General features: G+C 30.2%; 7 protein-coding genes and 2 long non-coding RNA genes across 9 annotated transcripts in view; 6 read left to right on the top strand and 3 right to left on the bottom strand.

Annotated features, from left to right (window-relative positions):
• Positions 1 to 4,326: 4,326 nt before the first annotated feature.
• On the top strand, positions 4,327 to 6,078 carry LOC107455887 (cleavage and polyadenylation specificity factor subunit 6). Its single transcript, XM_087167971.1, has one exon. The coding sequence runs from the start codon at positions 4,461 to 4,463 to the stop codon at positions 5,976 to 5,978; it is 1,518 nt and encodes a 505-aa protein (XP_087024097.1). The 5' UTR covers positions 4,327 to 4,460; the 3' UTR covers positions 5,979 to 6,078.
• Positions 6,079 to 11,683: 5,605 nt separating this feature from the next.
• On the bottom strand, positions 11,684 to 25,454 carry LOC107455888 (sugar transporter SWEET1). Its single transcript, XM_016073612.4, has 6 exons — positions 25,260 to 25,454; positions 19,086 to 19,163; positions 16,941 to 17,064; positions 15,929 to 16,087; positions 12,612 to 12,731; positions 11,684 to 12,229 (listed from the first exon to the last, which is right to left on the bottom strand). Exons 1-6 carry the CDS (start codon positions 25,325 to 25,327, stop codon positions 12,143 to 12,145), a joined length of 636 nt encoding a protein of 211 aa, XP_015929098.3. The 5' UTR covers positions 25,328 to 25,454; the 3' UTR covers positions 11,684 to 12,142.
• A 5,847-nt stretch (positions 25,455 to 31,301) lies between these two features.
• On the bottom strand, positions 31,302 to 59,642 carry LOC107455878 (26S proteasome non-ATPase regulatory subunit 11). Its single transcript, XM_071183349.2, has 12 exons — positions 59,444 to 59,642; positions 55,177 to 55,278; positions 53,937 to 54,061; positions 53,415 to 53,486; positions 50,597 to 50,654; positions 48,949 to 49,060; positions 43,811 to 44,038; positions 39,916 to 40,039; positions 35,773 to 35,898; positions 34,452 to 34,487; positions 34,283 to 34,334; positions 31,302 to 31,713 (listed from the first exon to the last, which is right to left on the bottom strand). Exons 1-12 carry the CDS (start codon positions 59,535 to 59,537, stop codon positions 31,571 to 31,573), a joined length of 1,272 nt encoding a protein of 423 aa, XP_071039450.1. The 5' UTR covers positions 59,538 to 59,642; the 3' UTR covers positions 31,302 to 31,570.
• A 6,091-nt stretch (positions 59,643 to 65,733) lies between these two features.
• LOC147807216 (uncharacterized) lies at positions 65,734 to 66,441 on the top strand. The gene has a single exon (XM_087168831.1). It carries the CDS (start codon positions 65,734 to 65,736, stop codon positions 66,439 to 66,441), a length of 708 nt encoding a protein of 235 aa, XP_087024957.1.
• Positions 66,442 to 66,969: 528 nt separating this feature from the next.
• On the top strand, positions 66,970 to 69,678 carry LOC147807215 (uncharacterized). Its single transcript, XM_087168830.1, has 2 exons — positions 66,970 to 67,688; positions 67,923 to 69,678. Exons 1-2 carry the CDS (start codon positions 66,970 to 66,972, stop codon positions 69,676 to 69,678), a joined length of 2,475 nt encoding a protein of 824 aa, XP_087024956.1.
• A 2,584-nt stretch (positions 69,679 to 72,262) lies between these two features.
• LOC147807214 (uncharacterized) lies at positions 72,263 to 74,694 on the top strand. Its single transcript, XM_087167965.1, has one exon. The coding sequence runs from the start codon at positions 72,770 to 72,772 to the stop codon at positions 74,468 to 74,470; it is 1,701 nt and encodes a 566-aa protein (XP_087024091.1). The 5' UTR covers positions 72,263 to 72,769; the 3' UTR covers positions 74,471 to 74,694.
• Positions 74,695 to 78,072: 3,378 nt separating this feature from the next.
• On the top strand, positions 78,073 to 82,233 carry LOC147807213 (uncharacterized). The gene is made up of 2 exons (XR_015435561.1): positions 78,073 to 78,349; positions 82,025 to 82,233. It is a non-coding gene; the product is annotated as an uncharacterized LOC147807213 (long non-coding RNA).
• A 3,520-nt stretch (positions 82,234 to 85,753) lies between these two features.
• Positions 85,754 to 98,271, top strand: LOC107445090 (uncharacterized). Its single transcript, XR_011637262.2, has 3 exons — positions 85,754 to 85,911; positions 95,664 to 95,840; positions 98,158 to 98,271. It is a non-coding gene; the product is annotated as an uncharacterized LOC107445090 (long non-coding RNA).
• A 21,239-nt stretch (positions 98,272 to 119,510) lies between these two features.
• LOC107451356 (cyclin-dependent kinase 5 activator 1-like) overlaps positions 119,511 to 121,896 on the bottom strand; it is a 12,648-nt gene continuing 10,262 nt past the window's right edge. The window contains exon 1 of the mRNA XM_087167964.1: positions 119,511 to 121,896. This exon is cut by the window's right edge and continues 10,262 nt beyond it. The gene's annotated coding sequence lies outside the window, so the exon portion shown is untranslated.

Genomic DNA, 121,896 nt, shown 5'->3' with positions numbered 1-121,896 from the left:
CTTAAGATTCGATCTTGTTGTTGTTTTAGTTCATTTACGTCACACTAGAGCTGCACAATGGGCTATTGGCGACTGTCTGGGAAACATACTTGAGGATGATCTGAAGACATGCCATCACAATTTTGATCCTTTGCAGTGGGATGCATAGTTATACAGAAATTGTTTAAAAAAAAAAAAAAAAAAAAAGATGACACGGTTGTTAAATTTCAAAATAACTTGCTTTTTTACTGTTCTGATTTGTCCTCTTTTTACTTGCTTATTACTGTTTGTTCTAGATGCAAGACGCGCACCATCATACGTTAAAATTAGCATAAGCAATCGCAACACTCGAATACGCCATCTGGGAAGAAGACCGATTCCATGTCTTTGGCCCTTCCCTCTCCTCCTCTTTTCTGTTCTATAGGATATAATAATTTTCCTTTTCTTAATATTTTTTGTTTCTAATAGTTAAAAAACTTTTTTGAAAAATTTCCACGACTCTTTCTCTTAGAACAATGTTTAATGTAGTTTTCAGTTCTATTTAGTTTCCTAACTTAAAAGATTTTTATCTATTCGAAAATCAAGCTAGAAACTTGTGGCCTAACTACGACTACAAATATTAACTACCGAATCACTATAGTATATCAGACATGTTAACTCGATTCTATCTTGAGGTACCTTTTGATAGATGAAAGTTGACATAGTCGATAATTAATTCCCCTCACTGGTGACCCGGACGTGATTTTGAAAAGAAAAAAAAATGAATTACTGAGCGAAAGGTTATAAACTAAAAAATAATGAGCAAAATTTATATAAATATATTCGCGATCGCAACACTCGAATACGCCATCTGGGGAGAGACTGGTTTCATGCCTTTAGCCCTTCCCTCTCCTCCTCTTTTCAGTTATATAGGAATGTACTACGATATTTTCCCTTTTTTTAATATTTTTCCCTTTACTTAATAAAAATATTTTAAAAAATTTCCGTGATACTTTACTTTAGAACTATGTTTAATGTAGTTTTCAGTTCCATATAGTTTTTCAAGTTAAAAGATTTTAATCTATATGAAAATCAAGAGAGAAACTAACGTACTTCCTTCCTCTATGACTTTCCACACGCTAATGGGGAAAGCATGTGAAGTGTTGCCATAGGAAAAGAGTTCTGCTCTACGCCACCTGCAGCCCATTTCAATCACCAATAAACAGCATGAATCAACTAGTGGCATCTGTTCATCGAATTCTATCACAGATAAAATTCTGGAAGAGGAGTAACGTGGAGTAACTACCACTATAAATATTAAATACCGAATCACTAGTGCATATAAGACATGTTAACTTGATTCTATCTCGAGGTACCCTTTGATAGATAAAAATTGACATAGTCGATGTGTAATTCCCCTCAAGATCATTAAATTTAATAGAACGATTTCGCAGGAATTTGCTTTTAACTCTATTAAGAAGATGCATATTTTTTTCTGTTTATTTACAAATATTTCTCGATGTGTTTTGAATTTTCCTTCGATTAAAAAAAAAGCGATTCCATTTTGTGTTCGCTTGCATAAGAAAGAATATAAAACATTTTTCTTGTTTTTATTTAGTATGACACAATAAGGAAGAAAAGTAACCGTGCTACACTGAAGAAATCTCCAGTGCAACTGATGATAGTTTTGTTCTGCTAGCAGTCATTCGTCTCAAATAACAAAGCACCCTACTGTTTGTCTAAGATAGGTACTCTGACCGCCACTAAGTCTGCGGCAGTCTGGTATTATGGAAACAAGAAGAGGGCATTTTAGGGAGAGGAAGAGGTCTCCTTTTCCTTCGCCGAAACCAGTCCTAAAGAGGGACCCGCATCCCTACTTGAAATAATCATACCTCGTTACCATAGTCACCGCCACAGCTCCAGACGAATGTCTAGCAGAGTACCTATCGTAGACAAAGATAGGTCATTGCTTTCACAGAGCTGAATTCTATTTATCAAGAAAACGAAAAAAAATTATTAATAATCAAAAAAAATTATACTATATCATAATCAAGTAATTCAGATGATTATTAGATGATTATTCTATATACCGAATTATATAGATACAGAAATACTATTCTATAAAGAAGAAGAATACTCTACTGTGGGGTTATCGATCATGCCAACCTTCATCTATCAAAAGGTACCTCGTGATAGAATCAAGTTAGCACGCTTTATATACTAGTGAATGATGTTAAACTTTTGTAGTGGTAGTTACGCCGCAGTACTCCCCCACCAGAATTCTATCAGAGATATAATTCGATGAACAGATCTCACTAGTTGGTGTACTTGTGAAAGACCGGGAGAGAGAGTCACCGGAGTTTTGAGTGCTGAATGAATGTGAGAAGTGTATTAACTTCACAGTAGTGGTTGCTCCTGTGTGGCCTTTAACAGTCGAGTGTGTGCTGGCCGACGTTGTGTGTATGTTTGAGACGAGACTGAGCAGCAACAGCGCAGGAGGGTGAATGATGCTTTCACAAATAGCAAGTCAACTGTTCACTGTGGACTATTCATCGAAGTAGGCGTTACCTGGCAAGAGATTGTGAAGTGGGCGTTACTTGCGTGATCAAATCACATTCGAAGGTCACCAATGTGGGGGGCGGAGTTATCGATCATGCCAACCTTCATCTATCAAAAGGTACCTCGTGATAGAATCAAGTTAGCACGCTTTATATACTAGTGAATGATGTTAAACTTTTGTAGTGGTAGTTACGCCGCACTACAGCTATTACAGTTCTGAATTCACATTTATTCATTGGAATGAAGTACGCAATGTTGACTTCACTTTAGATTATGATGAATTGAAGACAAACAAAAAAATGTTTTTTACCTCATTACACACATCTGTTACAGTATGCGATCGAGAAATCGGAAGTTATCGGTTGCTAGTTTGTTGGTAATAGAAAGGTAAAAATTATCGAGGAATTGTTCTTCAAATGTTGGGCGCGTTCCGTTTCCGAAAAATTGATCAATATTCTGGGTCTGTTTTCAAGTTCTTCTGCCTTTTCCTTGAGGAAATTTTACTTCTTAATTACTGTAAAAGAAAAAAAAATATTGCCTCCTACTCTGCCAATGATTCTGATAGAACTGAATGAAAATTTAATAAATAAAAGCCAGAAAATATTCTCCCCTAGATGGCATATCCAAGTGTTGCGATCGTGAATTGTTTACTTTCAGCCAACCATCCATTCTTTCTTTATGTTTTATTGAACATTTTACTGAACTTTATTTATCCTTCTGCAAATCACTTTATCGCAACCTCAACGATCCTCTGCAACTCGTCACTTCTCTCTTGATCGTCAATCGGAGATGCGTGAATCGCATGTAGCAAGAAGGATTCATGACAGTGTTTTTGATTAATTTTACCAGAGACAAATTTTAGTTGATTCTTTGGCAACAGTAAATTTTCACCTATCAATTTATCAGAGGCATCGACATAATAAAACAAAGAGCCACTACTTTGGTTCTGAAAATGCGTGCTAGTGTGAAATGAGAGTCTGTTCTTAGTTACTCTGCCATCTGGTGACAATTATGAAATGAAGTATTTTACACACAACTATTTTACAAATTAGTAAATAGAGTTTTACTTACTCTTTTTGAAAGTATCAATCTGCATTTTAAGTAAAGCAAAAAACACAATATATGAAATAAATTTCATACATATATTTTCAAAAAATACGGAAAAAAAATCATTGTCTGCATAATAGTTCACATCATTGCATCATTGTCTCATAATAGTTCACATTCAACTATGTTTACAGTACATTTCTTACATTAATTTATGTAAAATATTGAAAGCAATTACTTGAAAACAAAACTGCAACAAGCAAGAAGATTTATTTATAAAAACTTCATGCAATAAAATAATTCATTCAAATTGGGTTTCTTAAATTAAAAAATAAACTAATTATCTAAAATAAAAAACATGATGGATAGAAATTATAAATTTCCTTAAATTCAAAAAAATAAACTGCTAATGTCAACTTAAAATTTACGATAAATTCTGCATAATATAGGTACAAGAAAGCTTGATTTAAGAATATATATATTCATATATATATATTATAAAACTAAATACAAATAAATAAATCACTGTGTCACCTAGTAGGCTCAGTTCTAATTTACCTTAAATTTCTTTTACATTGAAGGATATGAAACTATTTGACATTTTTAGAAAAAGCACACTATTCGTAATAAGCTCAAATATTATTTATACTTTATTTTTCGAAAGAAAAAAATTAAGCGGTGCAGCTATGTCGAGCAGAAAAATTCGCGAAATTTAGGCCTGCTCTTACTACTAGCGCTACTGCGGGAGTGCAGTATCAGCCAATTACTTTTCACAACTATTTGGCGTGAGTGGTTTGTTTTGTATGTATATTATATCTCTGTCAGAAATTAAACAAGATTGCTTTCGTTTTCTTTATATTTTAGTAGTGCCTTAAAGGTTTGTAATTTTAAGAACAATGTCTGATTTGGACTTATACGACGATTTAGATGAACAGAACGAAGATGAAAATCGTGAAGATTCTAATATCGATGAGCGGAAGAATAAATCAAGATCTAATTCGTTCAGCAACTTCGCTTCGCGACAATCTCGCTGTGCTGTTTATATAGGAAATCTGACGTGGTGGACAACTGATCTAAATTTAATTGAAGCTATGAAAAGTCTAGAAATAAATGATGTTGAAGAAATAAAATTTTTTGAAAATAAAGGCAATGGTCAGTCCAAAGGTTTTTGTATTGTAACTTTGGGTTCCGAAAATTCTCGCGTGATCGCTTTAGATAAATTGCCTGAAAAAGAAATCCATGGTCAAAGGCCTGTAGTAACAATATGCACAAAGCAAAATTTATTTTACTTCGAATCACAATCAAAGAAAGAGGGTCATGGTGGATCGAATCGCAGTGAAAAGTTTAAGGATAGACGGACTAAAGAATATGATTCTGATTTTAGAGATAATAATAACAGACCGATGCACTACAATAAATCTCGTTTGTGGAATAATCGTAATGAAAATTATCCTAGACAGCAACATGGATCTAACATGCAATCTTCCTTTCAAACAACTCCTGTTTCGAATACTCAACCAGGGTACACTCCATGGCCACCTACTTCTCAAGTTCAAATGCCTCCAACAATTTATGCTGGTCCACCACCAGTTACTACGGGAGGTATGTCTATTGCCTTACCGAGGTTGCCAATTCCTCCTAACATAAGACTTTTGCCACCTAAAGGCACATTACCTCCAATGGGACCAAGAATTCTACCACCTCCCGATATTAGAGGACCTCCTCCTCCCCCAGGTGTGCCTCAAAATACAAATATGCCCCATCTTGCTGGTCCCCGTGTACCTACTTCTGTACAAGGATTGCCTTCTATTTCGCCGTCTGTAATGCCTGGTTCTCCTTTTTATCATCCACAATCTATTTCATCAGGTCTTCCACCAGCAACAAATCCACCTGATATGTATAATAGATCTCTATCTGATAGAGGTGCTCAATATCCTGATAATCAATATCACTCTAATAGTGATAGATGTAAAGAAATATCTGTTAGTGAAGCAGAATTCGAGGAAATAATGAGTCGGAATCGATCTGTTTCTAGCAATGCAATTTCTCGAGCCATTTCAGATGCTAGTTCAGGGGATTATGCTAATGCCGTAGAAACTTTAGTGACAGCTATTTCCTTAATTAAGCAGTCCAAAATCGGAAATGATGAAAGATGCAAAATATTAACTAATTCCTTACAAGATACACTTCATGGAATCGAATCTAAGTTGTATAGAGCCCGCAGTAAAGATAGGTCCAATTCTCGGGAAAGAGACAGATCAAGAGAGAGGACCTCGCGTAGAGAAAAGTCTAGCCGTCGAGATCGCTCTCGTAGCCGTGATCGGGAGTATAGGGAACGCAGTAGAGAGAGAGATCGTTATCACGAGGATCGCTATCGAGATAAAGATAGAGATCACAGAAGCTCACGTCGTTAAATAATTTTTTAATATGTATAATTTTTGCATTATTTCATGATATATAGTTCATTCATATTTTTAAAGTTTGTAGATTAGCAAGTACTGTTCTAATGGAGAGTCGTTAAAAAAATTCTTTTACAAGTAAATTTTAATATATTATTGAAATTTCATAAATAATGATCATTATATCTGAATAATGTTTATTCAGATATAATGATCAGCATTATTGTTTATTAATGTATCGGGGAGATTTCCGTATTGTGATCTGTGGCAGAAAAATTGTCAAGTCTTGGCAACTTCCTAGCAGTGACCTGTGCCAAACTAAAACCACACAGAAAGGGAGTTACTTGAAAAGTATAATTTGTAGCCACCCCTGGGCAAACATCTACATTTTTGTTTTGTATTTTTAAAAAATTAGCTAGTTTAAAATCTATTTGGCACCTTGGCGATTGTAGTTTGCGCAACAGATCACAATATGGATATATCCGTAATGTATCTTTACTAATAATGTGCAAATTGTTCATATCTTATTATTTATTATTATAAATGTATATTATATATATCATTAGATGTTAAATTTTTCAGAGATGAGTTTTTCCACAATTTGGCGGAGTCAATAATAAAAAATCAATCTTTTCGAAGAAAATTCTGCTTTTACAAATTTCCCAAAAAAAAAAATTTGGTTTTTACTTTTTTTTCTGATCTCTGAAAATGCAATTTAAAATTACATTCACCTATTAAATATGTATATATATGTATAGTTTTTGGAAAAAAAGGAGGTAAGCTGTTTTAGTTTTGAAAGAAACCACATATTTTTTCATGTATACAAATATATTGTACATGTGTTCAAATATTGTAAAATGTTAGTTTCTACTTCTAAGCTGTCAATAATTTTCTTCTTGTAACTTTTTGCTTTTTCTTAAGTTTACTCCTGAAAACTTTACAATCATATTATTTTAGATTAATGTTTAATTCAGCAATAGGACCTAAACTTGAGTATCCTATACTTTTACTGTAGATCGATTAGCTTTATTCTCTTTTTCAATTTGTTATGGTGAAAAAAATGTTCAAAAGCAACAGTGAGTTAAAAATAAATTATTATATTTTTTAGTGTCATAGTATGATATTTTATGATTTTTATTATTACATTTCTATTGTCAAAAATGTTTGCTTACTATAAGATATAGTTGCTATATATATGATGATAAAGAAACAAATCTATAAGTTTTTTTTCTCCAATGTTAAGTTTTGTCTTAATGTAGTGTATTTATATATATACAGTGCAGTGTAGATTATCTGAACGCTGATTTACCGGTTTGTTCAATTATTCAGATCTTTCTTAGAACATGTTTTTTTCCCACTTTAAGAAGAAAAAAAGAAAGAAAACACCAAAGTGCTTCTTTATTTTCAGAATATCTGAAAGAGGATTAAAATCTTCTTCATTTTTTTTTTTTTTTTTTTGTATGTTGGTGACATTGAAAGGAAACTCACATACACATTTTTTCCGCCCAGAACTTTCAAACACGTTATTTGTAATTAACTATAATAGGTACTACTATAATTGTTAATTCTATATTGTTATTTGTAATTATTACAATTAACAATTGTTATATAATTGTTATTTGTAATTAACTATAATAGGTACTACTATAATTGCTAATTCTAAGTCAGAAAAAAGTGTGAAGGAAAGTTATTTAAAAACAATAGCTATATTTTAAAGTTGTCCAGTTTTTAAAGATTTTCCGTTATCAGGATCGGCTTTGGTCCCGATTGGTCTGTATAATCAGCACTATACTGTATATATATTGATTACAAACACTAGTATTTATTCTCATAATGTAGATAAATAATTTTTGAGAGTTTTTTGTGTTATAATTTTAGGTTATTGTTTTTTGTGATGGATATATTTTATCGATTAAGGAGCTCAATGCCACCTTAGCGTAGTTAATGAAATATTTTTTTTGTGTATGTATGTAATAATTTTTTTTCTTGATTAATGCATTTTTGATAACGACTATGCTATTGAGGATTTGATTAATTTTATTTCTATTTAACAAATTATATTTACCGTGATTAGTTGGTTTTCTAAGTAAATATAAATAATTAAGCTTGTTAAAAATTTTACTTTATTATTGAAAGATATTCAAGCTATGCATATTTAAAGTACAAATTAAATATAAGTATTAATATGTACATTTTTTTGATAATGGTGTTAAATTTCTATTAATTAATAAAACAAGAATATTCAACTCCCATTACAGTGTATTCAATATTATAATCTGTCAAGTATGTAAAATGATTTAATTTATCATTACTGTGCTGTTTGTTTCTTCTTCAGTGTGTTCAACTTATTACTTATTCAAAATAAAATTTATTAATTGCAATTATAAAAATAATACTTTTATTATTTTAGTTGCAATAATAGTACACTTTTTAATATGCCACTGTTAAACTTGGTTGAGCAATAAACTAAAAATGGGCCAAAACTGGTTAGTGCAAATATACTTCTAATCCACAGATGGGTGTCCTATTGCCCTCGATCTAAAAGTGGCCCTAGGCTCTTCAACAGTCTAAAATAATCAGCGGTGTATGCAAGGGGTGGAGTTCCACCCCCTCCTTGAGAATCCAGCTTCTTTCAATAATTGGAAAGTTGAAACCCATTATTTTTAAAATGAAGTATTTTTATTTCCCAAAAATTTAATTGTGTTTTGAGGTCAAGAGAGAAAAATGAACTGCATAAAAAAGTGTTGATGAAAATTTAATATTGCTTTTTGTGTTTCTACTGGCCTTCTTTCAAAATAGAAACAAATGTTCTTACCAACTGAAAATTGATTATAAAGCATCTCTAGCCTTTCAAAAAGTGATTTGATCGCCGAAAAAATAATCTTTTATTTTACACTATGGGAAACTGTTCTTTGCTTGTTTAAATTGCCTTTATCTTATCTATACTCAGTTGACAAACTACTTCTTAGTATAATATCAAGTCATAAATTGCCCCCAAATAGAGAATTACCTAGAATTTATAATTCTGTGATATATTAAACTTTTATAGATATAAATAGACGAAACTCGGGTTGGCATTTTTCAGGGTTATTCGGTCTAAACGGGGTTTTCCTTGTAAAAGTGCTCTCACAGCTTAATGCAATTTCTTTTGTTTATGTAAATTCAACATTTAAATTCTATACCATTTACTTCAAAATTTTAATTTAGTGAAATAGCTTTCTTTTGTTTTATTTTAATTTTTTTTATCCGTTTTACAATATACTCATATTATATTTGAAAATATTTTATTACTTAATTCATTTCTTTGTCCTCCAAATAAATTATGCATGCTTTTTACAATTAAAATGTTTGTTGAATATTACAAAGACACTTTATTCATTTCTTTAGAGATCGCAAACATTTCTATTAAATCAATTAGTAATTCTATATTTATATTACTAGTTTTCAATAGTTATATTATATTTTGTACATTAAAGTAGTTTATTTAGCAAATTAAATTTTGATTTTATTTTTATTATGTTAATTTTTGATGTGCTTATTTTAATACATTTTTTTACCTATTATATATTTATAGCATTAATAAGGGCTTTTAAAGCAAAATTTTACAAAAAAAGTAATCTTTATTTATAAAATGAATCCATACTACGCAGTAAAATGTCTTTATGAAACCGAAATATCATTCGATTTAATAAATATTTCAAGAATTTAATGCATCTTTATCCAATCTTATTATTAGTTCTTACGATGTCAATCCTAACAAAGAAGCCTGGATATTATGAATCTCATGACATGTAAGAAATATTAACTATGTGCTGCATGTGAAAAAAGTATGCTCTTGACTTTTGAAAATGTATCTGTATAAGTGTCCAGGAGCTTCTGCTCCTTGTGCATTTGTAAATAGTAGTTTAATTTCTTTATTATATTTCTTAATAAATGTTTAGTAAAAATTATAATGGAATATAGTATATAGAGTGGATATGGATATACACTAATTTCCCATATCATATGGTCCTAAAAGTTAAATGCAGATCAACACCTGTGAATGTAATGAGATAAACTAGGCACGAAAACGTAATATATTTATATAACATACTGTCTCTTAAAGTGGGTGGGTAAAATGGAAATGAGTTACCTGAATTGCAGCTCAAGAATGAAATTTCAATATTTTCATTACTAATTTAGCTGAGTAAAGAAACTTTTTTTTCCGATAAATTATGATGTTTCCCACTTTTTTTCCCCGCTTTAATTAGTTCTTTGCACAACCAACATCAGTCTCACTGAGCGTGGTTATTAGGAAATCTACTGTGTACATACTTCTTTGAGTAAAGAATTTTTTTCGATAAATTATGGTGTTCCTTGGTATTATTATGGTATTCTTTTTTTCTCTCTAACTAGTTGTTTGCTCAACTAACATGAATGTGGTAATCAACTGAGTGTGGTTATTAGGAAATCTACTGTATCCATACTTCTTTGAGACACATTTGTCATTTATTTGCTAATTATGTGAGCGATCACTTTTATTCTATGAAAATAAGGAGCTGTACTATTTCACATCTTCATATTTTACTATATTTAGCAAAATATACACAATACCTGAAACAAAAAATTACTATAAAAAAAAGTTTTAACTAAACTTATAAATTATCTGATTGAAAAATGTTTACTTTTTGTTTTTCATACACAATCAAATTTCGGAAAATGATTTTATACATATTCTATTCAAACAAATTTGCCACATCACAAAAATCTGAACACAGTTTTATACATCCAGTGGTGGACAATGCCAATTGGCTTTCTTGAAATTATTGTACTTTTTTAATTGTATGTCCACTTGAGTATTTGGAACTAGTCCCCTGGTTATGCATAGAGTGTTATCGTTACAGCTTTAAGACTTGGATTATTATTGCTCTGAATCAATTTTCGGGTCAAATTTAATTGAATACCGTCAAGCAATCTCAGGTGTGAGTCTGAACTTGATTGGCTGATGCACATATGATGCTGCTTGCAGGTATCGAATTATGAAAATTTCAGTGTGAGGGTATTCAGAGTTTTGTGAAATGGAAATTGATTGGGTTCCAAATAATTTTAAGTTTTCATTACAAAAAATAGTGAATAAAATATTTGGTTATCAAATATAGATACTTTTTATTAAAAATGCATATTAGTTATTCCCTATAGTTCATAAGTTTTTAATAGAATTTTTTATAAGCTCAAAACATATTTTATTTTTTATTAAAAAATTATAAAAAATAGATTAAAAATATTATTAATTTAAAAGATTATTTGTCTGCTTAAAATGCAAGTTAAAGTTTTTTTTATAAATAAATGTGTTATTAAGTTATTGTTTACGCTTATACCGCTCTAAGGAGATGCTATTTGTTTAAAATTTTGTGTTTTGCGCAGAAAAGAAAAAAGACCCCTTGAACACAATCGCTAATGCATGCATTTAAATTATATATTTTGTGTTTAAATAACTAAATATTTTTAATGTACACTAACTACAAAATATAATTGAAAATGCAGTGGAAAAATGACATTCTAGGTTTTAAAAAGAACTATATATGCAGTTCTTCCACAGAAATATTTTTATTATTAATTATTTATAAAACTATATTTTTTAAATATGTAATAATCCTGATTTTTGCACTGTAATATGACACATAAAGTGTACTCTGAATTTATTTAAAGTTCATTTTAATATGTTTATAATTAGTTTTGCATTTTTCTTATTTTGTTTGGTACAATGATTTCATTTATGTTATCCTTATATTAAAAACTGTTTTAAAGAAATTAAATTTATTCTGTAAATTTATTTTATGAAATTATGTGAGTGCACTAATGTAGTATTAATTAAAACCTACTTTCTTTTTAAGTGAAAATACTAGAATGTTAATTGATCACCATTTAAATGTAAAATTTTGTTTACTGAAAATTATTATGGGAATGTCCGACTAAATCATGTCCTTAAGAATAAAAATTCGTGAATATTTTATTTGTTTGATTAAGTAACCCTCTAACTCAAAAAAAAAAATAAATAAATAAATAAATTTCAATGTAATGAATAATAGGCAATGTAGTTTTAGAACATAGTATAAGTTATAAATAATAAGAACAATTCAATTTTGTACTTATATTTAATAGAATTCTAGTAGATTTAATGAGCAAGAATTTAAACATCTTTAGAGATCCTTCTTTGAAGAGGCAGGATAAATGAAGAACAAACTTAATAGAATGAAACTAATAAGAGCACCTATAAGATTGGGAACCTATAAAGAAAAGAAAAAATATTTATGACTAAATAAGCATTTATCATTGAATATTTTGTACAATAATTAATAATTTGTTCAAAAACATGACAAAATTTATTCTCCAGGGATTTTCTTATTGTCTCTTTCCCAAAATGATTGCCCATTATCTCAGAAAGTAATCTTTTTAACTGGAATATTGAATATTTATGACTTTTTATGAGAGAACGATTTTTCACATTTTGAAATTAATAATGTAAACCTGTGTTTTAGCTAGAATTTAATATAGAAAGACTACTTGTTTGAGCCAGTCTTTATTGCATACACACATTAGAAATTTATTTAGACATTAGAAAACACACATTATACACCCATTATTAGAAAGAAAAAAACCCATCCATACCTGAATAAACATGTCATGAACAAGAATTCCATAAATGCACCATAGTGCTTGTACAATGAATGTGCTGAATATGATAGGAAATGGCAAGCTCTCCGAACTTTGGGATTTTATAACATCACTCTGAAAAATTCAAAATTGATAGAAATAGCAATCATTATACACATGTAATTTTTTAGTGATTAATTTTTTTACAAGGGTTGAGGCAGGGCTGAACTAGAATAAAAAAATAATCCGAAATTTTTTTAAAATTCTGGTTCATGCGAATTTATCCAAAAGAGTAGACATTCAAAAAATATTCAAGATTCATTTATGGACAATAATCCTCAAGATTCCATGATTCTTAAGTGTTTCTGGGATATAGTCTATCGGATGTTCGAGTTAGGAACTTTGTCTTGAGAGTATTAACACGTTAAGGATTTTTTTTTTTTACCCTCTTGTTTCACAATTTTAGTTTACCTTTATTTATTATGACAAATTATTGTTTTATAGTTACGGATAATGCATTAATTATATCGATCAAAAGTTTTTTTTATCGGCTTTTTTGTTTATTTGATATCTATTAAAGAAACACTATGGTTTAATTGAATGAATTCTGATTCCTCAGCAGTGTTGCCCTATCATTTACAAGTTTTGAAGGACCCTACCACAAACTGAAGGAATCTAGTTGACCATTCCAATGTGGAATCACATCTTTCGTTAAAAATAGTCTGTTTTTATAATATATTTTATGTTAGGTGAAATAAATGAAAGTTAAGCTTCTGATTCCATTACGTTTTGAGCTTTCCATGTGTGATAAATTTTATTTCATAAAATTAGTCTTTATTCCTGAGTTATAAGATAAAGATTTCTTTTTAATTCCCGGGTTTTAATATTTATGTTAGAGCTTCTTTTAACTATCGTTTTCTTTTGGTAATTTTTACGTGTTTTTATTTAATTTGATTAACAAGTTTTCCTTGTATTTTATCATTATCTTTTTTTTTCTTCAATATAATAAGGTATGAAATATATTGCGTTTTTTTGTTGATCAATTTTGTTTTATATTAGTTAATTTGGTGATTTTTAATAAATCTTTGGATTATTAGAACTTGGTTTTATTTAGTTGATTAGAATTTGGCATACTTATAGTTAAATGAATAACATCAATTAACTTCTTATATATTTATTAGTTTCTGTTTGTACTAGTTTGGTATTAATCGTTAAGTTTTTTTTTATTATTAATTTCGTGGTTTTACTCCCGTAATTTATATTTTCTATTTATCCATCTTATTTATGATTAATTTTTTTTTAAATGGAAAATTTTAACACATTGCGTTTTTATAGTTTTTTTCCCCCGTTTTCTTTTCTTTAAAGCTTTCGTCAGTTGATTGAATACGATTTAATTTAATTTAAAAACAGAATATTTGTATAATATTTTTTAAAATTAAGTTTTTTTTCTTCTTTTTTTTTAGGACGACTTAGTTGTTGAAAAATTGTTCTTTTATTTTATTGATAATAAGTTATATTTTTATCTTTTATTTTCTTGCAGCTTGTTTCATATTTTAGGATATTTTATTTTATAGCTAAGGATTAAATATATTATGTTTTTATTGTTTATTTATTATTTTTTGTTTGCTTGACTGTTGGTAAAAAGCATTATTTTTAGTTATTCATTCTATTCGATTTGATTCGAATCTGTTCTATTCGACTTAATATCGTGATTTTTTATTGCGTAAAATGTTGTTGTTTCTAATTCCTTTTGCTAATACCAGCTTTTGCTAATACCTGCTGGTGAAACCAAGAGAATTTAAAGCAGTGGGTGCGTTTCTTGTTTTCCAGTGACTCCATCTATGGCCAAGGATACGATTTCAGCCACACACATACGTCACAGCCAGTTTTAAAAGGTAATTTTGACTTGAACCAGAGAACGATCAATCTTCTTATCAGTACCCCCAGAGGTATTTATTTGTTATAGGAAAGATTTTAATTTTCATTTGTATTTTTATTACGTATAAATTTTGTTGAATTTTTTTTTAATCCTAGAATTTTCCTGGAAAAGTCAGGGAATTTTCTTTTTGAGTATGAACCTTGTATTGCCAAGTGTAAAAAAAGCAGTTTGTTGCAAATATATATTTCCAAATACTCTTAGTATGGAATTCGCTCATTCCAAGTGAAATCAACCAATGACCGTTACTGTTATGTCACAGATTTTCATGAAAGTTTCTGTAGAAAAGTTCTTGATGAAAAACGGTTAAAATAATCTTTTCAGAAATTTTGGAACAAAATTGCGTTTTGGGCGCCATTTTGAAATTTGACTCAATTTAAGAAAACGACGTTACTACAGATGGTGTCTCGTATGTTACAGATATCTATATCTTTTTTTTTTTTTTTTTTTCCATTTATGAGCCAATTTTGTAATTTTGGTGTTATTAAAAAGAAAAATCCAACACTATGCAATTAAGCTACCAAAATGCTGAAAGAATTTTTATAATTTTTGAGGAATTCGATTTTGCAAATTTCAAGAATTTTTTTACAAAGAAGTAACGATTTTCCCTGCCTCAATTTTTCCACGTAATGTTAAATTTCATTATTTTCAAAATAAAAAAGATGTTTTTGGTTATTAAAAAAAATTAAAAGTGGTTTATTGGCAAAATATTTCAAGATCATTTTTTTTTATGAAAAAGTTTCGAAACCATATTTTTTCCCACCGTAATGTAATATGTCGTTTTTTCAGTATAAAAACATAAAGAGGGTAGTTTTTGCTTTTGGTTAATGAAGAAAAAAAAGTAGTTTATAGCCAAAATAATTCTAGATATTTTTTATAACTAGGAAGCTCCGCTCACCAACCCTTTTTCTTTTTAAGTCGATGAAAAACATTTTTCATAAAGTCGATAGTTTTTATAATTTTATGGGAGAGCATTTTGTTAACATGTTAATCATAATTATATGAGAGGACACCTGGATTTGAAAAATAATCAGTGCTTGAAAATTTTTTTTAAACGTAGGTACGCGGGATGCGCAACACAATAAAAAGTAATGCATGAGAAGTAACTTTATTTGTTAGCAATATATTATGATAACCTTATATCCGATACATTATGATAACCTATAAACAGCAGTTCGAATTTGTGGTAGACAAAATGAAATAAGACACGCAAATCCTCACCTTGTGTTTTTTCATTTGAAACTTAATTAATTACATTAAAACTAATCTGATCTTTAAACTAGTAATGAATTGACTCATAATGTGAGGTGTCTATTAAGATTATTTCTAATTTCTCGGCTATGAGCTCAATTTTGTTATCTATTTTTTGTCTTTTAATAATAAGAGAATTACTTACAACGCTCGCCAATGGTGCAGCGCTAGCTAGAATACTGCCCATACTTGCCAAATAGCCCATCAAAGCTTTGCCTTTTTCTGCTTCAACAACGTGGAATGAATAAAGATAGGAAATAATTAGGCATGCAAATGTGGTGAATACTTTCTGAAATGTTGTTTTCTAGAAGGAAATTTATTTTTTTTATTGAATTTGAATTGAAGAAAAATAAAAACAGGGAAAAAATAACTTTTTAATGTGATGAGTTTTTAAATCTTGTATAAAGTTATAAAATTAGAATAGTTACAGCATATTTCTAATTAAACACAGTTTAAACAATTGAAAAGTTTATTTTTTTAGAAAGGGAAATTGGAAATGATCCGTTTTGAAAATTGGAGTTTCCCAATAAAAAATGCAAAAGCAATGTAGTTTAATGAAGTGCGTATTATTATAATATGTGGTATTATAATTTTTATATACACGAATTTATATGGCTATTGGATAAAGAAGTTGATGTTCATATATTTTAATAAAATCACATGGTCTTAAAAGAAAATTAAGCAAATTTAAATTTAAGAAACGAAAATAAGAAAATATTTTTTAATTAGAATTAAATTATGTTAAAATTTGTAAAAAAATGTCTTAAAACATTTCACAAGGTATTAATATGTTAATAATTATATTCCTGACCTCATGCAGAGAGAAAAGTTGATATACTAGTAATTTATTTCATTTAACGTTTTATCATTTTAACTAAAATAAAATAGTATTTTCTATCTATCAGGAAAACCAACCATGTGTAAAAATTTTCATTTTACGAGCGTATTTAAAGAAAATAAAAAAATTAAGTCTTTATATTTGTAGAAGTAACTAAATTTCAAAAGTAACCGACTTTCAAAAGTTACGTGAGGCATTTATTTGTTATTTGTAATTTAATTTCTTAAAAAGAAAATACATTAGTATTTTAAGTAATAAAGTTTATATATTTATTTTATTCAGATTAAAATTACCAAACTAAACTTGATTTACTTCTTACCTTAAATGAAGTATTCACATAAAAACAGAAAACGTAGCTTAGTTGAAGAAAAGCTGCTACAGAATTGACCACTTGTAACGTTGAATCTCTTGTAAATATGCTATAAAATAGCCATAGGCTAGAACTGATGGAAAAATAAACAATTAGAAAAATAAGCTGAAATATATGGAGGTTGTAATAGTAGTTGAAATATAGGGTGTTTCACAATGACTATACTAAAAAACAGGGTGGCTCTTTAAGTACTTATCCAACTTCTTAAATTTCCAGCAGCTTCAGCTATATTTATAAAATGATGTTAGATGTATAGTAAAGTGGCTGTACGTTACAAGAAGAGACCACCTAAAGCGTCATCTGGTGGAAGATTGTGGAGTTTGCATACCTATCTCAAATTTTGTAATTACATTATTTTCTTTCACCTGGTCCCGTTTTCGAAATAGAAATGCTAATTTCGATATTTTCACCAGGTGGCGCTATAAGTGCATGTAACACATAACTGTTAGACTCCCCGTTTATAACTATATCTGAAGCCGTTTGAAAGCTAGGAGACTAATACCCTCTCAAATAGCCCGTTAATCAGTTTTAGTAAAAAAGAAGTCAAGAAATCTAAGCACATTTGAAGACGAAAATTAACATTATCAAACTTTAATCTGAAGAATTTCTCTTTTAAAACTTCAGCAATGTTTGTGCTAGCGTCCTGCAATTTGGACTGTTGGTGAAAAGGACCATTTTAGCCCCAAATCTAAAAATCGTTCAAATATTTCAATTATATCGTTCAGGACAGACATTTGAAAGATGGTAGATACTTAGGCACTTTACCCAAGTCGCCTTAGAGCTGCACAATGGACTATTGGCTTTGGTCTGGAAAACATCCTTGAAAATGATCCACAGTACGCTTGTAAGCGACGTCACGCGCTTACAGGCATACTGTGTCCCTGACTTGGAGCATTATGGAATATAGCTACACGGTGTCATGTCCAGCTGAAAAAGATGGACACTATACGACAGCAACATTTAGCAAAAAAAAAAAGATTTAGCATTTTTAAATGTTGCGGTATCCGAACTCCCAACCAGTACTGCGGCAGAGCTCAAACATGGCTCTGTGTTCAGCGTAAGATGGTGCTACGCGCCGCACACAAAAACCACAACTTCAACTTCGAACTTTCTGTTAACCTTAAGAGAGGCGGCTAACGACGCTACACTCTCTCTCTGGACTGCACGATCGAAGCACGCACGTTGCCAGGGGCCGTGCACCTATGAAACGTCTTAATCATGTATAATCAGGAAATTGTTTTTATTAAAGTTTATGTCTGTTAAATGAATTAACTATCATTATTAAGCTACACGAACATGAACATTGGTGACCTTCGGACGTGATGTGAACACGCCTATCTAGACAGTAAAGCCCACTTCGATCTGCAAACGCTTACTTCGATGGATGGTACACATTGAACAGTTGACTTGCTACTTGTGACTGCGACATTATCTACCTCCTTGCGCTGTTGCTACTCAGTCTCGATTAAAACACATCGTCGGACTGCTTACACTCGACTGCTAAGGCAACACAGGAGCGACTACGACCATGATCTTAATACAGCTCTCATGACTAATGTTCAAAACCCGGTGACCTTAATACAGCTCTCACGGTCTGTCACGAATACAGCAACTAGTGGCATCCATGTATCGAATTCTGGTGGGGGATTACTGTAGGGTATCTACCACTACAAAAATACAATTCCAATTGACTAGTATATAAGACATGTTAACTCGATTGTATGGTGGTGTACCTTTTCATAGATGAAGGTTGACATGGTCTGTAACTTCCCTCCCCACAAAAATCACAACTTTTATAATCGAATTTTTAAAAATACTGGCTTTGACATAAAACTTCTCTCTTTTTCATATATATCTCCAAATAGCGTGGTAACTCAGCAAATTTCAAGCGATTTCTTAAAAATGGCGTCTAAGTCAAAAGTAGTTGTTTACAGCTAGATCCCAGTTTGTTTAACTCTAACCGAAATACAATCACTCTGAAAACGCACAAAAATATGCAAATCATTACAATTATATTTACAATAATAATTACATTGCTATTACAACCAATATTTTGTTTTTATCGTAAAATTAATACAAAGAAATAAATCTTACCAAATGAATGCAGCGAGGAATGGTAAAACGGAAACATTTGAAGTTGAACGTTTCTTAAAGAAATCCCAACAGATTGGTCTAAAATAGTTGACAAATTCATGAGATGCCTTCCAAATTACAAAGAAATAGCATTACATAATTCAATTACATTAAAATAACAATACATTGGCAAGTATAACTGTCATATAGGTCATTTTCGAAATGGAGACATTTTGAAAAAATTTTCTTGAAAATATAAATATTCGAATTATTGCTTATAAAAATTTCAGGTGTTATTGAAATGTTCCTTGTCCAACAAACTCATATCAGCAGTGCACTTTTCGATTTGGAACATAAAATAAAACATAAACTCGAATCTGCATCTGCAAGCCCTCTATTACCAATGTGGTATAGAGCCCTCTATTACCCTCTATTAAGCAAGTTACCTGAACCTGAAACAGAAATCAATAATTTACACTCTAATGAAATTTGCACTGTAAATCACTAAAATTGCTTTTTGTTTAATTATATAAGAGGAGAATAAAACTTAAGAAATCGTAGAACGGAAAAAGATAGCAGAGGAAAAGGATAATAGAGCTAAATTTTAAATGTTTTTGCAATGCAAATTATTGAATTTTATTCATAAAAATATTTAAATCCACCTGTATTTCTAATAAACTCAGTATTTAAAAAAACACTATATTAAAAGCTAATAAATGAAATTACTATGAACATGTTAACAGAGTAGCAGAGAAGAAAAAAAAAGAGATTGTAAGTCAATTTATTTGAATAGGTTCAATAAGGTACTTGCACTTCAAGAAGATCACAAATACCCATACATGCAAACTATGACGTCATGCCGCAGATCGCTTATAAGTAAAACGGCGTGTTAAAGTTGAACTAAGCCTCTTAATACTTACAAAAATTCTGGTTAAAATTAATGCCTTTGGGCAGTGGTTCCCCGATGGTGTTCCGCGGAACCCTAGGGATCCGTGGAAAAAGTTCCGTGAGTTAGTACTTTTTAGAACCACTTTTGAAACCAATTATATTTCAATTCAACCTGTAGTTCATAATTGGCGATCGAAATGGGCTGCAGGTGGCGTAGAGCAGAACTCTTTTCCTATGGCAACACTTCACATGCTTTCCCCATTAGCGTGTGGAAAGTCATAGAGGAAGGAAGTACGTTAGTTTCTCTCTTGATTTTCATATAGATTAAAATCTTTTAACTTGAAAAACTATATGGAACTGAAAACTACATTAAACATAGTTCTAAAGAAAAGTATCACGGAAATTTTAGAAAATATTTTTATTAAGTAGAAAGGAAAAATATTAAGAAAGGGGAAAATATCGTAGTACATTCCTAATAACTGAAAAGAGGAGGAGAGGGAAGGGCTAAAGGCATGAAACCGGTCTCTCCCCAGAGCGTATTCGAGTGTTGCGATCGCGAATTCATTTAATCTTTCAGTTACCTTTATGAAATCATTTGAAGTAAAATGCCAATGAAATAAAAATGGCATTTCTTAAAATAGAATATTTCTTATAACAATATATTGAATTAGTTACGAAAAGAACGAGCATTTATAAAATATTGCAGTGGAATCTCTTAACTCGCTTTTCAAATCAAAATAAAATAACTAAGTTCATAAATAAAGAAATTTGTTTCCCTTTTCAACGTTTATAGCAGTTCTCTAAAGTTTTCATTTTGAAGAAAAACATAATTCGTTTTATTTTACTTATTTTCTGCTTTTGTATATACTATAAAACAAATAGCCTGGAACTGCAGATTTAACTGTTGGACATAAAACCTAATTTAAGATTTTTATTAAGACAAGAATTATAACCTATGGATGGGTGATCGTGTAAAGCTAAGGGTGGTGGCGCTAGTGGTAAAATTGCTCTTTCAAGACTTCCGGGTTACTACTTCCGATATATTTTTACGCCGCAGATTGAAAAAACGCGCCATCATATTATTGCATCATATCTTTTGCAGTATTTCACATGTACCGAGTTCTTTCTTTCAGCCTTTAAACTTCAGCATTATCATATTAATACTATAATCATTAGAATATTTTCTAATTAGGCTAACTTAAAAATATATTTTTAAAGATATTTGTGGCGATATTTTATTCAAATATAGCCAAATAAGGGATAAAATACAAAACATTGCAAATCTTAAGAATTATTCCCAATGAGATATTAACTTTCCAAAATTTTTTTTGGTCTTACGACCTCTGAGAATCAATACATTTCTGAAAGCTTTTATGAATGGTACAATTATGTTTAGATTTGAACCCAAATTACAGTAACAAAACTGCATAGAATATTAGGCTTGTTCACACATCGCCTCGTAGTCATAACATAAGCGGAGGGATACACCGGAAATTTTCTAAATTTCTTCCGGTTTAAGGATGCTTGCTATTGTTTACATTAGACCACCCATCTTATGATATGGATGGTGTTTTCAATAGAAATGTAAACAATAACAATCTCGAGCTCGGGACCTACTCTAGTTCCGGTTAAAAAGTTTGCAGCTGCTTACTACATGTTATTCTCATAGGCGATGTTTTCAAACTGATAATTTTGTTTTCAGTAAAAGAAATAAATTAGATAATTTCTGAGCTCAAATCTGCCGTCTTTCATAAGATATTAATGTTATTATGTAATTCTGGGGAGTTTGGAGTGAAAATGTGTTTTAGTTATTTTGTTATTTATTATTAAAAAAGGTGACATGGTTGCCAGATTTTGAATAACTCACTTTTTTGGCAGTCTTGGTTTGGCCTCTTTCCATTTGTTTATTACTGTTTGTTCGTGTTGCAAGCTGTGCACCATCTTACGTTAGTGTTATCACTTTTAGTATTGTAAACACAAGTATTGTTAGCATTGTAAACATAAGTAACAAGTAATCAAATACATTGTTTGCAAGAATCTCAAAACACAATGATGCCAAATGGCTTTAAAATACAACTGAAACAGTAACCCGGAAATTTAGGCAGTCCCGAGCTTGCAGCGTTCCCTAGTGTAGAAAACACCATCCATAGGTTGGGTTAATATAGGTTTTTATAAGTTAGAACATTCACAATTACCTTAATAAAGTCGGGGTTCCGCCTTAAGAATAATGATCACTAAGGGTTCCGAAGCCGAAAAAAACTGGGAATTACTAGTCTTGGGCATGAAACTTCGGACTTGCCAGACCAAAATTTTCGCTCGCAACTATTTTTCACGAAAAATATGCTCAATTTTTAAAATGTTAACAGATAGGACTTTTTTGTTTGTTTTGTTACCAAAATCCTAATGCTGAAATTAAAAGTTAAATCATATTTATAGTAAAAGAATAATAATATTAATTTAAAATAAGATCACCAAAAAGTTTCAATGGTTCCATTATCAACCATATGTTATAAAAAAATTATTGAAATTGCTAAAAGTTTTCGTTAAATAAACTAGAAATATTTTTTTTTAATAACTAGGAGGCTCAGCCCCTTGCTTGCCAACATGCTTTCAATTCATCATTGCCATTTTAATCCCCTTACACGGTCAATATTTTTCACAAAAAAGCAGAACAGTTTGTTTTCAAAATATATAATTATTGTAGAACATTTTGTTAACTGTTACGAAATAAAAGATTACCTATATTTGAGAATTAATCATCTGTATTTGAAACCTAAAGAATACAGATTGTGTCACTCAATAAGAAATGAACAAGTAATTTTACTCGGTGACGAGTCTTAAAAATATATACGTATATATATATCAATCAGGGATTGTTTTTTTATCTATATACATATTTTTATTTTTAAAAATTTCATTTTAAATGTTAACATTTATATCTATAATCTTTCTCCTTTTTTTTGTACCTTTGATTGACTGCTACTCGAGTGCTAGTTTATAAAATAAAGTTCTCGTGGGGGAAAAAATAAAGTTTCTAAAACGGATATCACACGAGAGAGGAATAAAAGCAACCGTAAACGGAACCTCCACTTTATCTGAAATTCTAAGTAATCAACATTAAAAAAAAAAAAAAAAAAAGAATTACGAAAAAGTGCTTAAATATGCAACAACTTTCAAAGAAATTGGAATTTCAAAACAAAATGCGCGTGAAGTTCACAAATGAAAAGAAAATGGTTCTTTCAAACACGTCAAATTTTAACACAGTAGTTGTATTTCAGCGGGCTGTAAATCGATCAAACATGGTAATTTTTCCCAATAAGTTTAACATTTAATAATCCTCGAACTACTTTTTTTTATTCCGTCTTATTTCCTGTAAGTTTTTCTATATATATACAGCTTATCGTAATTTAAACTTTTTAAATCTTATATTTTTGCGTAACAAAAATAAATAAATAAAACGCGAAGAAAAAAAAATAGTGCGTGGAGTCCCTCCGCCCGGAAGAAGTTAAACTTCGCAACCTGCGACGTTAATTGTAGAAGAATCAGCAGTCGTAGAAGGATCACTAGTTCTATTCAACGACTCTTTTTCCTGCTCCGCTCGCTTCCGTGCTCTGTAATCACGGTAATATTGTGCATTTTTCCCTCGTGGACCTCTTGAACCAGTGGAAGTGCTTGTGGTTGCCTCATCATCTCACCCTGGAAAATGTATTTGTATTAATAATGTATGTGAATGCGTCATAATGTAATTTCAGAAGAGAAAACCTAACAATCAATTGATATTCACAAGAGACGTACCTTGACATAACCTTAAATCCGTCGCATTGTCCGTGGGATTGTTTTCACTCATTTTCTACAATTATTATCCACTAAATTTGAAAATGAAAAATACTACCCTATTAAATTGGAAATGAATGAGGGAAAACTGGATCCTACCACGTGATTTCCCGGCCAATAAAAATTTAGCGTTAAACGTTTAACGCAACCTTGTTGGAAGTCGCATAAGAAGTATAACTTCAAAAAGTGAGAAAAAATTCGGGAAAAAGCACTTAAAAATACACTAACTTTCGAACAAATTGGAATTTCTCAAAAAAATTAGTGTTTAGTTCATAAAGAAATAATGTCCTTTAAACATACCGAATTTCAACTTAGTAGCTGCATTCTCTGCGGCCTGCAGACCAGTCCATATGGTATTGTGGTGTAACTACCACTATAAATATTGAATACCAATCCACTAGTATATAAAACATGTTAACTTGATTCTATTTTGAGGTACCTTTTGATAGATGAAGGTTGACATATTATAATTCCCCACATTGGTGACCTGTAGACATGAAAAGAATTTGCCAATATTGATGGATGATCCACATTTTTAAGCAGTTGATTTGCATAAAAATATACTGCTCAGGAAAAAAAAATTTATAAATATCCGGTGAAGTAAATAGTCTCCCGGTTAAAAAAACAAAACAAAAATTAAAAGGGAAAAAAAAATTATGAGCGAAATGCTATTAAAAAAAAGATTAAGGAGAAAGATAAAATAATGAGCGAAATGCTATAAAAAGAAAAGTTAAGGAGAAAGATAAAATAATGAGCGAAATGCTATGAAGAAAAAAAAAATGAACGATATGCTATTAAAAATACTGAAGGAAAAATAATATAATGAGCAAAACTGATATAGATAAATAAACAGCATGAATCAACTAGTGGTATCGATTCATCGAATTCTATCACAGATAAAATTCTGGAAGAGGAGTACTGTGGTGTAACTACCACTATAAATATTAAATACCAAATCACTAGTGTATATAAGACATGTTAACTTGATTCTATCTTGAGGTATACCTTTTGATAGATGAAGGTTGACATAGTCTAAAATTATAATTCCCCACAGTATTTTCCCCCCGCCAAGTTTTACAGTAGTATATTCGAACTAATTATCGAATATTAATTTTTTTTCCAGCATACTCCATGTAAAGTTTTCAACAAACAGCTATAATTTCAAGTTTCTAAATCTTATAGTTTCTGCGCAGAAAGAAAAGTAACGTTGAGTTGAACACCCAAAACAGCGGTGGACCTTACAATTTTTTTAATACGGAGAGAAGAAATAAATAGCTATATTTTATTACTTAAAAAAAAAAAAATCATATATTTACGAAACGGAAAGATGAGAGAGGCCAGCCCCAGTGCCCCACCACAACAAAATCGAAATAATTATAGATTCCTCCTAATTCATTTCAAATACAAATCACAACAAGTCTCAGCACAAAGACAAATCAAAGTATAAATTTAGATAAAGGTACTAATACTTACAAACCAGAGAAGTGACTGGCAATAGTACATACTAAAGCGATATTTCCTACAACTAGAACTAGATCCATTATCAAATATCACTTTCAAATTCGTGTTTATTTACGTCTTACCTCATCTTAAATGTTAAGATTTATGAGCAACTGATTTTAAAAAAATACGAACAACGTGCTTATCTTATCTTCGCCATATGAAGGTCGCTTTTTAAAAATCAAGGCTAGAGTTGGCAAGTAATCAAAATCAGTTTTTCTTTCTCCTTCTCTTCGAATCAAACAGTTTTGATTGCTTCTTTCATTGATAGATAGGTTGAATTTTACTTTCATGTCTTTTTTTCTTCCTAATGCATTGCACTCGTTATATAAAAATAAATTTTTTAATTAATGCTTTATTAAAATGTATTAAATAAAAAACATAAAGCATATTATGTAATGTTGTTGTTGTTAATTTACGTCGCACTAGAGCTGCACAATTGGCTATTGGCGACGGTCTGGGAAACATCCTGGAGAATGATCCGAAGACATGCCATCACAATTTTGATCCTCTGCGGAGGGGATGGCACCCCCGCTTCGGTAGCCCGACGACCTGCACGCGAAGTCGAGCACGTAATGGAGAAACGGACATATCTATCCACCATTCCTATTTTATACATTTGCAAAGAAACATTTAAAAAAGACATGCATTTTGGGAAACAAGACAAGTTGGGAAAAACCGTGGAGGTTTTCCTCTCCCTGTAACGCAAATTCGAGTAATTTTTCTCAAAAAGTCCTCCCGGGATTTGGTTAGCCCCTATGCTTGATCCAGGAGTTCCTTTCTTTTCTGGGTTGGGTAAATAATATCAACGCTACGTCAACTGTGCATCGCCCGTTATTAAATTAAATACTACAGCGCAATATTTTTTCATCATTCTTTTTTGCAAGATATTTTTAAGATTTAAAGCTATTCAAAATAAAGATGGATGATTTAGAATAAATAGACATATAATATTTTTTCATCATTCTTTTTTGCAAGATATTTTTAAGATTTAAAGCTATTCAAAATAAAGATGGATGATTTAGAATAAATAGACAGCAACGGAAAATTAAATCAACTTACTACAAAATTAAAGTTGTGCAAAATCTGTTTCCCTTCCGTATTCATAACTAAAACAAGATTCATTTTCAGATGAGTTAGGTAAAAAAGAGAAATTAAATAAAACACTTGAAAAAAAAATCATAAACGAGTAAAATAACAAATAATATGAAATGAAGAAAATTTTTCAAATCAAGTTTAATTAATATTATTTACAATGAGTAACCATGTTAAGAGCTATAATTTTTGTTAAAAAAAAAACAAACAAAACAATAGATTAATAGGTCTTATTTCAGGGTGCGTAGCCAAATCTTTCAACAAAAAATAAGCACCTTTTAAGCACTCAAAAAATATTTTTAAGCACTATTAAAAATATTTTTGCATAAACAAAATAATTTTCAAAGACTTTATATCAGTGGTTCCCAAACTTTTTTGATCCATGGACCCCTTTTTATAGTCAAAACTTGTCCACGGACCCCCAAGTGAAAAACTGCATATATGTACGGTATAAAAATTACAAATTAAAAAACAACAACATTTTGTTGAAGAATTATTTATTGAAATTATACCTTTTGATTAAAATAAGGACATAGGACGTAAAAATCACTACTATTTTATTTATCTTAATTTCCATAATAATAAAAACCAATCACAATTTTATTATTTTACAATAAACCTCACGCGGACCCCCCGACGTTGTAAATCGGACCCATAAATCAGTTTCTATTTTTCACGGACCCCTGGGGGTCCATATAGACCACTTTGGGAAACGCTGCTCTATATGATTAATAAAATAACTAGAATTTGACAAAGAACTCTTTTCTTGATTATATTAGCCATTAAAAAATGATCAAGTGATTTTTCGGTTCGATTTCAGAGGGTGGAAAAAGAATCTTGAAATTGAGAATATCATGCAAAATGCAGCTGAGTTGCACATATGAGAGTGCAAAAATCTCACCGAACCCAGCTCATCACTAGACGCACATGCGGACTCGCAAGTATTTCACCAAACCTGTAAAATGATTGGACTTTTTATACGCGATAGACTGACGGTAAGCTGAAATGGATTGTGGTTGATTGAATTCTGAAAACGTTGAATAGAAAAATATGAAAAGCACGTTTTTACATTATACGAGGGTTGCTATTTATATTTCTGGCCTAATAATGAAAAAACAAATATGTAGGATCGAAATTGGTTTTATTGTTTTTCAAAATATTCTCCATGATGATCAATACACTTTTGCATGCATTAGAACCAATTTTCAAAGCACTTTTGGAGGTAACTCAAAACATGCCTTTTGAATGCATCAACCGCTTCTTCGGGGGTCGAAAATCGTTGTCCACGTAATTTATTTTTGATGTGTGGGAATAAGAAAAAGTCAAATCAGGTGCCAAATCAGGGCTGTACGGCGGATGACCCATCAGTTCGATCTTTCGCTCCGTCAGAAATACCTTTGTTTGACTCGATGTGTGAGAGCTCGCATTGTCATGATTCGCCTGTTCTGCTTTTTTCGAATTTCTCCGATGACTTCTGGCAAACAAATGGTCGTGTACCATTCAGAATTGACCGTCCTGTGTTGCTCTAACGCCACTGTTGCCACATGACCGTTAATGCCGAAGAAACAGGCAATCATTTGTTTCGATGTGCTTCTTCCTCGAACAACTTTTGTTGGTTTTGCCTCGTCTTGGAAGACCCATACAGTTGATTGCTATTTTGTTTCCGGCTCATATGCATAGATCCATGATTCGTCACCTGTGTAGATGTTATACACAGCCTTTGATGTACCTTGAACGTATTTTTCCAACATTTCCTTGCACCAATCGACACGATCCTTTTTTTGAGCGTTTGTCAGATTATGCGGGATCCAACGCGAAAAAAATTTTTTTTACGCTCAAATGTTCATGCAATATTTTATTGATGCTAGTCATACTAATGTCCAAAGACGCCTCTATCTCACGGTATGTTACATGACGATCTTGCTTTATCAGTTCACGCACAGCATCGATCTTTTCTGGCACAACAACGGATTTTGGACGACCTGCACGGGATTCGTTATACCAATTTTTTGCAGTGCTGTAGGATGGCGCTTTATCGCTGAATAAAGAATTAAGTTCATCGAAGCACTCTTGTCTTGACAATCCACGTCGAAAGTTATGAAAAATAATGGCACGAAAATGTTCACGGTTCAATTCCATTTTTTGAAAGAGAAGAACTTTTCAATTTACTGTCAACAACACAAATGAAGCTATAATGGTAAATCGTCTGCTGAATTTATGTTTAAAAATATCAAACTTTCGATTAAAATCGTCTGCGGTCGCCTAGCAACACTTACTGTTGCCAAGGCCAGAAATATAAATAGCAACCCTCGTATGTGGCGAAAATCGACATTCCCTTTCATAAATCTCATTTTCGAAAAGGGTAACTTTTTAAAAAGGCCCAATAAAAAAGGCACCTTTAAGGGCTTTTAAAAAACGAAAATAAACACCTTTACTTTTTAAAAACGCTACGCACCAGGTATTTTATTAAATTTTTTTCTCCACATCTACGCACTTCGGATTGCTCTGAATAAAAAATATAAATCGAAAATGAATAATAAATTTAAAGAAAAAGATTCTTTTGTAAATTATTATGGATATGGTATGACCGACCAGAATGATTAAAACCAAAATATAGCAACGACAAAATGAGAATATTAAGAAATGAAAATATTTTAAATACAAGGAAAGTTAATTCAATTGTAAAAAATGAAACGCTAATCTGATTTATGAAAATAAAAAAAGTTCATTCCAGGAAAATAAGTAAATAGAAGCATATGATTAAAAAATATTAATTAACTTATAAGTAACTATAATACAGTTGTGTAATAAATATGAAATAAAAAAAAATATTTTGAGAAAAAAATCTGAAGAAAACAAAACGTATCCGCAAAGTGATATTTTAGAGGTTAGATTAATAATAAAAAGCAGGTCTGTTTATTACTGCTGGTAGTTTGCCAAACTAAGAATCAAAAGGAGTCTCTAAGAGAAAATAAACAAACAAACAAAAATATATCATCTGTGGAAAATTAATTGTTTAACTGTAATGGTAAAAGCGTTTTCGTTGTTTTCTACTTCCTAAAAAAGCAATGTGTGTAACAAAGAACATTAATTGCTCAATCTAACGTTTTTTTTTTGGGGGGGGGGAGGAAATAGCATTGTTTTTTATATTTAAACCTATCTTTTATTTATACCATCAATATGCATGGGAGATTTTCAAGTTAATGAAAGAATTCAAATTTTTCAATAAGAAAAAATAATTAAAAGGAATAAATAGAAAAAAAAAAAGACTTTAAAAAACAACTGCTGTCAGGGTTTCCCCCAAAATTTACTCTACTCCCCAACCATTAATTGTTTAGAGATAGTACTACTTCCGAAGAATCATAAGTTTCAATTCCGTTTTTAGAACTCTTTGAACCTTGAATAAAGCACTTAGGCTGATTACTTTATTCATATTATTGTTTGTTATTAATCAGGTTGTGTTTGCTTTATTCTAACTAGCACTAAGTATACCATATACTCATTTGGATATCCTTTGACCCTTTCTATACGTCCAACCAAAAGAAATCTTTCACTAGCTCATTCATAAGGGTGTGTATAAAATAAAAGACAAAGTTGGTTGATAGTTTAACCATATAAGGGGCTAATTGTTCTGGAATGTGAGATAAAACCCCAGTGGGTACAAATTCTTCGAAGGTCAGCTTTACATAATTTTATTAAGTGGTTTTCCTTTTAAAAAGTTATCCAAAGTTAGAAGTGCCAGTAAGCGAGAGCTAGGTTTAGGGAGTATGAGGATAATGAAGTCTTAATGTTTAATTTGTGCAATGTGTTGTTTGATAAAGCCAAGTAGTAAAAAAAAGAAGGAAACTATAGTTGTACTGTTACTGTTCAAGTTTTTTATTTTAGTGAAAAGACAAATTCCAAAAGAGAATGGAGCTGAAGGAAATATTGTGAATTTCTGGAAATATCAGGATCACAGAGTAGAAAAAATTCACTTCTCATGGTCACGACATGCCCTGATCATATTAAACCTCAATAACAATTGGTGATTTATTAGGACGTCAGTGATTTAAATGAAAGTTTTTAAAGTAGCAAGAACAATAAATATCTTTCGAAAAATAATCATAATTAAAAATTAGATTTTCTGTTTAACGCAGAACAAAGTACTGAATATGCTGATGATAGAACCGAGGCTCTTTTCTGTATCTTGTAATTAAATTAAAAAAACACATTTATATAAAACAGTATTTTCCCTTTTTCATTACACGTGGAAGTGTCATAATTTCAAAATGAAGATGTTATTATGTAGCACTCTGAATTCAGTCAAATATTTTTGGTACTATAGTACTAATTGAGCCACAATGGCTCAGTGGTTAAAGCATTGAATTGCTATTGCTAAAAAACTGGCGTATGATCCCCAGTGGTGGTCTAACAGATCTTAAACAAACTTAAAGAGCAGTTGTAATAACAAGCAAAATTATATTTGCTATATAAAAATCAGCATTTTGTAATTTTACTTTATTTTGAGTATTTTCCAAATGTGTAACACAACCTTATTGCTAAATAAAAGTAATAAATACAATTATATTATCTTAGTTGGTAGTACCTCAAAAGCACTAAGTAAGCAATCAAGTTTATTACAAGTATTACAAACTTTTTATTCAAATTTATGGGTGTATTTATAAATGAAATACTAAAACACCATCATTATAAATTTCCAAGTTTTTTTTGGCTATGCTTTTCATAAGGAAAAAAAATTTTTTTTTCTCTCTCCTTTCTCATGATGATAGTTGTATTTTCTGATTTTCAATTATTATGAATTTCCAAGTGAACTGAAACCCATATTTACACAATAATATTACCATATTCTCCCACAATTTCTAAAACAGCAATTATTGTATGTTTTTGAGTTAAAATTAAAATTCAAAATAACAAGAAAAATACAAGTATAAATTTTAATTCATTATCAAATGCTTCCTTTTGGAGTATTACACAACAGAAAATAAAAACTGTCCAAAGAAACATACATTAAGTACATTTACACTAAGCTTAAAAGCAAATAACATCCTTATTATTACATAACATCGAATAATTTGATGAAATAAAAAAAATATTAAAGAATCCAGAAGTTATGGTTTTATTATTTACAGAATAATAAATATAAGCATTTTAAAAACAGTATTTGTACAACAAATAGACAGTTAGAAAAGTTAACTCAGTTTTTTAGCTTTTTTGTAGATAGAGTCTACAACTTTTTCAAGGCAATGAATGGTCTCCAACGCTGCTTCATAAGTTTTATCGCTATCAGAGGCTTCAAAAATTATAAGTATTCCTAAACCTTGATCAAGGATTCCTGGGAAAAATAATTGAAATAAATCAGTATTGCGAATGCATGCATTTTCAGTCAATATAATCAATAATATATATATATCAATATTGAATCCAAAGAGTTATATAAAAAAAATCTATAGTTTAGCTCACAATTTTTTTTATTGATAAACTAAGTATAATAAAAAATAGAATTTTATTTGCAAAGGAACATTTTTACAAAAGTTACATTGTTTAAAGAACAATTCATTTTAAATTAACAGAGGTCTCCTTAGACTACCTTTCTACAGTCTTTTTTTAGGAAACACTATCTTCACTAATTTCTCAGCACCTAGTCTATATCTTAATTTTATCCATATATTGTAAATATAGAAAGTACACACTGAATGGATCTACAACTTGGGGGAAAAAAATTCATTCAACAACTTTTCAAAATTTTGAGTGCTTCTGCCAATCAACAATCACCATTTTGATGGATTATCCTACATTTTTGTTGGATCATTGTGGAAGTACAAACAGCTGGTTGCCTTGAATTTTAAAGGCTAGAAAACCAGGTAAAAGCTCTGTTTAAAAGCTTCTATTCATTCTTCAACCTGCTTTTACAGATCAGCTGATAGTCTGTTACCCATACATGGTGAATCCATCAAATTGGCAACATAAACACAATCGAATCCCAGCTTAGCGAATTCCTAGGGACAGAAGCAATTGCTACGTAATAGTGAAAATTTGTTATACTGATATTACGAATTTCTACATTATCTAAAATTATTAATACGCTGAAATTTTCACTTAAAAAAAATAATAAATCTTGCATTTAATTACAGTTTTGATCTTGTACTCTACATGTAGAAAATATCAAACCAATATTTTAATAAGCTCACAAAAACTACTAAATTAAAATGAACAATGGATTTATTATGACTTATCAGAAATTACGTAATCTGTAATTCTTTTTTGTATAAATGATTCAGAACCAGTAGAAATTTCCAACTTCTCCTAATTATGCAAATTTTTTTTACGAAGTATCTGAAAAGATGTTTTGTGCCAATAAATATTCCAAACTGGTCAAGGCCTGTGAAGCTGTAGGTACAGAAAAGTTTTTTTCTGAATATTCATCATAATTGCTGTTTGGAAACTATTCCTGTACTCATTTACGCCTTGCGGTTAGATCTATAACTTCATAGAAGTGAGTTAATATTTATCAGGCATTTAGGTTTGGTAGATTTGTCGATAACCATAACTTTTCTTTTTTATGTGCCGGACATATTGCAGCAAAATAAAGCAGATGAACGCAATTTTGAATTTTTACCTCTGATGCATCTGTTTTTGATTTAAAAAAAAAAAAAAAAATGCTAAAGTTGTTAGGTAACAATTGGAGAAAAAAATCCCTGCTTCATCTACATTGAAAACATCAGAAGGGTCGTAAGATTTAATCGCATCCAATTTTTTTTTTTTTTGCTTTCCAGTCATTTACGGCTTTTAAATCCACAGAGTTAGCTACGCCGGAAACTTGTTTTGCAACAATACCATAGCGCTCTGTGCATCGATTTAGCCAACCAACACTTGCTTGAAAATTCTTGCTTCCAAAATTTTTTGCGAATTCTAAAGCCCTTCCACAAATTAGAGGCCCATAAATTGGAATCCTGGAACCATGTGAACACTGTTGCATCCACATCTTGAAAATTTGAGTAGTATTTTCTTCCTATGTGATCCTATCAATACTAATTGCATTTGTTGCTCCAACTTCCTTCTATTTTTCAAAAAAATAGATGTAGATGGGGATATTTTATAATTTGCAGCAACAGCAGCTTTTTTTACCCCACCAAGTTTGATATGATGTCAATTTTTTCTCTAATTAAAAGTTCTTTACGTTTCTGCCCACCTTTTTTATTTAAGAATGAAAGCAAAAAGCGTGCAAACGCTACTAGCACTGCAGCTGTAAACTGATTCCACTTCCTTCTCCTGCAGAATTTGTACATGGTGCTGCACACGGCACACCCTTCATAATTTAAAATTCTTAGAACTATTCTCCCACCTCCATTCAAGAATTGTCCCAATAAGGATGGTCATATCTAAACAATATGTCATTCTTGACAAGTCCTTCCTGAACTGGAAATCAATCTTTTGATAGGCCAAGTGCAATTTTTTATTTTTAATCACACTTTTTCGTTGTTGCAAACCTCGATTTCAGATTAACATAAGCTTTTGAGAGAGCAACTAAATGCTTTATGCTGTAAAATGGTTTCATATATCCAAAACTCAGAAATAAATTTTAACGTCCCTAAATAGAACTTAATATTTTTCAAATAGAAGTGTGAACAATATATGAGGTATTAAAATGATGTGAAACACAATATATACCACAGGAAAGTGTTTCAGAGAGGAATGTCACTATGAAGAGCCATAACATTAACTAATTTTTTTTAATAGAATATAATATTTCTTTGTTGATTATATAATATTTAGTAAAAATAATCTTCATGATTTTTCTTGAAAGTAAGAATTTAAAACTACCACTTTAAAACAATAAATGTAAGTCAAATGAAAAAAAAAATCCCTATTTTAAAGCACAAAACAATGAAAATTCTACAAACCATTCAGTTTCTTATCCAAAATCATTTGTGACATCTTTTTTTCAACAGTAGGCTAAAGAAAAGAAATAAAAAAGTAGAATTTATTTTCTGGTAAAGTACCGAATAAATACCGAATAAAAATACCAAAATACCGAATTTAAGTAGAATAATATACAGAAATAAGACATACCAGTGGTAAACCAATTACAGAAGCTACATGCTGCAGCTAAAAATAAAAAAAAGGAGACATTACTAGAGAGCAAAAAAGCATCTTGCTGGTATTTGAACTTTTAGAACTTATGTGAAAAGAAATTATATTGTTTACCTGAAAAGGTCACAGTTTCTAAAATTTATTTATTCTTAATCTACTAGGAGATGAGACAATCTCAATAGCCTGATAGTTAAAAGTAATTTGCAGGTTCAGATTTTGCATTTGGAGTTTCAATTGTATTCTTCCTTTGATTAAGAAAGGTGATAGAAACCATCTAACAGCTTTAAAAAAAATAAATCACGCGGTGTGATACTGTCTACCAGACATTTTTCCTACCTCATTTTTTAACACTTCTGCTTTAGTATTTGAGTTTCAATTTGAGCTATTTCTTATTTGTTTCTCTAATTCTAGTAACATTTGGGTTCTTTTCCTAAAGTTTCTTATTTTCCCCCCCTTCTATAAATAGGGATTGCAAAAATTATATACCAATGATTCTCTTAGATAACATTAGATGTACCATAACAAAGAAATTTTGATGACTTAAAACGGAGATAAATTTTGCCTTTTGTGTACTTCTGGTGCACTCACAGTTGCAGCATTAAAACATAAGTTATAAAATATTATGGTTGGTTGACAATTTCGTGTAGATATTAAAGACTTTTTTCAGATAGGTAATTCAAGCTATTCAGCTATTGAGTGATGAACATAAATTTCTGAGTTTCTTATAGATTATCTTGATTTTGGGGCGTTTCATAAAAGTTCGATAAATTTTAAAATGATTGACTTCTTAAAAGTGTCGTTTTAGCTTCCTGAAGGAAAATCAAATAACAATGTTAGCTCCAAACCATAACTTAATATTTTGAAAGCAAATCTTATTTTAAGATTTAAAAATAAATTTTAAATGGAGTTTCATATAATGCAGTGTTTAGCAAAAATGTTAATTTTGATTCCAAAAACTTTCATAAATTTAAATTGGGATATTTAAAAATGGTTTAAATGAAATAGTCTTTGTTTCTTATTCAGGAAGCAAAAAGAAAACTTTTGTCGAATCATGCAATTTAAAACTTGGTTGAAAATTTTGAAATCGTGACACCATGAAATACTTTTGGGTTAGATTACAAGTCTTTGGCTTTTGAAAAGTCAACAGGACCTTGACTTTAGCAGCTTACTTCTTACAATTAATTGTTAGCAGAAAAACGCTTTTTTTTGACACACAATATAATTACAATACAAATATACAAAAATAATTAATAATTAAAAAATAAAAAAAAAATATGAAAGAAAAAAATACATCACTTACTTGAACTTTTGAGTATGGTTCAATAATTCTACACAAATTTTGTTCAAGCATAGTGTCATATAAAGCATCTAAATGAGCATGAATTATAGGGTCTTCAATGAGTTGTTTCTTATATATTTTAAGAGCCTAAGAGATAAAAAAATTTTCTTCAGAGAAATGAACATCAATATGCCTGAATTTAAAGATTAAAGAAAGTATTAATAACAGGGGATTTTAAAAATGCTTTAAGATTTTCATGTCTAATAATAAGAATATCTATCTTGATAAAACATAAAATTTACAGTCAATAATTTTTATCAGATTTCCTTAAAATAAAAAGAAAAGAGAAAATAAGAAATGTTGGTTAAAGCAAAGATGCACAACTGGTTGCCAAATGCGGTCCCAAATGGTCACGCCTGGCCTTCTGCCATTTAACCAAAAAGACTACATAATCAGCTTGAAAATTTTTATAACTATCTTTAAAAATAACAATCATCCCCAAAAATTTATAGTATCAAAACTTTAAAATATAAAAGGTTAAATTCAAAATGTCTAAATATTAAAATTTTTGGTAATTTCATGTTTTTAAAAGAGCATTTCTTCAGCTCCATGGAAGTTCAAGTATTTATTTAAAAATTAAAGATGTCAGAAAAAAAATTTACGAAATTTTGTTTTCTCCACTTTGAAAGTAGAAAACTAGCTTCAATTTAATTTTATTGATGAAGACAAAATGTGTAAAATTTTGAATGTTTCGAATTCAAAAGTATCATACATGAACTTAGTCTTTTAACTTTTAAGACAAATTGATATTATTCTTATTACATCAATGAATAAATTATCAATTGATATAAAAACTGAATTCATTATGACCCTTCTAGGAGAAAGATTAGGTACCTTTTGGTTTGGTCATTAACCATTTTCTTCTACTTATGTCTGAAAACCATATAGAGTGTGTTAAAATTTAATTCATTTAAAAATTATCAACTAAATTCAGCATTCATACAAAAGAATATTAAATAAACGGACTTGCTGCAAATATGAAATAAATGCTTAATTATTATGATATGTCTGTTTTCTCTTTTCAGTATTCATTAGAAAAATAAGTTTCATAAAAAAACCTAAAATATTTTTTGTGACAAGACTATAGGATAAAAACAGAAAAATAGGTAAAAAAAAAAAAGACAGATTAACTTATTTTTAAATCATTCTAAAAAATTGTTTTAAGAATTAAATTAAGTAAAGTTGTAAGAAGGTACAACTTGGATTAGGCGCATAGTCAATGAAAATAAATTCAAAAACATATCAATTCCAAAGATCAAAACAATAAGACAAACAATTTTTGTATACATGAAAAGTCAATAGCATTAGACAGATGATAAAAATATATACAGAAGATATTTTATAATTTTACTGAAATAAAAAATGAAAAAGTCAGTGGCAATTTCTATTAAGGGAATTTTCCCTTTATATTATATTAAGTTGTATCTATACATATAATGACGAAGAATTTATGTGTGTGTGTCTACAGACTGGATTATAAGCATATAGTAGGCACTGAAAATACGACATAAGATAAATGAGTCCAATTGTAAACAAATTGTGAAGCCTGATTTTCAATTTTTTAATTGGTCTAGCAGAAGTTAGTTTTAAATTAATAATAGAGAATTTAGTTCAGTCAAATATTTTAAAAATAACAGTGATGTTTGCTAGCTCATATCTATTATAAAAAAAGTTATTTATTACAAGTTCCGTAAGATTTAATTATTTTCTAATCATTATGCAAGATTATCAGAATGATCAGTGTGAGTGTTCTAACCGCAAATTACCATTTTTTAAGCTAACTGAAACCATGTATTTATAATTACAGTTTTAAAACCTGTATCTAAAACACTAAATAATTTAAAACCAAGGGTTACTGAAATAAAATAAAGTTTTGAAATGAAAAGCTAAATCAATGGAGAAATGGCATTTGTCCGTTCATGAAAAACGTTAAAAAAACCCTGTTAATATTTCTATTGTCAATCATAATTTTGGTTACAGTTACTAATCGAAGTAAAAAACAAATAAGCTATGTACTAAAAAGCAAAATTAATGGAGAAATGGTAATAATTCATTTGATGATAATAATTCATTAATCAGTAAACTATCATTAACGTCAATAATGCTTATTTAATTTTGGTAATAGGTGCTGGAAATTTAACAATAAGCTATATATTAAAAAGCAAAATAAATGAGAAAACGTACTTATTCATCATGGGGGAACAGAAAAAACTTTTGATACTATTATCAACACCAACGATGCTTAATTTTGGTTGCTTGATAATTATATTGTAATTGGCGTAGTTTTAATAGGCACCAAATATACCCTTACATAGGTACAAAGTATTGAGTAAATTTGGTGCCAATTAAAGGTGAATCAATAGTGCAATTTTATGATCAGATACTGCTGATTTTTTTTTTTTTTTTTTTAAATGTTCTTAGAATATGTAAGTGCAGGAAAAAGTAGCTTAACTGTGGTAAATTTTAAATATCATGAGTTGCCTCCAGCAACAGCATTATGCCAGATGGCACTGAAAACAGTTAATCTTTATTTTGATGGGATAGGATATCTGCTACATTTTAGATTTTCCAATTCATGACTTTTCATGATTTTCCATGACTAATTCCAAGAATTTTTTCATGACTTAACGAAGTTACTATTTTCTCCGACAAAAACGTAACATTAAATTTAAAAAAGCATTATAATAACATTCATTGAAATGATAATTATAACCAAAACTGTTATACTCTGCATCTTCATGTTTATAGATTTTAAATTGAAAAAACAGAGTAAAGAAAGAGTTGAAGCAAGAAAATAGCTGGAAAAAAAAATACAAAAGCAATTTTTTCTTCCTTTTTTCTGCAGAATTCAATTCTAAAGATACTTTTCTTGTTCATCAGAAAGGAAAGAAATACTCCTTATTTGTCTGTTCTCATTTCGAAATAAAAAATAATTTGCCAATGATTGGCTCAGTTGAAATTTAAATTGATAAAAAAATAAATAAATAATAAAAGTTCTTAAATCACAGAAGTTTAAAAGATAATTCGCTCTAGAAATTATGTTTTTTCTTTCATTTTTGGAAAGAACACCATAATTTTTTAAGAACTTGATAAAGACATTTTATATCCCAATAAAATATGACTGAGTAGTGATTTTGTTAAGAATTCAGATATTTGGAACACGATGAAATTCAGGGGGGATTCTATTTTAAAAATTAGATTTTTCAGTGACCTAAATCCAGGACTTTCTATGATTTTTTCAAAAAAAAAAAAAAAAAAAAAAAAAAAAAAAAAAGTAAAAATCATGACAAATTTTATTCAATACTGAAATTCATGACTTTCCAGGTGCGCGGATACATGGATAGACTACTAAATACATGTTTTGCTTAATCAAATAACATAGAGCCACAGGGAAGTGCAATAAAAAAAGAAATATTGGAATTATTTTTGTTTTATAACTGTCAATAGGCGGCACTTGTCTCTTAGGTTTGTGTAAGACTTTGTAGTGTTGTTCAGCACTGATTTATTATTATTACTTTTTTACATCCTGTACGAAGAACTGGTATTCAGCTAGTACAAATTATAATACTCTATAAGAAATACTACATTTTATAAGAATATAATTAATTACTTAAATAACACATCATTAGCTCTTTTGTAAGAATATATGAAAAAAAAAAAAAAAAAACCAAGTTTTGAACAAGACAGCATACTGTATCTTTTGAAAAGGTGTGTAGGATTGAAAGCTGATTCTATTTTCCTTTTGAAGAAAGAAAAAAGAGGGGACTAACAAATTAAACTTATTATGAAGAAATACACAATTAAATAATTAATAACATATTAATATCTTTTTTTAAATATTTAAGCTTCTTTGTGATTACTGTGAAATTAACTAAAATAATGTTGCTTAATATAAATATGTATTGGGCATGAGATTTAAACACAGATATGGACAGAAAACAATACTAATCAGGATTTCAGCTACTGTTTTCTGTCCAAGAATAAATCTCATAAACAACTTAATAAAATGAGATGGATAAAAGATAGAACATTGTACAAACCCTTCATTGTACCCTTCAAATAAGTGAAAAGTTTCAATTGATAGACCGGAAACTAATTAATTACCTCCTGAAAATCAGATAATGATCTCTTAGAACTTGAAGCTGCAATAGCCTTCATAGCATCAACATCTACTCCAGCATACTTTAGAGCTAATTTCCCCATAGTTAGAGATGGTACATCGCTAGGACTGAAATTAAAACAGCACATTTTAAAATTTATATTCTTATTGTGAAAAGTGAATTATTTTTTCCCCCAAATAGACAAGAATGATTTCTTGAAACCAGGATTTGTGATTTTTTTTAAAAAAAAAAAATCAGCTTTTTTTGATTTTTATTCAAATACATTATAAGAACTTTAATTTTTGATTCAAAAAACTTTATAAATATTTAATCAAAAAATTAAATTAATATTAAAAATATATTATAACAATATTTTAGAAACTCTAACTTACTAAAATAATTTTTCATTATAATACATAGCTTTGAATGCATAGCAACCATTTTGAAACAAATGTATGAATGAAATTTAAAGACTGGATGAAATAGAGAATATAAAGAATTCTTCAGGGGTCTGCCTAGGTTTTTCTGAGAGGTACATATTTTGTGAAAATTAAAAATTATATCTAAAAATCAACACATAAATATGGTAAAAATATAAATTTATCGTTTCTTACGAGAGTCAAAAATAAAATTTAAAAAAAAAAAAAAGTATTTTGTGAAACTGCCATTTTTTCTAAAGTTGAATTTGAGAAGGGACCGCTAAATGGTAGTAAATTTGGCTTGGACAGACCCCTGTTCTTTAACAAAGTTTCAATTAGCAAACCATAATTTTAATTTAAAATAGTGATTTTTAAAATTTTTTTTTCTTGATTTTTAAAATGCCAAAATAAATGTAACAGATTGTGTTTATAAATGAAATGTATTCATTTATCAAAAAATAAACATTTAATCTATATATTTTTATATTAAAATATTCATCTTTAATCCTATATCAAAATAGATAAGTTAGGCTAATTAATTTTTTAACAAATCTATGTACTCATTGGAATTTTTCTTTCACAAAACTTCTTTATAGAAAATCTGATAATGTCAAAGATACTGTAAACATATTATGAGAAAAAATACCAGTTATCAGTTAATAATCCCACTGCATCAAATAGACCTTGAAACAGTTTGAAAGGCATATAGAGTATATTTTTGGCATATTAGAGGAATTTCTTTTTAATATAACCTCAAGTTTTAGAAATATACATTTTCCACCAATAAAATATAATGTAGATTTTAATTCCATGCTTTTTCAAGCAAAACGTAGAGTTCAAATTAACATTATTTGCATTTTTTTGGGAAAAGATTTAATGTTTATTAATTACTTTCTACAGTTATGCAAGTCTATATTAAATGTTTACTTCAATCTGTACTTTCAATCTCAAGAATCAAAAGATTTTTAAAATTGTAATTTCAAATGTGTTGGAATTTAACACACATCAAGAAAGAAAGTAATTTCGTTAACTAAAATTAATTAATGCAGCAATTTATTTAAAGTAAACTTTAAAACTAAGAAAAGAAAATAATTAAAATATCAATAATTTAAAACATTGTTTTTCAACTTTGTTCAGCCTTTTAAAAGTTGGCAATGTGTGTTAACTGAAAATATGCAAATTTTAGTTTGTAGTTCTTTAACGTTTTTTTTAAAAAAATATTTCGTTGAATACGGAGCAGTTGCCAGCTCTGTAAAAGTATTAATATATAAACTGCCATAACATTAAACAAGAGGTAGTTATTGTTTAAAAACTCATAAAAAACTGAGATAAATTCATTATTTTCTCACTAATCATTTAATATTTTAAATAAAATATCGATTCTTCTGATATTTAATTTTTTTATGGCTCCAGGCTTTTAAATTTTCAGCAATAAGTTATAGTTAAATATTTTTTCAAATAAAATCTTTATGTGACTAAGTATCATAAATTGGAAACTATTAAGCAATTCACAAGTTTTAAGAGATAAATTTAATCTATACAATAATCAATTTGGATATAAAGTGAAGTAACTACAAACATGTACTTCAAATGTTTATATTATAATATACAGCAATAAAATTTGCCTTATGTCTATTTGCATAAAAAATTTGTAGTAGTAAATGCTATGAACACTTAATCTAAATATTTAAAATTTATATTTGTGAAGGAATATGAGCCTGTGTTGTAAATGAAATAGAGTTCAGATTTATTATTCTGTAACACAGCATGATTTTGTAAATTGTGTTATCACTTTCTATGTCCTATTTAGACTATAATTTAAGCACTTAATTTTCCATTAATAATTAATATACAGTGTTACCCAATATCAAATGAAATACTATTAGTTAGATACCATATTAAATTTGCAAAATAATTTCATTTAAGAATTCTTTTTTTCAAATAGTACATTTTTATAAGAATTAATAAAACTTCAAATTTTACAAAAATTTGTTATGACACAAAAATGTGATCTAATTATTAAAAAATAAATAAGTAAACAAACATTACATATAATCTGGGAATAAAAATATAATAATTGATTAAATATAAATATTTTTTTAAAATATAAATTGTTTTAAAAATTATTTACTTAATAACTTTAAATCATTATCTTTTAAATGAACAAAAAGCAGTTTCTTTTATTCCTTCTTAAAGGATTTTTTTCCACAAAGAACTTGCCTAAACTAACTAGCTTAAACTATAGAAACAGACAAGAATATAGAGACTTACAACTTAAGCCTTATTTATTATCAATTAGTAATTATGATATAAAACTAGTGATCAGTCAAATAAAACTGTTAACTCATTTAAATAATATTCAATACAATTCACAACTAAATAGGGATCAGAAGAATTTTATTTATTTTCAGGGCCACCACTGAATTTGGCATTAAAAAATAGTTGCGTCAGTAGCCCACAAGCTCAAAAATAGTAGCCTAAATAACATCCTTGAAACAAATAGTATCCTCAGATAACATATGTTTCATAAAGACCACACTTAAAGCTTTTTTCTTCTTTTTTTATAGAATCCTTCATAAATGATAACAAGAAGGTATACACATTTATTTTACTGGGGAAAAAACAAAGAATACTATTAAAATCTGAGATATTACAGTACAGGAAGTGAATGCAATAAACAACAAAATTGGTTCGATTCGGTGAGGAAACAGAAAATGAGTTGAAGGTTATTAAGAGAAGGTTGAAGAGCTGTTAAAACAGTTATTATTTATAGAAAGTTTCAACCGTCAATTAAACCTTTTTTGATGTTTACTACATCCATATGGCTCTACTGTATATTGTATGATTCGATATTTGTTCATTCCTTCCTTAAAAAATTAATTTATGACCCAAATGTATATACTCCTTTCTTTTTGATAAAGATTTAAAAAGTACACATTAAAGGCAATTTTTTTTGGAACATTATACAATCTAAGAAGTTTTTAAAATGCAGAGTTAAATTGTTAGTATTTAAATCACAAAATGCACTTGCAGAAAATATTAGGAATTATAAACAGAAATGTGTATTAAAGAAGGATTCAACCTATCTCAAATAAAAATTATGATTTCAACTATAATTTGCATGTTAAATTGAATAAATATTTTTTCTTACTAATATCGAAGTAACAGTTGTAAGTTAACTGGGTATACATAAATTATACAAATTCTGGTATTTTTTATCTATAGTTAAAACAGTTCAGGAAAGACCACTACTCTGAAAAGTCGACCCTTAATCGTATTATTTAGTTATGTTATTCGAAACTAAGACAACAATACAAACACACAAAGCCTGCACACGTTCATATATCAACTTTAAAAAATTGAAGCACAATCTTAAAATTAGTTTCTTTTATTCAACAAGAAAAGATTTATTTTTAAGATGAAAGAAAGTAAAACTTGTTTTAATTATTTATCAAAAAAAAAAAGTAATGGTATACTTACACTCCCAGCATAATCTTCGATAGCAACATGTATTTTAAAGCTATAACAGCTTTGGGATCATCAACTGACTCATAGCCATCGAATGCTTCAAAAAAGTAAGAAAAAGCAGTCTTGAAATCTTTTTCATCAGCAGCATGCAAAATTCCTGATTGCAAATCTAAGGAAGCTTGTAACTTAGGAGGGCAATATATACCATTTGCTGTGGTTCTGGCAGTGGTTAAAGCAGCTCTAAAAATATAAAATTTTTCAAAGGAAATATTATTTAAAAAACTTATTAAAATTAGACAAAAAAACTATAATTATAAATGATATATCTGCATGAACAAGAATAAGTACTGCAGCATTTCTAAATTTTAAACCAATTGGGTTAGATATTCTTTCCACTTTTTTTAAAGTAACTATTGCTTCTGCTACCTGGGTATTCAACAGTGTGATATCACAGAATTCATTACGTTAAAAAATATTAAGTTTAGAGAGTTTACATTGTGCGGATTACAATGAATCAAAAATACTTAGCTCGAAAAAAATATTTTTTATGGTACAATGGCACATGATAGCAAATCATTTTAAAGTTTAAGTGTGTGTGTCTTTCTCACTACATATATATATTATACACCAAAGAGCCATTACATTATGACCACCCTCCATCTATAACAATGGGCTCGCCCAGGTTTTCATGGTTTCTCGACCAGGAACAGTGTTTTCATGGGGCACATTAGGACCCACAATCCTCATAGAACAATCCCTGATGTCTGTAAGCTACTTGAACATAGTTGCAGACCAGGTTCATCTATTCATGGCAACAGTTCTTCTTGCGGAGGATGGTGTTTACCAACAGGATAATGCACCATGTCATAAGGGCCGAATCATCATGGATTGGTTCGAGGAACATTCCAGTGACTTTCAAGTCATGTCTTGGCCCTCAAATTCACCTGACCTTAATCCAATAGAGCATTTGTGGTCTTACTTGGAAAACCAAATTTGTGCTGCCATGCTACCCCCTCGCAATGTGAGAGAATTGCAGGACCAGTTGGTGAGCGCTTGGTACCAGATACCTCAGATTACCTATCAGCACCTTGTGTAATCAATGCCACGGCGGGTGCTAGCAGTTTGGAGGGCTAAAGGTGGTCCTATATGTTATTAGCAGGGTGGTCATAATGTAATGGCTCTTCGGTGTATATATATTTAAAAAAAAAAATTTATATTTTAGACAATACTTTAGCAGCACTGTTTAAGTTTTAAAATGCTTATGCTATTCTACCCCCCTACCGTGTTCTTGCATTGAACCTAATCTTTCATTTTGTCTTCGAAGCTGAATAATCTTTTAGCAAGATATTCTTTCACTTCAGTGAACATCATTGTTATCCTACTATTCATATTTAGCATTATAATTTCAGCTGATTTCTACTTGCCTATTATTTACATAAAAACACAATCTTTTCAATCCAAAATTATTGTTTGTAACAAATATTGTTTAGGAATTTCCAAGTAAATAAGAGCTTAAAACTTTCTACAATATCGATATATGATAAAAATTGATTAGAGGAGTTAATTCAGGTAGTATACTTGACTATCGCATAAAAGAGTATCAGTTTATTGTACTAATATGAATAAGTATATTTTTATTAGCAAAACTTAGTTAATAACTACATTCTATCACTTCCTAATCCAGTCTTCTACATTTTTTTTTTGTAATGAAACCATAAATGATTAAATTTCCTGATGTATGAATTCCAAACTTAAAAATAAAGATTACTAATTAAACAATATTTATTTTTTAAATATTCAACTTTAAAATTTTCTGAACTAATAACCACCCTGAAAGAGTAAGTAATTCACAGTTTCATGTCTTTTTGCAAGTCTAACTTTATAGATGGTTTGTCTTTGTCATCTTCCATGTCTTACACCAATAAATCTTAAATTTTAATAGTGCATCTTTTCCTCCATCAATTTATTTTAGTATTGTGATAAGCATTTCAGATTTAAATTTCAAACTTTTATTTGAGTGTCAGCAAAAACTTGTTTTCCAAAAAGGAACGCCATTACTTTTTTTTTTTTTTTTTTACAAAAGTCAAGCTTAAAGATAAATTAATAGCTCAAGAATTAAGTATAGTTAATATAATTGGCATAATCATGGATCAATAACATAATAATTAAAAATTATAATTATTTCACTACCAATATCTAAAATATCTTCCAAAGATATTACGAATTGGTACCTATGAAGCATTGGGAAGTAGCAATTTTATTAGTTTAAAAATACAAATGATTTTCAATAATATAGATAAGCTATCATTTCACTAATGTTATTGATATATACTTAGTTTATAAAAATTACATTTATCAATTTGCAGCAAAATAGTAAACAAATATAAAAATTGAGCATAGCTTATGTTAAAGTTTTGATTGTTATAGTTAAATAACTGTCACAACACTAGGATGTTGAAGAATACTTAAAATTATTTTAGTCAGAATGCCTCAAAATTCTTAAAAAATACTCTTAACCATAAAAAAAACTTAAAATAAAAACAATGACCTTTAATATTTAGGTTCATTTATTATTATTTTTTTTAAATATATATTTATGTCATAACCTTTATTTATAAATTTAATAAAAGTAAGGTTAAAATGAAAATAAACATGCACTTTATCAGGGTTCCCACTCAATTTTTAAAAAAAAATTCAAGTTTTCAATGACTTTCAAGGATCTAAAATCAAATTTTTCAAGGACCTATTTGGTATTACAATTACATGCTAAATTACATGTCAACTAGATTTTACATTTACGTAGAAGCAGAAATTGTATACTTTTAAAGCACAATGCTTATTTAACAACAACAAAAAATTATTTATTAAATTAATCATCTAATAATACAAATGGTTGATTGTTACATTGCTGTTTTCAAATCACATTGAAAAACTCCAATTAACTCCACTTTGAAAAAATCCAACAAAAATACAATTGACATAGGATACAAGCCAACATTTAAATACTAGCACAATTGAAACCTTTCTTGAAAAATTTAATGAAGAGAATTAGAATTAATGAAATTGAGTGGATGAATAATGCATATTACATTAAACAAGCATAGAAAATAATTGATAAAGACCGTGTAATTGCAAGGTTATTAAAATATAAATACTATTGTTAATATGTTAGATCAAATTTTAGCTTACAGGAAATGTATATAATTGGATAAGATATCAAAATATATCCATTTAACATATCTGTTTCAATTTTAATGACAAATTATCTATTTTGCTACTTCAGAAAATAAGTAATGTATTTTGAATATAATAAAATCTATTGTAAAACAATATTTTACAGAAAACTAACTAAGACTTACCAAGCTTTATTTTCTTTAAAATATATCCATAAAATGTGAAGCACGATTTCAAAAATTTTGTGAATGTGCGTAATTTTAACTAAGCATAAGTTTTAAATTGCATTTATACGAATCTAGATATACAATATTTAAATCAAAATTATAAGAAAGGTGAAATAAGTCTCAAAGATTATGTAAATCGCATATCACATTGTGCGTTTTGTAAATTGAAATTGAATTGCGATTTGTGTTTCTTAAATCGGAACAATATGAACAGCAAATGATACAAAACGCACAAATTAACAAGACGTCAATCACAATGTGTGATACAATATGAATTCTGTTTCGTGATTAGCTAATAATTTTCATGTGAATTGTGATCATTATGACGCAAACTGCAATTTGTGAATCGAAGGTGCTTAATATAGAACAGCTATGAGTGATTCTTAAATCATTTTGGTGAGAATTGCAAGTGATAATTATAAAATCTTTCTTTTGTGAATCGCAATGCGTGATTTGTAAACTACTAGAATGAAAATTGTTAGGCATGATTCTGAAATTACTTAAATACGTATCACGTTATATGATTCAGAAATAACTTTATTGAAATTATGTGTGAATCCTGATGAGTAATTTGCAAATCATTTTAAAGTTATATTCAATACGTGATTCATTAATCACTTTCATTAAAACCGCAATTCATAGACCATTTTATATGAATTCCGATCCGTAAATCAAGAATCAGTTTAATGTGAATCACGATGTTTATTCATAATTAATGAAACCTGTAGAACTAAATTTTATTTATTAGCAGTAAAAACTAAATATAAAAATTTGGTTATAAATGATGAAAAATGAATTATCCTTCGTACATAAATTAAAAGAACAAACAGGGTAACAATATTAACCTGTTGTAATAACGAAGTTAACACATTGACAAATTTCTAAATCGATTAAACACTATATATTCTTCGAAAACTATGACTACAAAACCTAAAATTTGCTAGAAATTTCAGCTTTCAAAACATCAGAGAGTTGAACAATAATCAGGAGTGAAAAATCTAGGAGAGAAAAGTTTCGCACCTTCTTTAACCCCTTTTCACTTCAAAGCATTAAAAATTGCATCCATCAGAATTTCTATAATTTTCCTTTGAATTTATTTATTATTTTTTTACTGCTTTTTTTGAAAGAAAGATTAGTATTATTTTAATTCCTAAAAAATCAAGTACTTTTCAAGTACCCTATGCCAGAATTCAAGGACTTTTCAGGGCCCTGATTTTCTTCAACAAAATTCAAGGACTTTCAAGGTTTTTCAAGTACCGTGGGAACCCTGTTTATAAAAAAAATTTAAATGTTAATAAATAAGGGTTATATATAAATAATAATTTATTAATCCTCAGTTACAATTTCCAAGATCATCAGAATTACATTGCATAATACAAATATTGGATTTTTCTAAAATTATAAGTAAAATTTTCTTAAAATCAAATTCTTTTGTCTTGAAAAACACTCACCAATACCAACACTTGTTATTAGAGCAGATTTAAAATCTAAGAAAAATTGATAAAAAATAAGTAAAAAACAAAATGGATTTATCATTACTATCTAAGTCCTGGTCATAAGCCCTCTGTATACCCTTTTAAAATTTCTAAGCTGTGTTTAAAGAGATTTTTCTTAGAAGGAAAAATTAGTATTTCTAAGTAAAATCAAATCAAATGAAAAACATTTAAATGCTGAAACACACCAATATCTCATGTTTACACATTACAATAAAATTCGAATGACTCAAATGTAATATTAATTGCAGATTACCTAGCTCTTGGAAAATTAGTCAAGCAGTGATATACTTTGCTTTCTAACAGTTGAACTTCTACCAGCAAATTTTTATCATCTAACTTTTTAAGTTCTTTCAATAAAGCACTACCTACAAAGAAAGAAAAACATCTCTACATACCAAACAAAGAAAGAGGCATTAATAGTTAACCAAACAAGGGTGCTACTGAAAACCATTTCACACTTTAATTTTTTTTTTTTAAAAATTGAATGAATTAGTGAAAACTTTGAAGTTGCTAAACATAAATTCTTCATAAATAAAATATGAATAATATTTTCTTCATTATGTCTAAAGATAAATATTCAAAGGAGTAAAACTGTAAATAATAAAAATCAACGGCAACTTAAATTTTTCTTCTTCCACTTTCATGAAATAGTAATTTAAAACAATGAAGTAAATAAGCCATTGAATGTTGAGAAATGAATTTTTTAGAGCAAGTTAAAAAATGATAAATAATTTTAATAAAACAGTAAAATCAAAATAATATTTTAGCACACTATTTTAAGGCATAAAATGAATAAATAAAATCAAGAAATACTGCAAAAAAAGTGCATATTATAATCTTTATTAATATTTGCATAGCTATGAACATAAAAGGTAAAAAAAAAAAATCTTGTAGATTTTACAAAATACAACTATTGCATAAAATATATTCCACAAAAAAATGCTTATAATTCCTAATTTAAATTATATGCAATATTATTTTTATTTGTGGAATGGTGGTTCAGAATATAATAAAATAATTACATTCAAGTGTATTTTATTACCTATTTTGAATAAGATAATTAAAACTTATATTTTTTATATCATTTAAAAAAAAAAAAAAATTTTTTTTAAAATAAAAATACATTTCAAATAGATTTTAAAAGAAACAATTACTAATTCAGAAATTTAAATTTCTGCAGATTTCTTTTTAGAATTTTCTAAAAAGTGAAGAAAAAAATAAAAAGAACTGCAAAATCTAATGAAGTTGGCAGCCACACATTTAAAACCATAAAAACCTTAATGAAAAAATGTTATAGTTTCCATTAAAAAATATTCTGTAAACAAGCTGGAAAAGTTATTCTTAATGCTACAAACAAAGCAGTTCTAATTGTACATAAATAATTAACCATCACAGAACTTCCAAAAACAGAAATCAAATTATAAAAAAAATTAGGATAATATTTCTACTTATAGTCACATAACTCATATTTGTGTTGTTGCTTTGATAAAATGGACACATAATACATAAGGTAATCAAAGATGTATCAGTAATTAAAACTGTAAAATTATTTAGCAACATTTTAAAACTATTCATGCATAGTTTTGTATTTTACAGTTCATATATATTTATTTTATATCCTAAGTGAAAAAAATATTTTTGCTAATTTGACAAACCTTTTAAAATAGTTTAATTTAAAATAATTTTTATTGCCAAAATGAAGATCTACAGATGAATAATATTATAAATACTTATTATGCAATTTTGAAATTATTTAATGTTCTGGAAATTAATTCCACTGTCTTTAGCATCAAAAAGCATGTATTGTGAAGTGCTCAATACAAGTTAAATGTTAATTTCTTCATAATGTTTCTAAGATAGAAGCTATATCAGATCTTTTAAGCAACTCATATAATTATTACCTAAATTTAAAGCCTCTGTGTATTTGCCAATGTCGTAGTACAAAGAAATGAGCCTTGCCTGAAAAATATAAAAAATATATTTAAAAGAAATGCAAGAAAATTTGATAGTACTACAATAATATATTTAAATAAATGCCCTACAATTACGTTAAATATCAAACTTAAAAAAACAAGTATAACATATACAGGATGTCAGGCAATTTTTTAACTGAAATTCTCAGACTTTGCAACATTTTTAGTTAATAAAAACACTTGAATTAAAGAAAATGATTTAAAATATAAATTAAACAGATATATTTAAAAATAGGTCAAGTAAATGTCACTAAAATAAATTATATAATTAATACAAAAAGGAATTTGCAGATAATTTAAATTAAATTTTGTAAATATATCATTAAATGACATTTTTCTATTCAATGATTTCTTATTTTTATCATAAAATTTTCTAACCCTTACAGAAAACAGTGGAAGTTAAAATTACCAAAATATATTTGGAATGTTTTTTGTATTGGGACATGCAAAGTAAAATATAAGAGCTACAGGATAAAAAGTTACATGCCATAGTTCTAAAAGAGGTTTGCTATTTAGGTTCCAAATGTCATATTTTTAATTTTAAAATAAATGAATTTTAAACTGAAGAATATGCTAGAGTCTCAGCGAAAAAAAAAACTTCCCCCTCAAATATAAGTTACACGACAAAATTTAGTGGCTTATTTAAAGAATTGAATAGGAAATTTTCATTTTATGAGAAGTTTATGTCTATTTTATTTTATTATTATATTAAAATTTCTACAAAAAGAAATTTTTAAAAATACTTCATAACTTTTTCAAAAATTAACTTTTAAAACTACAAAAATGAATAAAACGATAAATATAAAAACACTATACTTCCTAAAATTACATGCCATAGTTCTAAAAGAGGTTTGCTATTTAGGTTCCAAATGTCATATTTTTAATTTTAAAATAAATGAATTTTAAACTGAAGAATATGCTAGAGTCTCAGCGAAAAAAAAACTTCCCCCTCAAATATAAGTTACACGACAAAATTTAGTGGCTTATTTAAAGAATTGAATAGGAAATTTTCATTTTATGAGAAGTTTATGTCTATTTTATTTTATTATTATATTAAAATTTCTACAAAAAGAAATTTTTAAAAATACTTCATAACTTTTTCAAAAATTAACTTTTAAAACTACAAAAATGAATAAAACGATAAATATAAAAACACTATACTTCCTAAAATTTTTTGTTTCGCGGGGCCATGCCAATAATGTTAAGAGGAATTGGCTTTTCAGAGGCGTCAAACAATTGATAATAATTAAAATATAAAGAAAACAGCAATTCTTAATTGGTTTTTTCCTTTTAAAACAATTTTTCTACATTCGTGATGAAATCAATAGTTTTATGATACAGTTCTTCATTATCATAATTAAGTATAAAAATGTGAATGTCAGGGATGAGAGTAGTCAGAAAGTAAAAAAGAGGAAATCCAAGAAGATTAATATATATATATATATATATAAACAAAAATTTGACAAAAAAAGTGCGATTTTTAAACTTGTAAACCATGTGATTATAAATCTCGATATGAGGCTTTTAAATCACGTAAATATGAAACTCTACATAGAATTTAAAAAATGCGAAAATACAAATCATGATATGTTGTTTTTGTTTAGACATAATAAATAAAAATTTACAAGATTAATTGAATGAGCAAATAAATATTTTCACAGCAAATACACCTCTATTTTTGTTCTCTCTTTTTTTTCTTCTTCATGCCAGAATACAAGAAGCAGCGACGTCTGAATTACGAAAATAAGAGCTATCCAGCCGACGGATAAAAAATACGGAAAATCTTATTTTCTGTGCGTGAAATCGGAGAAAATAGTTAATATAAGTAAAAATGCGGAAGGATTAGCAGCTAGGACGTAGATTGAATTTTCTGTTTCTTTTTGAAAATCATAAATAAATAGAATTATTTTACTTCAACAACTGAATTTAAAAAAAAAAAAAAAAAAAAAAAAAAAAAAAAGCGGGATATTTATAAAAAAAAACGAAACTTTTAGAGAATCGGAGTTTTTGATAAAAACGCTGAAATTCGAGAGACAAAAAAAATCTCATCCCTGTATAAAGAAAGATCAACCAGTTTTATCCCAAGGAAATGATTTTTAGAGAAACTTCAGAGGGAGGAATAAGGACTTCAATAATTTCGCTCCGCGGAAAATTAAATTCCTTATAAAACATTTTAACTTGTGCAAAAAACAATTTCAGCGGAAATTAGCGGAAAAAATTGAAAAAGTCTGAAGAAAAAAAAAGCGGAAATCCGCGGAAGAATCTCATCCCTGGAATGTTGAACTTTTTCTAGAACATTATAATAAGTTTTTATTGCAGAACCACATTGATTCATATTAGTGGCTTCTACTTCTTTTTAAACAAAATCAGTGCTTTACCTTTGCATTGTCCTTTTTTAACAGTTCTTGCAAGTAGAAAAAATATTAAATCTTAGTCAACGTTCCACAAATGAAAAAAGTTGGTTAAGTGACATTTTATAAAATAAATTTCGTGCTAGCAAAAAGTAATATTGTTGCAAAGGTTAACACTAAATCTTATGAAAGACAAAGTCACATGAGCATAAGGCCCCTCTTCAAGGTTACCATAATTTAAAGGGGGTCATTGCGTAAGGTTTGACTGTGTGAAGATAATTATTCAGAAATTTGATTATTTCAGCACAAATTTTGTCTTAAATACACACTTAATTAAAATTTAAAACAATAAAAATTTTATTTTAACAAAATATTTAAAATAAGCCTTTACTAACCTCAAGAGCTTGTCTTAAATAATTTCTTTTTTCTTGTTTAGCCCATTCAATGCATTCTAGACACATTTCAACCTACAGTTAGAAGAATAGCCATTATTTACATAAAACCAATTTAATGAAACGTGTAACACATCATGAACAAACACACATCAATGATATTACCATTTATGGATTTTTGACTAAGTCAATTAGTTTGTTGATAAAGAATCTGCTGAAAACTCTTTGCCACGAAGAAAATTCAAATATTCTAAATCGATAGATATTAGGATTTTAAATGTAAAAATACTTACATAGCTATTTCAATTAAGTTAAGACAAATTCTTTGCACATGGTTCACACTGAAACTTTTTCTCTGACTATATCAGATCAACAAAAACAATCCAGATCGACAAATTTTTCAAACATAAAGCTTACTTCTTAATACCGGTTATATAACATTTCCTAAACTACTCTCTGAGTAAATCAGAATGTAAATAATGTTCTCTTAGAATGTAAATAGGTGTTATAAAAAATACTACAAACCTCTAAACCAGTTGATGCTTCCATATCAAGGAACATATCTACTAAAGCTCTTACAAGTTTAGTAGCCTTTGCTTTGCTCACTAACCCAAGAAAAGGTCTCGTTAACTTAATAAGAGCGGCCAAATCTGAAAAAGGAATCAAAACAATTTACATTTTAAAATATTATTATATATGATTTTACTTGCAATTTATTGGGAACACTGAAATAAATTTTGTATACCGAAAACACATCAAATTTTATCATCAGTTAAACATAGATACAGTACAGCGCCGATTATCTGAACCCTTATTATCTGAACGTCCAACTATTTGAACTATGTCTGAATTCTTTTTTTAAAGTTTAGAATACTTTTGAACTTATCAAAATTTTTTTAAAATTTCTGAATCAGTAGATCTATTGACTGAAAAGATTCCAGGTTACGCAGCAGAAGAAATAGAAGACTGGCGTCGAGACACTGAAAACTTCCCAGGATATCAAATTTTAAATGAAAATCGGAACTCCACAGGCGAAGAGGAAGAAGTAGGTGATCAAGTTCAAGATAGTGAACCTTCTCATACAGAAAAATGCAATTAATTAGATATTGCAATGAATTGGCTAGAACATCAAAATGATGTTGATCCAGTTCAGTTTATTTAAAAAGAATAAGGGATATGGCAGCTCAAAAAAGAGCATCTTCTTTGAAACAAAAGTCTTTGTTGGATTTCTTTTTCTATAGAAAATAAAGAAAAATGTGGTAAAATCAGTAATTGACAAAAGAAATTATAAAATGCTGAAATATGATTTAAAAAAAATTCAAAATGAAGTATATAAAAAAAAAAAAAGTAAAAAATATTTAAAAATTGAAAAAAAAAAAAAAAAAAAAAACTTTAAGCAGAGCAATTTTAGAAAGTATTGCCAGTCCCGAACCTGGAAAAAGTGTGCAGGGAAGTTAGTGCATAAATAATAATCATTTAAATTAGATTTTAAACAACTTTCCAATTATCCGAACCACGTTCGGTCCCGAGCAATTCGGTTAATGGGCGCTCTACTTTAATTTTTCTAGACCTAAATCGAAATTTTTTAAATTAACACAATAAACAATTACAATACCAGGTTTATTACAAACCTTTTAAATCTGGTTAGAAATTGCATGATTTTATGTAACATTAACAAGCTGTAAGCAATGTGATGATTGGGAAAGCACATATGAATTTTTATATATGAAAACAAAATAATTATTATACATGAAATAATAGATACCTTTTGCTTTGCCAGTGTCGGCCAACATCTTAGCAAGTTCCAAGAGATTTTGTTCCTTGACACGAATGACTTCTTCATCAGGCTGCACATCTTTAGGGAAGACTAAACACAGAAATTGTCATAAGTAAGAATAATCTAGATTGATAGTATTATTCAATAAATAGGAAAAATAGATCTACACATATTTAATTTTCTGTAACTTTATAAAATCTCCAAGACTGGTAACAAATAAATTTCAGCTTGATATAGGAAAAAATATTTACCTACATTATGTTTCCGCTTTATAATTATAAAATGCTACAAAGGAAATATGTTCAAGTTATGTGACACAAAAAATATCTACCCTCCCCCCCCCCCACAAAGAAACAAAGTAATATGCATTCTCTAAAAAAAAGTAAGAAAGCATTAGTGCAGAATATACTTTTAATGTCACGATGGATTGAGATTATATTTGTTTTATGACTATACTCAAATGAAACTGAACAAATACTACACAGTAGATATGCAGTTCAGACTCGCTTTTAGAGGGCCAAGTCTGAAAAATTTTAATTAGAGCCTGAGATACATAGGATTACTTCGAGAGCAAGATGTGCATAAGATAAAGGCAAAACTTTGCGGTCTCTCCGCTTGTCTTTTGATGTGTAAAATAGGAAATTAGTCAGCAAAACCTATTTATCACTTACTTGTGAAATTAAAAAAAAAAAAAAAAAAAAAAAAAAAAAACGAACAGAAAATCTTCAACGCGATAGAGAATAAATTATTAGCATTTGCAATAAATTATTAATATATATAAATCATAGGCATCCTTGGTAGAGGGGACATTAAGTATATGCTTCTCTCAAAAACTAGAAATCTTTTAAATCCCCTCTCAGAGACAAATAAAGAAATTTTTTACGAATCATCAATTTTTACTCCTGAAAGGTAAAAAAAAAAAAAAAAAAAAAGATTTATCTTTTAACAGATGTTAAAGTAGTTTTAAGTAATATTTTTGTTGTGCGAAATTTAGAAAACTATTGCAACTCTATTTTTTAATTTTGTTCTTCTCAAAAATTGGTTACATGCCACGCTCATGATATAAATAAAACAACTTGTCTAGGAGTTAATACTTCCAGTGATTCTAATCTGTAAAGATATTTTAATTTATTGCAACATGCATATGCCCAGTTATTGACAAATCTCCCCCCCCAAAAAAAAACCATGCAAGTAACAACTCATAACGGCAAATTTAACTTCCATTAATGGCCATACATATGCATATATATTTTTAATAAAATCAGATACTTCTTTAATACAAATTACAGAGCATTTAGGAAGAAAATGTATAAGACTAATGAGCTGAAATAAAACTTTTGTGATTTGACAAATTTTCTTTACAAAAGCTCTTTTGGTATGACTTTCACCATACTAAATTTTTCCGGCAAGTAAAAGTCTTATTAAACAGAAATCTTATTTATAAGTTACATATTAAAAATCTTGAAGTAAAATATTTTACTTTGATGGAAAAAGGAAAGCTTTTAAACATAATCCTAAAAATGAATTAACAGGATACCCACTTAATTACAAAAAACAAATTTTCCAACTTTTCCAGATGTTTCAGGAAAATTTCTATTTAAATTCAGACGATATTGTACCTATACCATGCAATTTTCCATTGATTAATTTTGATTTTCTTTCATTTGAAATGTCAAATATTAGATTTTTGAGAGCAAAAAAAAAAAAAAAACCAAAAAAAAAAACAGACTATTAGATGTGGATGGAAAAGTTTCATTAAGAAGTGGAATTTTTAGAGCAAATAAGCAATAATAGATGTTAGAATCATTTAAATTGAATCTCAATAACTAATTATTGTTATAGGGAAACCTCCAGGAAAGAACATCTCTAAGTAGCAACCTCCGTTATTTGCGACAACTCTTAAGAGGCACAGAATTTTTTCTTTAGACTTTGCTTTGAAGAAAACCTTTAGAAAAGACCATCAAAACCTCCTCCAACAGCCGTACAAACCTCTGCACCAAATGCAAAAATGGTCAAACATGGAAACACGAAAAAATATCCACACCAAAAAAATGACACTAACAGGGTTCATGCTCTACTTTAGAAATAAAATTCAAGGACTTTTCAAGGACTTTTTAAGACTTATTATAAAATTCTCAAGGACTTAAATTTTAGTAAAAGATAGACTAAAATTTTACATTTTAAACTAAAATGTTTTGACGATAATAGTTAGTTGACAGTCGATAATAGCAGTACTGAAAAATAAGACTTCCATTGCTCTCTTGATTTCAGAAAGTGATCTAAGTATAAAAAAAGCAAGGGTGATTGGCATCAAGTCAAGAATAAAATTCATGATTCATAAAAACGTCAGATTTGAATTTTGCACAAGGCCTATTTTAAGCTAGGTATACAACCTCTGAATAAGCAAAAATTCGGGCAGGACGGGGGGAATGTTCTATATTATACTGTGATATCAATTAGATATTTAAAAACAACTCTGCCGGGAGATTTTTATTTAATATTTAAAGTGGCAGAAGCATTTAGACAGTGAAATTTAAATTGCTCTTAAATATAATTTTGAAATTTTGACCACTTTTCTATTAAAGAAAATTAATCAATTATTGGATGTTGCGGCTTAATTATCATTTTAAATTTATTACGGGTCAACCATTTTAAATTGAATCAGTTGCCAACTTTCACCTCAATATCTTCTGATAGATTCTTACTAACAATTTTGGTTACTTTGATTGTTTTAATTAACCACTCAGGCTTGAATTAATTTTTTTTCAGTAGCATCGATCATACGCACTCGACATGGTCACGAATCGTAATGAGTAGTTTTCAAATAGAGTATAAATGTTTGATATTACAACATCGATGTTTGATATTGCAACATCGATGTTTGATATTGCAAAATGCGTGAATACGAATAGCGACATTGGATTTTAAACTTGCGGAAAAAATAATCGTGATATTGGGGTTTAAAAATGCTTAAGTACAAATCGCGATATTAGATTTTTAAATTGCTTTAATGGGAATTGTAAGTACAATTTTTGAATCACGCGAAAACGAATCACAACGCATAGCTTTTAAATCAGTTTAATACAAAGATCGATGATTGATATTAAAACTGCCTGAATAAGAATCGAGATTTCGTCAGAATCTGGAGCAGTTCCCAATATTAAAAATTCCTAAAATCAGCCAAACATACATAAAATCTTAAAATCAAACAGTACGTGTCATCATCTGAAAGGCGGGAAAGTCATTCTCTCACACTTACGTGCGTCAAAAAGTTAAACACAGAAATGCTGGAAATAGGGCTGTTTTCCTGAGTTTTCGATACTTTTCAAGGTCACAAGGATTTAATACCATTTTCAAGTACTTCTAGGGGCCCTTGAAAATCAAAATGAAATTCAAGCACTTTTCAAGGCCGCGGGAACCCTGCACTAACTAGAAATAAAATTGCTAGTTGAAAATTATGTTCTTTTGATATCCTTCAACCTTCGTTAAAGACTTTTACACTATGTAGAACAGAGAGTGGTTGCTCCCGAAAGGTTTCACTGTACTAACAATTCTAAGACTGGAATTTTCCAAGAATGATTTGGGAATTTTCCAGGTTTTTGTACAAAAATGCAACATTTCCTGATTATTTCAGGCTTTTCCTGACCTGATATACGGGTTTTCCATGACCTGATACATCAGTACATGGGTCAAAAATGTCCCACAATTTTGGCAACAACAGATCAATGACACCTGAGGAACTGGCAAAATTTCTATATCGGAATAATTTCGCGCCTGTTACTATCGACAAAAGGTTTCATTCTGGGATATTTTATTCTGCTGTCACTTCTCCGTAGTCGCCGAAACTGAGTGGTTATTTAAGCGCTAATTAATACTGGAGTCTTCCCTGTTTCTAAAGGGTAGATTCAGATTTGTTTTATTGTTCAGAAGTTCACACTCTGGTTCCCATAAACTTTATTATTAAAAGTTAAAGAATCAAGTTAAATTTTTTTCCAATGTTTATCTTAATTCCTGAGTTTTAGGGGATATTTTCGAAGCGTTAGTGTTCATGCTGAATCACTACTGTGATTCATTAAAGCCCCCCTAAAAACATGTAAAGTGAGTTGAATGACAAAACATTTTATAAGTTTTACTCTTTTTATAATTGAATAAATAACAGCACTTAGTCATCATACATGAGATTTGATTCAGAATCAACAATAATCAAATATTTAAATTGACAATTTTTAAAGAATATCAAATGATCGATTATTACCGAATTCCTTAGCAATATCAGCATCGAACTTTTCAAGTTGGTCTCTTGGAGGAAGAATTTCTCTGCGATTTAAAACTGCTGCAGCGGCTGCCATTTTAACTTTTTGTTTTCTGCCTCTGATTCAACAAAAAATTGGTTATTGCCACTTTTACAAAACAAAACTTTCAACAACAGCGATAGTCGAGAACTTAGTGCCGTAGATTTAAGGAACCCGTAAGAGGAAATGAAGGTCCTATCTTCCGAATGGCAACGAAAAATCGGTTTTTAGGTTTACCGTATTTTTGTCAGATTAGATATATATGTAACGTCACTCTCATAAGATGACGTCATTCATTTAAAGTGTAAATATTAATAACTTGATATTAACCTGTCTATATATGAAAAGTGTGAGTGGCAACTGAAAGAATGTTGTGCAAGATGTGTTCTACGAAATTAAAATGGTTGCTTTTGTAAATATGTGAACGCAGGTATTTCTTGTAAATTTAAGTTATTTCATCGCTGGATAGATCGGGTAGATTTATCGGAAGCACGAAACATTGTGGTGACCCGGATTTTAAAGGTTAGTTTTCATTTACAATATTAATTGGCGACTGCAATTATGGATTCTCATATCGCCAAACGAACTCCTGTTCGTGGAACATTTACAAAACGTTATAATCAGTTATTGGCGATGTGTAAGGAAAATAAAAGTACCCGTGAAGATATTGAAATTAAATTTTCATCTTTTGAACGTAGTGCAAACGATTTGGCATTATTAGATGAAGAAATATATAAATTATTAGTTGACGCCAAATCAGAAAACTTATCTGAAGAATACGATAAAATTGAAGAGTATAAGGAAAAAACTGATGCAATTCGTATTAAAGTTAAAATATATTTGGAAAAATTTCTCACATTTCCCGAAACCGCTTTGTCTGTGGCGGCTGAAAAGACAAAATTAAAGCTTCCCAAAATAGAATTAGTTAAATTTAGTGGGGAATGTAAGAAACAACTTTTAAAAGAAAAACAAAAACTTTTATTAAAATTTACACACACCGTTATTCTAAAAACTCAAAATCTATATCGTACACAAGAAACGTTGTTGCCAAAACATGGAATACTAAATATGTAATAAGAATATAATAAATGTTCACGTGCACACTTTTACACTCGACCATCCTGACTTTTGGACGACCTCGTCCTTTCAAAACAAGTTATAATCCTTCAAGTAATGCGGCACTTTTTTTACATCTCTTTGGTCTACTGTTATCTTGGCTTAAATTTTTATTTGGATCGTCGTTGCATTGATTTGTACTGTTGTTGTCGTTTATGGGTTCACAAGCAATGAAGTTTTCCTTACTTCCAGTAATATTGTCCCCATCATCAGACAGATCTTCGTCGTTGACCAGATGAAATAGTTTCATTTGCGAAGCGTGGGCGGTAGTCGTATAATTATGTTGCCTTCTTCTTCCTTGTCCAACTACGCGTAAATCAGTAACTTGATAAGTGTCGGATGGTAATATTTTGATGACTGTTAAAGGACCTCTGTACTTAACTTGGGTTTTAGTGTTAGATAAGGCAGTTTGTTCAGGTAATCGTCTTACGACCACAACGTCACCTATATTGTACTTAAATGCATCACATCGATGTTTGTCATAATTCCTTTTCATCTTTTCCTGTGCAATGATAATACGTTCCTGGGCATCTCTTTGCAGTTTTGTTGGATTTACGTAATCATTTGATGTTGGAAGTAGATCTTGAGGAAAATATCCAGGCTTAACTGGCGTGTATCCATACAAGAGTTCAAAAGGAGGTTTTCCAATCGACTTACTCGGAGACCAGTTAATACACCGTTGTACTTCTGCTAATATTTTATCCCAATCCTTGTGAGATTCCGTTTGGACATTGGAAGATATCATTGGAATAAGTATACGATTGATGCGTTCAACTTGTCCATTAGCTTGTGGTCTTTGACTGGAATTTAATGTATGCTTGATTCCTAATTGCTTACAATAGCCTTCAAACGCCGAGGACGTGAAGCAGCTCCCTCTGTCTGTAATGATTCGCCTCGGAGAACCAAAATCATCAGTAAATTCATCAAGGTACTTCAAAACGCTTTTAGTTGAGCAACTAGGACATGGGCGAAGGCGCACAAACTTAGTCATATTGTCGACAAAAACCAAAAGCTCCTTGTTGCGAGCTGAACTTGTTACAAATGGGCCAAGGAAATCCATATGCACAACTTCAAATGGGCGACTACCAGGTGGAATGGCATTAAGTTTACCTTGAGCTTTCCCACCTGGTACTTTTGTAAATGCACATACGACACACTGTCGTATATGCTGCTTTATATAACTTGCCATACGAGGAAACCAAAACTGTTGACATATCATTTGAATTACTTTCTCAACTCCAAAATGACCAGAAAAGTCGTGGAAACGAACAGCAAGATACTTTCTCATTGATTTTGGCATTACAAACAACTTTCGTGTCTTGTTTCTATCACCTGAATCATAATGGAGGCGATAAAGTATTCCGTTAATCAACTCGAAATTATCGGCTAGTTGTTTTTCTTCTAGTGATCTATTTGTCTTTATTTTTCTTAAGGAAAATACAATTTTTTGCAAATCTTGATCTTGAGCTTGTATGAGGGCTACCCTGTCTTCTTCAGTAGAGATGTAAAATACCGTAGACTCTCTTGTTAGTTCTACAGGACTCGTAATGTCTATTTCATGCAATGGTGTGCAAATTCTTTCTTCGACTGGTGAACGACTAAGGGCATCTACATGAGCCATTTTAGTACCATCTCGGTGTTTAACATTATAATTAAATTCGCTCAACAGTTCAGTCCATCTCGCTACCTGTGGTTTAATGTTCTTTTGCGTATTCAAGTATGTTATTGCTGAACAATCGGTGACTAATGTAAATTGCAAACCCAACAACAAAGGACGAAGTCTAGTCATTGACCATACCGCAGCTATCAGTTCTAAACGACTTGAATGATACTTTTCTTCTTCAGGAGTTGTTCGGCGACTTACGGAATAAACTAACTGAAAAGCACTAGACTTATTTCGTTGCAAGAGCATTCCAGCTAATCCAACAGAGCTTGCATCAGTGTGTAATTCAGTTTCATCACGTGGATCAAATAGTTTCAACACTGGTCTCGATACTAATTTAGAACGTAAGTTTTCAAAAGCATCATTTTGTTCATCAGTCCATGTGAACGATGCATTTTTCTTTAGCATCCTTGTGAGGGGTTCAGCAATTGAAGCATATCGTGTTATAAATCGGCGAAAGAAACTTGTTAAGCCAAGAAAACGACGCAATTCATCTTTGGTCTTAGGAACGGGGTATTCAGCAATGGCAGCAAGTTTTCTTGGACCTGGTCGTATTCCATTTTTATCAATTACAAATCCCAAATACTCAATATCTGACATTCCGAATTCACATTTAGATAGCTTCAGTGTTACCCCAGCTTTTAGCAACTTTTCAAGCACTTGTCGAAGCTTCACTATCATATCATCAAAGCCGATCGAACCGAAGAATATATCGTCAATAAAACATGATACACCGTTCCAAAGCAAATCACCCAAAGCTAATGACATCGCTCGCTGAAAAACAGGTGGTCCATTCGATAAGCCAAAAAACAAACGTGCAGGCTCATAATGTCCATCAGGAGTTGTAAAAGCTGCCTTTCGTGAGGATTCTTCATCCATTGCTATCTGATTAAATCCTTGACATGCATCAAGGATGCAGAATAAACTAAAACCAGACAGTCTTTCAAGCAAATCATCGATGCAGGGTAATGGAAATTTATCCTTAATAGTTTGTGAATTTAAATGTCTGTAATCAATTACCATACGATGATCACCAGTTTTCTTAGATACAAGCAAAACAGGGCTACTGTATTCAGAAGAACTGTCACGAATAACACCCTGATCTTTTAATTCTTGAACGATTTCTCTTAAAACCTGTCTCTCGTAGTTCGAAGCTCGATAGGGTGAACGAGAAACAGGTTTATTACCTGGTGTCTCAATGATACGCATTATAGTATTATTAATGCATCCTAGTTCATCTTGTTTTAAAGCAAAACACAGCCTAAATTCATTCAACAAATCGCATAAAATTTGCTGCTGTTCCTTATTTATTGATGGTCCAATTTTAACACATTCTCTATCGATAGGATTTCGCACAATTTCTTTTGCTAATAAAACGGCTGGGGTTGAATCCACATCTTCTTTAACCATTGAATTGTAACTATTTTCAGATACCAAATTTCCTCGCAAGATAACACGATTTTTCTTTAATTGTAATTTTACGCTACTAGGATTCACGACGGGCACTTGGGATTTACCATCGTGGATAGGAAGCGTAACATCCTTGCTTAGACCATCTCGATCACTGCAGGAAATAAATCCGTTTTGAGATTTGCATGCACTGAAGACAGTTACCAATTGAACTGTACGCGGTTCAATCGCGCACTTTTCGAGGGTCTTCAACACAACCCTATCAGGCATTTCATTAATCTGGAAATCATGCAAAAAATCCAGCTCTTCCACGTGAATTAACTTGGACCTGCCTTGATTTCTAACCATTATTATCTCGGGTGAGTCAATGATGTCGTTTCCGATGAAAACATCCGGGCCTTCAAATGTATCATCAGTTACTACATAAAACAGAACTTCCTTCAGCTTTACCCTGTCTATAGTCACATTAAGTATGATAATTCCTAGTGACTCCCTTACACCTCCAATACCTCGAATTCGTGTTACTATATTTTTATGAATATTTTTATTAAGCGTTTGTGCAAAACTATATTTTAACATAGATATATCAGCAGCGGTATCCATAAGAGCACTAGTATTTACTTCTTCTATGATAATATTCTTCGTTGTACTATTACTGGAACTGGGTAAAAACGAAACTGCATTGACTAATGGGAAAGACGCTCTCCTTGGACATTCCTTTGTACCATGTCCTTCTGTTTTGCAGGCAGTACAAAACTTTGGACGTTTTGGCTTTACACAATCACGGGCGAAATGGCCGGTATCATAACAATTGTAGCAAACAGTTTGATTATTAGTTGTACTTCGACTTGGCTCTGTTTGTTTGCCCTTGGCGATATTTTCTTCTTTCAAAAACTTATTGTTACTATATTTATTATTATACTGAATATGATTCTTAAAAACATCTTTGAGTTCAATAAATTCATCTACCTTTTCAGCTAATGTATAGGGTGAAATTATATCGGTCCACTGATCCAAGTAACGTTCTCGTATATCTGGCGGCACCCGAGCTTTCATTCGATCTGTGATGATCAGGTCTTTTAAACTCTCAAAACTACTTATTTTAAGTCCTGCAGTCCACCCATTAAAATATGTTTCAAGCTCGTGGTAATATTCTTTCCATGACTTTCCATCAGTATTCTCATGAGAATAAAAAAGTTGTCTAAATTTTTCAGGACTTAGTCTGTAGCACTTAAGCAAAAGAGATTTAACATAGTCATAATTTTCTGACTGTTCTTCTGGTTCTCTCATTATCATTTGGATAATTTCACTTGGTAACTGGTTAATTAAACATGCCATCCACAATGTACTTGGCATTTGTACTCTTTTCATTACTCTCTCGAAATGTACTAAATAAAGGCTGATATCCTCATTACTCGTAGAAAACTTTCTCAGTTATGTGACTGCCAATCAACTTTTGGCGACGATGTTATTACTTCAATTTCGACTACTTCTGAAGTTTTAGCAGCAATATCTAACTTCTTGAGTTCCAATTCATGTTCCCGATCGGCTTTTTCTTTTTCCAATGCATGTTGGTGATCGGCCTTTTCTTTTTCCAATGCATGTTGGCGATCGGCTTTTTCTTTTTCCAATGCATGTTGGCGATCGGCTTTTTCTTTCTCTTTCTCTTCTTGACGAAGGCGCTCGGCGTCTTCAACTAAATTTTCTACCATTCCTCGAACCATTTCTTCATCGTATTTCTCACTATTCAATATTAACTTTCTCAAGTCAGGGATTTTAAAAGTAGTAGTCGAAACATCTTCAGATAACTCATTAGCTATGTAACGTAACTGATCTTTACGAAGTCGCGATAAAAATGCCATTTCAAACTCAAAACTCAAAATTAATTACAGTTGCCTGTTTATCCCACTTCTGATAATGTAAGAAACAACTTTTAAAAGAAAAACAAAAACTTTTATTAAAATTTACACACACCGTTATTCTAAAAACTCAAAATCTATATCGTACACAAGAAACGTTGTTGCCAAAACATGGAATACTAAATATGTAATAAGAATATAATAAATGTTCACGTGCACACTTTTACAGGAAGTCAAGGATTGGTTAAGTTTTTGGAGCCAATTTAGTCGAATCCATGATGATGAAGGTATGAGTGACGAGGACAAATTCCAATATCTCATTCAATGCATGGTTGTCGGAAGTAGAGCAAGAGAAATTATGGACAGTTATCCGCCGTCTGCTGATAATTATGCCAAAGTGGTAGAAAGTTTAAAAACGAGATTTGGGCGGGAAGAACTTCTCGTCGAATATTACGTAAGAGAATTATTAAATTTAGTGGGGAAAAATGTAATGAACACAAAAGCAAAGATGAACATAATGCAACTTTACGATAAATTGGAGTCATATCTGCGTTCACTGGAGTCTATTGGCGTAACAAAAGAGAAATACGCAGCAATGTTGTTTCCGCTTGTGGAATCATGTATTCCAGAGGATTTATTAAGAGTGTGGCTGAGAAATCCTGTAATGACTAAGGAAAATGATTCAAGTGATTCCTATGGCAATAAATTATCGCAGTTATTAACATTTTTGAGAGTCGAAGGCGAAGAACGTATTTCTATGGCAAAAACTGGTTTTAAAAATAATGACTCTTCGCATCGTAAAAGAGACAAAGATTTCGAAATATCAACTCCTGCTTTTACTGCAAATGATTTGCTCTCTGAGAATAAGCCAATAGCACCACATTTTAAACGCAACTGCATTTTTTGCGGATAGCAACATAATTCAGAAAATTGTTTTAAAGGAAAGAATTTATCATTAGATGAGAAACAGGAAATAATAAAGAAACAAAAGGCCTGTTTTTTATGTCTGAAGGTGGGACATCGCTCGAAACACTGCAGGGCTAATATTCGATGTATTGTTTGTAACAAAAGACATTGGCCTGTAATGTGCCCAGACTTGAGCCAAATAAATCAGACACCGGCTGTGGACACATCAGCTGAAGAAAATACTACTTTGTCGAATCAAAGTCAACCTGAAGTCTTATTGCAAACCCTTATGGTAGTTATTGAAGCCAATGGACGACGGAAAACTGTTAGAGCACTATGTGATACAGGATCTCAACGGTCGTACATCCTGAAATCAACAATAAATGAAATGGGATGGAAGACCAACAAATACGAAACTTTAACACACGTAGTCTTTGGTGGAGCTAGTTCCAGAAAGGAACATAAAAAATACACATTGTGGATATGAAGAAAAATAACAAGTTCGAAATTCAAGTTTTAGACCAACAGGTAATATATGGATGTTATATATATAATAATATATGGCCAAGGTAATATATGGCCAAGTTTGAAAAATGGTTCTTGGTTAGCTGAATTACGAAGTAAAGGAATCCATATCTCTGATGTAGGTAAAGATTCTCAACAAATCGAACTTTTGATAGGAGCGGATTATATTGGAAAACTATACACTGGTCAAACCATGCAATTAAAGTGCGGACTGGTAGCAATGGAAACGTACCTTGGTTGGACTGTAATGGGAAAAACAAACCATACTTATAGTTCCACTGGGCTTATCTCAACATCACTTTTCATTCAAAATACTTCGGTTACTGACTTATGGGAATTGGAAACAATTGGTATATCTGATCCTTGCGAGACAATTACTTCAGAAGAATACGATGTTCTAGCAACGGAACACTTTTCCAGAACTGTCAAAATAAACCCAGATGGTAGATATGAAATTATTCTTCCATGGGTGAAAGATGTAAACGATATGCTCAGTAACAGAGGTATTGCGGGCAGAAGATTGAAAATGATGACAACTAAACTTATCAAGGATAACCGTTTGGATAGTTATAATGCAGTTTTTGGAGAATGGATAAAAGAAGGTTTCATTGAAGAATCAAACGAAGGTACCGGCCATTATCTTCCTCATAGAGGAGTTTTCAAGTCCAATTCCACCACGAATGTCAGACCAGTTTTTGACGCTTCTTGTAAAACAAGAGATAACTTATCGTTAAATGACTACCTAATGAAAGGACCAAATTTGTTAAAAATGATCCCCACCTTACTAATAAAATTTCGAGAAAAGAAAATTGGAGTTATATCAGATATAAAGAAGGCTTTTCTCCAGATATCCGTAAATGAAGACGATAGAAAATATTTAAAATTTCTGTGGTGGGAGGATTAGGAAGCGAAAACAGTTAAAGTTTTTCAACACGCCAGAGTTGTCTTTGGTTTAAATTGCAGTCCCTTTTTGCTGGGAGCTGTTATTCAACATCATTTGAACAAGTATGAATCCTCCAATGTCCAAGATGTGGCTATGAAGTTGAAAAAATCCTTCTACGTTGACAACTGTGTCACGTCTGTAGATTTTGAACAAGAGTTAAAAGAGTTCATTCAATGTTCGACAGACTTAATGGCTGCAGCAAAATTCGAACTGCGAGGTTGGGAATTTACAGAGAAAGAAAACTTAACTGAAAAATTTGAACCGTCACCTGTGTTGGGTCTTCTGTGGGACAGATCAGAGGACGTATTGTTTTGTGACACTCGAACAATTATTGATCCTCCAGAAATTATCACCAGAAGAGTAATATTATCTTTTGCTAATCGAGTGTTTGATCCAATCGGATTTACTTGTCCAATTATGTTATATCCGAAGATTTTATTACAAACAAGTTGGCAATCAAAATTAGGTTGGGATTCAAAAGTTTCTGAGGATGTAAAAAAGAAATTTCTCAAATGGTTGGAAGATCTGAATATACTGCATACAGTGAAAATTCCCCGTCACGCTATTTTGAGAAATAGTAGCTTAAGTCTTCATGTATTTTGCGACGCTAGCGGTCTGTCATATGCAGCTGTTGTTTTCATTAGATGTGAGACGGAATATCAAACAACAGTACAATTGTTACTTGCTAAATCAAGAATAGCACCTTTAAAAAGAATATCTATTCCCAGACTTGAACTTCTAAGCTGTTGCATTGGTACTCGTCTAGCAGATTTCGTTAAGAAAAGCTTGGAAATCGAAAATGTCAAGATTCATTATTGGTCCGATTCTACAACTGCTTTACAATGGATCCAGAAAGATGAGCCATGGAGTGTGTTTGTCAGAAATAGAGTGAAAGAAATCCGTGCTCTTTCATCAGGAAATTGGCGACACGTTCCCGGTCACTCTAATCCAGCTGATCTACCATCACGCGGCTGCTCGGTAACAAAATTATTGAGTTCAAGGTGGTGGGAAGGTCCTTCCTGGTTGAAATTACCTGAAAACACATGGCCTCTATCTGAATATAAAATTGATGAAGACGTTATCAACAAGGAAAAGGAGAAAAGAACAACCATACTCGTAAGTAAAAATTTGCTTGGAACAAACCAGTTTTTTTCTTATTTTTCAAGCTACACAAAAAATGTCAGAATGGTTGGATGGATTCTGAGATTCCTTGAAAATTGCAAACTGTCTGAAAAAGATAGGCAAAAAGGTGGACTAACTCTGGCTGAAGTAGAAAATGCAGAAATCAAACTTATAAAAGTTATTCAAAATGAAGCATTTACTGCAGATTATATAAAAAGCTTAAAATCATTGAATGTCTTCAAAGATGAAAAAGGAATGTATAGAATTAAAACAAAATTGACAGAGAGAAATGATACCGAGAATTTTAGATTGCCTATTCTGCTTCCAGAAAAACTTATGTTGGTTGATACGCTAATCAAGGAGAAGCATTTGAAATGTTTACATGCTGGACTGCAAATTTTACTGTCCAATTTAAGAGAAAATTATTGGATTATTAATGGACGTCGAGCAGTTCGTCGCATCCTCAAAACCTGTGTTAGATGCAAACGATATAATGCACGAAGTATTAAAACTATTCCCGTAGGTTTACCTGAAGACAGAGTTAAAGAAGCTTCTGTTTTTGAAGTGGTCGGGATAGATCTTGCCGGACCTCTTCATTTAAAGGAAGGTGTGAAAGTTGGATTGTCATCTACACATGTGCCGTTTATCGATTAATACATCTCGAACTTGTGCTGTCACTTTCAACTAAGGCGTTCCTTTTGAGTTTACGACGATTCATTGCTCGCCGAGGAAGACGTCATATCATCTATTGTGACAACGGGAGTAATTTTATAGGAGCTGAGAATCTACTTCAGTCCTTAGATTGGAAGTCAATTGAAGCTGAAACATCAGTATACAAAATTGAATGGAAATTTAATCCACCATCCGCTCCCTGGTGGGGAGGCTTTTGGGAGATTATGGTGAAATTGGTAAAAAATATTCTTCGAAAAATTTTGGGGAAAGCGTGCCTTTCATACGAAGAATTGAGTAGTGTTTAATGTGACTGCGAGTCAGTTATCAATTCAAGACCTCTTACATACCTCTCAGAAGATCTGGATGACTTAATACCTCTTTCTCCGTCCATGTTTTTACAAGAGATCTCGACGGTGGGAGTACTTGATTTAGATCAGCTGGATACAATGGATCTTAAAAAAACGCTATAGATATCAACAGACGTTAAGAGAACAGTTGAGAAAAAGATTTCGCCGCGAATACCTAGCGACACTCCTTCAACCGTGCAAGAAGAATAACTATTATGATCTAAAGGTTGGCGAGATTGTGTTAATCGAAGATGACTTAAAGAAAAGAGTACACTGGCCGATGGCTAAAGTTATTGCCGTCTATCCTGGTAAAGATAAAAGGATACGCGTGGCTCGACTAAAAACAGCACATACCGAGTTTTTGAGGCCAGTGCAGCGGTTTTATCCGCTGGAAATACGTTCGACACCAAATGAAGGTTCAACTCCAAACGAAAGTGCAACTTCAAATGAAGGTGACAAGCATAATAATTTCTCAAGTACCTTACGAAACATCGTTACCACAAGAAGTGGCCGAACTGTTAAGATACCATCAAGATATTTGGACACATAATTTTAAATTTATATTAGATTTTTGTTGTTTTGATTATTGGAATACACATAATCAAAAGGTGGGAGTGTTACGTGACTCTCATAAGATGACGTCATTCATTTAAAGTGTAAATATTAATAACTTGATATTAACCTGTGTATATATGAAAAGTGTGAGTGGCAACAGAAAGAATGTTGTGCAAGATGTGTTCTACGAAAATAAAATGGTTGCTTTTGTAAATATGTGTACGCAGGTATTTCTTGTAAATTTAAGTTATTTCATCGCTGGATAGATCGGGTAGATTTATCGGAAGCACGAAACAATCTATTCCATCCAGTAAAGGCTCTATACTGGATGGAATAGAGCCTTTACTGGATGGAATAGATTGTTTCGTGCTTCCGATTAACACTGGCGCGATAATAACCACAACAAATATGCACACGAATATTTGTTGTGGTTATTTGTTGCGAATAATAACCACAACAAATATGCACACGAACACTGGCAATGTGGCGATTTACCAGATAGAAAAAGTCGCCACAATGATTGAGAAAGGTAACCCATTTTTCGCTGCCACCGGGAAGATAGGACCTTCACTTCCTCTCACGGGTTCCTTATATCTATGAAACTCGTGTTAAGTAACCCGAAACTAATCGACTAACCACTGCCACAGAAAAGGGGGATTGCATCCTGCGGGGGTCAACTAGCTTTCCTCTACATCTTATATCATGCTTTTTCTCGTTCTAAGAAAAACTGAAAAAATATTTTTTTTCCCCTCTAAAACGGCTTTATTTATTTTCAAAGTGGTTTTATCATTTTATTTAACATGCACTTTTTCTAATTATATCTTGAATTGTTTATTATTTTGACTTGATTATTTAGAGAACTAATAATAACCAGAGTATTTAAATTTATAAGATTTTACTATGTAGTCATATGAAAGTAATTCATATAAAGTAACTGCATTAGAAATAAATATATATTTTCTCTATAAATCAAATAAAGTTTGTTAATTTTTTTAAAAAACTGATTTGCTAATTTGTGAAACTTTTTATGTTAAAGTAAAACCTTGAGTTCAAGATTTTTTTTTTTATTACTTATTTAATTTTTTTCCTTCAATTACAATTCAAATACAAATATTTTTCACAACCTTTTTTTTAATTTTAATTATTTTTTTTCAATTTTTTTTTTAAAGATTGTTGCACCGTTTTGAAACTAATTAAATTCTACCACTTTTAAAAACTATGTTGACATTTAATCCATTGTTCAAGCAAATATGGTTGCTTACTATGTAAATTTGATTTAGGCTTAAATATTTGAATTTCGCAATTTGAATGAACTAAATTAACCTTCACTGGAAACTCACTTCATTTTAATTATTAATTTTGCTAACTACATTTATTATTGTATAAATAACTCCGATCTGGAATTATGATTCGATCTTAAAAAATAAACATAGGGGATATTTGTTATTTGTCACAAACAAATTGAAACATCAAAATTAAAAATTATTCGATTTAATGATCACAAAATTTTAAATCATATTAAGGCAGATCTAGTTTTCTAATAATTCTAATTCTGATATTCTAATAATTTAGCTCGGATTAGAGCCCCTGAATTAGACAGGCCGACTTATGGGGACCCGGAAAGTTAAAAATATCAAAATTTTCGAAAATACTTTTTTTATTTCATTAAATAATTTGAACTTTCTTCTTTCCAACGATACCAAGTTTATATTTCTCCGATTAGTAGAAGTATTTTAATTTATTTTTCAAAACACTCAACTATGTCAAAAAACTCGAGCAGACCAAATGGTTTCGGTTTCAATGCAGACGACATTTGACATCTCTTCGATTTAGTTTCGTTTCAAATTGTACAGTAAAGATACAGCTAATAATTTTTACTTATTTAAGCTTTTAGCTTTATAAGACTACTTCTTCTATATTTTAAGGATTGTTTTACTTTAACTTTCACTTCTCTCTCTCTGTTTATCTTTTTGAAATATTGCGAAGCAAACGTGCTGTTTTGATATTTTAAAAACCATTTGTTCGTTTTAGTTCTTTATTTGTTAATATTATATTTTTGTTTTGTTTTATATTTATTACGTTGAAAAATCTATTTGTTTTTGTTAAATAAGTTATCAATAAGTTGTTTTATTTGATATTTCGAATCGCGTGTTTTGATTCAGTTTTATGCCATGGGTCGAACTACAAATGTTTTTAAAAAGCGTAAGGCTTTCAATTTCTTAGGAAGTAAATCAAAAGCACAACGTAGTCATGTTAATGTTGATAAAATTTCATTAGACGATTCATCATCTAGCCGTAAACTAAGTAGCGGTAATTTGTTTGAAAGTCTAAAGGATGAACAAACATCAAAAAATATAATTATTGAACTTGGTTTGTTATCAGAAGCATTGGAAAATGTTGCTTGCAAGAACTGTGGACATAAGTCGGTAAAAATCAATCTTGTTGGTAAAGACTGTGGGTTAGCTGTAAAACTACAAATGTTTTGTGAAAACTGTAGTTTTTTACATAATTTTTGCAGTTCTTCTATGCATGAGAGTGCTAACGGTGATACCTTTTATGCCCTCAATACCAGGCTTGTGTATAGCCTTAGAGCAATAGGCAAAGGTGCTTCTGCAGGTCAAGTATTTTGTGGATTGATGAACCTGCCACCTCCTCCCACAAAATTTGGCAAATATAATTTGATGCTCAAATCAGTAGTTTCTGATGTTTGTGCAGAGACTATGAGTCGAGCAGCAAAAGAGGTTATTTCTGAAAATTCAGAGGATATCGATAACCATAACATCGCTGTTGCTATTGATGGAACGTGGCAAAAACGAAGCGGTTTTTCTTCAAAAAATGGAGTTGTTTCTGCTACAAGTGTGGACACAGGAAAAGTAATAGATGTTGAGGTGCTGTCTAAACATTGTGTTTGTTTGGATAAAAAAAATCATACTGATAAATGCAAAAAGAACTTTGAAGGAAACAGTGGCAAAATGGAAGTGGATGGAGCTCTAGCAATATTCAAACGCAGTGTCCCATTACATTCATTAAAATATGTGAAATACTTAGGTGATGGAGATTCAAAGGCTTTTACAAACATTGAAAAAGAGAATGTATATGGAGACGAATATCCAGTAGAGAAGTTGGAGTGCGTTGGCCATGTGCAGAAAAGGATGGGATGTCGTCTTCGTCGCCTGGTGAAAAAGATGAAAGGGGAGAAGCTCAGTGATAATAAAGTGCTTGGTGGAAGAAGTCGCTTGACAGACTCACAGATTGACAAGCTACAGACATATTATGGATTGGCTATCCGACGGAATGTTGGAAATTTGGACGACATGCGTCAAGCAGTGTGGGCTATATTTTTCCACAAGTATTCTACTGACCAAAAACCACAACATGGATTGTGCCCAACTGGAATAGAATCTTGGTGTGGTTACCAGAAAGCTTTGGTTTCTGGTGTGCCTTACATCCATAAGGATAGTTTGCCGGCAGCTGTGATGGAGGCAATAAGGCCTGTTTTTAAAGATTTAGCCCACCCTGACTTGTTAAAAAAATGCCTTCATGGGAAAACTCAGAATCCCAATGAATCTCTGAATAGTGTTATCTGGTCACGAATACCCAAAAATGTATTTGTGCACATAGACACTTTGCAGTTTGGTGTGTTCGAAGCTGTGAGTGTTTTCAATGAAGGCAATATTGTGCGGTGCCAGGTGCTACAGAAGCTAAAAATTCTCCCAGGACAATATTGTGTCAGTGCAATGCAGTCTATTGATGATGAAAGACTAAGAAATGCTCAACGAGATTGTGAAGCTTCAGAAAGAAGGACACAGAAACATATTAATGTCATGGAAGAGGAAGATTCTTGTGATGACTATTGTCCTGGTGGATATTAATTTCCACAGTAATTTAAATATCATTTATTGCTAAACTTTCCTTTATTTGTGTTCATTATTGTATTATCTATAATTACCATTGCTAATGTGCCTATATTTTTAAATTATAAATCATCTATTTTTATAATAGGAATTCTTAAAATATGAGTGTTTTTTCGACAAAAATCGCTTCACTTTCAACACATTTTTTGGATTTAAAATAAAAATATTACCATCTTAATTTACTTTAATCTGTGTAATAAGTGTATATACATATAATAACTAGAAAAATTATGAAAAAAATCATGGTTAAAAGTTTTTATTAGTTTTTTTAATGTAAAATTAGACATTTTGCCTCGTATCTCAAAATGATTTTTTTGTGTACTCGATGTACCTTTTCTGAAAAACTAAAAAAGTTACAAAGCTAAAAAAATTACACAATATGTATAAAGTGTTATAGTTTAATTTAACATGAGCTTTTGTGGAAAAATTGATTAGGTAATGTTTAAAAAATTTTTAAAGCTGAAAATCTTCAGTTTTTTGCCTTTTTTTGACATAGCTGCACTAAAAAATTTTTTTTTAAAGTTTGAACTAAAAAATTTATAAAAGCTCATGTTAAATTATGCTCAAATGTTATAAAAATATGTCTAAAAAATTTCAAGCTGTTATCTTTGTAAAATTCTGAGAAAAGGTACAGTAAAAATGACCTATTTAACATGGGCGATATACAGGATTCTGCGGGATTCCGGGTCCCCTTATCATCTATTTTTGGAGCAAAGAGCTAACATAAGCACAATACTAACATAACGTTAACTTGCGAACTTGTTTGCTCCAATATTGCTTGATCTTCACCCACAAACTCATATTTATCATTTTTACTTACATTATTTCTACTTAATTATAGTTACTTTAAAAACTTATCGCCAAAGATATTATTTAACAATAATACAAAAGAAAGAAAAAAAAATTCCTTATTGATCTAAAGCAGTTATTTAGTATAAATTTATTAAACTGCATATTTTGAGAGAGCAGTTTTATATGAAGTTTATTTTTAAGGACTAAAGGAAAATATAACTTATTAAAAAGCGAATATATTTTATTTATCAGCTTTTGGTTGTTAAACGGTATTTATATTTTATCAAATAATTTTTATCAAGTAATATCTTGTGATTACTTTATATAATAAAGGAACTTCACTTTTAATTTTAAACCTTTAACTTAAAATTATTATAACCATAATAATAATAACAAAGAATAATGATAAAAGTGGGTAATAAACGCATTTTATTTGTAAATGTCGTAAATAAAAGGACAAATAAATAATTTACAAAAGTATAACTTATTTCTAAGAATTTCTTTAACAACTATCTTTGATAAGCTTTATACTTTTCTGAACGTAGAAGTGAAATTATAAGAAAATTGATGCAACTCTTTCATTTCAGTTTTGAGGGTTCATAAAAAATACCATCATTTCTGTCGTAAAAATAAATTATAACATTTACGACTAATAAGCTGAAGTGACAGTTTATATTTATTTTTCTAATAGATCATTTCGATGGATCATTAAAAACAACAAAATAAATCAATTCTATGCTATTTTATATTTTAATATATAGATTTGTGAAGCTGCTCACTGTAATTAATATAAATATTTATCAAAATAATCGAAATTAATTTATAAAAAAGTACGATACCGAAATTTTTGAAAGAAAAGGCATTTATTGATTTTCATTAAAACTTACAACATAACAACAGATTGAGACAAGTTTACTTTTCAAAATTTTATCAAATTCAAAAATAAAGAAAATTATGGTTATATAGGAGATGTATTCATATAGATGGTATGCTGGCTAACCCTGGGAGGTTTTCGTGTTTTTCTTCTCCCTGTAATGCTAATGCGGGTTAGTTTTCTTATATTTTAATTAACTATAACTACACTAATTAAAGTTTGCAGTGCAGAAATTTCTACTCAGAAAACTCTTCTCCATGAATGGCAAAGGAGGGTCAGGGAAGAGAAATTAAAATAACACATTGATTGCATACTTTGTTCTATCAATGTAAAAGAGCAAAAAATTGTGAATAAAAATTACATTACACACTTTTAATATGAATTCGAAAAATTTCTCGTTATTAAATACATAAGATATTGCATAATTACTCTCAATATAAATTTTTAGAATATTGCAAAAAAAAGTTTCAAAAAGTGTATTAATTAGGAATTACAGATTAATGTTAAAGCAATAAAAAAAGACTAATAGTTTCAAAATCTAGTGAATCAACTAAGGAATCAGGTCTGAGAACATCAAAACCAGTTTGACAGTCTGAAGTAACAAAGAGAAGCTTAACTCTAAGTATTACAACTTATTTTTATTTTTTAATTTATCGTGATGAAATTTCGTGAAATTTATAATAATCACATTTCTCATTCTTTCTATTTCATCTGGCAATCAAACTGGTTTCAATATTTTCAGTGTTGCGTTCCTAAGCAGCGATTCATTATATTTTGATACCGTTTGTATTTTTCTCTCCTGAATATTAATTATGTCCACTAATGTTCTTTTACTTCCTTTTTTTTAAAGAATTTTACAATACATGCGAATATTTTCATATTTTTCTTCATTTACTGATTTAAACAAAAATTTCATAATACTTTAGTGTTCTTGTGTATTTACATTAAAGCCTTAAAAACAGGGCTAAGTGCTTGTTCATGTTTGGATGATGTGTGGTCTTGTGTACTAGCTATTTTTTTTTTCCTTACCGTGAAAAAACAAACTATCCCAGCTATTGGTGTAATTAGAACTATTTATGGAATGGAAAAATTGCAACCTTTTAAATTTTAAAAACCGAAAACTTTTCTAGTTTGTAAAATAACTATAATTTTGGTAAATTTGTAATTACCAAAATTTAAAGTGTTTTTGGAGTTTGCAGACCAGATATTATTTTTTTTTCATAGCCTTTCTATAAGCTATTTATTTTCCCCCAGGAAAGTCATGAATAAATATTATAACATTTAATAAGTTTCGGTAGGGAAGCATTATTATTGTAAGTAGGCGATATAATTTTTCTTAATTTTCTGCATTGCTGCGAGGCAGTGAAACATGGAACAATATTTTTATAAAGCCATTCCATTCATTATTTACTTAGCAATACAGAAATACTAAATAAAATTATATTAGCGAATTCTGCTACAATCCATTTTCCTCCCTCTTACTCCAAAGTTTATCTTATATTCAGCTGAATTTTTTGAATATTTCAAATTTAATTAAGAAATAATACTATATCGAAAATTTTTTCCTTTTTTTCATACAATGGGTTTTCTGACGAATTTTATGTTATTAATAATTCTCAAGTCTTTAATTTTAAAAAGTATTCTTAAATTTTTTCTTTTTGAAATGAGCCTATTTTATCAAAATCTCAATTGAATGTGTTAGTTTGTAAAGCATGCTTTATGAATAAGCCATCTGTAATTTAACAATTATCATTCATTATTTATATTATGAAATTATATAATAAAAACCACGCTACACAACTACGAAGTTAAATTTACATTTGAATTGAGTTGAAATTTTTCCTAAAAAAATAATTTTTTCCCTTAAAATATAACTATATGTCATTCATTTCTAAAAAGATTAAAATAAAATTATTTCTCAAATTTTTAAATTGCTATTTTTGTAATAATTGAGACAATAAAAAAAATTAGAAATATTCAAATTACTTACTTGCATAAATTTTAGTTCACTTCTTTTTTCACTGATATTAAATGGAAAAATACTAACGTAATCTTATCCTTTTAGAATCAGAAGACCCGAGACTTTTAACGAGTTCGCTCATTTCAGCGAGGTGCATTAATTCAGCTTCATCTTCAGCTAGTTTAAGTTTTTTTTAGAAGCTTTTCTTTTAGTAAGTTTAAAACGACTTATTCTTTAACTTTCCTGTCACGATGTGTTGAGATGTATACGAGGGTTATTTTTTTTCCAAGCTCCGATTTTTCGCTAAAGGAAAACTTCAGGGAAAATCCGTTAGGTCTGTGAGTAGACGTCTTGCGCCGTGTCCGTAGTTGGCCAGGGGAAAGCGTGGATTAGCGGTTGTCATTTTTGAGTACATATGGGGCACATAAAAACATGCTTCGAAAAATAGCGTCTCCCGCCAAATATGAATTGCTTTCAGTCATTCGATTTCTGCATGTTGCAGGAAGCAATGCAGCTAAATTTCATAGACGAATGAGTAAAGTGCACGGAGAAGCGTTCATGAGTGATAGCAAAGTGCGGAAATGGTGCAGGAACTTTGATACTGGACGCACAGATGTTCACGATGCAGGCGGCCAGGGAAGGTCAGTGTCAACCGATAATCTTGTTCAGCGCGTGGATCAGGCGATTCGCGGAAATCGTCGTTTCACAATTTCTGGGTTAAGTGTATTGCTTCCGAAAATTTCACGGTCAGCTCTCTATATCATTGTGAGTGAAACACTCGAGTACCACAAACTCTGCGCGAGATGGGTTCCCAAGATGCTGTCTGACCATCACAAAACTCAACGAATGGGCGCCGCATTAACCTTCCTCCAATGCTACCATCACGAAGGAGATGAGTTTTTGGACAAAATTGTCACAGGAGATGAGACATGGGTCCATTACGAAACGGAAGAAACGAAAGAACAATCCAAACTGTGGATGTATTCACACTCCCCGAGTCTTAAACCAATGAAGTTCAAGCGCACTTTCTCCACCAAAAAGTGTATGGCTACGGTGTTCTGGGACCGTAAAGGTGTTCTCTTGGTGGAATTTATGCCACGTGGAGCAACGATCACTGCAGCTTCGTACAGCAAGACTCTTCAACGTCTTCGAAGGGCAATTCAGAACAAGAGAAGAGGAATGTTGTCGTCAGGCATTGTCCTTCTTCATGACAATGCACGGCTGCACAATGCAGTTGCAACAACGATCCTCCTGCAAAGTTTTGAATAGGAAGTTTTTGATCACCCACCATATAGTCCTGACTTGGCTCCCTCAGATTTTCATCTCTTTGCTCACTTGAAACGCTGGCTAGGAGGACAAACTTTTGCCACAGACAACGAGCTGCAAACCAGCGTACAGAATTGGTTGAAAACACAGGCGGCTGCTTTCCATGATGAAGATATTGGAAAATTGATACCACGCTGCGAAAAATATATGAATCGGAACGGTGATTACGCCGAAAAGTAGCTTAATATTGTATCACATTATTCCATATAAAATTTTCTTGATTTTGACTGTGATTTTCCTTTAGCGACCAATCGGACCTTGAAAAAAAATAGCCCTCGTATCTTATGAAACCAAATCAGATTAAGATATAACGAAGACAAAAGATATAAATAGACCGACTAGCCAATAATGAAAAGCATTATCTGTATGGGCTACGGTTGTGGTTGCGAGTGGTATATCGTTTGTTTCAGGATTTAGAGATATCGATCGATGTCATGAGAAAAACGCGATAACTATATTTATATCAAATATTGTTCGGTGATATTTCGATATCCTTAAATTTATAATTGAATTTTATTTTTTGGAATTATAACAATTCTATATCTTGTTTTGTATTTTAAATGATTAATTTTGTTTAAGAACTTCATAAAGTTTAAAATGAAAAGTTTTACAAAGAGACTTATTACGTGGCATCAATGGGAATCGTATAATATCGTACACACAGTGTCGATTTTTCTCGATATTGACAATGTCTATCGATGTATATTAGGGCTGTTACAATATCCCTATGCTACTTGGGTTTACGCTAAAAACACGAATATATCAATGTAACTAAAGATATATTGAATATTGGTATAAAATATTTGTTTGACTTTTTAACTTATAACACTAACCTCTAGTTTAAGTTTTGTTTAACTTACGATGAAATATATTTGCTTTATATGTAATAGAAAATAACTGTAATTTGTAATAAACTATTAAAGCGCTACGGAAAGACATTGAAAAAAAATCATTTGTCTTAGATTCTGCTAAAATATTTTTCTGTTTCCTTTCAAATTTTTCTGTTTTCTTTCATACTAATTGACTTTGTTTTGAAAATAATTGTAGAAAAGTTAAGTAGAAGACATTCACCTTGAGTTTTACCAAACATAATTTTTTTTCTTCTTTTTCGCATTTTTAAAAAAAGCGTTGAAAAATGCAAAGAAAACTTTTTGTTGGAGTCATAACTACCAATGAAGAACTCTTTAATGTACAGCACTACATGCCAATCTACTGCTGTTTAAATACATTTAAACTTTGCTCCATCAATACAAAGAAATCCATTACTTTTATTACTATTTTGTTTATATTAAGTTTTACACAATTACACTGTTTACGATGTCACATAAGATTTTTTATGTTATCGTTTCAAAATTTTTTTATGATTTAAAACTTTTTGAAGCTTATTAAAATGCACAAAGCATCAAAATATCTGAGCTTTATTACGGAGAATGTGATTACCTTAAAAATGAATTGGAAATCGAAAGAATAGTAAATACTAACAATATTTTGGAAAAACATTCAAACCATTTGTTATGTTTCATATGTTAAATTAAGGAACAATTTTTTAATGAATTTCATTTTAATGATTTTTTAACCTAATTAAGATTAATAATTAATTTAATTCCAAAAATATTCTCTTATGTGCCGAAGTATTTATGTTTTTTGATAGCTGGTTAAATAACTAAATAAATAAATTAAAAATATTTTGCTTAGTATTACTTTTAGTTTATCTTTTCAGTCGCAATTAATACATAAGTTTGTGATTGTTATATCCTATATTTCGAGTAAAGAGAATTTTTGTGCCAAAGTCCCTCACTAATCGAAAAAGAAGGAAGCCAAAACAACGATGTTTGATTCTGTGGAATAAAATATTAGAGCGATTGGGATAAAAAGCTGGCAATCCAGGTCAAAATGTGGGTTGTTCTGGAGGAATCTGCAGAAGAAGTCACAGGCTCACCCTGAACTGTCATTCAAAGTATTATGATGATGTTGATATTTTCTATTAATTCATGGATTTATAACTTCGTTGAAAGTAATTATAAGGAACACGTGTTAAATAAGTTCTTTTTTAAACAAAATATTTGTTATTTTGCATTTGAATAAAATCAACTGCTGTTCCATTTTAAAGACAAAACTATTTTCAAGTCTGCACTTTTAGCAAAGAAAATTCAATATAATCACTGCATTTTATTTCGCTTAATAACTTATAATTTTATTTTAATTAATATTAAAATTATTTCAATACTTATTAAAATAAGCCCAATGAAAGTTTTACTTTATAATTTATCACCCCCATATTTATTAAGATTAATATTTATGTGTTACTGAAATTGTAAGGATTTTTTTTAACTGATAACAAGAAATTTTTACTAATCCACCTGTTATGTCGATTGATTCAAAATTTGGAAGCCAGCTGTAATTACAAAAAGAGCTTTTAAATTGCTAAATTATGAACAATTATTATAAACAAACAAAACATTTTTAATTTTTTTCATTTATTATTATAATTGCTCGTAGTTTAGCAATTTAAATGATTGACTCAGCAGTTTCAATAAAATATATTTTTTTCTTTTTCCAGATCAGCAACTATGGTACATTTCTGATTAAGGAAGTTCCTTTAGAAGAAAAAACAAAGCTGATGTAGGCCAACTGATGTATGCAAACAAGAAAGAGTCACTATGCTTCAGTGCAATATTAATTTAAGTAACCTCAACTGAATATAAAACTTTTATAGTACTCTAATATGTTTTTCCGAATTCAAAATGATAATAAATTATGTAAACTTGATTTCTCATTAAAAGTAATGATGTATTTTAAACATTTTTTTGTTTACTTATTCATACATTTGCTTTTCATGTGCATTATGTTTTTCTATTTCTGAAACGTTGCATGTTGAAAAAAGTATTTATTTTTCACCATTTTCTTATCAAAAAAAAAAAAAAAAAAATCAGAGGAAAAAAAATGTATAAGGCTTTAAAGTCAATTAACTCAATTTTTTCTTTTCTTTCAGTTCTGTCCTTTTTGTCTGGAGTACCTGTATACAGTTCAGTCTTGGTATTCAGATCATTTCGAAATTCATATTTTTGCATCCTTATAAGAAAGCATATGCATTAGAGGTCGCGAATTAAAATTTAATCCAGGAAAAGACAAAAACGTAGCTGCAATCTATATTATTGAGTTAAAACTAATTAGATATCTGCATAAAATGTGAAAATGTTTCTAAAAATTATTTCCACTCAGTATTGTTTGGCAATCAAAGAGGTTTAGATGTGTTTAATCTTGCCCTCCTTGTTGATTATTCCTTAAATTGTATTCGTTTTAATTTTTATCTTTTTTTCACCTTAAATATTAATTTCCGAACCTCTAATGTTTGGGGTTTTTACTTCATTTTTGACCAGCATTCAAAAATTATATTTGAATATTGAGAAAAGGAATTTGAGAATATTTTACAAAGTGTGCATGGGAATCTAACAGAAAACCAAAAAGTGTCATCAAAGAACTTATAAATGATTTAGACGGACGATATACCGCAGTGAATAAAACAGCAATTCTGTAGTTTAAGAACCTTTAAAAGAATTCGACGTCTAAATAAAACTACCCCGTTACTTCAAAAAAACGAAAAAATTAAAATAAAAAAAAAAATGGTTAAATTCAAAGAAAATAAAAACTTTAAGGAAAAGTATAAGTAATTAATAGTAAAAATTCTCCTAATTTTAAAACATATTTTTTAAAGTAGTTATTTTAAATATTTATGATTGTTTTAAAATTATATTATCTTAAATTTAAATATCTATTAACAAATGCAAAATTTCTAATATTATTATGAACCTAAATTATTATTTTGTTTCAACAATTAGCGTTTAAAGTTGTTGTTTCCTAATGAACAAATTGCTATTAACAGCATATTTTAAAATCAGGATTCCAAACTTAACCCAACTTTACAAATTATTGCTATCTAACAATCTGTAGCTAAAAAAGTGTCGATATATGGTTTAATTTCTTTTAATAATAAAACTTAAAGCTGAAAATTTTAAAATAAAGTATTTATAGTGTCATTTACGACAACTAGTTAAATATTTTTATTAGTTTAAAATGATATTTGTTTTAATATTATGGCCAAAATTTTTTTGAATTGATATAATGTGTTAATTGTGTAAAGTTTGAAAGCTAATTTCAAGAAAAAGTCGAACTTATTTTTACAGTGAGAATGATACAAGTTTTTCATAATATCTTTGCTTGCGATCTCCGAGATCTGTGTGCGGCGTGACGTCATCAGGTGTGAAATCGTAGCTTCAGCTCTAAAAGAGAGGAATGAACCAGCCCTTCTCTTTTCTTTCCTGATCACACTCGGGGTACATAGCTTATACCCTCAGAAAATTTATTAATCGCTTACTTCGATAAATGTGTTGTGATTTTTCTACTTAAAATATATTTGTCACTTATTATGCTCATATCATTTTGAAAAGAGTTAATAAAAAGTTTTGACAAAAATCATAGCAAAATAAATCATAGCTATAAAAATTTTCATGCATGATAGAAAAATTATTTTTCACTTACTTTTATTTATATAGAATGAAAAAAAATCAGATTATTTTATTACATGTATTTTTCTAACAGACTCATTCTAAATTTAAAATCAATGGTAGAGAAATTAAGCAATAAAAACAAACATACATTTTATTATATATCTGTTTTATTTATCAAGGACTTTTTAAATTAGATTTCTTATTTAAAATTTTCCTTCTAAAATAAGCAGTTAAGTATTCTTACATTTGATGTAGGTAAATGGTCAATTACATATTGCTCAATTAAAATATAATGTTCCGCATAAGAATTTTCCTTACGGACTATTATTTAACATAAGCGAATTTCATTTCATGAAAAATATTTCTTTCTTGATTAATTACGCAGGTTATGTTTATTTCCACACTTACAAAATGTAAACAAAACATCCCAAGACTTTTCCAAATAGTGACAGACGCGATTATAAAACACAATAAAAAGATACTACTTTTTAGACCCACTGGAAAAAGAAAGCGGGGAAGGCCGCGTTTGAGATGGGCTGACTCAGTGGAGTCTGATTTTCTCGCAATTAATGAAAAAAATTGGAGATCAAAGATAAATCGGAAGTCGTCGTGGAGAAATCTTCAGAGGAAGGCATTGGCTCACATTGGGCTGTCTGGTCAACTATGATGATGATGATGATGATGACAGGCGTGACTCCTTCCACCTGATAGGGTATATTCATCAACCAGGCAAAATTTCAGTGCAGATACATTCGATAAGCTTGCTCTCGCTCTAGTTTTGTTAAACCACGGCAAATCTACGTTTGAAAAGTGAGATCTGGTTTTTCGTTTAGACCGGGTTTACATGAACCACGGAACTGAGGTTCAAACTGCCGAGTTTAGACGGCGTTCCGACAATTCAGCCTATGATAACATTTTACGTTTTGGCTTTATGATCGGTTGACAGTTAAATTAACTACGTCACAAATGAAAATTTGACTAATTGTCGTGTAGCAAAATTTCATTCCCATTTTCCCACAATGGAAGTATTTTACCCTGACTGCTTTTTGTCACAATAGAACAATGCTAGTTCTCATACTTCAAAACTAATCACAAAATAGATTGATAATAATTAAATAGATATTTTAAAGTGGCCTGTTTCCTCCCCAGACCTGAGTCTCACTCTCAAGTCTCTCCTTTAACCAAGACGGCTTCAAACAGTTATTAATGCTATGGAGAAAGGATTTACGATATCTGTATTATGTTGTATGAAGATAAAACATATTGATTCTATTATGTTGTATAAAGATAAAACATATTGAAATGCATTTTAATTTCTGATTTCTGTTTTTATTTATTTAAATAGTGTTTTTTTGAAAATCTCATTTATTTTTTTTGCACAGTACTTTATAATAATATGCTTAATTCTTTTCAAAATATTTGATTTGGATTTTAATTTTCTGAATATATTTTTCGAGAGGTACTTTACAAATCTAGACAATCCTTAGAGTAGTTAACTTTTTAATTTTATTTTTTTCTTCCGAGTTTGTAAAAATAAAAGAGGTTTTTGCAATTTAATCTTATGATTGAATTACATTACATTTTATTGAAACACATTTCGTACATGATTCTAAACTTTTATTGAAGTTTAATGTATAGTTAAAAATGAGTAATATATATTAATGGGCAGATGTAGAAACGTTTTATATAAAAATGTATAAAAAAAACGTTTTATGTAAAAATTTTATGGGTTTAGTTTATTTCATCGTCACGTTATTGAAGAAAATCGATAAATTTTTTGATAACCTTCAAGAACGGAGCTATGATGCTATTATAACCATCCTATAAATACTTGGAGAGCATTTTTAAAAATTTTATTTTTCGATTAGCCAGTACAGCTAGTTGTAACATTTAATAGAAAAATTACACTATTTGGAAATTATTTGAATTTTGTATCATGGTAAGTATATGCTACTCTTTATTTGTCACTTATAAAGCAGTTTTCGTTTTTTTTTAATAAAATGTTAATTTTTTTATATATTTTTTTAAAAAGAGTGAAGTCTATTTTCACAGGTCTTAAATTTTCTAAATCTTTCTCTTACGGAAAATTTCTGCAACCGTATATTCCAATTGAGGAAATTCTATTCTGAATAAAAATATTTCAACAGTTTTCTAATTCGGACTACAATTAGGTTTCCACAGTCGCAGAGAAATTAAGTTATATCTGTAATTATTGGCGTCTTCTAGAGTAACTGAATAAGTAAGGATGATAGATGTTTTTCGTAAAGCCCTATATTAAGTAGCGACACGCCTCCATGTTGGTGATTGCAACTCTCTAGTGACCGCAACTCTCGATGTAGGAATAAGGAGTTTCTATTCTTAAATGTCACTTTTTATTAATCAATATTTTTATATTCTCGAAAATAATTGAAATATTTACAATTTCTTCTTTAAATTCTTTTCCCCTCTCTGAAATTATGTGTTATTTTTATTCTATTCAATGAAAATAATGCTCTATCTATAAGTTAAAACTTTCTTATTTCGTTTTTCATAATCTGCTATAACCTTTTTCTCTTTGAAATTTTTTTCAATTGGTTTTTTATGAGGTTAAAAGGGTGGTATGATTTGAGATTTAAATCATTATGGGCATTATTATCAGGGTTCAAAGAATTTTTTTTTCCCTCATAGACCAATTCTTTTTTTTTATTAATCAATACAAATTGTTATTTGATCTTTTACAATAAACAATTGCTAAAATTTTAAGCACAATTAGCTAAATTTAATATGAAATCTCAATTAAAATTTTAGATGCAAATAATAAACAAATTCGAAAAATATTTTAAAATTGCCATTTCATTTTTAAAATACTAAAATAAATGAAATTGTGTTTCTCAATTAAAATATAGTATTATAAATATTAATACAATAAATTCACTTGAGCAGTATTAAAATTTTCGAAAAAATTTCATTTTTTCAAAACACAATAATCTTGTCTTTAATTGTCATCTAATCATCAACTTATCGATATTACAAAAATACGAGTTTAGACCTTTTAATTTCTATGTATTCACTACAGATATATTATTTGTGTATTTAGAATATTGTATGGTAAATATTTTATTTCAATAAATAATTCCCTATATTTTAAAAAAAAAATGATTTTATCAATTGGATAGAGTAAAATAATCAGATTGTGAGGTATATAAAATGAAAAAATGAATATAATTGTTTCTAAATTAGTAAAAAGGTATTTAAATTGTACTTAATTTAATTCTTTAATAATTTGATGTTTTATTAATAAGTAATAATGTTAATGAAACATCTTTATAGAGGAAAATACTTACCATAACTATTAGCAGTGGCGTACGCAGAATTTTTTCAAGGGGGGGGGGGTTCATAATTTTGAGAAATTACTAAAAGAAATTCGAGTATGTAAAAAAGCACTATTACTTCCCAAATTTAGACAGCTAGACAATTTTGACTTTTTATTTCGACAACATTGTTTAGTTAAATTTTGTTTTTATTTTTTAAGTTTAAGAATATAATTTTTTTTTATAATAAGAGGTAAAATATTTTATTTTTATTAAAAAGTAGGAGTAAATCAAGCCAGAAAAAACTACTCATACTGTAACAGCTACCTAAATAATAACCATATAAATGTGAATATTCCATAGAAAACCAATGAATTTAACTAAAAAATGACTTACCAACAAATAGGGAATTAAACCAGTATACAAACACGCTAAAAAATTATTGATTTATACTGTAATATCCAAACGACGGGATTTTTTTGCAAGTTCGTTTAAAATGTCTTCGACAGCTGGGGTAAATTTTCTATGAATGCTTAAGAGCGCCAATCCATTCATTCTATTATTTCCCGTTGAGTTGCGTAAATAAGTCTTTAAGCGGCGCAAAGTCGAAAAGGATCTTTCGTTTGCACTCGTTGAAACAGGTAGAACGACCAATATTTCTAGGAGTTTGAAAATGTTTGGTGTTATATCTTTATTGCACATTCCAAGAGCATCCGCCGCAGTTTTTGGAACACTACCTCCGTCTTCACTAATCCTTTTTAATCTTTTATACCTGAGTTTTAGTTCAGACTTAAGGCTTTCTTTACAGGTATCCAAATCTCCAGCGTAAAATTCCACTAATGCTTCAAAAGCCTTTATGTTTGAAGGTTGGCAAATGAAAGGATCGGCAGGTAGAAGACACTGAAATCCTTTCAAAATATCACGATGCGATACAAATCTTAAGTTTAATTGTGTTATAAAATTTTCTATAAATGGAATAAAAACACTAACTCTGAAATATGTTTCCGGTGTCGATGAGGGAAAATTATCGCGATTTTTCTGTCTTCCTGTTATTCTAGGGATTTGCATGGAAGTGGAAGATCCAATGCTTGTTAGCATAAGAGAAGAAGAGCTGAATATTTCAGAGAATGTTTCAGTGGCATTTTCACGCATTAATTTTAGATCTTTAATGACATCTTCTGCAAGACTCACTGCCTCTATCAAATCTATGCTTGTTTTTTGTAGGTATCTACAGAGATGGATTGTTATGGTGAAAACTTTGTAAATGCACAAAAGAGATATTACGAACTGGCAATTAGATACTGTGCACAGTAAAGAATTAGCCTGGGTAGCTGATTCCTTATCCTTCCATTCTTATATTTTTTGTAGTGTTTCGGCGATAGGCTCGAAAAGTTCCACCACGGCGGTTACTGAGTCGTATCTTTCCATCCAACGGGTTGCACATAGCTGTTTAATTTTCTCCCTCTTAGAGCTGGTTTCCATCTCCTCTATTGCTGAAGATAGGACATACTGTCTTTTTGGCGTATTTAAAAAGTCGTATAATGTTTTAATTGTCCCTAAGCAATTTCTAATGCCAGTTATTTCGCATGCATTTGATACAGCCAAATTGAGGCTATGAGCAGAGCAATGTACATAGAGTGCTGATGGGACGATACTTCTTACGTGGGCTTGTACACCATTAATTTTTCCACTCATTGATGCAGCACCATCGTACCCCTGTCCACGTAACTTTTTTATATCAACTTTCATAGACTGTAATTGGTCTAATATTGTTGTTGCTATTGCTTTTCCGGTTAAGTCATGCACCGGAATGAATTGCAAAAACTGTTCGGTGATGCTAAAATTTTCTTTATCGACATATCGAACGCATAACGATAATTGCTCTATACCTGCAATATCAGTTGTTTCATCTGCAAGAATGGAAAAGCAAGTTGCATCATTAATCTTGCTGACTAGTTTTTGCAGGATTAAAATATTGCAAACCTCAATAACTTCGTTCTGAAATCGAGGGCTGGTATACTGAGCATTTTTTCTGCTTGTCTCTAAAATGTTCTTAAGAGTCGAATCGTTCTTACTCCGGAAACGAAGCAATACCCGAAAATTTCCGTCGTTCTCTTCACCTCGTTGTTCAGCAATTATTCCCGAATCCTTATGTCCTCTTAGAGCGAGACCTTGATTTCCACAAAATAGGATGGTTTCAATGATTGGAGTAATGTTTTTTCTATTTTCTAATTTTCTTCTGCTTGCTGCACTGTCAACTTGTTCATCCACAGGTTTCATCTTTCCAAATAAAATATCGTTTAATGTCCCAGCAGTTTCGATCGATTTTTTGTGATAAAGACATTTCTCGTGTTCAGAAAATCGCTCTACAGCATTTTTCCAGTTGTCAAATTTTACATTGCACAGTTGGCCTAAAGGTTGCTTTCCAGAACCGGCACCACTTGGGGCGAAAAGTACACAAAATTTGCGAGAAGCACCACCCTTAACCTCTGAATATGCAAGCCATTTCCAGCTATAAAGCCATTTGTACTGAAATGTCAATTTTCTTTTTCCTTTTTCAGTAAAAACAAATGCTGGATTGGGTTCCCAAACATTTTTAAGTATATCCAGTTTTTTATCCTCGCATGTATTATCTTCTGAAAGAAGTCCAATGTCATATGGGTGGGAAGTAACACTTTGAGGGCCGCTTTCACATTCATCAGATTCTGTTACGCTAGAAACGTTTTCTTCAACGGAAGTATCACATTTCTGTTCAACAGAAAAACTTACATTGGTACTAGATGCTGTCACCTCACTAATTTCAGGTCGTGATTTTTTCTCAAAGTAATTAAAAATTGTTAAATTCTTGCGTTTAGACATCCTAAAGATCCAAGAACAGCAAAAATATATACATATATATTGGCACAGAAATATCCACTAAGCTACGATCTCAAAGTTTCGAGCTGGAGTGAATAACTTCAACGAGCACAGAGTCTCCAAAACAAAACAGATTCAGAAACAAGCTCCGAAGGACAAGCGGCAGAGATAACTCTTAGTCTGACTAAAATCGAAAATAAATGTAACCCCCTTTCATATAATTTTTTTTAACCGCATCTACAAAATTCTCGAATTGTCTCAAAGACGACAGAACGTCTAGGATTCCAGACCTCGCGAATGCCAGCCAGTCTCGAAAACTATCGCGACTGGCAGGTCAGAAAGGAACCAGTGATCGGGGCTCGCCCGTAACAGTATCACGTGAATTTGGTTTCAAAAATACAACCCTATTATAGTAAATGTTTTATCAGTGTTCTGAGAAATACCGTGAGAAAAAAAAAGTTGGCATAAGGCAAATAAAAATATATAGTCTTAAAAAATAATAACCCGCATAATTTCTACTAAAATTTTTATTTTTGTCTGTATTATTTTGTAAATTCACTTTGTCTGAGCTCAAGGGGAGGGGGGGGGGTTAAACCCCTAAACCCCCCCCCTTGCGTACGCCCCTGACTATTAGTTTATTGAAATAGACACATTATTCTTTTATAAAATGAAACAAAGCAATTAAAATTTTTAATATAGACATTTTTCGAGACATTTCTTTAAAATTTAAAAGGCAAAATTCCACATAAGCAGACAAAATAAAGAACAATTTAAAATATAATGGGACAATTATTTTTTTTAGTAATGTTTAACATAAAATTTGAAAGTTCTTAGCATCGTTTAAAGTCCACTTATGTCTGCCAATTTTATGCAGTTATACTTTCCGTCATTCTTTATTGCGATCTCCAACAGGTAAGCGATTTAACTTACAGCCTAATTTTGACTTACTAATTTTGACACACAAATGCGTAGCAACCTATTTTTTCAACCATAATTTAAGAATATGAAACAAACAAAGTAAAAAGAAAAGCAAAAATATGAATAACAGATTGAGTACTATGATGTTTCACCATTGAAACTAGTCAACAAAATGGCGACTAATGGACCCATGCAGCAGCCAATCAAAATCGAAAGCGGCACAAAGGTCGAAGGGAAAAGAGTGACGCTACTTAAACTAGTTAATGTAGGACAGTGTTCCCCAATCCCCGGTCCACCCATTTAATTGAAATTGAATTTAAATTTCCAGGTTTATACCCCAAATTAAAAATATCTGTGTTCCATTAAAATTTTATTTATTTAAAAAAAGGGGCCCCTGGAGGTAGTGCCACAAATTTTTTAATGTTTTAAAAAAGTCCAAAAAGAAAAAAAAAGAAAACCACCTCAACTATTTTCTCGTTCAATTAGTTTTAATAAAAAAAAAATCAATCTTCATAACTGTAAATATCATAAATTAAACACGAAAGCGCGGAGCGAAATTTACATTGGAGCTAATGAAGAACTTCGTCTTCTCTCTCGATCGTGACGTCACGCACAGCTAGAGTGCCCAAAGAGGTGATCATGATTCCTCTCTACCGTTTTGTGGTGTGCTTCATGCGGTTTGTTTGTTTTTTGTAAAGAGACGGTGTGTATTGCACTTCTCTTTGCTCACCGGTACTTTCTCATCTTTAAAAATGCTTGGTGTACGTGTGTATTGTGTTTTTTCAACTTTAACCCACAAATTAGCAGAAATGAGTACGAAACAGACGTCGTTCGAAAGTTTCCTTGGGAAAAAGAAAAGGCTCAGTGAAGAGACAGAAGAGCCTTCAACATTAAGGAAACATGCAAATTTTAACAGACAATACCATGAGTCCTACTTGAAATATGGTTTTGTCGGGACAGGTGATTCTCACGAACCAAAACTGATCTGCATAGTTTGCGGCGACCAACTCTCTAATGACGCAATGAAACCTTCAATACTGCTTGCCACTTGAACGCCAAGCACCCTGGATTAAAAAACAAATCCCTGGAGTATTTAAAAAAAAAGAAACGGGAATATGAAGGACAGAAGAAATTTATGAGGGCCACCACATCAATAAAGGCGAATGCACTAAGAGGCACTATATTTGGTGGTTCACCGTATTGCTGAAGTTAAAAAGCCATTCACCAGTGATGAAGAATTAATCTTGCCCGCCACTAAAGACATTTGCCGTGAACTTCTAGGAGAGGCTGCTGTGGAAAAGATAGCACACGTGCCTTTGTTGGCTAGCACTGTGGCTAGGTGCGTTGAGGAAATAGCCGGAGACATTGAGACGCAATTGTTGGAGAGGATTAATGCATCACAGTGGTACGCACTCCAGGTTGGCGAATCTACAGATATTGGCAACAAGGCAATACTACTTGCTTATGTGCGATATCTATATCAGGAGGATGTGCACGAGGATTTGTTATGTGCACTATCTTTGCCAACCAACACCACAGGAGTAGAACTGTGCAAGTCACTGGATGGTTATATATCAGGACAACTAAAATGGTCCCTTTGTGTAGGCATATGCACAGACGGAGCTGCTGCCATGACCGGACGACTGTCTGGTTTAACTGCTCTGAAGTTACACCTGAGAGTGAATCTACACATTGTCTCATTCACAGGGAAGTGCTAGAAAGACGAAAAATGCCACCGTATTTTAACAGCGTATTGATTGATGTCGTTAAAGTTATTAACTACATCAAAGCACACGCCCTTAACTCACGCCTGTTTGAGCAGCTTTTTGAGGAGATGAATGCAGAGTACAGATGCCTTCTGTTATACGCAGAAATGAGATGACTATCTAAAGGAAAATCGCTATTCAGAGTATTTGAATTGCAAGAGCCATTGCAAAGATTTCTCTTAAAAAAGAAGTCACCGCTGGCAACACATTTCAGTGACAAAGTATGGGTCACCAAACTGGCTTACCTGTGGGACATATTGAACCTGCTGAATGAATTCAATCTGTGCCTTCAGGGGAAAATGACAACTGTTTTCAAGTTGCTGGACAAAGTAGCTGCATTTAAAGTCAAACTGGAGTTGTGGGAACGGCGCGTGAACAGAGGGATTTTCGACATGTTTCAGACATTAGAGGGGATTTTAGGCGAGACTGAGCCTGAGCATTCGTTCTCCCAGTTGGTGCATGATCACCTGCCTTTTCTTCTAAAAGAGTTCGAGCGCTACTTCCCAACCACAAAAGACTCACGAACTGGTAAGAAATGGATCTGCGACCCATTTGTCAGCAAATCGGGTGAATCTAGCATGTCTGTGCAAGAAGAAGATCAACTGCTGGAAATTGCAAATGACGGCGGCCTTAAAACTACGTTCGAGACTACAACTCTACCGGTGTTCTGGATTTAAGTCATGGCAGAATACCCCGAGATTGCCACCAAAGCACTTAAATCTCTATCGCCATTTCCGACAACCTATCTGTGTGAAGTGGGGTTTTCTGCAAAAAAAAAGTAACATCAACCAAAACAAAGCAACGGAATAAACTGGACATAAGCAACACACTTCAGGTGTCATTGTCTCCGATTACGCCCAAATGGAACCGTCTCATTGCAAGGAAACAAGTTCAGGGTTTTTATTGATTTAACATTATAGTAAGTTAAAATGTTAAATCACTTTAGATTTATTTTTTGGTGCAACTGTACTCCATTTTGAAGGCATGTTTAAAAACAATTAAATTAAAATTAATAAATCAAAATAGTCTAAATTATAAACAATCAACGTCCCCCCTCCCCATAGGACAGCGGTAAAATTATCAAACGTTGACAGATCCGCTGTGATTAAAAGGTAGGGGAATACTGATCTAGGGCTTTAGTTTCTCGTTCTTATTTCGCAATATCTATTTCGCTTTAAATTTCCTGCATAATTCTGCATTTTTTCTTCAATCTGCGCTTCAGCAATAATAATATTTGCTTATAGTACCAAAATTATTTGTTTATTTGTGCTTTTTATATTGTTTCGACATTTTTTTACATCAGCACAAACGTTATTTTACTCCTTTTGGATATATCGCAAACATGCTAAATTTCTTACCTTTATTTTATAAATAGGATTTATTTTCATAGTTTATTATCTTATTACACTGCTGACCACCGTAAATGCAACACCCTGATCGAAGCATGCAAATAACATGAAATTTACAACATGCATTATCGGAGGTGAGATATGCAGCAGCGCAGACGCACATTACGCGCGCCTGTGGCGCCACTCCAAAGCGCTATTTAAGGCTTGGAGATTTTGACGATTTCAAATTCGGCAATTGTGTTTTTCTTGTGGTTTTTTTTTTAAAAAAAAGCGATGAATTATGCCTAATAGAAATCAGCGATCATCTTTTGATGCAGTATCCGAGTTCGACAGAGGAAGGAAAGTGGCCTATCGAGATTGTGGATTATCTTTCAGGGAAATCAATAGTCGTGTTGGACGAAATCAAACAACTGTAATGCGGCTATGTGATCGTGGGATGCAGGAGGGTACGACGGACCGACGTGTTTGATTGCATCCACCTCAGTGCACCACTTCACGTGATGACAGACGAATTGTGCGCATGGCAGGGACTGATCGCTCAGTCACACCACAAACCACAGCCCAGCACAATCAGTCTGTAACGCATCATCTAGTGTCTGCGCGTATCATTCGATGCCGTTTAAAGCAGAGTGGTCTGTCCGCAAGACGTCGATTGCTTCGTCTACCCTTGACGCAGAACCATAGACGTCTCCGCCGCCAATGGTGCAATGAAAGAAGGATGTGGACTACAGAATGGAATGAAATTGTCTTTACTGACTAGTCACGCCTCTGTCTGCAACACCACGATGGTCGCATTCGACTCTGGTGACACTGTGGAGAGAGGATGCTGAACAGCTGCGTTATGCACCGCCACACTGGTCCTGCACCGGGTATTATGGTATGGGGCGGTATTGGATATCACTCTCGCATAGGGCAAATCGCAATCATAGGGCAAAAGCACCACCAGCCGCAGGGCGACTAAATATAACGATAGTCTACCAATCACAACCAGATCGCCACCTTTTTTGTTGACAAAATGCTCCCTATGTTCATTTTATAATTATTTTTTTTTAATAAATATGTGATTATTAATATTTTGAGTTATTGTGAAAATTACTTTATTTCGTGCTTCTATATAAAAAGATTTCTTCATTTCAGGAATGAACCATGTTATATTTACCATATTTTGCAAAATGCTTCAGAAGAAGTGCCTCCTATTATAATTATTAACAATTTCGTTGATGTCCTCAATTTCGGAAAAAATGGCTTAATGTTTTGAAACGTGGCTACTGCTAAAATGCAACAAGCCAATGACCAGTAGCATAATTTCCTCCTTTTTTTGTAACTGAAGCACAAAATTCTGTCTCTGCTATGCAAACTTTTGTCTAGGAGATGCTAAATTATAAATTGTGTTTTTTTAGAATATAATTAATTTAGTATTTGTAACAATAATAAATTTGGAAAGTGAAAATTTGAAATAACTGCTTCTATTTTTTTGCACTTCGAAATTAAATTTATTTTGTTAAATTTCAGACTAATGCAAGGTATAATAGTGGACGCAGCAAGAAGGAAAGAAAGCACTTGAAACAAGTTAGGGTTGCAAAAGAGACCACTTTTTTCCAAAAAGAAGGGAATGTGCAAAATTTGATATTGATGCAGAAAGCAATAGTGAATAAAGTGGATATATAATTAGATCAATATGGTAGTAAGGTAAGTGCAAATTAAATAGACAAAGTGCAAATTGAATGCAAAGGAAGTGCAATGAATTGAATAAAAACAGGTTGAGAAAATAAGATCACTTAATATTTTAACGCATTTAAAAATGTATTTTGTGACTGATATTGAAACAGTGATTTCATATATAAACTTGCTGTTGAACTGGGCTTTGACCTGCAGAAACAGCGCACTTTTGATTAAGTAAACTGTGTGCACAATATGAGCAATATAGCACGACATATCTTCCTTTTCAGCTAAGCGAAAAAAATTTATAATGTTAAGTTCACATTGAAAAAAAAAAAAGATTAGTTACATAAATGAAAACTGACAAAATATTTTAAACAGCTTTATTATAATTGTCTTAAATTATTTATAAGCTTATCGTTACCAATTATATTCATTTTAAGTAATGGTTTCTCAAATTTGAGCAAAATAGCTCCGAAACAAATATAGTCGAATTTGTAAACCCATTATTGAGTATAGTGACGTGCTCAAAATTGAATAGTTTAAAAAAATGACACATCATCCTCAAATGTGACGAATATCAAATTTTATTAGTTTATAACTATCAAATATTCTAAACGAAAATGTAATCAGATAAAAGTTAACTGCCCTTACCTTCAATCGAAATTTATCTCAATAAAAAAGAATGTCTTTAGGTCGTTAATCAACACTTTACCTTCCAGACATGCTTATTTAAAATTGAAAACGGATTCTCAGAGCTGTTTCACTTTTAAGCGTGTCACTATACTCACTAATTAGTATATTGGTGTTTTCAAATTCGATTATACTTGTTTCGGACGTACTTCGGCACATTTTTGTGCAATTTTGACAAATCCTTTTTCCCAGTGTTTACAGGAGATATTACTGCGCGTTTGAAAATAACAAATCCATCAAAATAATCATGCTATTCATAGAGAGGAAATATTGATGATGTGCCATTATTCATGAGTAAAAGTATAAAATTTTTATATAAGTGTGTTTTTAAGGAAAGGCTCACTGTACCCAGTTTTCACTTATACAAGGTGTTTTATAAAAGGATTGAAGTATAATAGGCCATGCAACTTTTATTTAATTGCTTTTATGTGAAACATGTTTGTTGAAATGTAACGAAAATATTCCACTGGTTTCAAAACGTTCTAGTATGGACAATTAACCCTTTCGCCGCGACTATCAAGCAGGAAATTGTAAAGTTATTGGAATAATTGAAAAGTTCTACAGTAAAAAGCCTTTTATTTATTTATAGAATTTTTTTTGTAAAAAGTCTTTAAATGGTAAATAAATCCTGAAAAAAATTATTTAAAAATATAATTAAGAAAAAATTTAAGTAAATAAAGTATGTGAATAAAAATATGTGAAGTATATGTTGTTTATTTACTTAGTACATTATCAAAGAACATTCATTATTTAAGTACATTTATTATTAAGGACATTATACGCGCAAGCAGGAAATGCTTTCTCTTCCCGGTCAACAAACCGGCGGACCAAAGCGTTTCCTCTCCCGGTCATAACGTATTTGTGATAGTGTTCTAAAACGTTTCACGAACAATAAATTTAGGCACCAAATTAGCATTGCATCTCCATACGATTTGAGATTCTTCTAGATTCGATATTCTACTCAATATGAGAATCATATGACTCATATGCACGTGGTGTTTGATTATGTGTATAAACACGGGCGAAAGGAATGTTTTTAAATTATATGCTTAAAGATGGCTTTTTAAAATTAACACGTGGTACAACTCTGATTCAAATTATTGGAATAATTGAAGAGTTCTACTGTAAATGGCCTCTTATTTATTTATGTATTATTTTTTTTACTTTCTTTTATTGAATTACAAATTTGTCAAATCAACCCTGCATGTTTCATTGTATTTTTAAGCATTGAAAAAGTAAAAGTCAATAATGTCAAAAGTCTTTAAATGGTAAATAAATCCAGAAAAAAAATTATTTAAAAATATAATAAAGAAAAATAAAGCATGTGAATAAAAAATATATGTAGTAATATATTGTCAATTTACTTCAAGTTCATTATTAAAGAACCCGTTCATATTTAGGTAATTTTGTGGATTTAGGCTTAGCAGCAAAAGACCCTCCGGCCCTGAGCACAGGTGCTCACAAAAGAGACTCCAGGCCTCAGCAATAAGCGCGTTACCGTCGCTACTCGAAAATGGTGAAAGAAATGTGGGATAGAGAATACACTCTATCTTCTATGTATAATATTTCAGAATAAATACTTAGGATTTTTTTTCATACTTAATACTTTTTCCTCCACTAATACTGGAACTGATGTTATTATTTATATTTTTAGGAAGCTACACTGAGAAGAAATCCTCTATCTGCTACTTGTTGAATAAATGTATGCCAGACGCTAAAAATATAATAAAAAATGCAATACATAAACAATAAAAACATCATAAGAAAATTTGTGTGTTTAATGTTATTTTCAATGACAGATAATATTTGACCTCTAAAGTATCCTAATAAGTAGAGCTCGGATTTTGATGACCTAAAAAATTTCAATTAATGCCCTTAAAAGGTGCAAAAAATGCCCTTACAAACTGCAAAAAATGCCCTTAAAAGTGCAAAAAATACCCTTAAAATGCGAAAATTGCGCTAAAAATGCCTTATGACATGACTTAAATAGAAGTAAAAATATTGAACTAAAACAATGTCTTACTCTTTAGAACTATTATGAGTCGTTTCAAAAAATATAAAGCAATGCAATATTTGTTCTACGTTCATTAAAGTTTGAAAAATATGTTTTATATCATAAAATAACAAAAAAAAGGAAAATATATTGACTCCAAAACATTTTCATTTTGTATAGAAATTAAAATGAATATAACAACTTCCAGCTCATAATATTACTAAATATCAGAATTACAGTGGATTATAATTTTTTTTTTTAAAATTCTGAAATGTAAACGAGCGTCTCTTGTCTGAAAGCAAATTTTTATACCAGGAGAAGCTTCTTTCAGCGTCTACTGATGTTATTGGTGCGTACTTGAAAAGGACGGTCACACTTACTGACAATTCTTCTTCAATTTGAAAAGATGTTGCTTCACCTTTTAATATCCTAGAGATTTTCTTCATTGATTAGAAGCCAGTGTAATAATAAAAAATTATAAAAAATAATAAAAATTAGAAAAGAATTAGCAAAAAATTTGAAAAATTCTTTAAAATGCAAAATACGCCCTAAAATTTAAAGAAAATGCTCTATAAATCTCAAAAAATGCTCTAAAGGACAAAAAATGTCCAAAAATGCAAAAAATGCAAAAAAATGCAAATGTCATCAAAATCCGGGCCTTACTAATAAGGGTTTAGGAAATAGAAAAAAGCCCTCACTATAATCGCAAAAATAAACAACATTTAGTTGTTTTAAACATCTCTTAATAGTTTGAGACGTGTAGGAAATAATTTAGAACACGTTTTGTAACCTTAGTAATTGGATTCAGAGTGAGATAAATATGTAACAATTGATCATTGATTAATTTTTGATTCAAAGATTGGATTTTGTCTAATTGAATTTCAATATTAATGACTTCAGAATAGGTTCATGGTGAAGGAGAAGTGTGCAGCTTCTGTTGTTACTAGAACCAGGGACGCCCGAGAAAAGAAGACTGACTTTGACCGTTACTTTTATGCTTTAGCTGGGTATAGTGGAATGGCCTTCACACCTTCGGTGACCCTTCCAGGAGTATAAAACTCCTGACGTACTTCAACCATTCCTCCCAGGGCCACCACCCCCGATGGTATATGATTTTCTGTCGGTGAATGGTCTTCTGCACTTGGTCTGGCCTTGTTCTGGGCCAAGTGTAATAAGTAACAACAACAACAACAACATGACTCCAGCATGTTAATTAAATTATTGAATAATAATAACTTTTTTACTTTAGGAAAAGAATCCTTTTATTTTTATTTATTTATTTTTTTTTTTATTAAAATTATGCTTAAGAAATTTATTGATAAATATTTTTATGAATTAGAGTTTTTCGAAATCAATAAAATGTTATAGATTTTTGCTGATAGAAATATGAAACATCAAAATTTCTTTTCGCTTAAATAATTTTATTTCGATGTTAAAATTTAAAAAAAAAGTCATACGTAAAAGACTTATTTTCATTCGTTTTGGCAAGGGGATATATTCTGTTTTGTAAAAAAAAATATCATTCAATAGAAAAATAGGCCATCAAAAAGTATATTTCAAGACCTTAGATTTTTAATTTTTTCACGTATGTGATGGTTCCATAAAATTACCTTATCTAGTTAACATATCCCTCTCAAATTTTTTTATCTTTCTGTCAAATGTCCTTCGTTTCCATCAAAATTCTATTAAACTGATAAAATATCTTCGTTTTATTATAAGTGTATATTATTATCTCTCTGAATTGTTCATTGGCTTATAATTTGTCTAAAATATGTCGTGTGTTATCACAAAGCAAAAATATCATTCATTCTTTTCAATGTCATATTAGATTTTCTAAATAACAAAATTTCCGGCAACTGATCTTATCACTCAAAAAATTTTATGAATATTCAGGCAACTCCAAAAGATTAAAAAAAAAAATGGTAGAAAAACATTTTCTATCCATTATTTTGAGAGAAAAAAACCCCACTTACTATCACAACTGACTAACATGGTCACAGGTAAAGACTAAATCAAAAGTAGTTGAATGCTGAAATAATTAGAGGAAATCTAGAAATTGTTTTAAAGGTCGTGGTTTGAAACTAAGATGGATACTTGCAGTTTTCTTTCTCTCCGGAGGAGAGTTACAGTGGCTATCATGAGTATTTCGTATTTGTACTGTGGAGTGGGGGAGTATAAAAGGGGGAGTTATTAAATTTCACTATTTTTCCAAGTGAGATATTGTTTTTTAAATGTTTTTTTTTTTGATTAATCGAATGACACTAAGATCAAGTCGATAGAGCTAATAGTTCAAAAGTTATGAGGAGTTTATCAAGTAAAATGCAAAAAAAGTATAATTTTTGATTGTACCTCTTTTGGGGGTTTGAAATACCTGCCAGTACAGATGAAGTATAATTTCTTATGTAGTTTTTGTATGCTGAATCAAATGATATAGTTGATAAAACAGTTGATAAAATAATTCAAAAGTTCTTAAGGTCTTAAGAATAAATAATATAGTTTTGTATTTATATATATATATATATATATATATATATATATATATATATATATATATATATATATATATAACTGCTGTTTGTAGAAAATGCAACACCATGAAGGAATCATCAGAATCAAATGAAATTCGCAGCAAATGTCAATTATAGGATATTATGCAAATTAATAAAGTTTCAGAGCCATCGCGCGTGCGTGGCGCGCGCAGCGCCCTCTGAATTGATGCTGAAAGCGTATAAATAAAGTGCTGTAGCGGGACGTTGAAAATAGTCTATGATTATTTGTTAGTGGCAAACGTTTAGTGAGACCTGAGTATGCCTCCACGACGGAAGAATAAGAAATTCAAGCAACTTACGGAGTTTGAACGAGGGAGGATAATCGGCCTTCGAGAAGGAGGATTTTCCTATCGCGCAATAGCAGCTCGTATGCAGCGGAACAGTTCCACAGTGATGCGAGTTTGGAAGCAGTGGACCGACGAGCACCGAACAACTCGAAAAACAGGCACTGGACGACAGAAGGTGACGTCAGAGCGCGATGATCGACACCTGCTCCGCATGGCGGTGAATGATCGCACAGCTTCCTCCAGGCAGCTGGCAGCACATTGGTCTACTGCTACAGGTGTACAATTGTCGGCTTCGTCAATTCGTCGTCGTCTGCTGCGCCGTGGATTGCGTGCAAGGGTGCCATTATACAGGATTCCCCTCACGGCGGATCATCGACGGCTGCGTCGGCAGTGGGCTCTTGAGCACAGAGACTGGCGAGCTGATTGGCACCAAGTTGTCTTTTCAGATGAATCACGCTTCAATTTGTGGACCCATGATGGCCGTGTTCGTGTTAGACGTTATGCCGGTCAACGCTGCCTTCCTGAGTGTATTATTGAACGACATAGTGGTCGAACACCCGGAGTTATGGTCTGGGGTGCGATTTCGTATCATGGACGATCCAATTTGATACGAATTGAGGGTAATCTCAATAGCAACAGATACGTCCGTGAAGTGCTACAGCCCGAAGTCGTTCCTTTCCTTCAAGGCATCCCTGGAGCTATCTTTCAGCAGTTTATAAATTATTAACTTACAACTGCATTAAATTTCATTTGATTCTGATGATTCTTTCATGGTGTTGCATTTTCTACAAACAGCAGTTTATATATATATATATATATATATATATATATATACATATATACATATATATATATATATATATATATATATATATATATATATATATATATATATATATATATATATATATATATATATATATATATATATATATATATATATATATATATATATATATATATATATATATATATATATATATATATATATATATATATATATATATATATATATATATCGATATATATATATATATATATATCGATATATATATATATATATATATATATATATATATATATATATATATATATATATATATATATATATATATATATATATATATATATATATATATATATATATATATATATTGTCGTTGATAGGTTTTAATAGTAAAGATAAATAGATTTAATTATTCTACCTAGACATCAAAAGTGAGCAGTTGGCTCGTCGACACGAACTCACTGAGTTGTTGCTCCACAATGATACTGCTGTATACGGAGAAGGCTCAGATTATATGGCAGTGGCATTTTAGAAACTAGTTAAAGTGATGGGGCACGGACTCGCCAATTTGCTTCTCCCTATATTCGAGATATTCCCTATATTGATGAAAAGAAAGTACCGTAAACCGGGGCGAGTCTACCCATTTTTTCAGTTTGCTAACTTTCAAGTGGTCAAACTTTTGTAAATATTAAAGAAAAAAGGCTTTTAATAGGTGTTTCGGAATCGCTATTTATCCCTCTCTAGAGCTGTGAAATCGATTTTAGAAAATATAAACAGTTACGCTGTTACTGTATATTTTTATAGAACTGCTGACAAATCTCTCGTATGGGGCGAGTCTACCCATTCGACTAAAATGAATGTTAACATTGTAAATAATCAAATTTTACTATTAAATTGTTATTTTAATTACTGATATTTAGGAAGTAAAATTCATAACTTTATTATATATTCCATTTTTTTATTCATAAAATAACACAAATTGAATGTTTGATAGATTATCACATTTTGATCACAGTTTTGTTTTTATAATCATTGACATTATAAAATAACATTTTTTTCTGATTATTGTTGATAAAAATAAATTTAAATTAATATTGTTATTGTTTGGCTTTTATCCTTTGGATAGCTTTTTCCATCTTAGGTGGCATTTTTTTGTAACATTTAAATCCATTTGTTTTGCGAATATAATTTCGAACCATCTGTAATAATAAATAATAATTTATTTAACTTGCATTAAGTAAAAAAAGTTAATTTTGTAATATAAAAATTGAAAAAATAGGTCAAATAAACATATTTTATATTCACATTTATATTTAACCTATAAATTTTCTTATTAATGATAAATTTATCAATGCAGAATTAAAATAATATACTCAAATTCATTTAAAATGACTTAATTTTAATATAAACAATGTTCTAAATTATATTATTATGCTTTATTAAAACTAAATACGAATGGGTAGACTCGCCCCGCGAATTCTGGCTTTTTGTTTACAACAGCAAAACTTACATTCTTTTTGTTGTTTTTTTCATATAAAATTAATGTAATCTTAGTCTTAGATAAGTTTATCACTTAACCAAAGGGAAAATAGTAATAATAATAATATACTTACGGAGCACCAACTAAAAGTTTGCTGATTTTCAATACAAATCTCTCAAAAGACGTTTGAACAGGTCGGTTAAAAAGACACCAAATAAATAAAAACGGATCAAACAACTACAGCGCCATCTTCCTTAGAGTCTGAACTATGTCCTCCGTCGGTAAATTTTTTTTTATTTGCAGTCTAAAATAGTGAAAATTAAATAAAACTAAAATGGGTAGACTCGCCCCTGGATGGGTAGACTCGCCCCAGTTTACGGTAGTGGAAAAAAAAGGAAGTAGGAGCTTCGTTTTAGAAATGTTTAAATTTCTACATAAGTGTTCTCGGCTTTAATATTAACATCAAACAAATACGGTTATCAGTGGAGGTTCATAATTAGACATTGAAAAAAGAAATCGAAATTTTAAAGTGAGTGAAGCCTAATCGATATTTCAAAGATTAGTTTAAAAGTTTTTTTTAATAAAATGTTTTTTTCGTTTCTTATTCAGAAATTCAAAAAGAAACTTAAGAGGTAAGTGTTTTAAAATTAGAAAATTTATCGAAGATGCTGAAATTAAGACAGCTTTACATACCTACACATACTTTATTTTATTATATGTATAGATAGGTTATGTAATTAACGATCTAGAGGGATAAGATAATAAAAAAATTATTTATTATATTGTAAATAAAAATAATATTTCAATTTGAATTCAGTTATTTAAATAATTTTATAACTTAAAATTCAAACTATTTACTTATTTTAAAAGAAGTAATTAAGCAGTGATCTAGGGGGATTATACAAATAAAATATAATGAATTCGATCTTGACAATGAATAATTTAAAATTTATTTGCATTAGCTTATCTTTGTTGTATCACTAATTTGATCAATGTTTTCATTTCCTCGCAACCAAAGGAAGAGGGGGAGATATGCCTTTAGGAAATGTTCATTGCATGAGACACTATCCATACTCTAGTTTCGAACTGTTAATCACAATCTCATTTCACGGAGCACAGTTAGTCGGTCGGAAAACATTCAGGGATAGAAAAGAGAAAAATCATTGGGAAAGTAAACACAATTATCCTTCCAAACGTAATTAAAATGGATTCTATAAGAACGAAATGTCTGCTTGAGGTACTGAAATGAGACACGTAAATGAGACTGGCCATGTGAGGAAAAAAACGCTACAAAACAATTATTGCACTTGTAGGACTCCTGTTACAAGGCAATATTAACTCGTATTTAAAATCGAAAAATTAATTTTATACTCTACCTGATGTCAAAATAATTCAGTAAGAATAGAAATGAATGCTTACAAATTCAGGAGGAACTTAAGAGCGTCAGCTTTCATTATTACCCGTCATGATGAATTATTAATCTTTAATTTAATACTTTAATTCATACTTTAAAATAGTCTTGACCTAAAACGATATAGGAAAATGCTTAAAAGTGTAGTAATAGTATTTAATTTACGTCAAATTAGGGCTGTAAAATAGGCTATTTGGTCACGATCTGGGAAACATCCACGAAGATGACCTGAAGGGGGCATCCGGAAAACACTGTAGATTCTAAGTGCGCGCACGTGACCTCTCAGCAAAAGAAAAAGAGGATTCAAAAAGGTAGGCTTGGTGGCGATCCATGTCAACACCAGAAGGCCTCAAAGAATTTAGTGAAATCTTAAAATTAACAATAGTAGTTACTCAGAAAATAGAATTTTGGAGTTTGAGTGTTCAAACATAATAGGCGAGGCATCAATTAAATATGCAGTGGGGATAGCTCCCCAACTTTGGTAGTTCAGTGACTAGTGAAAAGTCGGGCACTTTATGGTAGAATAGTTTAACAAGGATCGATACCGTGTGCCCTTGGTTCATTCGCAGGATGATCAAAGTGGATACCAACCCGCTCACTGACAGCTGCCAATAATGTTTGAGAGAGAGAGAGAGAGAGAGAGAGAGAGAGAGAGAGAGAGAGAGAGAGAGAGAGAGAGAGAGAGAGAGAGAGAGAGAGAGAGAGAGAGAGACTGAAACATTTACTCTAAAAGGAAGATGAGAAAGAAAAATTATTTGAATTTTAAAAACAACATTGTAATTTAAAAGAAATTCCAAAAATCAAGCTGGTGAATAGGAGCTGAATTTTGTGGCAGGCTTCACACAGTCTAATTTAATTTATAAATTGTTTTTACAATAAGCATTCGAGTGCGATGCTGGGTTCTCTTATAATTCTATAATTATGTCTCTTCCGCGAATAATAAGACATGAGGTGTTTACTTTAACGACGATTTAAATTAAGAACCTAATTAAATAACAGCTTTCGCAGAAAGTCTTACTCGAATTAATTAATGAAAGCGTTATTAACAAATTTAATGAGTGACGATAACACCTATTGTACTGGAGTTTGCGAGGCATATTTTAAAGTAATAGCAAAGAGGTATTCAAAACGGAAATTTATATTTGGTTTTATTTTGAAGCAAGAAATCGTTTTCCACGTTCGTAAATAAGTTTTTAACTTTGGTTCGAGTAATTAAATGTTTCATATCTTTTCGAAGCGCAATTTACCATAAGTGCTTTTGACTAAAAGCTGAATTTCATTAAACCGAAAGCATTTTTTATAATTTCTTTCACGAAAGTTACTTGATACACCATTAAATCGTGAAAGTATACATTTTCCGCTGTAATTATCTGCAAAATAAAAGTTTTCCGCATGTTAGAAAATGTAATTAACTATAGTTCTTTTTAAATTGAATTCTAGTTTATTTCATATAGTTGCTTATATTAAACAAATTATGATTTTTTTTACCTAACTATAATTTGATTTTTAAGTTTCTCATTAAATAAGTAATTAAATAAGTAATTAAATAAATAAATAAATAAATAAATAAATAAATAAATAAATAAATAAATAAACAAACAAATAAATAAATAAGTAAATAAATTAATAAATAAATAACGATACGAACTCCTAGTAGTCCTTATATTTAAGTTTCAAAATTTTTAACGTAAAAAATTAACAACGTTTATCTTTCAAAATTGATTAACTACAGTTTTTGTAAGCGTCTCATTGAAATTTTAAATAAAATGTGAAATTTTATTTAAATAACATTGCATAAGGGATGGAAAACGTAAAGCAAAATAACACGGTTGTTTTTCTTTAAAATCGGACTTAAGATTCAGTTTTCTTTATTTATATGAAATAGCATTTTGTACAATAGTGAATAACTTACATTTTAAAAAAATAATTTGGTAGGTAAAAATAACAAATAAGATTTATTTTTTTAGAACCATAACTAAGAATGGTCTTTTGAGAGCTTTAAAAATCTTCATTTAAAAAAGTAAATTAAACCAGTGTTTATATAAGATTTCCAGCTATGTGAAATTAAATTGAATTTGAAGCAGCTGTTTCAATGCTATTGAAATGTTTCAATGCTGTTTCAATGCTATGATTAATATGCATAGAGAAGAGGGGACAACTTTAAACTCCTTAAATTTTTTTCTAGAAATTAATAATATTATTTAGATCTGCACAGGAGTGCGTAATTGTGTATATTAAAGCAACAAGTTGAGTTTAGCCATTTTCTTGAAAGCAGCTTTCTAAGCAAGGAAAACGTTTTTTTTAACTTTTGAAACTAAAATTATGAAAATGAAATTATAATCCTGCAACTAAATTAATTAATTTTTTGTTTAATTTCTTAATTAATATTTGATGGAAGACTGTAATTTTTAATTATTAAACTAATTTTATTAAAATACGAACTCATAATAGAGATGTTCTTGATAAAACTAAACGGTATGTGATTGAGTACCATTGAATAAAAAAGCTGGGGCAACTTTGAACACCCAGAAATGCGAAAGAAACACACCAGAATGTTCACAATTTTATTAATTTTAAAAATTTTTTAAAGTCACATATAGAGAAAAGAATGAAAAAGGAATTATTTTACCCACTAATTTTTGAGTTTATTAAATTTTTATTGAAAATTAAAGTTTCATATTGTAGGTTTCAAAATGGACAGATAAAATAAAAACAAAATACGTAAACTAGCATAAACTTCATTTCAAATTTATTATTTCAATAATTTTTTAAGAAAATTGTTTTATTTTTTATTGCATATAATTCAAAAACTCTATGGATTTAACTTAAAAAATGGAGAGAGAAAAGAAACATCGAAGAGACCCGAAATAATTGAAGATGTGAGAACATAAGATATATGTAAAGATTTAAATTAACATCATTATTATACCGAGGAAAAAAAATCGAGTAAAATGGTATAGCGAAATAGTGGCATTGATAATGATAGCAAAATTAGTTATTTTTTATTGCAAAATTTTTGCCATTACTTTACCACAGGACCTGAAGGATTGATGATAGAATGAATATGGAACAAAATACACATTAATCATGCAATTTACACACTGTTATGCAACTGAGTTTGTTCCAAACAAAAGATATGATACCAAACAAAGAACTAAAGATGGAAAGATTATAGTGTTTTTGAAACAGTATGAAATTTTAACTTTATGAAGGAATGTGAATAAGGAATATAATTTACGGCGATCCAGGCCAATGGGCCCATTCGACAAGTATTTGATGCCCCGTCGAAGAACAGAACCCGAGCTCTGCACGGAGTGCAGGGAAAGGGACTCAATTGGCACAAGGCCCAGAGTCACGCAAGATCAAAAACACCACATGTCGCAGTCGACGGCCAAAGGAGAAATTTAGACGAGAGTCCAAACCCACAAGATGACGGCGTCAACCAACGCTGACGGGCTGGGCCGACAGCAGTGGGCGTCCGCCACACCGCGGTCCATCAAGGCGTCCCAAGACTGGAAAGCCCTAAGTTTAGCTGATGCCAAAACCAACAAGCTTTATTAAAAAACAAGTTTACAAATCAAAATGGCAAATATTAAAATATTAAAAGCGTTGAATTACAATCAATCGATGAGTGCCCGAGGGCTCACAATTCCGGAACTGTTGGTTGGTGGATCTGGGACCAACTCTACTTTCATTGGATTCTGGCTCTTAAGTTTTTACAGGCCCACTGTAGTGATGGGCAACTGGAGTGTTTAATGCAGTGGTTCATCCTATGTCCAATTTTGAATCTTGTGTTTGCCTCTGCAATTTACGTAGGAGCTCTTATTTTTGCAACTATCTCTCTTATGTCCAGTTTCGCCACAGTTGGCACAAATTTCCTCATTGGTGCATGTTTTAGCCAAATGACCAAATCGATAGCATTTATAGCATCTAAGTGGCCGTAAAAATTCTCTGGCTTTATAAGACTGCCATCCGAGATTTAGTCTTCCTCTTCTAATAATCTTATTGAATGTGCAAGAATCTACTTCAATTATCCAATGGACTCCCTGTCGATTTCTAATTTTGAATTTTGAATTCAATTTGTCTTCGAGGTCTTCTTTTTCATGCGCCTCATTTACTTCATAAAGAATCACTGTAGGATTTTTCTTTTTCGGAGTTTCACAGATTAAGCTTTGTCCAGTCCCTGTGACTTTATCTGTTTCTCAATCTCTTTAATGCCACTCTTATTTTCAACTTGGAGGAGGATTCCTCCATTCCATATCTTTTTAATCTTGTTGAGACTCAATCTAATGCTCGCTGGGTCAATATTCTCTCTCACCACCTTTTCTACTTCCGTGTCGACTTCGATATTCCTTGGCTTGATTGTTTTGCAGTGTGAGGTATGCACCTGTGGGACCACCATGTTGCCTGGCGCTTTCAAGGCTTTCGCATATGTTGTTTTCTGTTTCTTATTGTTTGACTTGATCATTTCATTAAGAGCTCTTTCGGCTTCGTGTTGTAGTCCCCTGGTGTATGAAAGAAGTCGATTTTGGTGGAAGACTACGCTTGCAAAGTCAAATGCTATGCTTGACAATGTGAACTGCAAGTTTGAAGTCAGCTTTTTACCCGAGTTTGCTTCAATGAGTCTAAGGAATTTCCCTCTCAATACATGAGCTGAGTTGGCCCATTCTTGTTGCGATTCATCGAAAGACTCAAAAAGGTCTTCTGGAAATAGAGGGTCTTCCTCTTCAACGTCACTCATCACCATGATTGCTGTAAAAATTAAATCACTTAAAATCAGTTACAATAAAATACTGTGCCTTGAGTCTGTCTTCGGTTTAAACACTGAGTGAACACTGTACATAAAATCACCTCTTAGAAAAAAAAGAGGATTTCTACCAAAATAAATCTCAAAAGAAGCTCAAGATTTTAAGAGCTGTCTTCGGTCTACCGCTCCCTCCGTCTACGTTAGCCGTCCGAGGACGTTTCACCCTTGAACCGCGTTGAGGTGTAGAGCGGGTATGAATTGCGATTAGTTGTTAAGTGGTAGACCGTTTAAGAGTTTGGCACGAGGAATAGACTCTGGGCCTTGTTCCTCGTGGGTATTTGACTCGCAAATTACCTGTTTTGCTATTTCCAAACTCCTCGAGGGAGGAATGTGAATAAAACCTTTTCTCGTACCAGATTCTCTCTTTCCAGGTAGTGATGACGGCTCCTTATTTTCTACACGCGATGAAACCATTATTAAAGAAAAAAAGAGGAGACCAATGAATTTTAGTTAATTTAATTAATTTTTAGTTAATTTTAGTTAATTTTAGTTACCAATGATAATTAATTTTTAGTTAATTTTAGTTACCAATGAATTTTAGTTAAATTTCATTCAAAAAATATTTTCTTGTTAATTTGAAGGTGTAGCAAGAAAATTACTTCAATCAAGCACATCTGGCACAGCTTTACTTCAATCAAGCATGATGAGCTGCTTAAATGAAGTCTTGTAAATCAAATTTTAATTAATATAATTTTAATTATTTTTTACGTTAAATGAGTTTAAATATGCATATTATTTATAATTTAGTAGTTCAATATTCGTTTTAACCTATAATTTGTATACATATTATGTACTTTTAACCTCTGAGTCTTCAATAAAAACTGTTCGTTAGTAAATGTTTTTTCCGTAGTACAACGGTTCTTCAGTCTTGTTCAAATCACGGGACACCTTTGAGTAAAAGCTGTTTAATAATTTTATAATTTATAATTTTTATAATTTTTCACTAACAAAAAAAAATTTTATTTTTCAGATTTATGTGTTGAAATAACCTATGGAAATTTTGGATGATTTTTATAATTTGCAATACATTGATTTTTAATATGAAAAATATGAAATTATTAATAGCTTCGTTTGGTGGGTTCATTTCCAGGGAAATTTAATTTTTTCTATATTTTTTTTTGAAATAGAGAACTTTGATTTTAATATCACGTCGTAGGATAGGTGTCAAAATTTCTAAGAATATATACATATGCTGAAAAATGCTATTTTAAGCTTCAAAAATTTTCTGCATGCGTTATCGTGAATCATGAAAATGTGAAGAATCTGCGTAGTTTCGGTCATTTACCTGTAATTTTGAGTTCATACGGTAGATAAACGATCTTCACGCAGAACTGATTAATGGGTTTTAAATAAAATGAAAAAGTGAACAGATGAATAAATTTAGGATATAATGAATTAGTTAGTTAATGAATTTGTGAGTCAACCAATCAGACAGTTGAGAAATGAGTATATCAAGAAATTAATAAGTCCATAAATGAATCAGAATAATAACGAATCAATAACTCAGCGATTTGATGAATTATCAAAATAATAAATGAAAGTAATTGATCCATGATTAATTCAGTAAATAAGTGAGCTTATGAATGAGAATATTTATGAATCAGCGAATTAAGAAATTAGTAAGAAAATAGAAGATTCAATAAATTTAAATTCATTAATAAAAAGTTAATTTATTAATAAATTAATCAATAAATTAGAGTGGTGAATAATAAATTAATAGGTGAAATAAAATTCTTACAGTCAATGAATAAGTGAATAAACTAAGTAGCAGATTAATGAATGAAAAAATGGAGAAACAAGAAATACGAGAAAAACTATGAAAGGATAAGCCTATGTATCACTGAAACAATAAGCCAGCGAATCAATAAACCAACAAATGAATGAACGAGGGAATTAATGAGTAATTGCACTAGCAGGTCCAAGAATTGTCGATTCCTTGATTCTCACTTTCAATAATTCACTTATCCACTGATTTATTGATTCGTTGACATATCGATCCGATCTCTCATGGATTAATTGATTTACTGATTCCTTCATTAGCTTATTGATTGGTAATAGATTCCCAAATTCGTTGATTTCTTACATAAAATTATAATAATTATATTTTTTATAAGCAAAATGCTTAAAAAATATAAGCTTTTAAGAGAAAAAAACTAAGATTTAAAAATGTAGGTTGATAAACGAAACAAGCAAGGATGGGAGAGTTAACTAGTATTTAAAAAAAAGATATTAAAGTTTTTAATTACTCGTAACCGTAATCTTTTTGCATAAATGATTTCATTTACTTGTTGGCTATTGTTTTGTTATTTTCACTTTATTTATCTAGCGTTGACGATTTCAAAATAATGTACTTATTTTTTTTTATTGAGGCATTATACTTTAATGCATATTTGTCATAAAAGTTAATCGTAAAACATCTGTTTTAATTAAAAAAGCACGCATTCTTCTTTCCTAAATTAAAAACTTTTTTAGTTTTTCAAAAACTTAATTTGGTATTGAAACGATACCTCTTCAGTTTTTTTTTCATGAAGCTATACAATGTTTTATTACATATTTAATAAATTCTTCAATCTTTTTTCATTTTGATTAAAAATTTAAAAAAAGATATTTGAAAATACATTCATTTTGAAAATGAATTTTCTTCGATAAAACAAAGTTTAAACAAAGAGCTACATAAAGTGAAAAAAATGTAATTTTGTTTTAATATCTCTGTTTTAGTATCTGATACATGTAGCGTATTCGAAAACAATTGTTAGCTGATTATAATTTTATATATTTTTTCTTCATTTAACTGAATTAGATTGAAGATATTAATACTTTCTTTTCAATTGCATGTTTTTTTTTCTGAATGATATTTGTTTCTCTCTTGAAAGGAAATATAGGGTAATGTTGGACAAAACTTGGCCCTTAAAGTTTCTGTTTTTCACTAAGCTGCTTTGTGAATATAATTTCTTCAATTTTTATTTAAATGATAAATTATCCTTTCTAAACATATATATATGTATATATACAAGTTTAATGCAAAAAAAAACTGTATTTCGTAGGACAAATTAATTATTTTATAGAACACTGAGAAAAAAATAGTCAAAACTACCAGAATACGGAAAAATTAACCGTGTTTCAGGTTCTATAGGAACACATTAAAGCTCGATAATTGGAACCTAAATGCTTTGGTAATGAATTTGTTAGCATTAAGAATAAAATATGGTTTTATAAATTTGGTAAATGCGATACAATTTACTAAATGTATCACTATACTTTAGAGCGCAGCATAAGAAAAATTTATTACGTTTTTTTACTAAATGTATGGTAATAAGAAGTAAAATTTTAAAATCCAGAATTTTCGGTAAACTGTTACCATATGAACTGAAAAATTAACAAACGAATGGTTTAAATACCGTATATTTTGGTAGTCTTTACCAGAATCATGACTTTTTCAAAAAAAAAATTGTCATTACCATGCAGTTTAGTAATTTTTCTAGAATTTTTTTTCTCCGTGAAATACGTCAGCACTTGAATTTCTTCAACATGGTTGCATAAAACATGGTTGTATATTGAAATCTGAAATATTTTTTATAAGATTATTTTTATTACAATGACCTTTCTACATCGAATAATATATAGGGTTCTAAAAACAAGAAACAATTTTTATATCTTTGTATTTTATGGTAAATTAAGTTAATATATTATATTTAAAAACAAAAAAATGAATAAAACTTCTATAATGCTTTCTGTTCTGCTGCTGGCTTTATATCCCCATCAATTACCTGCTGAAACACTGTATGTAACCTTTTTTTTTATTTTGACTTGGCATAGCCTGTAGCCTACAGCTTTTTGAATTACTCGATTTTGTTTTACAGACCAGGTCTTTGATTTATCCAACAATGTCATTTTAAAGAAGAAAATATTTGAATATTTTAAACGTGATGCAAACTCTGTTTTAATAATTTAAAAATAATTGCTGAAAAGTGTTATTAAATGTTGAATAAACCGAAAATAAATCTTCAAAGCAATTATAAGCAACGAAGTTTTCTCAATGAAAAATTATTTTTTAACTTTTTAGTAGTAGCAGTAATAAATAGTTTTTCTTTTGAGCAAAAGTGCTAATTAATCATTAAAATGAAAATGGAAAACAATTTTATTCACTAAGTTGCTTACGAAAAAACAAACATACAGACGTGGTTTAGTCATCTTTTCCCTTACATTCATTTAAAAGTTACGTTTTTTCAACTTAACCTTATTATCATTTCCTTTCATAACTAATGCTGAAGATTGTTTTTAAAGCCTAAAAATATATTACGAGTAAGATATAGAAATTGAATTAATGATAAATAAAAATTTATTCTAAGTTATACATCGAAAAATATAAACAGAAGTTAAATTGAGCTAGTGGGGTTATAGCCTTTAATTTTATGCAGTTTTTATTGCTTGAAAGTGTTAGACAAATTCGGTAAAAAAAGTAAAATTAATTCTTGTTTTAATTATTTTAAACAGAGTAAACTGAATGATAAAGTTGGAATTAAATGTTTGAATAATGTTTTTACTTCAATGGATTGTCGAAGGGGAATTATAAACAGGAATCTTTTGAAACGTGCTTAAGTTCTTTTTTTTGAACATGAAGTTTTTCAGAAAGATAAAACATGTTTTTTATATTTTAAATTCAATTCACAAAGTAATGTAATTTTTAATCAATATTTTTTTCAAAATCTGCAATATTTTAATAAGACTTTTATAGTTTACTTGTAGAAAACTTTTGGTTCTTTGTGGCTTATTTTAAAGAGTTTATATTTGCATTTCAGAAGAATGTTCTCAATTGGTGATCCTGGATGACGAAATTCTGATTCAAGTATAGATGGCTGAACCAAAGAGCTGCTTAACACAAAAAAGTTTAGTATTTCCCATCTCTCAAGATAGATGGCATTACTAAACTAACTAATCAACCCACAACTACTAAACAGAACACAACTCAACCACCACATGACTCGAATGACCATTATATAATAAAAAGCTTAACCTATCCTTACTTCAATATCCAGTTAAATTTAATATTTTTCGCTTTTTAAAGCATGCTAGTTAGGTTTAACCATTTTTAAGCAAAACCGTATAATCTTCTTGCTCACGGTTTTTTAACCATAAGAATTGCAAACGGTTTTAAACTCGAAAAGATTTAAAGAGAAATGTTCCTAACCTTAACCATTTCGGATAATTAGATAAACAGACTGCTGGTTATTTTACCGCACCTTTGAAATGAAAATTCTAACAGTGTATTTATTCCCATCATTCTCTACATTAAAAAAGTTCAATATCGAATATTTCTGCCTAAATTGAATAAAACTTGCAAATTTAAATTAGGCAGTGATAATTATTTATAATCTCAAAAAAATTTAAGATCCGAAAACAGCAAAGAAATTTTTTTTTCTTTCTAAAATTAACAAAAACGTTCATCATAAAGTGGTCTACTATATACCAAAACTAAAGGAGTTTATTATTATTTCTAAAGAAGTTTATTATGTTGGAAGAGGCTGACTAAGTATTTATTGATCATAGAAGGTATTTGCATCTTAATTAAGATCCTGTGCATGCACTAGGGACAGCGAGAGGCTCTTGCGTTAATGATGCTTACCTATCTAACTCTTCCACTAAATACTACCAATTTAATTTCAAAAATCATTTTTTAAGCTAATATTTATTAAATGAATGATTTTAAAACTAATAAAGACACATTTAAGTGAGAATTTTTTAGTAATTGTCAAATAAAACTTGATATACCAAGATTTCAATAAAACTTGATTGCAATAAGCTTCACCATTCACCATAAACTTCATTTTATCAAACTTGACTATTTTCAATAAAACTTGATATACCTAGACCCTTTTTTTAAGGTTTTAACAAGACACAACTTTTCAGTTCCGTATATAAATCATTTCATGAGTCCTTTGAATTTTAGTCCTGTAGTAAAACAGTATTTAAAAAAAATACAAATTTATGTCAATGAAATGTTGTTAGTTTATAAAGTTAACTTTTTTTATAAATGCACATTTGATATTTTAATATTATACATAGTAAATTTCTCGGTAAAATCAAATTAAGGCAAAAAGTACCGACACTCAAGGTTCCGGTACTTTCTACTGTACAACTTACTTTACCGGAACATGTCACGGAACAAAATATCTAATATATCGTAACTTTAACAGTAATCACTGTAGAATCTCTGAATCACTCAAATGCAGTGTTTCCCAAAGTGTGGTACGCGTACCCCCTGGGGTACGGAAACAGTTTAGCGGGGGTACGCGTTCCTATGCAAAATATCTTGCAACAACGAAAAATTTCAAAAAATTTTATTTAAAAACAAAGCCAGTAATGAGCTAGCTATCTACGATTACGTATTTTTCTATTGACTATTTTTTGCAGAGTCAATAATTAGTGGTGTCAGCGTTGTGATTTTTGACTTATGAGTAATTTTTTTTATCACAGCAGCTGATTTCACAGCCAAAAAAAAATATCATCCTTCTCACTGATGCAAATAAACTTATAAACAAATCTTACTACCAAAAAAAAAAATATATTTTTAAATAAATAAATTCATTTTTTTATTAGTGGTACACAGCGTTACGAAAAATTTAGAAAGGGTACTTACAAATCATAAGTTTGGAAAACACTGCTGAAAATCACAGTATAATATTTTATGGTAAAATGAATTTTTACGGATGACGCACTTAAAGTACCGGTACTTTACAGCGTAATTAGATCCGGAATATTTTACAGTGTAAAATACTCTAAAAATATATAATATTGAACATAAAATTCTGAAATAAATTCTAATTAATTTAACTACTTCGATTCCCTTATAGAATAGATATCCACCATTCATAAGAAAATCTTCTTTTTTCGCTATTTCATATATTTATTTCGTATCAAGATAAAATTCGCGGATCGATAAGTCTGAAGACGTTGCTCATATTTTTGATGTAGTTATCCTTCATCAAATATATTGCTTACTTTTCCTTTCAATATCCATCTAGATTCTTCTTTACAATGCAGAGGTTTCTGTCAAAGTTCTTAACATATTAAAATATATAAGTCGGAAAATTTATTTTTATATTGTGTAATTTATTTTTTATGAAAACATACTTCTAACGTCTGAGAGAAATATTAAATTTATGATTGATGATTTCTTTCCATCAATCCTATATTGGATATTTTTATACATAGGAATAGTGGATTTTTAGTGGAAAAAGTTTACTGCGAATATTTTATGTGTCGTTGCGAAGAGCAAAATCGTGTCAAGGTTTCGTTTTTTCGAAATTTTCTAAATGAGGTCCTGGGAGTTGTCTCATGTATTTTAAAATCAAACACTGTAATTTTCCTTCAAAAATTACTGTAAAATAACCGTCAGCTGATTGTTCTTCCAATTTACCGTAAAGTTTACGATAAAGAACATTTCTTACTTTAGCGGATTTGAAGCCGTTTACAAATAGTATGGTTTTAAAACCATAAAAAAAATTTAACTGGACGTTGGAGCTAGGCTTTTCGTTAGGTAAAGGGCATTGAAGTTAGGCTGTGGTTGAGTTGTATTTTGTTATATAAACCGTGAATGTGGTTTAATTAGTTTACATGGTTTTCCCCCATGGAATCATTTTTCCTAGAAATTTCAAACAGTGAATACACATGCATTTTTAAAATTTATTTTTATACTTTATTTAAGCATTGTATTAAGTTGACTTTTTTTTCGCAGTTTGACAAAAGAGTTTTAAGACTGGCTTTGCAAAGGAGGTATTTCGCTATGTTTGTGATCCTAATTGTTCCAACTGCAATACTTGTTAGCGCAACAAATTTAAAATATATTTTAAAATATTTTTGTTAAAATTAAGAGTAAGGACTTAAGGCTCCAATAAACAATACACTTTTGCACTAACGGGAGCACTAAGTATAACATGAGATCTTGACATGAAACAAAACTATGTGGTTTTTAGTGCGTTGAAAAGGATTATATTATATATTTTGAATCTTCAATGATTCTTAAATTATTTGCCGCTCTCCGAAACTAGCCATGGTCAAGTCTCAATAGAATAATGGAAGGTACAAGAAATCATCTTTCAGTCATATAAGAACAGGTCAGTGATATATAAGGACAGGTCAGTGATATAAGAACTGATGATCGTCAAAATGAAGTTTCTCGATGATTGTTTTGAAGTTATTCTTCGATTTGAAAACCGATGGTCGACAAAATATTATACTAAAATTTTTCGATTATGTTTTGATTATGTTATGATTGATGTTTTGGAGTTATTTTTCTATTTTTGCCAATTTTTGTTTTGTTAGGTCCTTCCCTTCATTTTTTTTCTTTTTAACTTCTTTAAAATTACATCTTTTTTATTGTATATTTTCTTTAATTATATATATTTTTTCATTTTTAAGGAAGTCAATACTTTTATTAATGATAATTAAAATATCTATTGCATGATATAACCAGAGAAACTCATGACAATGAAAACATTTTATAAATTATTCTCCTGAATGCCACATCAATTATCGGTATAAAATATAAATGAAAATTTTAACAGTATTTTTCAAATTACCTGGATGGTCTCCATCAATAACAAATTTCTTACAGGAATATATGTTTATTTCTTCTCTGAATATTTAAGATAAAACTGGTTCACTGAAACTGGTAATACAATTATCAATTTCTTCAATATATATTTTATAATTATCAAGCAATCGCAACTTAAATGAAGATAAAAGTTTTATGAAAGGAACCGTTATATTATCTGGAATAAAATTGTAATATCAACTATTATTATTCAAAATCGTCGTTTGATATTTCATGTCACTACAAAGAGTTGCTGAATACGCTGCCAATATTTTAAAACATTTCTCTATGTGTTATTATCATGGAAGAAATATTGTGGTTTCAACGTTGAGATTGTGGGTTCAAACCCCGCCGGCCGAAGATTCCCCGTGTAGTAAATGGTAATTGATGCACGTTAAATCTGTCGAGTTGCAAAGTCCTCCATGTTCCCATAACAAATCTCGATCGTTCTCTGATTCAGGTCAAAAGTACGATCTATGGATGAGTGAATGGATCCTCCCTATAAACGGGTGCGACGAATGTGTGTGGCAGAAGTCGAATTCTTGGACATAGATGGCGCCACTGGAAAACAAGAACAATCCCACCCCTTTGCCTAAACAGGCATACGCCAACAACGCTGAGATTCGAACTCACATTCGACTGGTCATTACACATTTTTCTAAATTATGTCTCTAGCTGCAAGGAGCTAAGTAGCTTCATTAGGTGTTCGATAATATATTTATTACTGTAAAGTTATTGAGCCCTCTTTGTCATGTTAGGCATGCGATGATGGAAAAAAAAATATGATTTTGTAATTTTTATTACATGGCTTAGCTTCTAGCTTTCGAAGGACAAATACTTTACTCTCATTGGTTGTAGGCCTAGTTGGCTCTGATAAACGTCTGGTTGCTTAACCGTACTAGGTGAAAACAGCCAATTTTTCTCTTTGTTGACAGTTTGAATGTCATCATTTTTATGGTTATGTAAATATTTTGGTTAAATGTAGCAAAATAACAAATAAATTGTAATTTAACCATTTTTTCCGAGAAACTTCTAACATTGCATCATAGTCGGAAAATTTATGAGATGAACATAAATTGAAAATAAATCCAAAGAAAAAATACGAACACACAAAGAACAAACTTTAATTCCAGGAAAAAAAATTACAAATGGTAACATGTTCAATACTTTTTTTTTTGGAATTTTAAAACTTCAATTATATAATTTATATTTGACAACATTCTGAGGTTTCTGCTTTACAGTTCAAAAATATTTATTTACACAACATTTCTTAGTCATTCCATAAAAACATTTGATCATGTGATCAAACGTGTGTTAAATTCGTCCATCTTTCATATGAATTTATCTTACACAGTGGCAGTCGCTAGCTGATTTCTTGGCTTAATTGTGACAAGAGGATACAAATCGTCTTTCTCTCAAGTTTAGGAGCAAGGATTTTTTTTTATCACAGGTAAGAAGCATTTAAAATTGATTAGCATTAAAATTTAGCACTCTGCTGCACAAGGTATTCTTAATTAGTCAGCAAAAAATTAGCAATGGACAAGTTTTTCACTTAAAATAAAGGGATTTTACGTTCTGGAAGGACTTTTATACATTTAAATGGTTAATGAGATTTTATCCATTAAGGGCCAAAACTCCTACATAATTATTTAAAAAGATAAGTACATTTTCTTAAAACTTATTTTGGAGAAATAGGGTATTCCTATTTTCAAAAATATGTAAAAAATATCAGTATTTGTAATTTAAAATCAAACTATGTAATGGACATTTCTTTAAAAACTAAAGTGGTAGCTAAAACTAGGAAATAATAACTTAATTTAAGCGCAATTCAGCGGAGAATGGGTTAGGATGATTTAGGAGAGCTAGTAGATTAAGAATAATAGCAAAACAAATGTTCAAATGGTTAAAATTTGAAATAAATGAGTAAGAACGAAAACCACTCAGGTTTAGATTCTTTATTTAAAATGAGTGCAATATATAAACGTTATGTTAATATACAAACCAGAAGAATTTTATAAAGGAAAATAAAAAACCCTCAATTAAAAAAATATCTCTTGAGTCGATTCTTTAAAATATTTCAGTTCGACTAAATGTCCTGAAAATAAAGTTATGCAAAATATAAGAAAACAAAGAGAAAAAAAAGGTTTGCTGTTTTTAATTAAATTAACTACAAACTATAAATAAATATAATGATTAAAAATTAAATTAAATGATGAATTGCCTTAAATTCTTCATTCAACATTGGAAAGAATCTTGAGTCACTGTATTAATTAACAGTTTATTTGAAAGAAATATGCATGAATTGAAAGAGCTTGGAAATTTTTTTTTATTAAACTTTATACCATTTTACTAATTGCGATTTCACAAAAATTGTTAATATCTATTTCTGTAAGAAATGAATTTCAAATTATATTTTCGAATAACATTCAATATTTCGACACATTTTTTTTTAATATTATGCCAGTATAATTTGTTTAGTATTATAAATTCTGCTGACTCTTCAAATCTAAATCTTTTGTATATATATTATATGGAAATATTATATTGGAGAATTATATGGAAATCATCACAATAAAATAAACAAAAAAGACAACGAGGAATAATGCTCAGTATGAATTTAGTAAATAAATAAATTCTGTAAGAAATCTTCTATTTCTGTAAGAAATGAATTTCAAATTATATTTTCGAATAACATTCAATATTTCGACACATTTTTTTTTAATATTATGCCAGTATAATTTGTTTAGTATTATAAATTCTGCAGACTCTTCGAATCTAAATCTTTTGTATATATATTATATGGAAATATTATATTGGAGAATTATGTGGAAATCATCACAATAAAATAAACAAAAAAGACAACGAGTAATAATGCTCAGTATGGATTTAGTAAATAAATAAATTTTGTATAATTTGCTTACATGAAGTCTCTAAACTCGCAACATATTAAAATCAACAAATCCTTTTGTCTCTAAATGTTCAGAAAACGAAACAAACTGCATGTAAAAATAAATATTTTGCATTTATTCAAAACATTGACTGTGGTTAATAAAAATAATAAAAAGAAAAGAAAAAGTTGTTATCAGAAAAGAAAAATTTACTTTCAAAGGAATGTATTAAAATCATAGCTAGAAACAAGCAAAAGGTTGCGTTATTTGATATTATTCAATTTTATAGAAGAGTCAAAAATTATATTAAAGCATGGTATAAACAATTTAAAAAATACTAATTTTATTTGTTGATTAAAAACTTTTTTTTCTTAAATTTCATATTTTAACATGACGATGCTTACGAATTATGTTAAAATGAATTAAATACTTTAAAACAATAAATATTTTTTTACGTTGTAGGAAAAAAATTCAACATTAAATAAATACTAATAATCTTTTAAACTGAAATAGTTTTTTTGCAATAAAAAAGTTCAAATTATTAGATCAAGCTGTTATGTATTAAAAAAAAAGTAAGGAAATAGGATTTTCACAGATG

The sequence above is a fragment of the Parasteatoda tepidariorum genome, chromosome 7 (assembly GCF_982258835.1).
Source record: "Parasteatoda tepidariorum strain Cologne lab strain chromosome 7, Ptep-v5.0, whole genome shotgun sequence".
NCBI lineage: Eukaryota > Metazoa > Arthropoda > Arachnida > Araneae > Theridiidae > Parasteatoda > Parasteatoda tepidariorum.
The sequence above is the reverse complement of the archived record's forward strand: the minus strand, read 5'-3'. Positions and strand labels throughout refer to the sequence as shown.

What these genes read in the sequence shown, in the direction of transcription:
- LOC107455887 (XM_087167971.1), top strand. Translation starts at nt 4,461, where the DNA reads ATGTCTGATTTGGACTTATACGACGATTTAGATGAACAGAACGAAGAT.
- LOC107455888 (XM_016073612.4), bottom strand. Translation starts at nt 25,327, where the DNA reads ATGGATCTAGTTCTAGTTGTAGGAAATATCGCTTTAGTATGTACTATT. An exon ending in ATGTGAATACTTCATTTAAG is followed by an intron (nt 16,088 to 16,940) that starts GTAAGAAGTAAA and finishes ATTTCCTTCTAG; the next exon opens with AAAACAACATTTCAGAAAGT. An exon ending in CTGCACCATTGGCGAGCGTT is followed by an intron (nt 12,732 to 15,928) that starts GTAAGTAATTCT and finishes TGAATTTTTCAG; the next exon opens with AGTGATGTTATAAAATCCCA.
- LOC107455878 (XM_071183349.2), bottom strand. Translation starts at nt 59,537, where the DNA reads ATGGCAGCCGCTGCAGCAGTTTTAAATCGCAGAGAAATTCTTCCTCCA. An exon ending in AAGCATCAACTGGTTTAGAG is followed by an intron (nt 53,487 to 53,936) that starts GTTTGTAGTATT and finishes TTCTAACTGTAG; the next exon opens with GTTGAAATGTGTCTAGAATG. An exon ending in TTTGGATAAGAAACTGAATG is followed by an intron (nt 31,714 to 34,282) that starts GTTTGTAGAATT and finishes TATTTTTCCCAG; the next exon opens with GAATCCTTGATCAAGGTTTA.
- LOC147807216 (XM_087168831.1), top strand. Translation starts at nt 65,734, where the DNA reads ATGTTCACGTGCACACTTTTACAGGAAGTCAAGGATTGGTTAAGTTTT.
- LOC147807215 (XM_087168830.1), top strand. Translation starts at nt 66,970, where the DNA reads ATGGATGTTATATATATAATAATATATGGCCAAGGTAATATATGGCCA. An exon ending in AAAACAAGAGATAACTTATC is followed by an intron (nt 67,689 to 67,922) that starts GTTAAATGACTA and finishes TTTAAATTGCAG; the next exon opens with TCCCTTTTTGCTGGGAGCTG.
- LOC147807214 (XM_087167965.1), top strand. Translation starts at nt 72,770, where the DNA reads ATGGGTCGAACTACAAATGTTTTTAAAAAGCGTAAGGCTTTCAATTTC.